Raw genomic sequence first — 142,422 nt, forward strand, 5'->3', positions numbered from 1 at the left:
TTTGGCGGACGTGTATCTATATGTAGTGATATTTGAAGTGACCATTGACAAATTCACTCTTATATGGGTATAACTTGTCATTGGATAGATGATAAATTTCAATTACAAAAAAAAATTTTAACATTTAGAGTATTTGATGATCGACATACAACCGATAATATTTATAGAGTAATTAAAAGAATATTAGAAGAATATATATTAGTTTTTAAAATTTTTTCAATTGCATTTGATAATGTAGTTGCAAATACGACCTCAATAACTGATTTAACAAAAATTTGCAAGCCCAATTTAGGTGGTAGGTTTTTTCATATTAGATGTGCATGTCATGTATTAAATTTATGTGTACAAGATGGTTTAAAATGTCTTAATAATTATATTAGTTCAATAAAAACAACAATTTTATTTTTTTAGACACATCTCCAAACTATAAAAGAATAAGGTAAATTTTGTAAACTACATAATAGAAGGCTAAAAAGATTTCCTAAAAATATGCCGACTCGTTGAAATTCAACATATGAATTACTTAATGAGTCTTTTGATTATAGGGAATTATTGTGTACATTTATTTTACAAAATGTGCTACAAGTTACATTATATCTCCAACATTGAGATATTTATAAGACAATTTTAAATGTATTAAGAAATTTTAATAATGCAACTTATATTTAAGTGGGGTTTATTATCTCACTTCTCATTTATTTTTAAATGAAACCTTTAATATTACAATAAAACTATGTATACCCATTTTTGATACATAATTTATGTACACAGATGAGGTGTTATCATGTGATTGGATGTTTCTTTATCATATGATGACACATATTTTAAAATCAACTAATTACATGATGACACATAACTGTGTACATGAATTGTGTACCAAAAATGGGTACACATAGCATTGCTCTTAATATTATTAGGGTTTTACAAGAAGCCAAACAATATGTTATTTTAAAAGAAACCATTTTTTTAATGAAAACAAAATGGTTAACTTACTACAAAGAAATTATATAAATTTATCTTGTTGCTTGTTTTTTTATCCTAGGTTTAAATTAGATAGTGTTATAGATTATTTAACATTATATTATGAATGCATGCAATTAGATTGTGAAGTTAATATTTCATTAACTATAACTACTATTATGAATTTAATTAAAGAAATTTATGTTAAATATTTATCAAATTATGGTAACCAAGGTGGTTCTTCTTCCTCTTTACCACCTATTGCCCTATCATCAATCTAAAATATTAGTTTTGGTGATTGTATTATGATATAAAGGGGCAAAAGACCAAGAAGAACATCAGGCTCCACCTCGGAGCTTGATATTTATCTAATCACTACTTTTGAGTTTGGTAACAGCAATATAGGTAAATACTCTCCAGTTTTAGAATGGTGGAGTTGACATGCATCAACTTTTTCAACATTAGCAACTATTGCTAAATAAGTCTTAACAACACCAACATCAATTGTCGCAGTGGAACAAACTTTTAGTCAAATGAGTTATATATTGGACGAGAGGTGATCAAGTTTAGCTCCCGAATCTATTGAAGTTCAAGTGGGCATAGACAATTAAACAAGAGTCGAATTACGCCAACAAGATATAACAGTGAACTTCAACATACAACCTATTGATTTAACTACAGATAGTTCGATGACGAGAGTTAGTAGTCAAGATAGTGGAGATGAATGATAAGGTAAGGGGGTTCCGTCGACTATCAGATACGCGAAGATAAGAGACCTACGTAGGCTTTGATTCTTCTAAATCTCAAGAAGATACGTAGGAAGCTTAACTGAAAAATTAAGTCCAAGCCTTTTTTTTATTTTTTTATTTTTAATTATTATAATTATTAATTAAAAAAATAAATCGAGACCATGTATTAAAATTGATAGTTCAATGTCGATTTCAAACAGGGGTTATGAACCAGATCCGTTGGTTTCAAACCGGTTACGAATCATCTTGTAATAGTTCTGATTCAGAGTTCTTATTTTTTTGAACCGTGAATTGGCGGTTCCAAACCGAAAGCTCCAAACCGAAAGAACTGCTGGTTCATGAACCATGGCCAGGACTACTCCTCTCTCCATTTCTTTTGAGTTATCTTTTATATTTATAAGATTAAGTGAAAAAGGTTATAATAAATTTAACCGTTTCAATACAAATTTAAATTCAAAAGATAACTTTTTGTTACATTACATGAAGATAAAATAATGATCATATTCTGTTATGGTAAGAATTTATTGCTTTCTAGTGTTGGTGTGAGATTTTGATAGAATATAGACTGACAAGTTGCTTCATTTGAGCAAGGGATGGCTACTCACACGTTAATTTAAAATCACATAATAATATATTATCTAGATATCAAATTATGTATTTAAAATTAAGTATACATAATTTTATTGTTTCAACTTCTCTTGCCAGGTTCTCTGGATCAAATTCCCTTTCTTCTTGAAATCGCACAGGCCAACATCCATTTTGTCTCGCTTTTTCCTTTTAACTTTGGTGGGGTGGATTTTCTTCATAGTTCGATATAGACCTGCGAAAACCCGACATCACCAAATTCATCTAAGATTGAGAGGTGTTAATGTTTAAGTATGTCATGATTTTCATTCTTTCAAACCCCTTTTCCCTTAGGGTTACAGACCCCTTTTTGTTTGATGATTATATTGCGTGTACAAATGGCAACGATTCTTTTCTTAACTCAATTAAGATTCATTATTGACTCCTCCCTTTTGTTACGGAAAACTCTAAGTTGATTTTGCTTCTTAATCATTTTCCAGGCAAACTGCTACATTTTCTAAAATTTGGACTCTCATTTCCTTGTGGTCATGGAAGGCGAATCATATCATATATAAAAAACCTAATTTTTTGTATCATGTATCAAATATCATATCATATTGTATGATCCAACTTTTAAAAAATAATATTAAAAAAAAATTAATTGAAGAGTTATCATTTTAAAAAGTAGCACAAATATTTTTGAAAATTTAAGATTTCTCATATACACCCTATTATATCATCATTTTTTGTAAGAAGTGTATCAATTCGTATTAATAATATGTATTATATTGTATAATAAGTTTATTGTATTGTATTAATTCAATATATTTTATGATATGTATTATTTTTCACCTATATCGCATTGTATTGTATAATATATATCATATATTATAGAATATTGATAACTATGTTTGTAGTATCCATAAGATTAAAACATAAAATCTTACTATTCTTTTTAATTTAACTGATATTGTTTTGTGCAATAAAACTCATTTTTTATTCCTAAAAATAATTATTACGGAAATAAATGACTTGTAAAAGAAAACTAAATTATTTTCTATACTAATCTGCGTCAAACATCTAGTTTTTCTTAGTTTTTCTGGATTTGATATACATAACATTCTGCTCAAAACATTAGCATGGTTCAAAACTCTACCCAAACAACCCACTAAAAGAGAAAAGGTCTTGCCTTGAAGAGTGTTCTAGATAAAATGCACAAAAGAAAGTCTTGGGCTATCAAAGACTTTCTTGAACGAATTAGGGTGTGTTGAACCAAACAAGTTGTATGCTTAAAGGAAACCGCATATCTTACCTATGCATTGAGCAACTTTGTTATAAGCATTTTGGGAAGAAAAGAGAAGTGATTTGATCCATTGAAGATAGTATTAAGACATATGCCTATCATCTAGCAATGATATATTAAATGTTTAATACATGCTATCATACTAGTAATGATGTAATCTTGACCATCCATGTGGTGTTTATATGTACATGTGAGCCAAAGAGTTTCCGCAACGCTACTCACACTCCATAAATTATGGGCATTTGTTGTGCGGTCAAGAATTCTCCTCTCAAACCCACAACTGTGATTCTCAACGGTGACCAATGATTAATAGATAAGAATTGCTTTAGCCCGCAACCCGTAGAGGAAACCTCCAATAGGACCACTCACTTTTAGAAGCCGCAAAACAAGAAACAGTGATCAAATTTGTCATGACTTTCACAATCTATCAGACATTAAATAATTATTTTCTATTGTCAGGCAATTACTCTTCCGATTTTGACAATCATAATTATAGTAAATTTACTATTTGATTATATTGGGTCTACAATGACACCCATCAAACCACCAATTTCCACACTACCTTAAAGGGTTGAACATGTGACCCCAACTTTTATTCTATAAATTCTTAACATTGGAGAATGGATAAGGGACCAAAAGCTAAGCCACAAATAATGATACATGAGAATCTTGCATTGTTTTAACATTAGGACTTTGTATTTTTTTCATTACTCATCAAATAACAATACCTTGACCATAAACTCCTGAATTTTCCAATTGAATTATCTTACCAACTCTCCACTTTCTCTACTACTGATCTTTTCATATTTTTGCATCCAAATCCATTTGGATTCATTACTTCTTGTTGGTGCAAACTTTCAAAGTCTCTCTATGTATGAGAGCAATACTATGTGCACTAAATTTTGATTATTTAATTAATGTGTTATCATATGATTGGGTTACGTATTCACTAAGTATTCAAAATTGGATGTGTGTGTGTGTGTATATATACACACACCTCTAGTTTTGAATACTTAGTGAATACCTAGACCCAATCATATGATGAAACATCAATTAGATAATCAAAATTTAAGTGTGTGTGTATATATATATATAGAGAGAGAGAGAGATAATATCCCTCAAAGTCCTCTGGACGACTTCCAACATTCCAAATTAGAAGAATAGATGAACAAAAGGAGTAAAATCCCTCAAAGTCCTTCGAACGACTTCCAACATTCCAAATTAGAAAGTGAATATTTGCATTTCATCCATGGAACATTGGAAGCCTTCAAGGGAAGTTGAAAGACTTCTCCATTCATGATATGCTTTAGATGATATAATTAGAAGAATGGATGAACAAAAGGAGTAAAATCCCTCAAAGTCCTTCGAACGACTTCCAACATTCCAAATTAGATGGTGAATATTTGCATTTCATCCATGGAACATTGGAAGCCTTCGAGGGAAGTTGAAAGACTTCTCCATTCATGATATGTTTTAGATGATAATTACATCCCCATTAATGGCAAACACAAGCCTCCACTAGGTTTATATAGGGATTGAATGAACGATCAATTCATCCAACTTGTTATGGAAACTGAGATGGGTCGATCGAATCCCATTTGGCTACATTATTTAGTATCGCATATTTTATCTATATGTTTCATATATTCGTCCTTAAAGATTTGTTTGGATATCTCACATGCATGTTATTCCCTTCTCTCCTCTCCATCACCAACATGATGGAAGCTTACTACGTAAGTGAGCCTAACTTTGGGCATGTTTGAAAAAACAAATAATTAGGAGTAAAGATGGTGGCTTCTGGAATGAAGACTTCTAGGCTTAGGATTAAGGGGAAAGTGTGGAATGTAAACTTATTCATACAACTTAATATGATAATATCTGATTAAATGATTTTGAAGTTAATAAACAGTCATATAACCCAATAAAAAACTATCATTTTGGTCTGTACAAATAAATTAGTAAGAGTTGTTGATACACAAAGCTTTATTTGACAAAGACTAGTTCCCTGCACCAAGATTCGAGAGAATATAATACATATATCCGATATGTTACTTTATTTTTCTGCTTAAGGTCGGGAATGTCAACCATTTTTCACTTGTTTGTCAACCTTCTATTTATTCTCTTTCTCATACTTTTCTCATTATAAATATAAATTGGCTCCACCATCCTATATATTTATCAACTTTGGAATCAATAACTTGAATTGTCTACGAAGAATAAAGGCATACATACATGCATGCTTGAATTGATTGATGAATTTATGCATGCAGATTGCTTTACAGCCAATAGATCTAAACATGGCAAAAAATAAGGAATGCCCCACCAAATCCTTTTTCGCCTCACATATATATGTTATTATTATGTTCTTATATGGATCACATGCGAACTCATGTCTAATAACCGACCCTATAATTATCATATTAGATAAATCAAGAGTTTGATTTGATTTTGATACGTTAACAGTAGGTTTCGAACTCATGCTCTTACTCTTAGAGATTATTTTCCTTTACCGCTTAAACTATCTGTTGGGGGGCTTATTATTGTTCTCTGTTGATCTTTGAGACTACTGACATTACCTTTTTGTCAGGATAATTGATTAAGCTTAATTCTGCACTCCAGCCACATCGACATAGAGCAGCCTTGGCATCATATTAGTTACAAATTGTTGGCTTTAAGTATCAAACTGAAATGATAATTTGTTCTGATAGAGCATTGTCTCAACTTCCTTTGGTTAGGATATTGTTTTGTTTATTCACAAATTAGTATTCTGAGTTATATAGAAGTGATAACCCATGGGAAATATCAAATTCAATTCATTCAAAAGCTATAACAGTTGTTACAAGATCCAGCAGTTTGAAAACATAAGCTATTGTAACATAATATATATATTGAGGATTGAGTCTTATAATTCTGTCAATGATTTTCTCCATGCCCTGAGCTCTCTACTTCTATTTTCTTCAAGCATGCACCATCTCAGCGAGCTGAGCCCGGATTGAAAACGATCGTCATGAATATTTTTCTTTTTCTTTCAGGGTTTGTGTGTGTGCTGCGAATGGTAGACAATCACAAGCTTATCTTCACTTCTAATATGCTCTGGCTGATATAAACAACACAAAAAGATGGCAATGTCAAACGATGATCACAAAGTCAAATCCGAGCTCATTTGCTGCCAGTAAGTACGTAGGCATAGCTGTGCAAATCAACTTTTTCATCTCGCTATAAGCAATTGAAGAGAATGAAAATCATTAATAGGGTGAATAGGGTGACGAGGAAGAAAGAGTACCTGTGTTTTAGAATTAAACATTGCAATCAACCTTCTCCTCTCTCCTAGACTTCACCAATAATCCAGAAGCTAGAATCTAACATACTGTTCTCGTGCAGTACATGGTCATGACACATTACACAATGATTCATGAAAGCAAATATGGACTAGATTTGCATCTTTGATTTCTAGCATGCTTACGAAAGTCCAAATTAGAAACACGAAGCCTACTGCATATGGTTATGACAGTATAAACTGGAACTATTCTGGATGTTTTCTCATCTAACAGAAGTATCTATTCAAGGAATGTGGATTACTTAATCAGTTTTCAGTATGTATTAATTATGTGTATATAAATATATATGTTTTAAATATATAAACCTCCATGCATAAAAGCAAGTTGAGGTACCTGCAAAAGCTAGTAAAGTCCCTTAAATGCTCTCATGTTCATGAATATCTGAAGATATGAACACACCAAATTGAGTCAATGGAGTTATCGGCAGCACTCTGTAGTCTGACAAGCACGTGGTCTTCTCCGTCCACAGTGCCATCAATCACCAAGAAGAGACTCCATATGTAAGCACCAATCTAGATTCTAGCAAAATTGAGATAATTTAAAAGCATGTAGCCAGGTTAAGCCTTCAATGCCCCTCTCCAGCTCCCAGAATTCCCTATTATTTGATTTTAACATGGAATACTGGAAGCCTTTGAGGGACATTGAAAACTCTCCTTCCAATCCAAAGACAAAACACAACACTTTCTATATATCTCACAACCATGCTATATTGGAAGCGTTGCTGGAGGTTTTTATAGGGATGATTAATCTCTAACAGCTCAAAAAAGACAATCGCATCAAATCCCATGATCGAAATCACTATTCTTTTCCTTACTTTCTACCTCTTTAGGCTTCATCTCTAATATTCGTCGAATTATTCTATGGTCCTGATCTCAGATCACAAACGAATCTGAAGCCAAATAAAACCATCCTCACTACAATGCGGTTTACAGCTGCTGCATCCACCTATTCAGTTTGGTCAATTGCCATTTTCAGTAGGCAGGCTAGTGCATCCTAAGCTTTTGATAGTTTTTGGGGTACAGAGAGAGATTTTGGAAAAAAGTTATATTTAACTTACCCGATCTCATTTATTATTCATTTAAATACAAAGGATCATTTCATACTCTTACGTTTTCGTCTTCATATTGATACATTTAAGCATAGGCCAAAGACTTATTACCACTCAAAGTTGGTTGTTTTCCCAAATTTTTATCTATTATCTATAAAAAAACTTTAAAAATTTAAATATCCACCCATCAACTGTTAAAATTAATCAAATCAGTTAATTTTAAAATTTTATCTTATTTTTCTTCTTTAAACTTGAAAAATTAACAATTTCTCCTAAAACAAGTTTTAAAAAATAATATTTTCCCCTCTAGAGTTTACTCTACATTATCTCCCTATCTCTCCCTCCAACCGGCCTTCAAAATCCCAAGACGAAGCTGTCGTCGTCTGGGAAGACCAGTCATCTTCCTAGACTAAGACAAGTTGTCTTCTTCTAAGAAGACAAGACCAAATCTTCTTTTCGTCTGGGAAGATAATTGGTTTTCCCAAACAATGACAACTCCATCTTGGGATTCTAGAGGCCAGCCAAAGGAAGATTTGGGGAGAGAAAGGTTGTCGAAGGGAGAAAAAGCATCGGGAGGGTATCACCAGAGAATAAAAAGTAAACTCTAAAGAGGAAATGTTATTTTTTAAAACTTGACCTAGAAAAAAAATTATTAGTTTTTAGGGTTTATGGAAAAAAAAAAGATAAAATTTTAGTTTTTTTTAATATTATTGGTTAAATAATTATTTTACCTTTAAAACTAACGGATTTAACAATTAATGGGTAGATATTTGGATTTTTGAAAGATAATAAATGAGAATTTAAGAAAAAAACAAACTTTAGGTGGGAATAAGTCCTTTAACCTATAAAAATATTCAAACAAATATTAAATTATTGTTTAACAAATAAAATTGTTGTTATTGTGTCACGAAATTATCTTTAAGATTTCTCGTCATCAGCAATTATGGAATCAACATAACTCAACCGAGAATAATTAAAGGTGTGTATAGACATTACAACAAATTTTATCAAAAGTGATAAAAATTTTCATCTTAAAAAATTAAAAATTCATCCTAAAAAATTAATTAAGACAAAAGATCAAATCGTCATAAAAGATGCACTACCTAAGAATAATATCTATGAAAAAAAAAATTGTCTTTAATAATTAATCATTGTGGACAAAATGGTGTTTCATCATAAAATGATTCACATTTTGGAACGAAAATTTTTGTCCACAAACGAATTAAATTCCGTCACAAATAAATCTATTTTGTTACCAAAAAAAAACATTTTGAGAAAAAAAAAATTTCATGAATTGGGGGCAATATTTTTTGCTCTTAGACAAATCTTTTTATCTTTAATTATACAAGGAGTTAGGGATAATTTTTTTCTTCCTTGATTGTGTAGTGAATTAAAAACACAAAATTTTATTTCTATTTATGTGGTGAATTTGAGACAATAATTTCGATCTTAATTAAATGAAAATTAATTGTTATATTGATCATGGAAGTTCAACAATTCATACGAAACATCTTTTCAATAAAAGAAAAAGACAATAATTAATATGAAATTATTACTATTACAAATTAACAAATAACTATGTAATAACAACATATTGTATATCCATTAATGTATTTATAAACACATCCAATTATAATTATACTTTTTTTTTTTTAAATTGGAAGTAAAAATATTCATCACTTTTTTCCACAACTTGGATGCCAAAATAGGTACAACTCCCATATTAGCAGCATGTTAAGCAAAATAAGTGTGTGTATTTTAGAGAGTTTGTAATATATTTGTCTATTGTTTGTAAAACAATAAAACATAAAAGAGACAAAGATTATTCATGCATATTAGACAAAGATTACTCAAATAAGGGTTCAACTATTGTTTTAATAAATTTAACCGTTACGGTACAAATTTAAATTCAAAAGAAGTTATTGTTTTCCAATGTGGGCGTGAGATTTCGATAGAATGTAGACTGTAGGTTGTTTCCTCTGGACGAGGGATGTCTATTCGCACATTAATTTAAAATCACATAATGACACATTATCTAAATACTCATTTAGATAGTCAAAACTAAGTACAAATAGTTTTATTATTTCAAATTTCTCTTACGAGGTTCTAGGGATCGTGTTCCCTTACTTCTTGAAATCGCACAAGCCATCGTGCATTCTATCTTCCTCTTTCCTTTTTAACTTTGGCATGGTAGATTTTCTTCATAGTTCGGTATAGAGCTTGCAAAAACTCGACATCACTGTATTCATCTGAGATTAGAGGTGCTATTGTTTAAGTAGTGTCATGACTTTCATTTTTTCAAACCCCTTTTCCCTTGTGGTTACAGGTTGAAATTGTTTGATGATTATATTTTATGTTCAAATAGCAATGATTCTTTTCTTAACTCAATTAAGATTCATTATTGACTCCTCTCTTTTGTTATGGAAAACTTTAAGCTGATTTTGCTTCTTAATCATTTTCCAGGGCAAACTGCTACATTGTCTAAAATTTGGACTCTCATTTGCTTGTGGTATACATAAGATTAAAAGATAAAATCTTGTAGTTTTTCTGTTCTTTTTAATTTTACTGATATTGTCTTGTACAATAAAACTCATTTTTTATTCCTAAAAATAATTATTAAGTAAAAGAGAAGAGGTCTTACCTGGAAGAGTATTCGAGGTAAAATATATGCACAAAAGAAAGTCATGGGCTATCAAAGACTTTCTTGAATGAATTAGGGTTTGTTGAACCAAACAAGTTGTATGTTTAAAGGAAATCGCATATCTTACGTATGGATCGAACAACTGTGTTATAAGCATTTCGGGAAGAAAAGACAAGTGATTTGATCCATTAAGGATAGTATTAAGACATACGCCTACTATCCAGCCATGATGTATTAAATGTTTAATACATGCTATCATGCTGGTCATTATGTAATCCTAACGATGCATATGGTGTTTATATGTACATGTGAGGCAAAGAGTTTCTACAACGCTACTCAAACTCCAAAAATTATGGGTAATTGTTATGCTATTAAGAATTCTCCTCGTTCAAACCCACGGATATAACTCTTAATAGCAACTAACAACTAACAACTAATAGATAAACATTATTCTAGCTCGCAAAATGTAGAGGAGCCCTCTTATAGGACTAATCACTTCTAGAAGCTACAAAACAAGATACAGTGATCAAATCTGTCATGATTTCTATAATTTATCAGATATTAAATAATTATTTCTATTGTCAAAGAATTACTCTTCTAGTTTTAACAGTCATAATTAAAGTAAAATTACTATTTTATCATATTAGAACCAAGATGACACCTATCAAGCTATCAATTTCCACACAACCTTAAAGGGTTGTACATATAACCCTAACTTTTATACTATGAATTCTTAACACTGGAGAATGGATATGGGACCAAAAGCTAAGCCACAGATAATGATACATTAGAATCTTGCATTGTTTTAACATTAGGACTTTGTATTTTTTATAAGTACTCATAAAATATCAATACTGTGACCGTAAGCTCTTGGATTTTCCCATTGAACCATGTTAAAAATCAACTCTCCACTTTCTCTTCTTCATATTTTTGCATCCAAATCCACATGGATTCATTATTTCTTGTTAGTGCAAACTTCCAAACTAACAATTAAACCCTCCTTATGCAAGAGAGCGATATTATGTCACTAAATTTTAATTATCCAATTGATACGTTCTCATGTGATTGGGTTTAACCATCCATTGAGTATTCAAAATTGGAGATATACACACACACACACTTCCATCCCCATTAATGTTACTATATAACAAAACACAAGCCTTCGATGGAATCCCATTTGGCCACATTATTTAGTATTGCATATTTTATCTATATGTTTCATATATTCGTCCTTGAAGATTTCTTTAGATATCTCACATGCTATTCCCTTCTCTCTTTCTTCATCACCAGTATGATGGAAGCTTACTACGTAAGTGAGCTTAACTTCGGGCATGTCTAAAAAATAAATAATTAAGAGTAAAGTTGTGGCTTCTGGAATGAAGACTTTTTAGGCTTAGGGCTGAGGGGAAAGTGTGGAATATAAACATTAATAATAAACTTATTTATATAACTTGATATGATAATATCTGATCGAATAATTTTGAAATTAATAAACAATTATATAATCCAATAAAAAACTGTCACTTCAGTTTGCACAGATAAATTAATAAAATTTGTTTACATGCATAGCTTTATTTAGCAAAGACTAGTTACCTGCACCAAGATTCGAGAGAATACAATACATATATCCAATACGTTACTTTATTTTTCTGCTTAAAGCTGGGAATGTCAACCATTTTTCACCTGCTTGTCAACCTTCTATTTATTCTTTCTCATACTTTTCTCATTATAAATATAAATTGGCTCCACCATTTTATATATTGATCACTTTGGAATCAACAACTTGATTGTCCACGAAGAATAAAGGCATGCATGCTTGAATGGATTGATTAATTAATTTATGCATGCAGACTGCATACATTAAATCTTACCTTAACCAATTGTAAGAGAATGAAAATCATTATTATGATGAAGAGGGTAGGGGGCAGAAAGCATACCTGTGTTTTAGAATTAAACATCGTAATCAACCTTATCATCTCTTAGAATTCCACCAAAAATCCAGAAGCTAGGATCTAAAATACTATTCTCATGCAGTATAGGGTCATGAAATATTACAGGAAGTTCATCTTGAACAAAAAACTTACACATATATATATATATCATGAGAAAACTTGCAACTTCTGGAGTACAATTGCCTAAACCTTCTCCCAACTCTAGTAAAAAACATAAACCACAGAAATAGATCTTTACTTGTAATTTCTAGATAGATTGAAAAAATATATATATATAGTAAAAGTGTATAGTGGGAAATTCTCCATGGTCTTAAAGCATCATATGTGGATTTGATTAATGAAAGCAAATATAGACTAGATTTGCATCTTCGATATCTAGCATGCTTATGAAAGTCCATATACTGCATATGGTTATGACAATATAAACCAGAATTATACTAGATGTTTTCTCATCTAACAAAAATATATATTTTAAATATTTAAACCTCCATGCATAAAAGCAAGTTAAGGCACCTGCAAAAGCTAGTAAAGTTACTTAAATGCTCTCAAGGTCATGGATATCTAAAGATATGAACGCACCAAATTGAGTCAGTATAGTCCTCAGCAGCACTCTATAGTCAAACAGGCATGTGGTCTTCTCCGTCCACAGTGCCATCAATAACAAAGAAAAGACTCCATATGTAAGCATCAGTCTAGATTCTAGCAAAATTGAGATAATTTAAATACATGTAGCCAGGTTAAGCCTTCAATGACCCTCTCCAGCTCCCAGAATTCCCTATTATTTGATTTTAACATGGAATACTGGAAGCCTTTGAGGGACATTGAAAACTCTCCTTCCAATCCAAAGACAAAACACAACACTTTCTGTATATCTCACAACCTTGCTATACTGGAAGCGTTGCTGGAGGTTTTTATGGGGATTATTAATCTCTAACAGCTCAAAAAAGACACATCAAATCCCATAATCGAAATCACTATTCTTTTCTTTACTTTCTACCTCTTTAGGCTTCATCTCTAATGTTCTTCAAATTATTCTATGGTCCTGATCTCAGATCACAATCGAATCCGAAACCAAATGAAACCATCCGCACTACATTGTGGTTTACAGCTGCAGAATCCACCAATTCAGCTGGTCAATTGCCATTTTCAGTAGGCAGGCTAGTGCATACTGAGCTTCTGATATACCCTAAACATTGTTTAAAATAAAAAGTTGGATGACCTTGGATGGACTAATTCCCCCTTCAAGAGTCAAGAGTATGATAACACCTCTTCCCTTAAAGACTTGTTTCACCTTGAGGATTTCAACCTTTGATGGGTACCTAACACATTGTTAATTTCATAAAATATTTAAAAAAAGGGAGGCCACTACTACATTAACACCTATCCATCTCTCTCTAGCCTAGGAATCCTTAGCCTAACAAGTAAAAATAAATTTTATAAGGGTTTTCTTACTTAATGAAGAATAAAGACTTTGCACCATGAGAACCACAATGCCACCCTTGGGAACCAACAGTAACAAGCCAAAACCAAGTAAGTACGTCTTGGTGATATAAGTAAAACCACTCTAGTTCTTCTTAAATTTTTTTTTTTTTGGAGTAAATATATATACACACTAGCAAGTCCCAGCTGAAAATGGTATTTCAAGGGGAACCTGGGAAATGTGTTATTTTGTTTTTCTAAAATTTAGCTACAGTACTCTGCCCATGCAAGCCTTGCAGTAGAATCTCTTTATCTAGTTATCTGTTGACAATGCAAGTCGAGGGATCAGTGTATCCTGATCTCTTCAAATTGACTTAATCACCAACATGAATAAGGCGCTGAGATGTTGAAAAGACAAATAGATTCCTCTTTCACTTGCAACCTGGAAGGCATAGAATTTGAAATATAACATTCTATCCCCACTTCAGTGAGTAAACATTTAACTCTTTTAAGACTCTTATTTTGGTGTGCATCATTATCCCTCTACCAGCAACAGTAAATGTACCAATAAGACCATTAAATTAATCCCACATTGAGATGCTGTCAAAAGTAAACTTAACTTATTCACGGATAAATCTTCTAAAAAAATGATTTAATTTATATAATGCTCTCTGCTAGTAATCAGAAGAGAAGTCAGGGTGCCTCTATTCAATAATATCAACTAATAACTAAAATTTAATTCAAAAAGTTAGAGGCGTCCAGGATTATCTTATGATTACCTTACCACTTGTATCTGGCTCTGCTATATAAATGATCTAGCTTTTGAAATTCACTACAAGGTTCATGCAAAGTTTCATTGATATCTCTTCACACAAGCTACTTCAATTACATCACGTTATCTCTTACTTTAAAACCAACAAATTCTAAGTAAACTATATTAATGGAATATATTCTCTAGCAAAAATATTCTTATTGTCCCACAAAACAAGAGTTTACCAGAAATTACACCTTCAACATTACATTTGAAGAGAATCCATGCTTGTGCTCCAGCATAACAGTTATACCAGTGGAGGCAGGCCCTTTGGAGTCATACATCAACAAAAGAATAAAAGTTCCAAATTCTTAGATATCAACCATCTTGACATTTGGTATGACAAATTACCAATATACACACATACATACATACATATATATATATATATATATATATATATATATATATATATATATATATATATATATTCTCTCTTACTCCAAGCATCCAGGTTTAAAGAAACATAAGCCAACTACGATTTAATTATATGCTATCACCAAGTTTGCCTGCCAATTGGTGCACACTGGCAACACCAACTGAAGAATACAGGAAAACATGGTTTAAGAGCTGAATTATTAAACTCAAATCACCTACATGAAATGTATTTGCACTTACATTTTCATCGATCTCTATGCTGTATCTACTAGACTTATATTAACTTTACTCACTTTAACACAATCACCTTATATAAGCATACAATAAAGTGAGGAGGCTTATTTACACCCAGTAAAATGGTTTTGACACCATTGTCTGCGTACATCTCAGGAAATTTTAATTTTGCTTTTTAATATACAATTCTCCTAATTTTATCAACAAATCAGTAGATTAACGTTTATTAGAAATGAAAATACAATGAAACCCAGATATCCATTTTTTTTTAAATTGAGGAAAAAATCTTAGTTGCATATAGCAACACCTAAAGTGACACAGCTAGCAAATATAACCACAATAAAAACAGAAGATGGATCTCCAAAGTCATCAGAAAAATATATAATTAGAACCCAGAAATACTGTGAAAGGTAGAGTATAACAGCGATTGTGATTGTGATTTCAATGGATAAAAAAACAAGTTAAATCAAAGATCAGAAACTCCATAAAAACAATTACCACTAACCCAACTATGAAAACAAATAAATGTTGCAGTGGTTCTAGAAGTAGACTTAGTCTTTGAATTCTATTAATAAATCTCTATTGTTTAAGGAGTTGATCTATTCTTTAGCACAATCCTACAAACACAGTGGAGTGCCTTTTATTTCTAGTTTCTGTTACTGTAAGACTATAAATAGCCCCATCCATATTCAATAATATAAGTGAGTTTTTCCTCCCAGTTTAACAACTCTGTTTTACCAACATTAACATCTGGTATCAGAGCCAGAAACCACAAATTGTACCCACATCTCAATCATGTCTTCAAAAAATAACTTTGTGCAGCTGGCTATTCCTCGGCTTGATGGGCATTATGAGCATTGGAGCATGCTCATGGAAAATTTCCTTTGATCCAAGGAATATTGGCACATCGTAGAAGATGGAGTTTTCGAAGAGGATGCAACCCTCACAGATGCAGAACGGAAGGTGCTAGTTGACCAGAAATTGAAAGATTTAAAAGCCAAGAACTACTTATTCCAGGCCATTGATCGCACCATCCTAGAAACCATTTTGACCAAAGACAAGGCCAAGGGAATTTGGGACTCGTTGAAGCAAAAGTATCAAGGGAATGCTCGAGTCAAGCGTGCACAACTTCAGACTCTTCGCAAAGATTTTGAAGTTCTGCACATGAAAGAAAATGAATCTGTCAATGTTTTTTTTGCTCGTACTCTCACAATTACTAACAATATGCACAGTCTTGGTGAAAAGATGAGCGACGTTACTGTGAATGAAAAGATTTTGCACTCTATGTCATCCAAGTTTGACTATGGTCTGCTCCATTGAGGAATCCAAGGATTTGGATCATATGAGTATTGACGAATTGCAAAGTAGCCTCCAGGTACATGAACAGCGAATGTCTAGTCATGTCATTGAAGAACAAGCATTGAAAATTGTTCACAAGGAACATTCTGATAGTCCTGGACGTGGACGTAGTGCTGCGCGTGGAAGAGGACGTGGACGTGGTAGACAAGGTATGAACAAAGCTCTTGTTGAGTGCTATTATTGTCATGATTTTGGTCACTTTCGGAATGAGTGTCCAAATAAACACAAAGAGCTCAGCTATGGGAAGGAGGACTCCAAAGCCCATTTTGCTGAAACGACAGAGACGGAAGAGCTTCTTCTCATAGCTTATGTTAATGATGATCGAGATGATGAGGAAACTATCTGGTTCCTGGACTCTGGTTGCAGCAACCATATGTGTGGAAGGAAAAAGTTATTTTCACACCTTGATGAGACATTTCGCAAATCCGTTCAACTTGGCAATAATTCAAGTCTTCGAGTCATGGGGAAAGGACAAATCCATATGCAAGTTAACAACCTTGCACACGTTGTCACAAAGGTATTTTACATACCTGATTTGAAAAATAATCTTTTGAGTATTGGCCAATTGCAGGAGAAAGGATTAGTTATCCTAGTTCAACACAACAAGTGTAAAGTTTTTCATCCAGAGAAAAGACTCATCATTGCAACCACTATGTCACACAATCAGATGTTTGTTATTCGAGCCACTATCACTCTATCAGATCAACCAGTTCAGCCATGTTTTCATATTTTTTCTCAAAGTCCAGATCATTTGTGGCATTGTCGTTATGGGCATTTGAGTCTTGGTGGTCTCAAAACACTTTATCACAAACAGATGGTCAAGGGTTTGCCGCAATTGAAGAGTTCCAGCCTTTTCTGTGAAGATTGTTTAATAGGTAAACAACACAGAAATTCTTTTCCACAAGAAAGCACTTGGAGATCCTCACAAATTCTTCAACTTGTCCATGCCGATATTTGTGGACCTATTTCTCCAATATCTAACAATAACAAAAGGTATCTCTTGACCTTTATTGATGATTTTAGTCGAAAAACCTGGATATTTTTCTTGACAGAAAAATCAGAGGCCTTTGAAGTATTCAAGCTTTTCAAAACTAAGGTTGAAACAACCAAGAACACATCCATTCGAGGTCTACGTACAGATAGGGGTGGAGAGTTTAATTCCAATGAATTCAATGAGTTTTGCATGGCCAACGGAATTCGAAGTCAACTGACTACAACATATACTCTTCAACAAAATGGAGTGGCGGAGCATAAGAACCGCACGATCGTGGAAATGGTTCGCAGTATGCTTTCATGCAAACAAGTGCCTAAGACATTTTGGCCTGAGGCAGCAAATTAGACAGTGCATGTTCTCAATCAAAGTCCCACACTTGCTGTGCGAAATCAAACACCGGAAGAGGCCTGGAGTGGCACTAAACCCTCGGTTGATCACTTTCGCATATTTGGATTTCTCGCTTATGCTCACATTCCAGATGTCAAACGCACAAAATTGGATGACAAGAGTTTGAAGCGTGTCCTTCTAGGTGTTAGTGAAGAATCCAAGGCGTATCGATTATATGATCCCTTATCAAATAAAATTGTGATAAGTCGTGACGTTGTTTTCAATGAAAATGGACACTGGTCATGGACAGAAACACATGGTGCTATTATTCATGCTTCACTTGATTTGGAGGAAGAGCATATAAATTCATTTGATCAAGGTGTTGTTGAAAATACAACGCCTCTTGCCTCTAAAAATCCAATTGATCGAGACACTCCTCAAACTCTTGTTCACTCACCTGACCATGTAGCAGTCTATTTACTTGATGATGTAGCAGTAAGACGATCTCGTCGTCTACCACTTTGGATGTGTGATTATGATAGTGGCGCTGGTCTTTCAGAGGAAGAACAAGATGATAACTTTGCTATGTATATTGATGAAGATCCTCTAACTTTTTTTGATGCAGTTCATAGTGACAAGTGGCGACCTGCCATGGATGACAAAATTGTTGCCATTCAAAAAAACAGTACCTAGGAGTTGACAAACCTGCCTGAAAGAGCAAACACAATTGGAGTTAAATGGGTGTTTAAGACAAAGTTGAATGAGCATGGCGAAATAGACAAATACAAGGCACGTCTTGTCGCCAAAGGCTACACCCAACAACATGGCATTGATTATTATGAAGTTTTTGCTCTCGTAGCCCGTTTAGACACTATTCGGCTTATCCTTGCCATTGCAGCTCAAGAAGCATGGCCACTCTACCAATTAGATGTCAAATCTGCTTTTCTTCATAGAGAGCTTGACGATGAGGTATATGTCGACCAGCCACCTAGATATGAAGTCAGAGGTGCAAAACACAAAGTATATCGACTTCACAAGGCGCTGTATGGTTTGAAGCAAGCACCTCGGGCATGGTATAGCAAAATTCGAAGGTTATTTCTTGAAAGAAGGCTTTAAAAAATGTCCATATGAACACACCTTGTTTCTCAAACACACCTCCACTGAATTTGACATGACTGATTTGGGCAAAATGAGGTATTTTCTTGGTTTAGAGGTATTGCAACAGGACAATGGGATTTTCTTATGTCAACAAAAGTATGCTCGTGACACCCTAGAGAGATTTCATATGGCTGATTGCAACTCAGTCCACAATCCAATTGTACCTGGATCAAAATTGATGAAGGATCTCACGGGTGAGCATGTGGACTACACTTTGTATCAACAGCTCATAGGGAGCTTGATGTATCTTACCTCCATTAGGTTGGATCTTATGTTTGTTGTTAGTCTTCTGAGTCGCTATATGTCTCATCCTACTGCACTACATCTTTAAGCAGCTAAACGTGTGCTACGGTATATCAAAGGAACTCTTGAATTTGGTGTGTTCTATCGCTAGGGAGGGAATCATCAGCTTGTAAGGTATTCTGATAGTGATTATAGAGGGGATGTCGACGATAGGAAGAGCACATCTGGCTTTTTATTCTTATTAAGCTCAGGTGTAGTTTCTTGGTCCTCTCGCAAGCAACCAATTATCACTCTTTCAACTACTGAAGTTGAGTTTCTTGCTGTCGCCTCTTGTGCATGTCAGGCTATTTGGTTACGAAGGATTATGGAGCAACTTGGTCATAAACAGCCTTCTGCAACTATGATTTATTGTGACAATAGCTCAACAATTAAGGTTTCTCGCAATCTAGTTATGCATGGTCGAAGTAAGCATATTGATGTTCGTTTTCATTTTTTGCGTGATCTTACTCGAGATGAAGTAGTCAAGCCAGAATACTGTCAAACTCAAGAACAACTGGCAGATCTCATGACCAAGCCGCTAAAGCTGGATGCTTTTGAGAGGATACGGGCACTGATGGGTATTTGCAAGAATCCAAAAATAAACTAATCTGTTATCAGTTTAAGAGAGGGTTTGTTGTAGTGGTTCTAGAAGTAGACTTAGTCTTTGAATTCTGTTAATAAATCTCTATTGTTTAGGGAGTTGATCTATTCTTTAGCACAATCCCACAAACATAGTGGAGTGCCTTTTATTTCTAGTTTCTGTTACTGTAAGACTATAAATAGCCCTATCCATATTCAATAATATAAGTGAGTTTTTCCTCCCAGTTTAACAACTCTGTTTTACCAACATTAACAATAAATCGAGGAGAGATTGCGATAATCAAATGCAAAAAGCGCCAGAATGTCAGAGTGAGAAAGAGCGCGCGCTTGTAATTAGGGCGTAATTTGAAAATTTTAAAACTTGTAGACCTGACCAAGGCCTCTCAACGATTTTCTCTTACTCCCTCTGATTAATTAAACCTCTAATTAGATGTTTTAGTATTTTATAATTGGCCAAAAACTGTTCCCACCCAAGGTTTGGTGTATAGCCACCCTCTCACCTACAAGTTTTCACAAATCTAAATATTCACTATCCTATTAAAATTTTCTGTTAAAATTAATCGTAAAACTATAATTTAACAAAATAAATTAAAAAAATTAAAATTTTTTCTCATTTTTCTCTTTAGTTTAAAAAACTAATAATTTTTCCTGATTTAAAGTCTAAAAAGTTGTATTTTCTCTCTTAAAGTTTTTTTTTTTTTCAATCACCACTTTCTAACAACTGCTTCATTCCAACCTTTGCACCATCTCCCTCTCCAGTGGTTTTCAAGTGTGGAAACTATCTAAAATCTAATCAAAATAGTCAAACGATGTCATACAAATTTGTGCAACATTGTGCGGATTTGTCCATTGGTCGAATAACACACAAACATGACACACACAGTTATGCGTTGTTTGATTGATGTACAAACAGTCAGACGATGCATAAATCTGTGTAACATTATCCTACTATTTCGCTTGAATTTTGGGTGGTTTCTACACTGGAAAACCATCGAGGAGGGAGATGATGCGAAAGTCAACCATCAGTCGGAACAGAGTGATTGCTAGAAAGTAGTAACTAAAAAAAATCAAACCCTAAAGGGGGAATACAACTTTTCAAATTTTGAATGAGAATAATTGTTAGTTTTTTAAACTAAGGGAAAAAATAAAATTTTAGTTTTTATTAGATTTTTTATTAAATAATAGTTTTACTTTTAATTCTAATAAAAAATTTTAAAGGATAGATATTTAAATTTTTAAAATTTTATATATAAAAGTTAAAAAATACATTAAACCTTAGATGAGAATAATTCTTTTGGCCTTTATAATTTACACATTGATGTTGATAATTTTAACCAATGAATTAGGAAAAAAAAAAAGTTGGGATAAGTGGCATTTTTTTCTATCACATTACAAAACTGTGTTTTTCTTCCTTCCCTTTTTTTTTTTTTTTAGGCCAAAAATTTATTCTCACCTAAAGTTTAGTATAATTTTAAACTTTCATTTACAAAATTTTAAAAACCCAAATATTTATCTGTCATCTAATTTTTATTAAAATTTTTAGTTAGATATAAAGATAAAATTATTATTTTAATAATAATATTAAAAAATATATAATTTTATTTCATTTTTCATTTCTAAGTTTTAAAAACTGATAATTTCATTATTTTCTCTTCATTGATGAAGGGAGACGAGGACGATTCATTCTTTTCCGTTGATAGATGAAAACAATAAATTTTCATCTTCGTTTGCCTATGAAGAGAGAAAGCCAACAATACTTTAAAATGGGAAGAGGAGATCATCAAAGATGAAGATATTGACTAAAAAGGTAAAGAAAATTACCCTAGGTTTGGGAGGAGACAATGTCACTTTTTAAAAGTAAAAAAATTTAGACAGGGGTAAAGTTGTCATTTTTAAAATCTGAAAAATGAGATAAAATTATATATTTATAATATTATTATTAAAATAATGATTTTACTCTTATATCAAACATAGAATTTTAACATAAATTAGATAACAAGTAAATATTTAAATTTTTGAAACTTTACAAATAAAAGTTCCAAAATACACTAAACCTAAGTGGGAATAATTCTTTTAGCCTTTTTTAAATTTGTCAGTGGAAGGGATCACATTTTTAAGGTTTCTTATTTCAGCCTCGTCAAAAAAAAAATGTTTAATTCAAAAATGATAATGCAATCCTTTCAAATATTATTATCTTTATATTTTTTAACATTTTTAGAAAAACCCCCATAGTATTCATAAATCACTAAGCATCCTCTCATTTTAATAGTTTGATAAAAAAGTTGATTTTTATAAGTGGTTAACTCCGTAAATAATAACAAATAAAATTATATGTACAAATAAATTATATAAATTAAAAATAATTTGTGATTAAGTAATATAATTTTTTTTTTCACTTCTATTATCTCAATTTTTATAGATAAATTTATATAATTTATTTATATATTTAATAGTATTTTATATTTAAATTAAAATTATCCAACCACGTAAGAATAAATCACTATTAATATACAAATTGATATCTATTATTAGTTAAACATAATTTCATTGACTCTTACAAGTCGTTTGGTTAAAAGATTTTTTATTACTTACATTACTTTATTTGGTTATATTACTTTGTTTAGTTAATCTAATTACCACTTCCACCTTAATTATTAAAAGATTATAAAAATAATCTTGATTTTATTATAATTATATTTTTATTTATTAATTTTTTAAAACAAAAATAACATAATAAAATAAATTCATTTTCAATTAATATAATAATTAATATAAAATAATTTAAAATAATTATATCTAAAAATACTTAAGTAAAATAACATATAAGAATTATTTTATTCCCTTTAAGGCCAAAAAACTATTTTCCACTCAAGGTATGTTGTTTTCCCAAGTTTATCCCCGTTAACTTTGAAAATTCTATTTATCCACCCATGATCAGTTAAAATTAACGGTTTCATGGGTAAAATCATTATTTTGTCTGTATTATGAAAAATAAACTTAATTTTGATTTTATTTTCCCCCTTAACCCTTAAAAACTAACAATTTCTTTAATCCAAGTTTTAAAAAATTACATTTTCCCCCTAGGGTTTTCAATTTTCGGAGTTAGTTTTTCGGCACTGTTTCTTCCTCTCCGACAACCTCTAGGTAACTTTTCTTCCTCTCTGGCACGGCCTTCTTTCGGTAATTGTCCTGGGCGCTGTCATCGATGAAGATGAGTCGTCTTAGTCTTTGACGAAGACGAGGTCTTCGTCAACGATGAAGACACCTCATCGACGAAGAGTCTTCGTCGTCTCTAGACAAAGACGATTCGTCTTCAGACAAAGAAGATTCGCCTTCGTCGACTCATCTTCATCTTGACGAAGACGAGTCGACAACCGTGCCCAGGATAATCGTAGGAAAAAGGTCGCGTCGGAGAGAAAGAAGAGTCGCCTGGAGGTCGTCGAAGACGAAGAAATGGCTCTAGAAAACTAACTTTAAAAAATTGAAAACCCTAAGGGGGAAAATATTATTTTTTAAAACTTAGGTTGAAAGTAGTTTTTGAAATTTTACAGGAGAAAATGAGATAAATTTTTCAGGGGCTAGGGTTTCGTTAAATTTAACAACTCATGAGTAAGTAAATTATATTTTCAAAATTAATGAAGAGAAACTTGAGAAAAACACATACTTTATGTGGGAAATAGTCTTTTGACCTTTCTTTTAACCAAAAATAATAATTATTTATAACTACCAAATTTTATCAAATATAGTAATATTTTATACTCAATACTCTTTTTGAGTAATTTATCTCAAAAATAATCTTTCAATTTTGATAATAAAATATTATTCAAACTAAATGCCTCTTTAAGATAAGACTATATACATTAATAAGTAAAAATGAGTATTAATTTATACACTATAAAAGAGTTATCCCTATCTAATCAGATACTACTTAATCTGTAACTCAAAATCTCTGTAACATTATGAAATCATTATTAGTACCACTGTAGGAATTAACAATAACCCAGCTCTCATATGAAATTATTTACATTAAAACTGAAATAAGATGAAATCTGTATCAATATGGCCAATCCACTGTTATTCGTATAAGTCTTTTCTTTTTCAAAGGAAACAAAAATACAGTTTATATTCCACACAAGTACATTGCAGCAAGTCATTTCAATCCATACAGAAACAAAATACGTTCTTAGTTATCCTATAGAGCTCATCACTTTGGCCAACCGGGAATTTTTTAACTTATAGCTGAAGCCTGGAAATTCTCCAAACTCTCAACAATCAACAAAGAAATGAAGTACCCACCTTTTCTTCCCAAAAGTTAACTGCAGGGTGAGAAAGACGACCAAAAAATAATCAAATCGACACTATTCATGACATCTTCCCTGTGTAGAACTGCTCAAATTTGAAAATGATGCTGCTTCTAATGTAAGAGCCCACTCAACCACCGCACCTACTTCATATTGTTTATATTCGATAGGCAGGGAAAAAAGTGCATGATCACAAATGAAGAAGCCTTACATTTCCGAATGCTACAGAACTTGCAGGGATTACAATCCAGTGGTTGGACTCTCCTCCATCGGGCTACATGAAAGGATACTAGATAATTAGGCAATGGAACCCAACAAAAGATCTGTCAAGCAAATCAATAACCAAAAAGGGGTATAAAAATTTGAAATAAATATAAAGAAGTGGAAAAGAAAATAATAAAATTACATATACAAACATTTCTTACTAATTTATCTATACAAACTAATGTGTCGCACGTGATTGATAATATGAGTACACTTTTTCTTTTATTTAAAAATCACTAAATAATATACTGTCATATCAATTTGTATGAATAAATTAATAAGAAATATTTATACATACAATATTACTCAATAGGAAAAGTGGGGATAGAGGAGAGACAAGGATCTTAAACACCCAATTTCAATTTCGTTAAAAACTTAGCTTCACATTTTCTATGAAGCTACCCGTTAGACCAATAATACCAAAGATCTTAAATGGCATAAAATTTGAATTTGGTTGATAGTGAAATTGAATCTATTTTAAAAGGTGCATTCAAACAATAAGCAATAGATGACTAGAGAGGAAGAATGTAAATTTACCAAGTTGCGGAACTTCGGCATTGATCCACAAACACAATTGACGCAAACATTATCATATATCCAAATCATCATCTGGGTCCTCATCTGAATCTGGCATCTCATCATCTGAATCACGGAAATATATTATCTGACCCTTGCCAGAGTTCCCATCTGTTTGCAAACTCTGAGTTGAAACGAGTGTATCCTCATTGAGAGACCTTCGACCATCATAAATTTGTACAGGTTCACCATTTCCTGAAGCAAAGAAAATTTGAAAATGAAAGTTTTTAACATAAAATAGTCAAGAAAGGATAAATGAGAATAACAGAAAATAATAATCCTTCCAGTTATTAAAATGAAAGATTGCATAAAAGCTTATGATCATTTACAAACAAGAAATTGAATTTGATATTCATCTTATATTTTCCAATACCTTGGTGCTCAAATGGAAGCACAACCTTAGCCCTTTCAGTTTGCTCTTTCTCTGATAGGTGAAGATTGAACTGCACCTGTTAAATAAAAACACCAATATCAAGTAACATGTCAAAAATAAGCATATCAAGGTTCATTCTTGCATATCTATTCTTATCAACATATTCATTTCAGAGTGCATGCGTATATATGCACAAAATGTTACTTTATTATTTTTCTCTTTCCCTTTCTGTCTGCTCTTACACTAATAAGTTTATAACCAGTTTCTGGTTGGCCAATAAAGTCCTAAAAAATTTTATCTTTTGCAGCCATGCCTGCCAAAACATTGTAGCTTCTGTGCACAGCATAAAAGAGAGAACAGGAAAGAGAATGCAAAATTATCCTCTAAAATCAAGATAAAACTTATACAAATGACCTTTGGCAAAAGGCGTTGATTGATTATTTCATCTTCAGACAACAAAACAGGTGTAAAGCTGATGCCTGACAGCTCCACAAGTAATTCTTCACACTAGAAACAAGATTGCATGAAAATTTATATCAGTTTCCTCTCCAAGAGTAGCATAAAAACCTCCTCAAAGAAGTTAAGAGACAAAAATATCACCATAACTCGAACACGTCCGTTCCTTCGCTTGAACCGAACATTAAACCTTCCTTTCCTAAGGTTCTGCTCAAGCAATGAGAGGTTCTCTAAATCACCTCTGTGTGCAGTCATAGATCTTGTAAATGGTTCCAGGCTGGCAACAATTGAGGATAAATACTCAAGAACATTGGTGACCCTGGCTTCATGAAGATCTGAATGTAACAACCAAAAGATACTAGAAACTTGACCTGAAACCATAGAAAAATGGAGAAAAATCACTCAGAACAAACATGTACAACACAGACTACAAACTTCAGAGACTTCCATAAGTCATGGGCATTTCATTTATATACAGTTGCACACCAAAAATAAATATCAGATTATTGAATTGAAGATTAGAGGACCTGACTATTAGGTTTTCATTTTTTGATGGCTAATCATTTGACTTAAGAGACTACAACACCAGCATAGCAGAACTTTTTTTTAATTTTAAATTAAGTTAGCAGAAAAACCAATTGATGCAATCAAAAAGTAACAAATCGCTAAACTAATAGACAGGAATTTTACAAGATTTGTTCATGTTCACAGTAGATCACAAAATCAAGTATATACCATGGCTACGAAGGTTGCTTAGAAGGCCTGCAACTGATGTGATGGATGCATGTCTTAACATTTCACTTACCTGGCAAAATTGTTGAGATTCTATCACAAACAAGTAGAGAAAGAAGTGTAGAAGACAAAAGGTAGAAACCAACATCATATTATATTACACAAACATGAAAGCTGAGACAAAACTGAGAAAAGAGGAAAAAGGCATGACATCACAATTGAACTCCATAATGGTAAATTTACTTCTAAAATTTGTTTTCAAAATTAAAGGTAACTTTGAACCATCAGGGAAAAAATAAATCAAAAACTAACTTTCACCAGACAATAGTATATTACTGATGATATGAACCTTCCAAATTCAAACTTAAAACTTTATTGCGCATAAGATTTGCAGTATCACAAAAGTTCCAAATCCAAGATAGTATGATGTTGTATGTAATCATTTTAAACATGACTTTTCACTTAAAATAATGCAAACTTCACCAGATATTCTAAAAGGAAAGCAATTAACAAAAAAGAAAAGAAATACATACTAGTATATAAGCTCCCTGACATGATCATTAATTTTAAAGAAGAAAACAAGTCAACTTGAAAATCACAGAATCAGTGATTAGGTTTAAAAAACCATTGAGAGAAAAAAGGATACAATCTCATAATATCTTTAATGATAATCTACACGATCATTGGAATTTCAAACAATAATAAATAAACCAACAGTTTTTTTTTTTTTTTTGAAAATTCAAAAATCCCTTGACCTCTCATTCTTGATTACTAGGTTCTAAACAGAGGATATTTACAGTCCTTGCAACCTTGGTGACCACAAAACTTTTAGGATATAATATTTCAAGTAATTGACCCCAAGGGGATATAACTACTCAACCTCTTAGTTGACAGACACAGGCTTAATGTGATATTAACTTTTAAAATGATGAGTGATGTTTAATTGATTGTTTGCCTAGTTACTAGCTTCATGAGTTATCCTAATCTTAGATACTGTATGAATGTGCCTTATAACTAATTAATTTTTGGCTGTTTTACCAGCAAACTTTCATTCCATTCTAAAACGGTATCAATCTTAATTGCCAAGTCCTACAATTCTTTTTCACTGTCAACCATGTGGCATACATGGTTATCTTAAAGTCATGAGAAATAACTGCTTTAAGTATAAATCAAGAGGTTTTCATGGATTTCAAAAGTCATGTGATGATGCCCAGCTTGTCTAGAAAGAGAAAATAAAAAGCACTACATTAGTACATGTTCACCAACTAATGAATTAAATAAAATGTGACATACTTCTTCCCAGTTCCCACTGCTCCTGAGAAACACTGTCAAAACAAAATCTCATCGACAAATTTCAAAAAGCGGTTGCTTCCAAAACGTGAGGCCTACCTTGCACGTACTCTCATAATATCTTTACTTCTCTATAATATTATTAATTTTTAAATAAGAAACTGCATATGGCACCCTCATAATCTCTACGTTTGCATTGGCTAGATGTATGGAAGCTTCCTTGAAACACCTCAAGAAAGGGATATGACACATAGAATTCACATTAAAATCCAAATCCTTCTACATGTTTGTTACTCAATAAGCTGCTTCAGCATATCATAGTAGAACATAATATTCCTCAACATAGAATTTAACTTACGATTCAAATTACTAAATTATATTGCCATGAAAATGACATAGAAAGCAACTAAACATCCCAAGCATAAAATAAATCGGAACACAATAGAAAGATCACTTGAAGTTAAAGAAACCTTTCAGGAGTATGAGATACAGAATTACCAAATCAATGGCAACAGTAAAACGACCTTTCCCTTGTCCAACCAATACTGCAACAAAAAGACAAATTTTCACAAAAATAAAACCCTAGAACCCAATTTTTTATCTTCATCAATGTGATTCAATTATCTAAAGTGAGTTTCGCACTTGCAACCAAACAAACATAAAAAGATAAAACAAAGCAATTACCTTTACCCAATTCAATAATTGAAGAGTACAAGTTATCTAAATCTCTCACGTCCTTACAAGAAGTAGACAAGACGGAAGTTTCCTGAGAAAGATCCTCAATGTTTAACTTAACTTTCCAACCAAGCGGATCCGTGTAACAATCCAATATCTGAATCCTGTTAACAAAATATGAGTTCACAATCCCCATAACATCAATAAAGCAACCAAATGCCAATGACTACCAAATAATTTTTCATTTTAGACTTTGCAGAAACAAAAAAATTATACTAAAAAAATTGTCCCAACTCCTGTAATACTATTAATCCCGAGACCTCTGCTAACAAACAAAAAGAAAAGAAAAATAAATTATTAATAAGTATTAAATAGTGGAATCATTCACCATTTATGAGCTGTAGTGACGTCAATCCCTCCTCCCTTCAACAAATCCACGTAAAACGACGGGCTCCGACAAAAGCCAACGATAACGATACCTCTGCTATCACAGTAAAAAAAATGATGAATTAAAATTTGACAATTTTTGCACTGAAACCAAACAGAAAAGAAGAAAGGAAACGCGTTTCAGGAGGGAGAATGGGAGAGACCGTGACTGAGATTTTCCCGCCAAAATATAGTTGGAGAGCTGAGTGAGCACGTGAGTGAAGACATCGAGACCGAACGGTGTAGCTATAGAATCCTTAATAGTGAGAGCAGGGGCGTGTTCTCCTTCTAAGCCTCCGTCACGAAGCGTCCTGCAGATAGTGTCAGCCATGGTTGATGAGTCACTGAATACAGTTACAGTAACGAAAACAAAAACCCTAGTTTTGCAAATAATTTGGGTATTTTGCAGAAAAGGGCTCCGTACTTTTAATAATTACCTCATTGGGATGGAAGTTTCGAGTTTTACTGTTTTTAACCAGAAAGTTTTAAAACGGGAGATATAGGGTCGCTTTAAAATCAAGATCACAATTGAATTTTCGTATCCTTTAGCTTTACACATTCTATGCAATAGTTAAGTCAAGGGAAACTTCTACTTTGAATCAAATAATAAAACGGAAACGGACTTGAAAGGAATAGACCAACTTTTGGGGGTCAAAATTCATTTTCAATTTTGAAATCTCACGCTCTCACCCTTGCACAGCCAAAACTCACAACCTGTGTACTGTTTACTGATTAAAAATCTATTGATTTCATTCAATTTCGACATAAAAATTGGCAAAAAAAAAAGCTTAGTAAATTGTTTTTTACCATGTTTAATAGTTTATTACGTAGAGATTTAAACATTTTTAGTATAAAAATAGAGTAATTTAGAGTTTCAACAGTTAATATTTTTGTGTGAAATGGTTAGAATCCTTTACAAATTTGATGAAATTCGATAATTATTTTGTATTAAAATAAATTTAGGATCAATTGGTATTTAAATCATAATTAAAAACAATAGTTTTAATATGAAACTTGTATGATAGATTTAATTATCATATATGATTCGTAATTACCATGTGAATCATGCATGATGGTCTAGGTTAAGGATAGAGCTTTTTTTATTTTTTTTTAACCACTTGTGACTTATGTGGTGGGGGTTTTCTTGCTCTTTTTAAGTACATGGAGGGTGTTTAAAGAAGACTCATATGTGTGACCCACATGATGGCCCTTTTTGGTTAAGGGGGCTTTTAGTTATTTTTTATTGCACGTATTTTATTCAAACGTGTGACGCGCGTGGTGGAGGCTTTTTCATATTTTTCAATTTGAGGTTTTTTGATATTTTTAATTTAAAACTTTTTGAGGTGTAGTCTTCAAATGTTTGGTTTTTTTTTTTTTAAATAAAGTGTGTGTTATGAAAATTAACTTTTTTTTTTTGGAAAAATCTTGCTTCGAGACACATTAGAAAGAGAAATGCAACATTCGGTGATCATAGATTTTCCTAGGAATGTCACATTAAAACGTAAGTAACTAAAAATTTTCAAGACAAAATGTACAAATATAATTTTATATAATATCAATTTACTTTTTATATGGGTAAATTATAAATTTAAGGGCTTGGGGTTTTCTTGTTTACGTGGTTTTAGGGTTTCAAATTTTAAAAGTTTATAGTTTTGTAATTTACAATATCAGTTAATACATAATATGATAAAATATCAACTTATCCCCACATTATAAAATATTAATTTACCCCATATGAAAAAACATCAATTTAGCCTCTACATGATAAATATCTAGCACACCCATTCCAAAGATTTTATATGAATCATCTCTATAACTAGATTTGAGCTAAGCCGAGCTTGAGCTCGATTTGATTTATATGAAACTGAGTTTGAACTCATTTCAACTGAGTTTGAACTCATTTCAAATGAGTTCGACCTCATTTTGTTTTAAAATAGTTGAGTTCGAATTGAGCTTTTAACTAACTTGTTATTAAAACGATACAATTTTAGTGTATATTGATCAAAACGACATCATTTTACATCAAAAATTTTAAGCTCATGAGTTGGACAAGCTAAACACTTTAAAGCTCGAATAGAGCTCGAAAATGTTGAACTTTCAGACTTGAACTCAAACTCGTTTAAACTTAACTCGTTTTAGATTTTTTTAAACTAAGTTTAAGCTTAAATTTAAACAAATTTGATTTGAATATAACTCTAATCGTCTCTAACGATAAAAAATATATTCTTAAAAAAATTTCTATTAAATTTAAAAAATATCATTACACCCTTATATGATAAGATATAAATTTACCCCCACTTAATAAATATTCATGACACCCATTTCGAAGTTATCCTATATTTCCTAATTAACATTGCAATATATACTCTTAAAGAAAAATCGATGTCAAATTTGACTATGATTTGCTTTTGTTGATCAAAACTTAATGTTGATATGAAAGACCTGGTGGGTATCCATTGAACACCTTAAAAGTTGATCAATTTTGTTTAAACCCTTTAAATTGTGGTGATTTTTCAATTTTCCTAACAAGTGTTTATATTTGCAAATTTTGATATATAATTTATGTATTTAAATAATATGTTATTATTTTATTTTTAATTTAAAATCATACTAATTATGTGATAATAATTACATATTATAATTTATAGTATTAATTATAAAAGATATTTAAAAATATAAAAAAATTTAAATAACACATCACAATCTTTGAGAAAATGACAAATATCTTCTAAATTTAAAAGTTTTTCAAATATAATTTTATTATGTTATTATTTTTTAAAAAAATATATCAATTTAAATTAATAATATATATAATATAATATGATATATATTATATAAATTTAATATAATTTTATTATATTTATCAATATTTTAATTGTACAAAATACTTCTTTGAAAAAGTAATTAATTATTAATTACGTATACAAATCAGAGTGGCTTTTCACACGAAACCGCCTTCCTCATAAAGAGAAAACTTACACTTTGCGTGGGTTGCAGTTGCGCAACGTGGGCCTGCCCATGCCCCATTCTCCCGGAACTTCTCGTGGATAAAATTCATCACCAACCTTTTTCGAAAAAATAAAATTACGTCACAGAACCTATCACATCCTGCCACGTACAAAACAACGTGTCTTCTGCTAAATTAATGGCACAAAGAGATTCCACTTTCTTTCATGATGTGACACAATTTCTTCGGTCTTCATGATCAACGGTGATGGGGACCATGCAAAAGTAACTGCCCAACCTACGCCGTAACAGACAAGCTCCACCGACTACTTAACGTAACGGCCATCAACGAAAAACCAAAACCGTCACGTTTCACACGTGAAATGCAAGAAAGTCGCTGGTTGTCATAACAAACTCCGTCACTTGACGTGTTTTTCTAAAATTATTTTTTTAATAATTTATTTTTCTCGGGATTTAATTTAAAGTAAATTTAGGCGTAATACAATTCAAAGCTGAAGCTGGAATTGTCAATGACTTTGGAGCTACCTTCGATAATTACTCGGTAAAACCTAATTAATTAAAAACAGAAGAATTATTTCAACCCAATGATTAGTGTATTTTTAAATTTTTATTTATAAAGTTTTTGAAAATTTAAATATTTATTAAAAATTTTTATTAATAATAAATATAAAACCGTCATTTATTATTAATATAAAATTATATTATATTATATTTTTTAATTTAAAAAATTAATAATTTTTTTTTTTAAGTTTAAAAATTGTATTTTTTCTCTAGAGTTTGATTTTTTCAGTTTTAAAGACTTCTCTAAGAAGGTCATCGACTAGTCTTTCTTCATGATTTTTAATATGAAAACCATCAAAAATTCATCCGAAATAATTGATCTATATATTGTGTGTCACTTGACGACTAGACTTTTAGTGATTTCTATATTGGAAAACCATCGGGGAGAGATAGTGAGAAAGTTGATTGATAGATTTTTTAGAATGGGCATTGAAACTAGAAAAATCAAACTTGAAAAAAATTATAACTTTTCAAATTTTTGGATAAAAAAATTGTTAATTTTTTTAAATTAAAAAGATAAATAAAATATTTTATTTATTTTATATTAATAATATCTTATCACTCTCAGAAAAATTAAAAAAAAAAATGATAGCTGATATTTAAGTTTTTAAAATTTTATAAATAAAAGTTTTGAAATTGACCAAACCATGAATGGGATTACGTCCTTTGGCCATTAATTAATTATAAATATATCTAATATTATTTTAATTATTCTTTTATTTTACGTTTTCGTGCAAATTTTGAAAAAAAAATAATAATAATAATAAGAAAGAAGAAGGAAAGCGTAAAGGGTGTCAGGGTCAGAGCCCACTTCGCCTTCACTATGTCTATCCAATCAATCCATCGTCCATTTCATTCAATTCCATCTTCAACTTGTTTGTTTTCTTCTCTTTCCCTCTCTCTTGCTGCCCTTTGAAACTCTTTAAAAACCAGCAATGCCACCCCCCTTTTATTATTATTGCTCTCACACATCTTTACAAGACCACCCATTCACTTGACGGTTCTCTTACTTTTCGTCTTCGAGTTTTTTCTATGGACTACAATTTCAACTCCAAACCACTCCTCAGGCTAGCCTGTTCCGTCCAAACCTACGATTGGGGCAGACCTGGGTCTGACTCGCTCGTTGCCAGGCTGTATAGCTTGAATTCTGGCGGCGAAGTTGAGTTGGCCAAGTCCTATGCGGAGTTCTGGATGGGAACCCACGAGTCGGGTCCCTCTTTTTTGGTGCAAAGTGGGTTGGAGAATGGGAATGGGGTTGAGAGTGGTAGTTTTAAATCTTGGGTATTGAAGAACCCTCATGTGCTTGGTGATAAGGTTTTGCTCAAGTGGGGTTGTGATCTTCCCTTCTTGTTCAAGGTTTAATTTTTACCTGTGTTTTTTTTTTTTTCCCCTCTTGTTTTGAATGGATTTTGAATGGAGGTGCTTCTGTATTATTGTTTTTATTTTTTCTGGTGAGTAAAGTTTTGTTTCTGGTGAATGATAAGGTTGTAGTTTATGTTTGAATGTTAAGATGAGAATTGATTTGTTTGAAACTGAATTGGTAAGGAATGGCTTCTACTGGTTGATAATTAAAGGCTTCACTGGGTCAAAAACAGTGGTGTTTGCTTATTAAAACTGTTCTTTAAAGCTGACGAAATATACCGCAGAATTGTTTTTGTTGAACCATATTTCTTCAAAAAATCAATAAAGAATAAATAAAGCAGATTTGAGAGGATCTATTCTCCGTTTCTCTTTCTATTTCTCTTTTTATAAAGACACTTTTCTTTGCGTTGCCTTTTAACTGATTTCAAAGGGGGAACATATTCCTATCACTGAAATGTTCCATTATTCTTTTTTTTTTTTTTCACGTGTCTAATTATTCTCATATATCCAAAATCAATGAAGAAAAAGAAATGCTGATAGTGAGTAATGATTTTATGAAGTTAAAAAGCTTTAAAGATTAACATGTTCTGTTTCCAACCATGATTGGGCTAACTAGGCCATGACTTAAAAGTTACCTGGCTGTTTAGATCGAGGATTTTGGATAAGTGAGTGGATTAGGAAAGCCTTGCTCATGACTATGGACCATCTATTGTGGTTCAAGGCATGGGTGAGAATGGTGAACTAGCTCTTGGGTTGGATAGTGCCAACTTTGAAATCGTGGCTATCAAAAAATAGCAATTTACTTGGCAATAGTTTTTGGGTGAGTGGGAATGTGATGTGATCTTCCTTTTTAATGCAACGTATACATGCTTGTGGCTTGGGTTGAGTCTGTAATTTTATATTTCACTTCTGGGAGACTTTAAAAAAATTTACTTGACATTTAGATTTTTTTTATGATGGATGGTGGTGCTTGTGTTTTTTAAGTTTTTGTTTTTGGTTAATTTACTTCTTTGAATTTCATAGACTTAAGACTTAAACAGAAGAATTCTTTCTCTACATGTATATGAATTGCCTGTCACCTGCGTTCATAAAAGGATAATTTGTGTAATTCATTGTTATAGAAAATTTTTGGATATTTGATGTTGGTTTGGCTGGGCATGTAAGTTTTTATTGCAAATACTCTATACTTTATGTTTTTTATTTTCTCTGATTTCTAATTTCGTGATTCAGTTTGGACCTTAGTCTGATTTTCATAGTTTGGTTTGTGCTAGGTACTTTCAGTTGCAAAAGCATTGTCAATACAGGCACATCCAGATAAGGAGTTGGCAAAGAGGTTACACAAGTTGCAGCCAAATATCTATAAGGATGGCAATCACAAGCCTGAAATGGCTTTGGCAATAACAGAGTTTGAGGCCTTGTGTAGTTTCATCAGTCTTCAGGTAATGTATCTGTATTAGATTTGTCTGCTAACAGATTTGCCTCGTCTAATTGCATTTTGCTTCTATAATTTGCTGTTGAGTGTTCTATTACAATTAAAGCAATGAACAAAAGAGGAAAACATGTAGTCGAAACTTGACTGCTATTACTCTCCAGGGATGTTTAAAAAATCTATTTGACTTTTGAATGGACTACTCTTGGAAATGAAAGGAAAGTTATTTTTCTTTTTCAATTTGAACACTATAGGTATTCGGTGGGAGTAATTTAGGCTTTTTAAACTTATTCGTTACATAGTTTGACCCCTGATTCATACCAATAACTTTAGAGTGCTGTACCTGGTCTTATATGCATATTGTCTGGGTTCTTCAAACTTGTGCTTTGATCTGGCTAGGGGGCTGAATTATTATGGCATATTTCATGAAGGAATCCCTTTTAATTCAGTTGAGCAAACTTTCATGTGTTTACTCAAACTAGAACAGAGTGAATTTTTATGAAGGAATTGCCGTTATTGTTAACTGAGCATCTACTGGAGAAAAGGGGTAATATTCCCAACCTTTGGGTTCTCAAAGTTTTGACTTTGTCTACTGACTGGTGTTAGATGTATCTTTGTCCACATGTTGTGGGGTTGTGTAAAATAAGGCTTTACCTTAAGCTGACTTAAACTGCTTATGCACAGATGATGAATTTTAATTGATTATCATTGATATATCTCCAACTGTTATTTTCTAGGAGCTCAAGAGTGTGATGCATAATGTTCCAGAGATTGTGGAACTGGTTGGCAGTGCAGCTGCTAGCCAAGTTTTAGATATCAATAAGCAGGATGGGGAGGAGAAAGTAAAATCTATTCTGCGTTCGGTTTTCACCCAGCTCATGACAGCTACTAAAGAAATGACGGCAAAAGCAATATCTGACCTGAAAATTCGCCTTCATGACGAAAGTGAGGTCAGTTGAAGATTTCTTGTCAGTATTTAATCATAGAACTTATTTTATATAACTTGTGGGGAAAATCTTTATCATTGCTTCATCATGTTATTGATTTGTATTCCTTTTCTCATTTCTGCTTTTGTGGTTCTTCCTTAGGGGTTGCTCCTGCCAGATTTATGAACATGTTGCTTTGTTTATTTCTTGTTCTTATATATGAAATGTTTTTTGGTAGCTTTCTTTATTTTCTATCATGGTCATCTTTTGAGTTTGGCATTGCTTCATGAAAATTCCTTTTTCTGTTTGCATTAGGTGAGACCCTTGACTGAGAAGGAGCAGCTGGTATTGCGGCTGGAGAAGCAATATCCTGGTGACATTGGTGTTATATCAGCCTTCTTTTTTAACTATGTAAAACTTAACCCTGGAGAAGCCTTGTATCTCGGGGCAAATGAACCCCATGCATATATTTCCGGTGAATGCGTTGAATGCATGGCAACTTCAGACAATGTTGTCCGGGCTGGTCTTACTCCCAAGCATCGAGACATTCAGACTCTTTGTGCCATGCTCTCATACAAACTGGTAAAGAGTTACTGTATATCTAATTTCAAATTTTTATTAAATCTTCCTTTTAGGAGGAAATTCTGGTTTATTGGGAAATTTGCATTGATAGGAGCAACTCTTTGTTAAACGTTATATTGATGAGTGAAAAAGAGAAAAATGAATTCTGAAAATCACTAACTTACCTGCTATTTGCTAATTCTTTTTATCTGTTTCTCTTCCAGGGCTTCCCTGAAATCCTGAAAGGATTCCCTTTGAGCCCCTACATAACAAGATACCTCCCACCTTTTGACGAATTCGAGGTTGACTGCTGCATTCTTCCCCAGGGTGCATCAGCTGTGTTGCCAGCAGTCTCAGGTCCTTCAGTTTTTTTGGTGACAGTTGGTGAAGGAACAATGCACGCGGCATCACAAATCGATGCAGTGACAGAAGGAGACGTATTGTTTGCTCCTGCAAACACAGAGATAAGCATAACAACTTCATCCGAATTGCAGCTGTTTAGGGCTGGTGTGAATAGCAGGTTCCTCCAATCCATATGAGTATAGAAAGATAGCTTCCAGCTTTGTGCTACTAGTAAATTATTTTATTTATTTATCATGTGTTATGCCAAACATATATATATATATATATATATATTTATTTGGTTTATATAATATGGTTCATTTTGTACAATAATGTAATATCAATCAATGAGATATAGTCAAAGTTATAGGATTAAGATTTGCACCTTATTCAAAAGTAAATGCAAGCTGGTGGTCCAATTCTTCTTTTTCTTCTTCCACTTCTGTTGATTTGTCTGGTTTACTTACTGTTACAAACGGGGCAGGCAAAACTTTAGTTTGTGCTCGAAGTCTTTCTTAGTAAAACTGCATGTACAAACAAGTTTTACAAACTTATCTATGTGCCGTTAAATCAAGTTATATGATTAGTTTGCATAAGTTTATTCGAATTAACAACAGAAAGAAATCTTATATTTGTTGATGGGCATGACCATTGACATTATAAATAAAGCTCTCACAGCTTTCATAATCTCTCAAGATTAACTGGTAGTCGATCTACATCAACTGGTATAATTTTCAACAGCTTACTATTTAGTTCAACCATTTTATTATTGGTTAATCTTCTATGACCAAGGCAATCATATGGTCAATCTCCAGTGTCAATTTATTGGTGAAAGAGTAACTTTTCAAAAATATGTATCCAGTAAATTCACAACTTAACCGATGTCATTTTATTTCACATAGCCATATCATATCATTTACTTAGGGTGAATTGAAATCAAGCTTAAATTTATTGAATTCACCTCAAAAACTCATTCAAGAGAGAAATAATTCAAGTTTAACTCGAATTTGAATTCAAATTAAATTTTGAATTTAACTTGGTGTTTAAAACAAAAAATGACTAAACGACAATATTTTGATATGTATTAAACAAAACAACATCGTTTTAATTGAATCGTATCAAAATTTTTCAGGTTCACATGTTTAACTAATTGAACACCTTTAAAACTTAAACTCGAATTTAAAAATATTTAACTCTTAAAATCAAACGGAAATTCACTTGAACCAAACTCATTTTCAAACTCACACAGAGTTGATTTGACTCCAACCCGATAATTTACAGCTCAACACTCCAAACATTATATATGAATTTTAGGATGTACCAATAAGTAATTGAGTTTGTTCATGCTACAAGCAAAGATGGTTGACCAAAGCAGAACTGGTATTGCCGACATCAAACCCTAATAAATACAGTGCTGTGAATGGATCCTCAAATGGGCAGGCCAGATTCAAATAATTTATTTGTTTCTTCAGGAGTAAGGTATCAGACAATAAAATAACAAATAAAGAAAACGTATATGCTGCCAGTTCATTGACCTTAACACAGGTGTGTGCATGAACATCACAACCATCAAGCATTTTGTTTCACACTAAACAAAGAAATTTCACTTCTAAGCAAAGGTATAAGGTCTTTCGAGCTCAACAATTAGCAACAGAAAGAGAGAGAAATTCAAAGAAGTTGAATCTGTCCTATTGTCCCAAAAAGAGGCATCATACCAAATTTAACAGTCAAAAATTTAGTGCCCTATTCAAAGCAATTGTAGAGCTTAATTAAATAACAATGCAAAACATAAAAGCTCCATCCTCAACTCTTCAGGCCTCTGTAATCGGATATTCAAAAACCACATCTTTCCCAGTAAGCTTCCTGTAGACTCCTGAAAATGTCTCGAGCTTGTACTCGGTGTTATTCCTCTCCTTGGGATCCAAGAAAATCTGACATTTGAGAAACACACATCAAAATCAAATCACTGCAACTGGTTGAAAACAAATGCTTCTATATCAGATGGTTTAAACTACCTTGATGATTTTGGAGCCATCGAGACGGTATCTGACACGTTTCCCAACAATCTCTGCAGGATAAACTACATCCTCAAGTATGGCATCGTGCACAGCTGTGAGTGTGCGAGAGCGAGGTCGCTGAACAGCAGAGCCTTTCTTTGGTGGCCTTGATATCCTTCGGGTGGCAATCATAACAACATCCTGAAGCAAAATTACATAGGACTTATGTAAAAGATGTAATAATGACAAAATTTCTTCAAACTGGAAACTTCATTAAACTAGCTACATAACTTTTGAAAAACCTTAAAAACTTTCCCATTAAGAGAGAGATGGTAATATAAATACAAATATAAAATCAATTAACTCAACTTGTGTTGCCACAGCTATCTTTAGCACATATTTTAGCCTACAAAAAAGAAAATCCCAGGACTTTTTTCAACATACAAATAAATCTTAGATGAAGACAATAATACCTTCCCACTGAACTTTTTCTCCAGTTCTCTGACAAGCCGAAGATGAATCTTGCGGTACGCCTTCCTCAATCTATATGGAACATAAACAACAATGGCTTTGCGGTTTCCAGAAACATCCATTTGACTGCAGTCAGGGAAGGAGTCTTTAGGAGGACAAATTATAAAATTAAAAAGTATTAACAGTCATACATTCAATAATTTCCCTACATTGCTTGGTTAATGAAAAGATCTTTCAAGTCACTTTTCAACTCCTGGTTGGTATTCTCCAAATCAAACAATGCCTGCAGATACATTAAACATTAATATTCTGGATTGCTGGGGATAATAAATCAACTTAACTAGGAAGCAATTTAAACCAACCTGAGCAACTGTCTCTTCAAATTCAGTGGGCTCAGCATCCTTGTCTTTTTGGATTTTCTTCTTGGTGGTGAACATCTTGACTGATCTGATTACCAACAACATGGGTTTGATCAAATGTATGAACATGAATAAACCTTTTAAGTTCAGCAAGGGCACTGATGATTCATAGACATGATACTTTAATCAAAGATATTATCTAGATATTAATATTATGAGTAGCTGTCCATCTTAAGTGGGGCTGATGTTAGCATGCCTCCACTGAAAGCTACACTGCCTAAAGACACTGTAAGGAATCATTGTTGTCAGTGAAATGTTTATGGACGATGCACAACTTATAAAGCTTAATCAGAAATTCCAATTATAACAGTTTGATACAAATTTCAATTCAACGCATGTTCCCAAACAGAAGAAAACCACCAGGGAATATCCCTGATTTCTCAAAATTCAATTAACCAACAGGACAATGCCCACTTGTAAAGGAATGTTTCTAAAACTCAATATATATATATATATATATATATATATATATATATATATATATATAGAGTGATCACATGACCCCATTCACAATGAAAGCACTCAAAATTACTGTCAACAAGTAAAGATATTCAAACAGTTCCAATGAACTCAAAAATGTAGGCATGTTTTATGAAGTCATAGGTATCAAAAACTGTCACCAAAGAATTTCTATTACACAGGACCAGGATTGATAAAAATTATGCCAACAATATACCCTGAATACAATTAATACAACTCAAAAGCCCAGCCATAAAAGATCTAGCATAGACAAAACAAACAGTTGAACATAAAATTACAAACAATCCAGTAATATATACTACTCAATATTCACTAAAATTATCAGTGTAATGCATTCCCGCAGAAACCGGGAAGAAAAATATCATATCAGTGAAATATCGTCATCGGATTCCTAAATAATATAATTTGATCCCAGTGCAAAATATAAGCGCTGAAAACGAAAACAATTATCTTCGCTTAACTTTACTCTGCGTACTGCGGCCCCAATGGATGATATATTGATAGCGCAAATGTAAAACAAGGGAAGACCAATTAGAGTTTAGACGGTTACCAAGCCGTGAAGCGGAAGAGGGCCGTTGGATCTGCTCGTATTGGGTAACCCTAACTGCTGCTGCGTCCGCTTGACAGAAGAGGTGGAGTGATGTTGTGCGGGAGGGTTTAATAGGAGGGGAGAAATTGGATCAAAATATTGCCCTAGCTTTGGACGGCTCAGATTAAATGGAGTGTGTAAAAGAGGTTGACTACTATACTACTGTTTGGTTACGAGAAGAAAGACAAACCGCGACAACACATAATATTTATAAAAATTATATTATCATCCCATATTAATAAAAATTTAAAATATATTCTTTGAATATAAAATTTAAATTATAACCATTTTTTTCTTTGTCGCTTTCGCTCGAATCCTCTTCTTCCCAAGAGCTTGTCAAACCTAGTTATCATTCTCACTTCTAATGACCCATCTTAGTTGTCGATTTAATTTTCACATCTGCTTCCAATATTAATCTTACGAACTTTAATTTATTCTTTTATCGAAGTCGTTGTTTTCAACTTATTTCATATTAATAAAACTCTTACAACTCATTCCATGCATTGATCTTTCTCTTTTCAACTCTATCGTCCATCCATGTTGATTATGACTCTCGACAACTAATCCCATTAACATTATCATTTTTTATTCTGTTTGATGTCGATTTCATTGCCAATTGCTCCTCATCTATGCTCAATCTTACTCTCTTATTGTTCTTGATAACCTCTACATTATAGTGAAATTGGTCATAATGAGATTTCAGTAAAGTGGTAGTTAAAATTTTAAGGACTATATTTTAAGTTTTTAAATCTATAAAATCACTAAACTATTATATTTAAAATATTAAGATATGATCTATAAAAATGTTTTTTTAATTAATTTTTTAAGAAATTTTTATATAGCAAATTTATTATATTAATTTTGGATTAAAAAATATAATTTATACTGTATTCAATGAGTGAAAAAAATACTTTTAAACTATACTTTGAAAGGGAAAATTAATTTATTCTAGAAAATAAAAAAAGTACCGTGTTAATAATTTGGGCTTGTCTAGGACTATTTTGCATTAATCATGAACAGTTATATTTTTTTTTTTTAGGCCGAAAGACTTGTTCACACCTACGGTTTAGTGTAATCTCAAATTTCTATCTTTCAATTTTTAAAAACCTAAGTTTTCATCTATAAGTAAAATTTTATTAAAATTAAAGTTTCATCATATTTTTTCTCTCTCAATTTGAAAATTTAACAACTGCTTAAATTATCAGCAAAATATTATTTTAAGATAAATTCATCTCTGGGTAACTCTTCCTAGGCCAATTATTGGCTTAGCCTCAACAACTGCTTAAAAGAAGCAAGAATTCATATTCATATTGCCTTGAAATGATACTGCTTGAAAAAGCAAACCTATGTGTGTGCACTCACTTGAAACAGATCAAGTAATGGCCTCAATGGGTTTCCTCCATAGGAAACTGGGTTCTATCTGCTTAAACCATCTAACCATGACAGTATAACTGCTGCACCTCTCTCCCATGAACAATCCAACATCATGTCATGGGCAATCCCTTCGACACAGACCGGTGACACGCCATAAAACTTGCCTGTTTCGCTGAGTCCTTCCACATCCTACAACATATGTTTGTCAGTAACTAGTCATAGAAAGAAGGGCAACGTTATGTTTATGACAGAAAAAATGAAGTCGTTAACTGGGGAGTGAATAAACTATATAATTACCACTATAAAGTCATCCTTTGCACCCAAAACAAGAATTTCGATAGAAGATTTCGGCACTGAAGGAACTGGAAGTGATGCATTTAGCTTCCTCAGGTCAAACAATGGCATCCTTGAACTTTCTTTCATCAACTCCTGATAACTGCAACAAAGCAAGGTCAAACAAGGGGTGTAAAAGATTTGTTTAAACAGCAGTGACTACATAATCATCAAAGGCAAAAATATAAACCAAATCAAAAGAATTTTCAACTTCCATATATTTATCAAGCTCGGCCTTTATGTGGTAAAATCTGAATTGGCCTTTATGCAAAACTGTCACCATTTTCAGGTTTCATTCTTAAAAGTTTACCTGGTCTAAAATATTTTTCCAATATATGCATAAAGTCTTCTCAGAAAATTTATGCACTTTTATTCTGGATTTATTTTATTTATTATTTCTCTGAGAATTTCATCAGATCAAATCATCATATGAGTGTGAGGCCATAAAACACAAAGCATGAAAAATAGAAGAATGCTTATGGACTAAAACAGAAAGGCTCATGAACAAACCGTAGGACAAGATGATCTTCCATTGTTGAAGAGAAAAATGTTTCCTTACAAAGAGACAAATCTGTCTGAAAAGCTTTAGCCGCCAAGCTACGCGTCACCTGCTTACAAGGGTGAATAAATTTTATTTGAATCAGAGGTTCCTATTTGCTCCAAGATTAAAGGTGAGAACAAGGATGACATCAACTAAAAAGGGATAGCGAAGTGTATTTTTTATTTTTTTGATTTTCATTAACATAAAATAATGCCGTCAGTACAATCATCCTCCAAAGAAAATAGATTCCAATCCCAGTTAAAGAACAGAAAAATATGAGAAAATTTATCAAGCCACTGATGAAGCTTTAACATCTACTTAGTGAATTAATCCAGTTTTCCCAGTGTACATGTTCCATTAAATGCAAGAAACAAAATAAAAGAAAAAGGGAAATCAAATTGAAAGCCAACCTTAATAGCAGCAATAGGTTTGGTAAACAGGTACCGCCACACTAACCCACTGGTCAAAAGAAAAAGTTTCAGTCTAGGCCAGTAGTACTCCGATAAGAAAGATTACATAAATCAGATAGTATGGGAATTCACCTGTTGCCTGAAGGAGGCACAGAGCAAACAAGCACGGCTCCCCCCAATTCTGGATATGGAGTTTTCAGTTCTAGAATCAACCCCAGCAGCATAAACAAAATCAGTGAAAGGAACTTGCCTCAAAACTAATAAACAATTTAAGATAACAACAGTTATCATGAATGAACTATCAATTCCTTACAATGATCAATGAGGCTTGAATCAAAAGCAATAAAATTTAAGGAAAAGGAAAGTTTCTCATGCCACAGACTTCAAGGTTGCAAAACTTCGAAAGTCATATCTTGAAAACCAAACTTTATCTCAGGGTGCACCTCAATTTAAGACAAGTTTCGTACAATACTGAGAAAAGGGCTTTTTCAAGTGTTAATGAGACATGGAAATCTAGACTGTTAAGTGTTCCCAGCTATACAAATGGTAACCACTAATTTCCCTAAAGATTTATTTGTGATGTTCATATCTATCTTTAGGCATACTTCTCTAGAAAAATGTCTAATCAAAAGGTATTTAAATCTATAACACAGTTCTTGTTATACACCTGCAATGTTCCTTGTTTATGTAGAAGTAAGATGTTACCTATAGTTTGTTCATTTTTTAGCCTTGCAATATAGTTCTGAATAATTAGCCCTCCAAATGAATGCCCAAGCAGGATGGGAGGCAAGCTGAGGTTTTTCTTGATGAAGTCAGCCACATCATCTGCATGTGTCTACTGCAGAGTATGGTTAAACAGGAAATCAGAAGAGCATATGTTCAACATCAAAACCACAGAGCAATTTCAACAATGAACCCAAAAAAGGTAGACATCAGTGAATTCAGCTTGTCAAGGGATGTATTTTCCATTGAAGAACAAATGTACCTGGAGAGAACCAGCAACAGTACCAGGAGGTGCATCACTTTCACCCTAACAATTCAAACCAAGTCAACATGAGATTAACCCAAAAAAAAAAAAAACCTAATCCAACAGCTGCAATAGTTTAAAGGGAATCACTTTAGTGCCTTGATTCCATTATGAACTGAACAGCTTAAAAGAAAATTTTTAGATTTTAATTCTAATTTCTTTCATTTTTTTCATACTTTCTGAATCACATTTATATGCTAAATATGTTTAAATCCAAGAAACAAGATACATTGCAGAAACTAAGCCAAGAACTATACAAATATCACACATACAGCCACAAAAATTCAAATCAATTAAGCTCCAATAAAATGAAAGAATAAAATCACCTAAATAAACAAGAGAGCAAAGCCATAATGAAAAAAAAAAAGCTAAAAAAGAGAAAGTTTTTACCTGACCCAGTAAGCTAACAGCATAGCAATCAAACCCAGAAGCAGAAAAGAAAGGCAACCAATGTTCAGCCCAGCACCAAGCTGCATGGTAGCTTCCATGAACAAAAACCAAAGGTGGGTTTACCTTATCGTTGCTCTCTCTCGTTTGTTCAATCACCTCCATGTTCAGACCAGAAGGCAGCTGGTGGTAACGGCGGTTCTGCCCTTGCTTCAGCTGGAACGGGATTCGCATTTTATCAGCTTTGTTTAGTACAGCAAAGGGTTTTACCGTCGTTTTGGGAAGGGCCAAGTGGCTTTGGAGACCAAGAAGAGTAGCCATAATTGTGAACAATGTGAAGTAACTAACACACACTTTGGTTTGTTACAGAAGTCTTTGACTCTTGGGATTGGCTTTGATTTATCTTATTTGGGTTTTGGACTTTGTTTAATTTTGTTATCACAAAATTCTTCAATAATTTTATAAAATTTATAACACAAAACTACTGCTGCTTATTTTCAAATAAATTTATTTATTTACCAATAATTAGGTCTTACTCAGGAAAAAAGAAATTACTGTAACTTACACTTCTAGTTGAATGTTTGATTTCTCATACCAATTTAACCTTTCTTCAGTCTCCGGGCACCTTCAGTTGTATTATGGTGAAACCCATATGAATCTTTTATTCAGTTGATCTCTTAGAATAATACTGATCTTGATTTTGAATATTAGCAAATCTTATGACTGAAAATGGTTTGGTAAAGGGATTCTCTGTGGTGTTACGTGATTTCTTTCTTGAGTTTGTGCTGATATATAGAATCATATGCAGGTGAATTGTTAGTGAAGATGCAGCAGGATGATCTTCATTAATTTTCATAGTTTTACAGTGACTTGCAGACTACAAGGTTTTGTAAGAAAACTAGAGATTATAACCCAAAGTGTAAGGAAATAAGAGAAAACTAGGAGAATATACAGAAATTAATGAGAAAATTTCAGAAATTTGTATCATTAATTAGTGATTAGAATTGCATTATTGTTCACTCAAATGGGGTTTAAGAAACAATAAAACTATATATATATAATTTTGAGTATACAATTGAGTATAATTCTCCTACTTCTAATAAGTTATGAATTAGACTAAAATTATTCTCAATAAATCTAGAAATGATCTTATTTTTTTCATCAACTCTAGGTAGAGACCAAAGGTCTTAAGCGGCAAATCCAACATAACAACTCAAAAGGAAGTTTGTTGATTTCTTTATGCTTGTCCCAAGTTCAGACTTATTATGATGGGGGCAAAAATAGTTGTAATTCTATTCTTATACTGAATCATTTCCTGGACTTTTTGCCTGAATCCCAATTATGGGTAAGACTAAATAGAACTAGCATGTCCATGTTCATTCCTTCTGAGGCCCTGAAGTAATGTTTCATAATGGAAAAAAGAAGACTGAAAAAAGAAAGGTATTGAATGGCTTTTTTAAAGATCTTGTAGCATTACTTTCGTGAACTTTATTATTATATTTTATTTCTTTGGGAAAAAAGAATAATAAAGAAAAGAGCTCTATTATATTCTTCAAATATGTCAAGCCAACTAGGAAACTGCAAATGTATATCCTCAATGGATCCTACTGACGGAAATTCAGCTTCAGAAAGTGAAACTGTCTCTTGAAGGTCCACTTGTTTTCAATTTTTTACTTCCTTAGGTGTGAAGGGAACAAAAATGCACTGTTACCCCACATTTTAATGGCCAAGAACTGAAGTGGGAATGGTTGGAAATCATTTATTTTGTGCTCTATAAATTGCTCTTTCACTCCATAACACAACCACCAACAAGGCCTCTAGAAAACTCTACAGTTGACAGTTGACATTTCGATGGCAGATTTTCGACAGGATATGCAGAGTTTCAGGCCTTGTCAACCTTTCTCAGAGATGGATATGAACATGGAAATGTTGAAGCAGTTTGCAGAGCTAAAGCCAAGCATGTTGGAGAATTTCAACATTCCAAACTTCTCATCAGAAACTCCTTTGGCCAACCAACAACTCCAGTTTCTGGAAAATTGTAATCATAGCAATCTTTTTAGTAATTTTCACACTGCAACAAGCCTCATAACACAACCAATTGTTCAAAACATAACAGCAAATGAAGATGTCTTCCATGAAAACAAGCTAACAGAAGAACCAGAACAATCAAATACTATCTCCAAGAACATTTCTACTTCAGCTTCAACAGCTGGCTTTGAAGGAGACACCGATAGAAAAAGAAAAAATGTGTGTGTTCAATTGTTTCTTGCACTGCTTGTTCAGTTTTGTTCCTTTTAGTCTGTTAACTTTTGAACTGTCTTTATATACAAATTCTTAAGCGGTATCTTGGTATTGTCATTTTCAGAGATCAACAAAAGGGAAGAAAGTCAGGAGAAATGAACAAGAGGATCAGAAAGCAGAGGAAGTTATTCATGTTAGAGCAAAAAGAGGTCAAGCTACTGATAGTCACAGCATAGCAGAAAGGGTATAATATTTATATTTGCATATTTAAAACAATTAACTTATATGAAATGTTTATGTACCATGAAGTGAAGAACTGAGCCATAATATGTTTCTTTTGGGCACCAGGTGAGAAGAGAGAAGATCAACAAGAAAATGAGGTGCTTGCAAGACCTTGTTCCTGGCTGTCACAAGGTAAACCAGTTTTTCTTAGTTCTTTTTAGATGTATGTTGTTCATGCATACATGTTATGAGCTTTCATATGTTTAAACATGGATTTTTCAAGCTGCAGACCATGGGAATGGCAGGGATGTTAGAAGAAATAATCAATTATGTCCATTCATTGCAGAATCAAGTTGAGGTAAATCACAGTCAGAAGATATATGCCATATGCATCTTTGTGTTTTCTTCTTAGAAGTTATTTTAAGAACAATTTTGAACTAATAAATTTCTCTCTTTTTCTCATTCTTTCCAAATACAGTTTCTCTCCATGGAGCTTGCTGCTGCTTGTTCTTCTTATGACTTCGGCTTTGAAGCCGAATCTAGCAAAAAGGCTCAGGTGATTCTTCAATAGCATCTCCATATTTGAACTGTCAGTACCTAATAAAACAAGTAATGAATTGCAAATATGTATGCATGCACTAAGCAATCTGAGGCTGTGTATGCAGCAGACATGTTTGTGTTCACATGCAGAGTTACGCGAAAATAATCGAAAATGTATGCATCAATGTATGTGTATGTGTTTGCATATGTGTATGTGTGTAAAGGAATGATATTGAATATTAATGCTTCAGGGAACCAGTTCACATGAGTCACTGGAGATGGAGAAATGGGCAAGAGAAGCATATGGAGAGTACACTTGCTTCCACTCAACATGGTCCCTTTGACTCTACTTTTGGTCCATATTCCCCCATTGCTATTCAGAGCACATGTATATGCTTCAAATGCCTCTTTGGGGCAAATCAAATCTGTTTCCAATTTCGTCACAAATGCTCCAAAGACATTTGCACTAAATCACAAAGGGTTGAGAACTAAAGTACAAAAGCTTTTTATTCCTATTTTTTGGTCTAATTTTCACCTCTTTGATTTGTAGCATCCTATGTATTTGATTCTGGCATGTCAGCCAGAGCAGTTAAGCAGAAAATGGCTTTGATTGAACTTGGCTTCAATGTATTGCTTGTGTTCTCAAATTTAATGATTTGGAATTTTGCATATGGACCACTTGTTCATACTGTTATGCCCATTTCATCAAACACTAGCATGTGCTTCATGGTTTTCTTGGTTTTCAAGAGAGAGACAGAAAAGGAGAGTTCCCAATTGTTTACGGATTCTAATTATCAATGAATGGATGATGTTCATAATGTCATTTCACTAGTCATTTGGCCTTATCATTTACCTTAACAAATATATGGAGACAGATATGAGAGCAATCTCAATTATTATTAATAATCCCCTTCATATAGACATCACAAGAACTAGCAAAGTACAGCAACCACAACTGTCCAAAGCCAAGAGGAATCAACCTTATTGCCAATGATTTTTTTCTTTTGGCTCGGCTATGTAGCACTAAAACGGAAATGCTGAAATGTGAATATGTGGAAACAAAAATATTGAAACGTATTTTTTTCAAATTTTATAAAATATACCATAATTTGTATTCCTTAAAAAAAAAAAAAAAGTAAAATACAACAATTTCTTAATTACAATAAGGTGTGTACTTAACCAATTTGTTTTATCAACCTACAACCAAATAAATAGTATATATCAAACTTGACAAAATCGATTTTTTGAGTATTCGCCTATAATTGGAGAAGTTGGAGATGAAAAGGAGGTGAGTTTTAATACGTTGGAGAAGAGAGGAGATAAAATGAGAATTAAGATTCGAAATTGTAAATGAGACTGAAACATGAAATCTATTAAAAAATAGGGAAAAAAACACATTTCTTTTCTTGAAACACATTTTGAATTGTTTTATATTTCTGAAATGCCCACAAAACATTTTGTACCTGCTTTGAAACGTTTTGAAAGTAGAAATGTTTCGGAAACACAGAAACATACCATGGGGCACCTTTCTGTGCTTCCTAGGGCCTCGACTAACTAGCTCAACAGTCAATTGGTAGAAGAAGCATCACCTTTCAATCAATTGCTTAAACATCAAGCCTCAATAATGTCTAAATTTTAGTAACGTCAAGTTTACTAGCAACCTTTCAGAATAACAATAGCTTCCATCAACAGGAGGCCCCGGATTAAATTGGAGAAACAATCAGCTTTCAGTCTTTCACAGAAAATTATGCAAAAACGATAAAGGCATACAAACGATAAGAGGATTACCCATATGGGTTCCACAAACATATAGATAGATAGAATCTCATAGATGTTGCCAATTCAAATGGTGAATGATTAAAAGAAGGCAAATACATAAAATATTTTGTGGGGGGCTTCAATAAAAATAAAAAAAATTCTCCAGATGCATTGCATTTGAAGCTACAGAATAGAGAGAAGGACACTTGAAATGGGCCATGTTTGGTTCACTAGAGGATAGAACAACATGGGTTCTCAAATTTCTTAATGAAAAAGACCGAACAATTAACTCCTCCATTTTGTTTGACTCCTTTTTCGACAGTACTTGATTGCCTGAGTGCATGCACAATGTGAAAAAAGGGTAAAACCCTTTCCAAACAATGTTTACATCGTATTTAAATAAAATAATATATTAATATTTTTTATTATTTTAAATTAAATATATTAATTATTTATATCTAAAAATCTTTTAAATAATTTATCATAATTTTTTAATTTTAATAATAAAATATTATCCAAATCAAATGCTCCTCAAATATTACCATAAGTATGGTCTAGTTTGATGACTTACAGCCACGTGTTTTTTGTCCAAACTTCTTTTATGGACTCAGAAATATTGGTGCAGACTCGTGATACGTGCCAATTTTGAAAGTAAAATTTCTTTACAAACGTAGGAAAATATTCAATGTAGCAGCAGACAATAACATTATAAATGTCTCATATTTAGTGCTTCACCATGCCCCTCCGAAAACTCCAGCAATTCCACGGCAAATAGGGTTAGATTTGAGTCAATCCAAAAAATTATATATTTTTAATTCGAACTCAAATTTAAATTTTAAAAATATTTGAATTATTAAACTCACAAATCTAAAAATATGATTAATTAAAATGATATTATTTCAATCAATACGATAATAGAAACAATTTTTGCGGAAGGAACTTTCTTTGTCAACTACTTCTCATAAATCCTCTGGTCTGACAACATGGGTGCCACCTTCCTTGTTGCTATCCCAGTTTTGCACTCCTGTATGAAACATGTGGGTGGAAGTAGATTTACATTTTGTACATGATGATGTCTTGTCTTACGAATTCTCGATTCATCATTTATCGACTGTAAATCAACTTGTTGATATTTTCACTGAAGGTTTTAACATTTTATGAATTTTAACTTTCAAATCCAAGTTTAAAATTCACACTAACCCATTTTGTTTGCGGGTGTCAAGGATGAAACCTCAATTGTACAAATGTAGTTAATTTTTTGTTCTTCTTTCAGTGGTCTTTCACAATTCTATCAATCCCATTTAAAATTCAATAAAACTATACCAGGATTTGAAGAATTTGCCTGCTTGGATTTTTCAATGAATGATCTGCAGCATCCGAAACGTAATTAATTAATTTTCACAACACGATTTGTTTTATCGTACTTTGATATAGAGCATTCGTATTTGTGAAATTATTTCTCTTCTATTTTTGTGTATGGAGAGAAGTAGAAAAATTTCTTCATATTAAAAACGTAACATTTAATAGCGGTAATTTTGAGACATTATCTATATGTCCAACTGTTTTAAATTGTTTCCACAATGACTCGCAACTACCAATTGACTGTCATGGGTAGTTATGTAATATGAGTCAAGTCAATTTATTATAGATAGACTCGAACCCAATAATATTCGATTAATTTATGTTAAACTGTGTTTAGAAAGAACGTATACAACCAACCTACATCACTGACAAGTTACAAAATTGAAGGCCTATTTATCCATTTGTATTGAGCTTTGCTTAAAAACAAGACATCTAGCTGATAATTCCCATAGATTTTTTCCTTTTACCTTTTGTGCTCATCATCTTGTGCATATTGGTAGTTATTTTGAAATGACAGCCAAAATCTTTGTGAGCCTACATGTGTGCTCATGGTTTACACATTCATCCGCCACCATTTCTCTACATGTTGCTTTGTCTGTCATTTTCAATGCAGAAAATTCTACAGGGCCGATCACTACCTTTCAAATGTTTCATCAGCCTTCTCATTATACAGGAAATGCCTCTAATTTTCAAGCCATAAGAATATGGTTTTACTGTTTTTGCTGGACCTTGTGGGTTGGTGTTAAACATGGTGATCCTCTCTTGTAAGAGCAATATTTTGTCGACCTCGTTTTGCTAATTTGGGAACTGGGGCGAGCTGTAGTTTTGTAGTTTTAGCTGTTTGAATGATTAATATGTTGAGGAAAGTTTTGTGGTAACTGGAATGTTGAGCACATGGATTGTCCTGGCTACATTATGTGGAGGCTTTCCAAAGATCCGAAATCTTGCACTTTTGTTGTTTCCACTCCTACAATTATAGCTCTAATTCTATGTATCTAATTTCGATTATGTTATCAGATGATTAAGTTATTGGAATAATGTGAACATACATTAATTAAATATTTTATCGTTTAATAAAACTAGGTGAATGTATAGTCTAGAAATAAAGAATTTATATTGTTGGCTTCGATGTGATTATTAAAAAATGGACCAATACACTTCATCTTTTCGGTTATTAATTTGGATTATAAGTGCGGGTCAATGATGGATGTTAGGTTTTTAATGGAAAAGTCGAATTAATCCTTCTCCAGTGAATATATGTGTAATTTTGATACCCCATTTTGCATAACACATTTTGTAAACTGGGAAGGAAGATTTTGTTGAAGAACTGATAATCAATCCTTCTTGCACCAATTTTCAACAACAAAATAACGTAAACAGGTTTGTCTATATCTCTAAAATTCAAATTTCAGTATTTTATAATATACTATTATTAAACACAATATTAAAACAAAATTTTTATATTCTGTGATTCTGTAATTGGGTGTGTAATTTTATTTTTTACGTACGTAAGTGTTATTTTATACTTATTTCAAAATCATCCATTAATTCATCATCTTAATACTTAATTGAGTACCAAATACAGGGTGTATATAGTTTTGTTGCACAACAAAAATGATATAGAAAAGTGAGTATTGGTGTAGGAAGAATGAATAGGCATTTTCTGTTCACTATGCATATGATTTAGGGGGGCCTTGCTTTCATGAAATGACCTTTCATTTTCTTGTAGTTGTTGTTGACTGATCATGTAATATGCTTAAGATGAAAGTCAAGTCTTGTGAATAAATTGCATAAAGCATAGCACATGCTGCACTTTTTTTTAGATAGAATGAAAAAAAAAAAAAAAGGAATAAATCAATATTGAAATGGCACATAATAGAATGTTTTAGCTGGCTCAACCAGGACAAAACTATATGTCAATTGAAAGTGTAAGTTTTAAGTATGGTCAAAGGATTTATTCCCACCCAACGGTTAGTGTTTTTTTAAGTTTCTATCTATTAACTTTGAAAAACTCAAACACTCATCCATCTATTAATTTTTATAGTTAGCGTTAGAAGTAAATTCATCATTTAATAAAAATATTTTAAAAAACTAAAAATTTAATCATATTTTCCTCATAGATTTAAAAACTAATAATCCCCCCTGAAGGTTTGAAAAATCATCATTTTTCTCCTAAGGTTTCGATGACAACTCTTCGGTGACAATCTCTTTTTCGATCATTTGTGTTTTCTTTCCCTCCCGATCTTTTTGACGAAGGCGATAGGGAGACAATCAAAAGGGAGAGAAAACGCTGATGATAAGAGAAGAAATTGTCACTGGAGAGTTGTCATCAACACCCTAAGGGTGAAATAGTGATTTTTCAAATCTTGGTGTGAGGGGAAGGAGATGTTAGTTTTTAAACTTGGGGAATGTGATTAAATTTTTAGTTTTTTAAAAATATTTTTGTTAAATGATGATTTTATCTCTAACACTAATTATAAAAATTAATAAATAAGTGAATGTTTAAATTTTTTAAAATTAATAGATAGAAACTTAAAAAAACACTAATCTCTCGGTGCAAACAAGTCCTTTGGCCTTTAAATATTAATTGACAAGGAAGGTCTACTTGGCCAAACCAATCAAGGGCAAAACATCATCTGTTGAAAAAAAAAAAGTCTAAATTTAAATTTACAATTTAAAAAAATAAATTGACATATTGCCCCACAAAACGTGTGGATAAATTCATTAAAAGCCCACATAGACGTGACCTAGGAACTTTAAATTGTGTCTCGGGTCTTCTTATTCCAACGAACTGACACAACCCATTCTTTGACGGGTTTTGGCCCAACAGGGCCCATGAGCCGGCGAACCATGTCAGATATAGCCCGACATAGCCCATGGACGTCTACAAGAACAACAAAGGAATTAAAACGTTTTGAAAGAGATGGCTTTTACCATCCCCCATTTGTCTTAATTTCACTGTCTCATTCCTTATCATGTATAATAAGGTCATGTAAATTGGGCCATCCGAGCCCATAAATGAGGATATTGGGCCTACATATCCAGCGAACAAGTCCAAATTCAAACCAGCCAGGCCCAGACCAAATGATTCTTTTCCCTTTCTGCTCCGAGGGGTTCAACTCGGCTGGTTCAACACTGAAGCAACTTATCTTTTATTCATTAATTAATCTCCTTGTTTCCCTTGTCGTCTTCAGTTTCACATAAATCTAATCTCATCACTTCGACGTTGTATATTTTTTTTTTTACAAAAATATATATAAAATGATGTCGCCAAAGCCAGTCTCTGAAGATCGAGGATCTCCTCAGTTCAGGTAATAACATCGAATCTCGAATTTCATTTTTCCATTGTTCTTGTCGTTTTCTTTTTCACTGCCTGCGTTTTCGGAAAACCCTAATGCATTTATCAAATTTTTGGATGATATACTATGTACATTTAATGTTGTTTTTAGGTTCAGCTGACTTTGTTGACGTTAGTCAAATAGAGTGCAATATCAAAATCTTAATTCAAGTTTCTTTTCTTTTCCTGCATTTTCTTGGGAACTAAACGGGGCGTAATTGGGGAAAAAAGTACCTGACATAAAGGTTTTTGTTATCAAAGTAGTTTAATTAGGCTGATGCGAGAAAAAGAAAAGTAAAATTGATAAATTCTTGGATTGTGATTTCCTTAGTTTGCAGTTAATGACTTATTAATTGAAAATGGTAATGGAATATTGACCTCAGTTGAGTGAAAAGTGTGATGCTACATTCTGATTTGCTTAGATTGTCCATGCAAATAAAATTCTTAGGAGTTTGTTGAGTGATTAGGCATTTGTTTGGCTTTCACAAGGTCTAGGGTTTGATTCGTTAGGTTCACCTAACTGGCAGAAAGCCACAGGTTTTTAACCTCTCAAAGATTTTAGTGTTCAACCAGCGGCCTAACCTGGAATTCCAGTTAGCTGAGTGGTTTCTTGTGATTTATTATTAGTAAAAATTATAAACTGTGTGCAGATGGTTGGCATTTCAACTACTGCTTGAATAAGTTTCAGTACTGCCTCTGTAGTCTAGTATTTAAGTTCTTGGTTATCATACTACATATTATGATTCTCATTTGGGAGTAGAAGTCTTAGGGCATGAATACTAAGTTTTCAGTGCAGCAGGTTTACTGAGCTTATTTTTTCCAAAACAAATTCAGTTTTGTTGTTTGATTTAAATGGTTTCATTTCTGAGTTGACGTGTAAGTGTTAATAAGGGAATTATTTGTTAAAATTTTAGTTTAGTTACAACTCTTGGCTGGGAGAATAGTAAAGACAAATTTTTACTTCATTGTTCTGTTGGTTTGTGCATTATGCGTTGTTGGCCAATGGCCATGTTTGTTCTTAGAAACTGCTAGTGGTTCACTGATGCACACGTGGTTCTTTTAGGCATACACCATTACAGATAATCCATGTTATCGGAAACTTCTTGAGGATTTGGTCGGTCTACTCCATGTATCGCTATTTGTCTCAAACAGGAGCTTCAGTGACACTTTTTATCTTCTGCTGTCTGGTTCCTTCATCCATCCTATTTTTAATGTTGCAAAAACCTTGGAAGGGAAGACCACTCTCAAATACACAGGTTAAGTATTTATTGGAAGATATGTAGAAATTAAAAACAGTTTAATGCTAAAGGATGTGTACTCGTATATTCTTATGTAAAATTTGTCAGTTTTTTTTTTATTTTCAGGTAGTGCCTTCTGTTATTAATGGTGGCATAACAGCTTTGTATTTTATTTTGTGGGGAAAGGGTCTCAAAGCATGTGGACCAGTTAGGTAGGCTTACTTTTGCTTAAGGGATATTGCAACTAGTTCTTTAGGTTTCAAGTGCCGGTATTATACTGATTTTTATTGTTATATCTTTCATTTTAAATGAGTTCACTTTAACTGGCATGTTCTTTTATTTAAGGAATAAATATGGTGAAATGTGCTTGATTGGTTATACCAATTAAGGCTTTGATCAGTCCCTATCTTGTTGAAATTGGCGGCCTTGGTCAACTCGGTTTAAGAACATAGTGCAACAAATGACAAATTTATCATGACTTAGATAAAAATTTTGAGAATCCTATAATAGCTTGGTAAGATAAAAATTTTAAGAATTCTATAATAGCTTGGTACAGGTCATATGCAAATTAAACTGCATGACTGTAGAACAATGAGGATGAGCTAAATATTTGGTTATCCAGAGGTCTAGTACATGTAATATTTATGGTCTGAAAATGACTGAATATAATTCTCTCCTTAGTCATACCTCATGCAATTTTGTTCTTCACTGTCAAAAATTATCTTTAGTCATCACTAACTCAAGCTATCATTTGAGACATCTTTTTGAAGCTGTTGTTTGCACAAGTTTCCCCTTTTACAAGAATTGTTTGTTAACTTTATTCATCTATCACATACTTCAAAAAATGTTCCTCTACTCGTCTATTTTTTATTAATTCGGCGAATTATGTATTATTTATTGTCTCTGACCTTTTTTTTGCCTCTAGAGCTGTATTGGGAGAGTATTCTGGTGCAGTTCTTGGAGTATTATCGGGAGTATTATATGGAAGGAAAGTCTATGTCTGGAAAAAGGTAGCTCTCTGAAAGACATTCAGTTGTTGTATGCATGTATGTAGCATATGGTATTCAAGTTTGTACATAACATGTATTAGTATAAATTAACATGAAATCTATCTCTATAATAGTTTATTACCATTTGGGTGGTTGAACTGATATGTGAAAAATTTTTGCTTCCTTAACCATTCTCATCTGTTAACAGGTTGGCGGGCTTATTTCAATGTTGGCATCTTACTACTTATTATCTCAAGGCTGGGCCATGACAACTTTTTTTCCATTTTATATCCGCATGTACACTATTTTTTATTTTTGGGGACCATTTTATTGAGCTGATGACTCTTTTTTATCTTCTAAATTTTTCTTGTCTTTCTCTTTATCTTCAATCCATTCATTATCTAAATTGTGAATGGGTAGCTTTTTTCAAGTGTATAATGATAAACTTAACCTAAATATACCATTCAAAGATAGCCTTGATGCAGAGGTTCCAACTGAACAAGTATTGGGTATGAAAGAAATGGCAATTCCCATCTTTGCTGGAATCTTGTCGGGATTGAGAAGGGTGCTTGCACGGCGTGTTTCACTCAAGGTTTTGATATTTAGCTGTTTGTTTTTATCCTGGGCATTATTTATGAGCACAAAAGTTTATTCTGAGTTTTTCCTTCCTGTCTCTCTCTCTCTCTCATAAGTGCTCAGGGTATTCATTGACTGTTACATTATTTGGATTTTTCCATTTCTGTTCTAGAATCAACTCAAGAGGCGACTTCATGCTATAACTATAGCTGCTGCGACATGTTTTCTGTTTCCTGTGGCTATGTGGGACTTGATCATAGTGAGTATTGTTATGCAAATCAATCCTTACTGTAACCTCTGTATACATACAAGTTCAGGGATATAATTTTATTAACCTTTCTTTGATTCTGGCTTAATTTACCTTTGATTTTACTTCTCTCTGTCTTCACTGGAGCAATTCAGGGGTCAGCATCAAGTAGCAATGTAGAGTTGCCATTTTCTGCCTGGGCTTTTCTGAGCACTACGCTCTTTGGAGTTATCCTGATATTCTATGTTGACAGTATTGCAGAGGAGAGGTATCTAATAAGATTATTCCTAAAGATCTTCCTGGCATTTACAGCTAAATGATGACTAGCAATCACAATCATATGTTTAAATTTCCTTACTGGCTGTGGTGTGATCTGAGATGAGAGGCAGTTGCACCTTTTGGAAAATTATCTTGATATGATACATGCCTGTGTAAATGAAAGGTTCTTTGTTTTCTATTAAAATTGGCTTGATGTAGAGTTTCTTCATTGATAAACACCAATTGTCACCTTCTAAACTTTTAAATGAAAAAATGGTCAAAATTAGATATTATGCTGTCTCTGCCTCCATTATGACAAAGCAATTGCGGCATTCATATGATGCTATGGTTTAGTATGCTTTTTTATTGGGCAAGAGTGATAATTGTGTGACTTTGCATTGGTAGTATAGGAGTCTTGTACGCTTCTGCTTTTACTGTAAACATATAAACTCTTGATTAGAACATGCTTGTGATCAGTGATTTTTAGATATTCATGGGGTTTTCTTAATGATTGAGACAACCTCTACTGTTTTTAGGTTGCACATGGTTTTCTCTTCTCCAAGGCATTTAATGGTGGCCGCAGGATGCATTATTATCATGGAGATAGTGTATAAAATGGACTTCTCTCTATCAGGTTTCCTGATTTGCTCCTCAGTATTGAGCCTTGGTATGTACATTTCTCTTTTGTTCTTTTACTTTCCAATATTTTCACCTTTTATGCCTTGGCCTGTGCATGGTGCTCAAGCTGCACTTGCAGGCTTCCTGTTGGCACTCCAAATTTAATAGCATGCAAAAAAGTGTTACAGGGATATACCTGCTCTCTTTCTGGGTTTTTTTTTAATGTTTTATTGTCAGTAAACGGGAAGGTCTACTTTTATGGTGATTCAATTGTTTAGATCTGAAAATGTGAAAGGATTACTGTTCTGCATCTTGATAATCAATAATTTAAACCTCCTAAAATTCAAATTCAAATGGATAGTTTTATGAAGTTGATCATCATGGATTATGAACTTGATTGGTAGTATAAAAGTCTTGACTAAATGGGCTCATCTGTATATCCCTCTATTTGTTTTACCTAGATGTTATGAACAAGTTGCTCGTTACAAATGGCAGCCTTTTTAATGGTTTTGCAGAAACTTGTGATTGTGGAAACTGTAAATAGTGGCATGTTGTGAAATCGTACAATCACTTAGCAACAAGTATTAAAAAAGAATGTAATGAACATGTGCTCGTGATCATTCTTGAGGGAAAACTTATGTGTGGTTATCTCATATATATATATATATATATATTATATGTGTAATTTCTTATTTTTTGTGTTTTAATTATATAGCTTATTTATCATTGTGTATAAATTTCCAAGGGATCCATGAGGCAACATCTTTGGAACGGAGTAGGAAAGATTCCTTTCAAAAGCCAGATCAATCTAATGGGATTTTAGAGGATGACCTTCAGATGACTTCACTTCCAACTTAAAGAGTATGTTATGTTTATTCCTTAAAAAACTGTTTTAGATTATCTCCTATGATATTTATTGTTCTATTTCTGTGATTATAAAATTGTGCGAGTTTTTGTGCCAAATTCGGGGGCTAATGGAACTGGGTTTCCAGTATCATCGCAGCTGACTGGTACTCTCTGTGCAAATTGCAGCTTCGACTATATCGATCACACTGGCAATTTTGTTTGGTGGCATTTCTTGCAAAGATGTTGATTTTAATCCCCAAGTTATCGGGGTATTTTACACCGCACATTCAGTAAGTCTCGGTTAAATTCTTTGATGTGAAAATGATAGGTGACTCCCAAGTAGATGTTGAAATTCTAGGAAACTTAGAGACACATTGTTAATGGTTGGAGCCTTCCATGTTATGGCATGGAATATTAAGAAGGTATTCAGAAAATCAGACTGTAAAATTCTGCAATACTGTTGTTAGTTGATTCCTGCCAAACTTGTGAGAGGTTTTGGAGATAATTTTGCTGTAGGTTAAATTTTGTATTAACTCCTCTTTTAATTTATGAAAACTTCATCAAATGTTTACATATTATTTCAGTATAATCATGAGTCCAGTAAACTGTAAGGGTGCCTTTGGCTTTGGGGATTAAGACATTATTCCGGGAACAATAAAACAGTATGCACACACATTGTGTTGACAATTTAGGTATACAGATGGTGTGTTACCATGTGATTGAATGATTTTGAATTAAAGATAAAATAATATTCAATTATATGATAACATATGATCTTTATACTCAAATTGTATAGAAACAAATGTGTATTTATATTATTACTCTGGATTCGGATGATTCTGAGTTCTTATTAACCTTTGAATGAAAGGGTGATTATTTGAATATTGGGCCGTATAACTATCTTACCCCTTGTTTTAGTGATAAGAGGGGGGAGAAGAATTTAGTTATTTTGTAATTAATTTACAATTAAGGAAATCATTATGAAAATGGCTTAAATATATGATATTAATTTATATATATCCACTAATAACATAGTGGCCCAGAGGCTTATTTCCACCCAAGGTGTGGTCTATTTTTATAGCCTTAGTCACAAAGCTTTAGAAATCCAAAAAGTAGAAATGATATTTAACAAAAAAAATATTTAAAAAATTAAAATTTTATTATATTTTTCTTTTTTAATTTAAAAAATTAACAATATAATAAAATTATTAAGCTTTTAAATTTAAGAGAAAAATATAATTTTTTAAATTTTAGGAGGGAAAAATTTTAGTTTTTTAAACTAAAAGAGAAGAAAGTGATAAAATTTTATTTTTTTAAATATTTTAGTTAAATGATGTTTTTATTAGTAATCTTAATAAAAAATTTTAACAAAAGGGTGAATTTTTAAGTTTTTAAAATTTTATAAGCAAAATGGGTATTTACTCTAATTTCTCTATATAAAATTAAAAAAATAATATGTGTAGTAACATTTACCCATTAGTTTGTTTGGTCCCTGAAACCTGAGGATAAAAATGATGCTTACATAGGGACCAAAACGTTACTGAAAATTTATAGAAGACTAATAAGATTTGTATCAAATATAAGGGTGTAACTTGTTATTATCCCTTCTAAGGAATTAGGAAATTGGCCGATTTGAACCCAAACTATAAATAGAAAACAATGCTTCCGGTAAGCCCCGAAACACGGAGTCTCTTCAATGTCCTTCACTCTCTCACAATCCTCATGGTTTGCTGCGACCGTCAACGGAAGAAACTCTCTTACCCTTAAACTGCTGTGTAAAAACCAGCTTGTCTAACAAAAGAGAAGAAACCCAGAAGTGGAATGGGCTGAAAATCGTTAGAGGAAAGAAACTTTTAAAAGATCTCAGTACTTCGGGTATTGGTGGCCCCTGTAAGTACTTTGTCGAAGTTCTCGATCAAACCCAACTCCTTTCTGCCATCAGGTTTGCTTCTTATTTGTTTGCTTCTCGATTTCAGTATCTTTCTTCTGTGGTTTATCATGTGATGAACAAATGTTCGTTTTCATTTGAACAATGCGAATGTTAAAAAGATAGTCACTCTTGATTCATTTACAAGCACTGTAAATGTATGTATAAATGGCAAGTGAACATAATATTCAGGTCTTTTTGCTCAAGACTTAAATTAAATGCTCTCTTTTTTAAGTTGAATTATACTAAAAAACAAATCAGGCCTGTATCTAAAGCACCATGCGAATTTGCACAAGTTTTATTTCAAATTACTCTTAAAATTGAACTCCTTCACTTCGATAGGAAAGAATTATATATGGGATTTTCATAATTTTATAAGGGGGGTGTTTAACAGTTACAAGGAGGTTTTAATACATTTTAAATGAAGTGCCGTGCGAGCTTACAGGAGGGAAAATAAATGAACCTGAATTCAATAATTAAGTTCAATCTTTAGCTTTTGTGAAGAGTAAAGATGGTCTTATTTGGCTGGCCAAATTAGCAATGGTTTTGTTGTTTAATCAATTAGCTGAACCTTTTTCTCACAAAGTATTTGATTGATATATAAATGCCTATGCGGGTATTGTCATGAGCATTCCATAAGATATATTATCATTGGCAAAGGCTCAAATTGTCTCTTTGATGATGTGGGTTTTGAAGGTTGTGTGATTCTGAACCAAATAAAGTTCTTAGAGAGGAAAGAATCTGGAATATACAGAGCTGTAAGTGGTTTCAGATTTAATGGGTTGGGGGTGCTATCTGTCAATGAGGGATTCACAGGTCTTGAGTTTGCTAGAGGAATTCCTAGGACAGTTGGTGGAGCTACTTATATGAATGCTGGAGCAAATGGGCAGGTATATTTATATGGTTATGTATGTAAACTTTGAGAGTTTTTGAATTCTTAAGTGGATTAGCCAACTGATTGGTTGTTTATTTTTGGTATTTGAAGGAGACTGCTGATGTCATTGTCAGTGTGGATATTGTTACAGTTGAAGGAGAGCTCCGGACACTTGACAGAAATGATCTCAAGTTTGATTATCGATCATCATTATTTCAAGATATGAAAGACTTAGCAGCCATTATTGCTGTCACATTTAGACTGGAAGAGTCAAGATCTGCTAGAAGAAAGCAAGAAGAATATTTGGAGAGGTAATATTTGAAGCTAATATTTACTTTACTGGTTATTGAAGGACTTAATTACAAAATGCTTATGATGTGTGGTTTCATTATAAAGGAGGAGGATGACTCAACCTCTGGGAGATCGAACAGCTGGTTCAGTGTTTCGAAATCCCTCTGATATAGGAGTTGCAGCAGCTGAGTTAATAGAGAAAGCTGGGTTAAAAGGAATTAGATTGGGGGGAGCAATGGTTTCCAAAGTCCATGCCAACTTATTCATAAATGTCAGCGATGCAACTTCTCAAGACATGCTTAATCTCATTGATTTGGTTATGGACAAGATTGATCGGAAGTTTGAGGTAAGACTTTTCGAAGAAGTAATATATTATCATCCATACAGTAACAATTTGAATTCAAACAGAGACAATGTAACATTTGCAAATAAAATGGAATAATGTTGGTCAAGGAACTGCATAATGTTTCATTTTTATTCAGAAGATCTTAAATTTCTCTAATTTAAGAATCCATCAATGTTACTGTTTCTGCATGAGTTATGGCATCTCATGAGTAATAATACTTCAAGTGCTTTTTGTCATTGCTTTGGTGATGACATGAGTAAGAATTCCAATGGGACAAAACAGGAGGCAAAGGGAAACAGAATGGCGAGTTTCAATTCGATTTTCAAGCCCATCATGAAAAACCTGCCTGGAAGAGTAACAGATTCAAAAAGCATCAGAAATGCAACAAAGGAGTAAGCACACTCAAAATTTGGGAGAGAGGGAAAGAGAGAGACCTTGCAGCAAAGAGATCCACAGCCAACAAGTGAATCCATGCTGAAGCTAAAGTCATCTCACCAGAGAACATCTTTACCATGCCAGGTAACTGCATTTAATGCAATGACAAAATAAATGACAGAATGAATCATTCATTAACATCTGGGCAGTTTTGCATCCGTTCATTATAGATTGTGTCTGTGTGCATTCAGTAAATGCATACCTCAGGAAGCAAGTATTTACTAGCGAACATCAGCTGTAGTGTATTGGGTGTCCAGGAGAGGTATAACAGATATGCATACAGAAGACCGAGTACAACATAAGGTATGCTACTTTCCATTGACTTCTTTGTCTGCACTTATCAATTTTTTAAAAAAAAAAAAAAAAACCAATTACGTGAGACACTCAAGAGACATTGAAAAGTTTGAGAGGCTTCCAAGGTTTAAGTAATTGAGTTTAAAACCCTAGGCTAATACATAGCAGCAATTTGTCAGCCAGAGTAAACAATAGGGCAATATAACTGTTCAGGTCATGAAGTAATAAAAACAATGTTCTGAATTCACAAATTCTTACGGAGCTTCTGAATTTGTCATGGTTACACTTGAATTACAAATTCAAAAGAGACTACTAAAGAAACTGAAAATTATAGGAGGATTCAATAGATATACTCCGAAAACTTACCAATTCAGCTTTAGGAGCAAAAACCATGAGAGTGTAGAATGGCAGCACAGCTACTGTTGCCAAAGTAAAAACACTACCAGCAATTTCAGAACTTGCCAACCCTGATGAGGAAATTCCAAATCCATGTATATAAAGTAATAGTATGGGAAGCAATCAATGACTGTGAAGCTAAAAGGAGTTGAAGGAACAAACAAGATTACATATAGCATGTATTCCAGAGATTTTGTTATGATGAATGAATGTTGCTACTTTTGGCCTTAGGACAACTCTTGAACCTCTTGCAAAACTCCAGTCTCTTTGAAAAGAAGTTCTAATTCCTGCAACTTTTTGGCCAAAAAGTTGTGTGTTGATACTTTTGAGAGGAGATGATACTCTTTGGTCAACAACAACATTACGCCAACTTCCTATAGGCTGCTTCAATTTCAAACAGTCAATCTATAATTAAAGCTCATTACTTTACAGCAACTGTTCTAATGATACATAAGTTTACTAGAAAATCCAATTTGATAACCACAGATATTGATTCAAAGATGAGACACCAACAATCTCAGATCTTATTCTCGCACAATATTTAAAGAAAACCCAGTTGGAAAAACATGAACAAAGAACAACCATGAAACTGAAACGAAATCAGCGAAAATAGAAAAATGAAAAAACAAAGAGCGCACCTTTAGTGAGAGTAGAGGATGAGAAAGGGTAAAAGAGTAGGCCATTTTTGTGGAACACTGATAATTGTTCCAACGACGATGATAGATAGTAGTGGGCTGTGCCTTGGTTCATATGAAAAGAAGAAAGGGTGATAGTGCGGTGGGTGATTCTACATGGATGAAAGGAGAGACAGGCAGGCGTCCACATGGGGGAGAAAGGGAAGGAAACGTCATTGAGCAGCTAAGCTTGTTTAGTTTGACAGTAAGAAAACACCGAAAAGTAAGCTTGAACAGTCTCTACTTTGGATGTTGGCCATTTGCAGGACGCACTCTCCTTCCATAATTGTCAATTTGTTATGACCTCATTAATTAATTTTTATTCTCACCAAACTAAATTAATAAATAATCTTTCTTAGGAGGGTTTTTGGTAAGTTTTACTTTTTTGGGGGATTTTTAAATGATTATAAGATTTAAGTGGTGTTATGGGTATTGGCCCTACATTTTAATCCCATCTACTTTTAATACTTTTTAATCTTTCTGTTTTGAATATAATTTTTCTTTTTAACCAGAGACTCTATTTGTATTAGTTGGATGGACAACTCAAAATACAGTAATTGAACTCATAATCACTACATTAAATAAGTTAAAGTTTCACAAACGTGAAAAATGTTTGAATCCAGATATTCTCTTTAGAAGTTTTAATACTCAATCAATTTTGCTAACTTACGAAGTCGATTTTGGATATAATTTTCATAAATGAAATTCATTCATCTATATTTCAATTAATAAATTTAAATGCATTGAATTAATTTAAAATTTTGAAGAATTAATGAAAAATTTACAAAAAACCAAATTATAATTACAAAGTGTAAATTCTATTTTCATTAGAGTTAAATGATGTTGATCAATTCTTCCAATAAAATTATTTGGAAAATCGAAGTAGAGTTTGTTAAATTAGGATTTATAATAAATTTTGTAAGATAAATATATAACTTTTTATAATGATAAATTTATAATTAATAATATAATGATAATTAATGTTTAATTAAATATAATAGGGAGGATCAAATCAAAATAACATCAATCTAAATTTTAATTGTAAATATTTGTTAAAGGGATGTAATAATTTTGTGATATTTTTTGGTGATAGACAATTTTTAATCACAATAAATCTACGGGTAGTTATAATAATTATTAATTTTGGTATTAATAATAATGTATCATAATTTTTAATCATAAGATAATACACTTACATTTAGATATAATATCCCTAGTTAGTAAATATTGAAACTGAAAAAAAAAATATAGTATAGGAATAATACAATAATTGATGAAAGATATGTTTATAACGGTTGTAAAATTCGGATATGGAAAAAATAATAAATGTGTATATATAGGTTTAATACAATATATCATCAATAATACGTTTTTAAGAATACAGTAATATTAATAATAATTTTAATATTTTTTCATAAATTTTTTTATTAACAATTTAAATATAAAGTATCTAATTAATTATTAAACTTAATAAAATATAGTACATAATCAAGATTCAATTATTATAAAAATTTATTAATAAAGGTTAAGGATTTGGATGATAAAAAATTAAGTTTTTGTTGTTTTATATAGCCATAACATTATGTTTATTAAATAAAAATATAATCGATATTTTTGTATTTTAAAAAATTTATAAAAAATAAAGAACATAAAAAAGGTAAAAATACATATTTAATATATTTTGAATTCAAAAATTCAAAATAATGTGTTTAAAACATAAATTAAACAAAAACATGAATAATACGCGTTTTTACCTATTATGGTAATATAGTTATTTTAACCACTTGATTGAGTGGGACAAATTATGAATCAATCCTTAGTCTTAAAAAAATAACCTCCCAAATATTTTGAGAAGTATAACAAACCCAAATGTTTTAGAAACTATAAAATTATCTAATCACATAATGATATAATTTGATTGTTATTGTGATCTTACAGGTAATCTCTTTCTACTTTAAACCTCTTCACTCTTGTACTCAAGGTGCTCAACCCTAGCATAGTCATGTGCTCCAGTGGAGCCCACTTTAGTACTATAGTCATGTGGATTCTTTTTAGTGCTATAGTTTTTTTTTTTTGGGAGGTGCGGCGCTAGGTTTAGTTTCTAATTAAGTTTAATGATTGATCTTATAATTATTATATTAAATTTATCAAATATTTAATTTTAATATGTCATCTACTCTTACAATGGGAATTCCACACACTTGAGTAACACTGAAAAGAAGTCCTAGGAAACCGATAATAAGCCTTCAGGAATTGACGATGCCTTTCTATCTCATTTAAACTTAGAAGAATACAAACAACTATTAATTATAGGCCAAACAACTATTTCCCACCCAAGGTTTGATGTTTCTCAAATATCCCCCATTTAACTATGAAAACACCAAACACCTACCCATGAGCAGTTAAAATTAACGGTAGTAAAGGTAAAATCATCATTTTCTCTATAATATTAAAAAATAAACTAAAATATAAGCTATTTTTGCCCCCCTAAACTTTGAAAACTAAAATTTTCTTCCAGTCTAAGTTTTAAAAAATGGTAGTTTCACCATAGGGTTTCGTTTTGAAATCTCCGGTGACATTGCCAACGACCTCTCCCTCCCGAAGCATCCTCTCCTTTCGGCGATCTCTTTCCTCTCATTTGGAGGCCCGATCGGCGTCGGAGACTCCTTGGGAGACGAAGACGAAGCCGTCATCTTTGTGGCTTCGTCTTGGGAAGACGGTCGTCTTCCCAGAGGTCTTCTTCTGGGAAGACGGCGGCTTCGTCTTCGTCTTCGTCTGGGCTTCATCTTCCCCGACGAAGTTCTTCGTCTCCCAAGACATCTCCGAAGTAGATCGGGCCTCCAAATAGGAGGAAAGAGATCGCCAGAAGGAGAGGATACTTCGAGAGGGAGAGGCCATTGACAATGGAGCCGGAGATGTTGCTGGAGATTTAAAAATGAAACCCTATGATGAAACTGTCATTTTTTAAAATTTAAGCTGGAAAAAAATTTTAGTTTTTAAAGTTTAGGGGGGCAAAAAGAGATAAAATTTTCAGGCGTTAGAGTTCTGTTAAATTTAACTGGTCATGGGTGGGTATTTGGTGTTTTCATAGTTAAAGGAGAGACATTTAAGAAAACATCAAACCTTGGGTGGGAAATACTCGTTTGGCCTTAATTATAATATGCTGAGTTTAAGAATAGGGGGCCATCTTCCTTTTACTTTTCCATTTAAAGCGAAGCCCTATTTGGCTGGGGAATCCCAGTTCTTTCTTTCGTTCGTTATTATTATGGGGAAACAGCTTTGTCATCCCAAATATCTCCTATTTCATATTTACCTGTTTAATAAAACTATATGTATAATTTTATATATATATAAAATAATATATTATTATATAATTAAATATTATTTTATTTTTAATTTTTAACTATGTAATCACATAACTGTAGCATCTAACCTCAAAGATTAATAAAATAGGTAGAATATTAGAACTTAAAAAAAAAAAAAAAAGCCGAATTTAAACTTCTGTTATGTTTATAAAACTTTAACTTATTTAGTGTAATAGTTATGGGTCTGGATACTATACTTTGAGTTCACTTGTGCAACCAATATAAATGGGATCTCTAATTATCCAAAAAAAAAATTGAACGAAACAAATTGAACAAAAAAATAACATAGTATTGAACAAGTTTTCTAAAAAATGAACGAAAAGATAATAAAATAAGATAACTCTAAAATTCTGTTGAAAACTGATTAACTGAAAATTTACTTTGAGATCGTTTAGTTTGAGTAATATTTTATTATCAAAATAGAGAGATTACCTTGAAAATAAATTACCTAATAGATTACTGGATATAAATAATTATTATGTTTGATAAAATATAGTAGGTATAAATAATTATTGTGTTTGGTTAAAAGTAATAAAATAATACTAGTAAATTATTTTACTTAAATACTCTTGAATATAATTATTTTTAAATATTTTTTATATTATTTATTATATTAATTAAAAATAAACTTATTTTTGTCTCAAAAAATTAATAAATAATAATTAATTATAATAAAATCAAGATTACCTTGATAATCTTTTAATACCTAAAATAAAGATGATAATCAAATTACCATCTATATTATCTGTCATGTCAACATTGATAATACAATATTATTATAATATTTTATTACTGACAAACCAAACAAGATAATGTAAATAATAAAAGATAAATTATCAAAATAATCTTTTAAATCTATATACCCAAACAGCTTCTTTTAGTTAACCAATATTTTCAATTTAGTTTAAAATCGATTAATTTTCAAATTCGGATCAGTTTCAAATTATATTTTCTTTGAACTAATAATTCGGATTGGTTCAAAATAATATTAAATTAGTTCAATTAATCAGTTTTTCACATCCTAAAAACAGTATAGCTTTAATACTAGTACACAGGAGCAAGCGTTAGTTAAATGAAACCTCAAGGATGAAAATGTTATTTCCCAAAATATTTGAACAACCGATTCCCCCAGGCAAGGTCAAACAATCTTAACAGAATTATTATTATTAATTAATGCAGTGTTACTGTACCAGAATTGTATCTATGCACATCCAAGAACACCCTTATTTTTATTTTGGAAAATCAACCTATTTCTTCTATTTTTGGTATGACAGAGAGAAAGAGATATCAAGAGGCAGTGCTTTTGTTGGTGTGATCATCAAGCCAAGAAATGATATCACTAAAAACTCTGATAATCATGTCATCTGGCTCACCCTCCAAAAGAGAATGATATCCATCCTTATAAAGAATGAACTTCTTGTCCTTGTGGCTTGCTTTCTCATACAAGGCTTTGCTCACAGATGGGTCAGTCACTGTATCAGCCTCACCATGCAAGATCAACAATGGCAGAGATACCTGCAAGGTCAGTTACCCAAAACAACTTAATTCAAAATATGTTGGATAAACACAATTTATTGACAAAACATTGGCAGCATTTGAGTGGTGTTATTGATGTGTAATGATTTAACCATCTTTCACTGGGTATATAGACTGTAGGCTGTAGCATTTTGTTTGACAGTATAATTTTTGCATCGGATATTTAATGTGAACATTGATTAGCACATTTTCTTTGATAAGATGATTGAACAAACTTTTCCAAGGGATATTAATAAGCACATTTTGTTTGATATGATAAAAGAACAAATTTTTCTCTAAGAGATTTATGCAAGAATAATTGCAGCATGGTTCAAAGAACTGACATGGATTCAAATCATACTGATCACCCATATAATCATATTGGTAAAGTTACTGTTGTGATCAAAGCTCATATCAAAGCATCAATTTGGGATCCATTTTGGGATTTCCCATGGAGAAAAAAATGCAGGTTTGTTGAAACTCAAGCAGAATGTAAGGTTATCAAACCAAAGTAATTAAGACAATTGAACATAAATTTATGATCAAGTTCATTTCATATAGTGAGTAACCGAGCTTGAACAAGAACCTTTGCAAATTGAAAAAAAACTGGGTTGTTCTAAGGCAGTTTGATACATGGCATAATATGCTCTATCAGTAACAGAGCAATGTGATGCATCATATTACAGTTATCATCTACCTCATAGGAATTGATTAACTTAGTGCATTTCAGAAATGTGTACACTTTTTAGTTTTCTCTCTCTTGACCAAATCGAAACCTATTTAGGTTGTAAGCTAGGCTAACATATGAGGGACCCTACTAAGAGTGACTCAAAGTTATAATTAGTTGCAACAAACAAGACGTGCTGTTAAAAAGTTGATTGGCAGCCCTATTGCCTAATGTTATCTAAAAGAAGGATGAGGGAACAGCTCATGCTCTTAAAAAGTTGACTGGCAGCCCTATTGCCTAATGTTATCTAAAAGAAAGATGAGGGAACAGCTCATAACCTATGTGCAAGAAATAAAGCTTTGAGAAATATTTAGTGTTGGACTTAAACCGAGCTGACTCGGTTTGATTCGGCTTGGTTCAAATTTGTTTAATTCGAATTTCAAACCGAGTTAGAGTTATGAGGTTTAGCTCGTTTTAAAATTGAACCGAATTCGAGTTACACAAAGCTCGGCTTGGTTTGGCTCGCAAGTTAGATAGATGGCCCAATTTAGTTTGAACTTGGCTCGTGGTTTGATTTAAATTATGTTAAATAATTGTTAAACAATGTCGTTTTGTCAATGAATTACAAATTCGAATTATAAATCTGAGCCACATATTCGAGTCATAGGTTTAAACTATAAATTCGAGTCAAACTTGAACCAAACTTGAACTACTTTTAATGATGGCTCGATGAACTTGAGCCAAGCTATTTTTTGTTCGAATCGAACTCAAGCTAATAGGTGTTTGGACTGGGCTTGGTTCATATCCACCTCTAGAAGTATATGAAGCCAAAAGAGGAGGGGAATTATATGAAATTTCAGATGATGTTGTAAAAGACCAAAATTGGCATACCTTTTCCAGCTGCTGTTCTATCTCTTGAGTAGTTCTAAGCAACTCCAAAGCAGTTTGCAAGCGTGGTTTATCCTTGTAAGCAATAACATTATAAGATGCCTGCATCCAGAGAAAAGAGTAGAAGTATGTGAGCCACTCATACGGCAGAAAAAGTTACCGATTCTATTATTGACAGATGGACTGCAGAACAGTTTTTTAAAAAATGCAGTAGAGAGAGATAAAAAGAAAAGATAAGACTATTACAGCATGACATAAGAATTTTATGGCTTCAACAATTTTATTTGCTACAAAGCTAGAAATAACACAAGCTATGATATTAATCCTTGAATAATCTGTTTAAGTGAAGAGACAAACCATCTCTCTCTTCCTAAGATCTCTAAATGCTGCCTCAGCCAAATCCTTTTGTGGAACCAACTTATGCTTTGGAAGAACATGAGCTATACCAATCAGCAATTTTTTTACCAACAATGGGGGAACCATTTCATCTGCAATCTACAACAAAATTTAAGTTGGCATGAGAAAATATAACTAACAGGGTTCCTAATGTAACTGGATTCAAGAAAATACTTTGCACATGGGTGCGACAAGCACAGCACCGCTCCATGCATTAGGTTGTTTCAGGTGCACCTTCAGAGCTACAGCTCCACCCAAAGAATGTCCAAAGAGGAAACTTGGCAGAGCGTGAAACTCAGGGTTCTCTACATTGCAAAATGCAAATCATGCAAACATAAACATCAAAACAGGCCAATAAGGACAGAGTTATATCTTGTTAAGATTCTTCGAGAAAGCTTATTAAATTACAAATTTAACTGTTGGGAACATGAATTAATCTAATTTGTAACAAAAAAGAATGGTAGAAAACAGAAAAAGCAGTTCTACTCTCAGCAAAAAAATTCATGACCATTGAAGATAACAGCACAAGGATTCAAAGCTAACAGAATATATGTACCTTTGACTTTGGAATAATGCTCAATGACATCATCAACAAGCCTATCAAAACTGGGAATATAGCCATGAAGACCTTCTGAGAGACCAAATCCTGGGTAATCCATTGCAAAGACTCCATATCCAGATGATGCCAACTTCCTCGCAATTCCTACAAAGAAGCCACAAAACAATTAAACTTAATTATCATAAGAAACCCAAGACTACAAACAGGAAATGCTACTTCTTGCTCTGACAACATGCCTTCAAAGAAAAATGTGCAAGTGTCTCCATAACCATGACAATAACACACCACTGCTTTGGGTTGAGAGGTCTCTGGAAGCCAACTCTTACCAAAAATTTCAAGTCCTCTAGAATTCACCTCATACAACTATGCCACAGAATATCAAGCAAACAATCATTAGTTCAAAGAAGAATATAGCAAAAATTCAAAACACATACAGAGAGACACTATAGGGTTGGCCAATACATTTGTTCATAATTTAGCTAGCAATCCAGCAATGGCTGCTTTTTCCATTACTCCTCTCAAGTACAAATAATTTTTAAATAGAAAATTTTCTAAATCCATGAGCTGGGAAGAACTAAGAAGGAAAAGAAAGAGCCATGGTGTAGTCAAACACTTTCAAGATGCTGAGGTTTATTACCTGATTGTGTGAGGCAATAGCTAAAAGCCAAAATTTTAGTTCATGAAAATGAAGTAGCACAAATTTGCACGTAATCAGTGTATAAACAGAGTGGAATTGTAAAGTGCTATTCCGTTAAATTCCCAATCCAAGTATTGGGTACTGGAAAAAATAAAACTTAATTCCAGAGTTCTCACCTCCTTCATTTTCAATCCATCAACCGGGGTCTGCAAAATAATCAGAAGAAAAAAAAAAATCAAAAGCGTTTCTCTGTAAACATTGAACAACCAAATTTCATTTGAACAACATGTACCATCCTTTTCATACAAAAAAATTTATAAGCACCACTAAAAACAAAATTTTCTTTGTCAACCTTGATATCCCCAATAGCCCTTTCAAGCTTTCTCGCAAAATTTAGTCAAAGCACACTTATTGCAATGCATCAAAACCACTCACACAAATTTATGTCTCTTTAAGAGACTCAATAACAAAAGTCAACTTCAAGAAAACAACAAAACATTAAGGCATCTAAGCCATTTTATTGATTGCCTAATTCAGGAAATACGCTCCTTTCTTTCTATCAAATATACAATTATATAAACACATAAAAAACAAAGCAAATACAAAGAACACTACCTTAAACAAGATATGGTCAATATTAAGTTGGGTATCCTTAAATGCCTCACGAGCCCGTCGTCTAGCGGGCGCCTGGTCCATGCTGGCAACCAAAATCTTTCTCAATTCATCACTTATCCCTTCAAACCTCACTGATACTCCCATTATTCTCCTCTTATCTCTCAACCCAACCAACCCTTCAAAAACAACGTAATAAAATAAATACTCAGAAAAACAGAGGCGTCTGGTTTCCGGGTTATCGAAGTACCGGAAAACGGGTGAAGCGAACGAGTTCAGCAGAGTTTAAGGTCATATCAGGGATAACATTAACAGAGTTTTTTTTGGATGTAGGGTCGTTGAAGATGCGAAAAGAGCGAGTGGGAGGATGGTTCAGTTTCAAAGTAAAATAATAATTTGTTTAGGGGAGATGAAGTTGAACACGTCACTTAGTTTTTCCAGAGTGGTCGTAGAATTCCAAACCCGGAGGAGGGTGGGGTGATGGGATTTGGTCTAGAGTACAGATCTGCATATCACTATCGGACGGTGACTACTCATTTATGAGTGCACGCCTAATACCACAGGTAGGCACAGATACGATCAGAGTTGATACAGTTTTGAAAATTGATTTGATTTGATTTAAATTGATTTAAATTTATTTGATTTAAATTTAAACAGAATTTAAATTAGAAGGTTTGATTTATTTTTTAATTCGAATAAAACTCGAGTCAAAGGGTGTTTGATTTTGTTCAGTTCGAATCTAACTCGAATCAGTAGTTTAAATTTGTAATTCAATTTGGATCGAATTCATGACTCAAATTAGCTCGAATTTATGGGTTGATTTGACGCAAATCAAAAATTTAGAATATTATTTGAATAAAACGACGTTATTTTGTCAGTAAACCACAAACCACAAAATTTTAGAATATTATTTGAACTGTCAATTGGAATTATTAATAAGAATCGAAATAAACTACTAATTTGAACCATTGATTCGAGCTACGAAATTTAGTCAAAGTTGAACCGAACTGAGTTGAGTCATTTTGTATCTGAGCCGGACTTAATTTTGGTTTAACGAACTCGAGTTAGACTATTTTTTATTTAAATCGAACTCCTGTATAGAGGTGTTCAGACTCAATCTGACCCAAATCCACCGCTAATCCCAACACAAAAGCTAGTAGGTATATATAATTGATTAATATATTTGATTAGATATAATAAACAAATAATAAAATATTATTTTATTTGAAAATCTTCAAATATAATTATCATACAATATTATTCATGTTATTTGTTATATTAATTGAAATTAAAAATCGTAAAAAATTAATAAGTAATAATATAATAGTAATAAGACCAAAATTACTTTCAGATTATTTCTTATATTATCTCTCTCTTCACCATTGATAATAGAATATTACTAGAATATTTTATTATTTATAAATCGAATAAAATAATATAAATAATAAAAAATAGATTATTAAAAGTAATCTTTATATATACCCAATTAAACTTCCCATAAGGATGTGTAAATTTCTAGAAATATGTTTTAAAGATAGCTTGAGTAGGAAAAGTATACGATTTTAATATATGAACTTTGGATTGTTCGGACGAGATTTTTCGTTACAAAAAAATATATATGTGCATAAAAATGTGTCAAAGGAATGTGTGAGTGGTAAGTATGAGCTTATAAGTTTGAAATCTAAGACACCATATTACGATGAAACCTATGATTTTTACATTTTAACGATTTAACTCGAAAAACATTTTTACGGTAAACAAAAAAGAAACAAAAGTAAAAATATATAACAATATTATAAATATTCATTTTAAATATATAAATAAATAAATAAATATATATATCATTATATAATCAGATTTTTTTATTTAATTTAAAATAATGAGAATATATATTAAATATAACTCATTTATGTATTTAAAGTAAGTACATATAATTTTATTAAAAAATATATTTATTACAATTTGCTTCTTAAATTATACTTTTATATTTATATTACCCCATATACAAAAAATAATATTATATTTACACAATTTAAATATATATATAATATATTATTATATAATTTAAACCCTTTGAATCACAAATCTGGTAAGGTCAAAATTGGGTGATTCTAGTTGACCATTCAACTTGAATTTATTATATAATAATAATAATATTTGGCAAAGTCACACGCCATTTTCAGTCACCAACTTAATGTACATAGTTTATAGTTACATATATAATAAACTATAGTTACCTTGATTAAAGTATTATAAGACTAAGATAAGCCAACTACATGTGCGCGAGAAAAAAAATATGGAAAATGTATGAAAAGAAAGCCAAGAAAAAATGTGACCTCATAATTTTTATACGATTCGGTCTAACTATTGAAACACCTTCAACCATGGTGATCTTACTAATTTTTTTAGTGTAGTAATAATGCAGTGTTTTAAATTACGCAAATTTTATATAAATTATATCATATATGTTAAGTCAAGTGACATAATATCTCTTTTCGAAGGATAATACTTTTGAAAATGGTGTTATATTTACTTCTTTTTGTTGAACTCTTTTAACCTATCACCGTTAATTATATTATTATGTAGATGTTAAATATTAATTTTATTAGTTTTAAAAAATGTATGTCTCGATTTTAGGGTACTTGTCACAAAAATGGAAAGATATTGTCTCAACTGTTGAAAAAGACCGAAAAATTGGCATTTAATTATTTTATATTTATCTATATATCATTATGCTTTCAGTTAATATAGAGATATTTGCTCATTAACCGAACCAGTTTTTCATACATTATATTTATAAAGATTTTTACCATTTTCTCTTCACTTCCTTGCTCTCGCATACTCCATTTTGTTATCTTTTGTCCTCTTATATTTCTTTTCATATCAAACCAAAACAAGAACAAAACTCAATATGTTGCTCAATTTTACTGTTATAATAATAATTTTGTAAATAAATTATTTAACAAAAACCAAATAATTTTAAAACTAAATTTTTTGGAAAATTCCCATTTAGCCATAATTTTTTATCATATTGTGTATTTGTTACTTGTGGTGAAAAATATCAATTACCCACTTTATATAAACTACTATTAAACCCTTTATAATAATAAATTATAAAAATTTATTTAACAATAAAATTATATATTTTTATTTTAAATACATAAATATATATATATATATATATATATATTTATATATTATTATATAATTAAATAATTTTAAATTAAAAAAATAATATAAAATCAATTTAACACATAGAAGGGGAGATGTGATTGAGAAGTGAGCAGATGAGTTGGGAAAACTCATGGAAGCCCGTGAAGCCTACAATCATCACAAACTGGATCTAAATCTCAATCTGCTCGGTCAATATAATTTAAACAAAAAAATAATACCTATAATTTATTATAAAAATCTAGAAATTTTGATAAATTATAATATCATGGATTTCATTTAATTTTGATATAATTTTCTTGGCCAAAAGAGTTACTCCCACCTTTGGTATAGTGAAAACCCAACAATTCGTTCTTCAACTTTTAAAAATTTAAATATTTACTCATGAGCAAATTTTTGTTAAAAATTTTAATTAAAGTTAAAAATAAAATCATTATTTAACAAAATAATTTAAAAAAATAAAATTTTATCATATTTTAACTCTTTAATTTGAAAATCCAATAATATACCCTTTACCCAAAGTTTAAAAACAATTTTCTCTACTAGGATTTTCTCTCCTCTCCGACAAATCATCCTTTTTGGTCAACGACCTTCTCCCTTTCTTCTGCTTTGGCCGATCTCCTCCTTCTTCCTTCTTCCTTCGTCAGTGATAGAGACTATTGTCTCCATCTCAGACAAAGGAGGAGGGAAGACGAAGGCGACTAGTTGAAGGAGAAGAAGAAGGGAAGATCGACTGATAGTCGAGAAGAAATTAGTTATCAAGAGAATGAGAGAAAACAGTTGGTGAAAATTATCACTTTTCAAACTTTGGGTGAGGGTGAATTGTTAGATTTTTCAAATTGAGGGTAAGAAATGTAATAAAACTTTAGTGTTTTTTTCGTTAAATAATAGTTTTGCTTTTAACTTTAATTGAGAATTTTAATAGAATTTTGCTAATAGATGGGTATTTAAATTTTTGAAAGTTGAAGGGTAAAACTTTGAGATTTCATTATATCTTGGGTGGGAACAAGTCTTTTGGGCAATTTTCTTCAATAATCCTTATATTACATATCATCAATTTGGATTCAAACTATGAACCCTAATTAGTAAATACAAGTATTATTCATATTTTCATATTATTTGCATATTAAATATGTTGAAAAGAATTTTTGAACCCAAAACTTATTGAATATGTATTTTACGCCCTTTTCATATTAAACGCAAATTATACGTTGTATTTTATGTTTGTCCTTTTTTTGAATTTTTGGCTAAATTTAAAGTACAAAACCATTCATTCTATTTTTAATTATTTATGAAAATACCATTATAATTTTAAAAAAACCAACAAAATTTATTTCTTAATTCTCAGCCTTAATTTTGTGTTTTCCTCCCCTGTAGCTTGTACAAAGATTCACTATAATATGAAGTTTAAAATTAAAGCTGATTAATTTGTTTGCTTTTTTCAGTTGACTGGTATGTTACTTATTGAACGAATAATTGATTATGTATTATATTATATTATATTATGTTTAATAGTTAATTAAATATTTTATATTCAATTTGTCATATTGATTTTTAATAAGAGATTCGTGAAAAATATTAAAATTAATATAATATTATCATATTTTTAGAAATGTATTATTGAAGATATACCATATTAAACTCTTATATACATATTTCGTACTTTTTCTGTTTGCAAATTTTAGGGATATTTTTTTACAAATATATTTTTCATTATTCATCATATTATACCTATATAATTTGCATACTATTTTTTTCTTTTTCCGTATTTACTAACTATGCTATGAACTTTTTTAAACAGTCAAAGCAAATCAATCCAACAATAAAAAAGTAAAATTAAATTAAATGTCCTAAATTCATATGCTCAAAATAAATATTATATATGGAAAGCTAAAATACCTAGTCACAATTCATCTAAAAACCAACTGTTCAGATTTATGCAATTGAAATAAAATTTAGCTGGTTTTTATATCGGGTTTTTTGGAATCGTATAATTGATTATATGGATTGATTCTTGAGTGTTTTAAATAAATTTGTTGAAAGATTTTATGTTATAATAGGTGTAAATTTGATTGTTGTTGCTTTTAGGGGTAGATTCGGTCAGGGCTGAGCCTGAATATCCCTTGACTCAAATTTGACTTGAATAGAAAATGGTTCTGTTCGAGTTTGTGTAGCCAAAATTAAGTTTGGTTTGAGTTTGATTCGGATGAAAAATAACTTATCTCGATTAGATTCAAATTTTTTGTAGCTCAAATTAATTGTTCGAATTAATAGTTCGAGTTCGTAGTTCATTGATAAAATAACGTCGTTTTATTCAAATAATATTCAAAATTTCTAATTTAAGTTGAATCAAACCACAAATTTGAATTATTGAATTCAAGCTTATTCAAACTAAATCAAGTCACAAATTTAAACTATTGATTCAAGCTGTGAATTCGAATTGAATAGAGCCGAATACCCTTTAGCTCTAATTCAGTTCAAATTAAAAAAGAGCCAAATATTTTGATTTGAGTTTAATTTAAGTTAAATAAATTTGAGTCAAGTTAAATCAAACCGAATCAAACTTTGAAACCGAACTGATTTGGATCATATCCTGTCTAGTTGCTGTGGACATTATTTTTAGGTAACTAATTTAATTTTCCAAAACCTCGGGTGAGCAGACCAACTCAAGTAAACAGTACCCATGAGTGGCTATTTTAACTTTATATAAATAATGTTGGGCATTTTTTGAGCATATGAATTTACTTTATTTAATCTAATATCCCTTTAAAAAAACGACACCGTTGGTCCGAAATTAGAAACAAAATCACCACTATAAATTCCTGGCAAAGTACTCTCTTCTTCTCTCCCCTCCTTCGTGGCAGACGCATCATCACATCTAACTATCTTCTCTCAGAGGATTCATTCAGGCAAAACGCCGCGTATTCACTGCTAATTTTAGAATTTTTTTAGATCTGGTCCTTGTACGACCCTCCTCTACCGTTCATTTTTTTCCTGTTTCAACTTTCCAGTCGGAACTTTCTCACAAACCCTAGCGAATCATAAAACGGATCTGGTGTTTAATAGCTGTAATTTCAGTTGTATATCATCATGAATTTTTTTATCTTTAAAACTACTAAGTGAGCAATAATTTTCAAAGAGGGTAAAATGATCATTTTAGAAGGATTTAAAAGACAAAGTGAAAATGTAAATTGAATGACACATTTAAAATTATATAATGGTGCTAAAGGTTTTTGGTAATTGGCTAAGGATAAAATAATCAATTTTGAAGAGGGTTAAGGGTAAATTAGTTCAAAATGTTTATAAAACAACCAAACTATTCATTTTCTTCTTCCTTGACCTAGAATTCTCCATAATTTTACTAAAATTTTTCTTCAAACAAAATTCACCAAAAAAATTTAGCTAAACTACCTAATTTCCAGAGCCTCCAGTTATAAATGGTGTAGATCTATCAATTCTGGTAAGTTCTAAGGGAAAAAGTTTAATTTTTAAGAGATGTCAAGTTTAAAGTTTTGATGGATGATTATGTTGTTGGTTGATTAAGGTTGCTAGGAAAAAGAAAAGAATGAGGATAGACTTAAATAATCTAATTAGCAAAGAAAATGTAAGAATTTCATGTTTTACATACTTGAAGTAATTTGAGTTAGGTTATTTAAATAACTTTTACTTGTATAAGTGTGTAGGGTATAGAATTAAGGTGATTTATGCTTAAAAGAATAAAAAAATTCATTAAGACTTATGATATAATTTTTTTGCCATAAGGGTATTTTAGATATTTCTTATTCCTAGGGTTAGCTTAGTTGATTTTGTGTATTGAGTATGTGAGAAACGATGAATTGATGAAATAATTTACACTAAGGGTAGGCATATAACTTTTGGCCATAAGGATAAAAGTGTTATTTTATATGATATAGGTTAATTTTGCTTAATTATGTGCATGATATGTGTAAAAACCATTATAATAAATATGTATATTCATATGAAATGCATGAGATATATGTAAATGTATGAGAAAATAATCTAATGCTAGATGATGCTTGAAAAGAATAAAGAAAAACAATGAATTGGCGTATTTCATCTTATGGTTATACACGTATACATGAGAAATTATAACACATGCATGATTTCAAAAAAATAAAGAAAGACGAAAAATATTTTCTAAGTTATACATGTTTTCAGAGAATGAAAAATACGTGTTTTTGGTTTTACAATAACTCATATAATACAGGAAAACAGAAAGCATACTTAAAATCCTTACGCACGAACTGCACTGTATGGACAACAAAGAAAGATATCGGCTGTACTGTGTGGACAACAAAGAAAGATATTAGTTGTACTGTGTGGAAAACAAAGAAAAATGTATGTTGTACTATGTAGATAATTAAAAAAAAATAGTGAAATATGCATGTAAGAGAGGATTGTACCTTGTATGGTAACTGCGAGTATTGTCCTATGTAGTCTAGACCGATCAATGAAAATATTTGGCAAACAAAAAAAAAGAATTATCAAATATTTTATGAAAGTCATTTGCATTAGAATCATGTATGCAAGCTTATATGGCTGATAAAGAGTTGAGAAAAATGTACGATCAGAAAATAGAAAAGTCATGACACTCATACATGCATAAATCATAACGAGTGAATCATATTTGTATAGTAAGAAAAGTAATAAATGTGTGAATGAAGAGAATTATGATATGTGGTTAATGCATATTTTGTGTAAATTATTTTGTATATGAATAGCCCAGACATACTGAGTATTGAAGAGATTAGTACTGGTATGAAATGTTTTGAGTATTGAGTATCATTTTCTTACTGAGCCGTGATCGCTCACTCCATTTAATTTAATATTTTATAGATAAAGAGTTGTAGCAAAGGTTCTTGGAGAGCACTAGCGAGACATGAGGCTATGGGAGGAGGGCACCACATTTTTATCGATTTATATGTTTTATTTGGCGTCTATGTGCATATATGTATGTATATGTGACTTTATGAGTATATGTATATCTCCTTAACGTATACAGGTGCATATGTGTGTGTATGTATATATATATATATATATATATATATATATATATATATATATATATATATACACATTTTGGTTCTTAAATGTATATATGTAGTTATTGTATTGATGTGTTTATACCTCTATCTGATGGATAGTATATACTCATGAGAATATATATATCTTTTTATTAATGGATATATGTGATTGCATATATCTATCTATCTCTCTATATATATATATGGGTAACCGTTGAAATTGGTTATAAAGTTTGTATCTGCATAACTCTTCTAACGATCCCAAGCTTGTTTCATCCTCTCTTTGATCAATTTTACATCTTCAATCATTTTCTAGGTCTTCTATAGTCCCAAAGCTTGTGCCAAGGCTTCTCTTGCCTATCTCATCCCAATGGCGAGGTGATATGCACTTTCTTCCATGATGTGCCTCATACAAAGCCATCCAAATGGTTGTTTGATGACTATTATTATGCACAACTCCATCAAAGGCAACATATCAATCCAAATTGCTCATTGATCCATATAACATGTTTTTAGCATGTCCTCGATCACCTGGTTTGCCTTTTCAGTTTGCCTATCAATTTAAGGATGATAGGCGATGCTAAATGCCAATCTAATACACATAAACCTTTGCAAGCTTTGCCAAAATGCTAAAACAAATCTCATGTCTTTGTTTGATGCTATGGTCTTGGGCACACCATGGAACCTCATAATTTCCCTTACATAAATTGATTAGAACTTGTGTTGTCCTTGACTGAAATAAAATAAGTTGACTTGGTCAAACAGTCCATAATCACCCACAGTGCATTAAGTCCACCTCTGACCTTTGACAATCCAACCACAATGTCTATAAAGACATGCTCCCATTTTCACTCAAGAATACTTAGAGGCTATAACAACCCGAATGGTCTTTGATGTTTAGCCTTAACCTGCTGATGCAACAAACACTTAGCAACAAAACCTATAACATCCTTTTCCATGCCAAACAACCAAAATGACCTCCTCTAGTCTTGATACATCTTTATACTCTCAAGGTGGGCAGTGTAAAAGGAAATATAAGCCTTCATAAGGATCTCACGCCTCAAATCATCATTATTGGAAACAAAAACCGATTACAAAACCTCAACACATCTCCAACCATGCTAAACTCTACCTCAATATCCTCGGCAACTTTCTGCTTCATCTACACATGCCATTCATCTACCAATTGTGCTACAAGGATCTTATCTAGGAAAGTCTATTGAATCCTCAATCTAGCTATCAACCCAATAACCAACTCTATTTATTTTCTAGCCAAATCTTGTTGTAACTCCCTACAAATAGTAAGTTGAGACAAAACCACCTTCCTACTTAGTGCATCTGCCACAACATTACTTTTATCTGGGTGATACCTGATATCACAATTATCAAATGAATATACATTTGATTATGTGTATATACATATTTCCTTATTTGATTGTGATTGATTGTAGTTCATTTCCGTAGGATATCATGACTCCTTATGGGATGGTATTGTATTTGCATAAATTATGAAATTCTTTATCAGTACAAGCATACAATTTTACTCACAATTCTTCATGTTTTAATATGAATAAAAATATAAATTAATTGTTAATTAAAATCCGAGTATGCATGCAATTGATATATTAAAAAAAAAAATTTGTATCTGCATTATTCAAATTGAAACTCATGACCAACAAAATATAATGCAATTAATCTATGATAACCATAATGTGTTCAAAATGTTGCCATCAAAACACAAAATGAATATGTTCTACGTAGCTAAATGGTTACAATCTAGGCATTATTTCGATAGACATCTTGTAAGTCAGAATTGATGTCAAACATTCTAGGCAGAGGCTTTCTGGTCCCTGAGGTACTTCCCAATGGCTTCTGCCATTATTTCCAGAGGCTTGGTGGTCACTTCAGAAGCAAGATTGGCTAATTTATCATCAACCTCATACTGAACTGAAGATTTTATAATACTTGACTCACCATTTTTCTCAATAATTTCCAACCGAATCTTATAGTATTCGAATCCAAGTGCTTTAAACCCTCCTTCAATCATCTCTGTTTCCTTCACCCGCTTTTCTTCGTCAATCGTTTTGAATATTTCTTTCATATAACCAGCTCCAGGAGTTCCTTTATAAACCCCCCTCGAAAAAAGCAACATTAATTATTGAAATTAACATTGTTAACCATGTTAGCATTTAATTTAATATCAAATACCCCAATTAATTGACAAACAGTCTTACTCTTTTTTGTTAGGACGAAATTAGACTGTAACATATAAATCTGAGCTGGGAACTTGGAATAAATAGTTTTTAATTAGAAAAAAAGGTTAAATACCTGGGGGAAATGTAAGCTTGACAATGGTGCCAACACCACCATCGCCTTCAATAACTTCGACTTTTCCGAGAAAATCTGGTAACAGCTTATCCACAAGTCTTCCCAGCTCCAGCCCCTTGTAGACCTCCCACATCGCACTCGCTGCCACGCCAACCGTCGTTTCTGCTGAGAGTTTACCCTTCATTTTGTTTTCTCCTTACTTTCCTTAAGACTGTTTTTCAACTATTTATGTTAGAGGAGCATCTCTAGAGGAATCAAATAAAAGAATAATGATAGGCACAGGCATCCAAATAATAAATTAAAGATCAATATTTTAAAACAATTTTAATAATATTTTATATATATGATAACTATCTCAATTGTTTATCAACTCATTTGTCAACAAAGAATAACGAAAAATATTATGATATTATTAGTGGCTTCACATCAATTAATAATTAAGGGGAATCATTCTATGACCAGGAATTGTTTGTGCTTCTTTGGATACAAACAAGAAATTTCAATATGTAGGGCTACGTACGGCTCAGATTAAAATTATGAATCTACTAATGCGACAAACTGTGAAGGCGAATAGATTAATAAATGATAACCTATAATAATAACGTCCAATAAAATTTGTGTGTAATTGTCCCTCAAAGACTAAGTACATACGCTGAGTATAAAAAATTCTCTCAAGAATTTACATTAAGTGAGAAAAGGTAAGTAAGCTTCGAAGAATTTTTGTTTGAGGACGTATCAATATGGTTTCTAGCATTTCTTCACTTCAAATGAGCTCAATTTATAGAAAGAAACAACTATAAAACACAATAGATCCGTTGAGTTTGAAAAAGTTGTTGTTAACCTTTAAAAGTGATATTTTTCTTTTGAAAAATGTAGGTGAATTGTCGAGATTTTTAGCTAGAATGGTCAGTGTTGAGATCTCTAGCTAAATGTCAACCTCAATCAGAGCTCCCAATGATCAACTTTGATTGTTCATGCCACTAGTGAATGCTTGATACAACTCTAATGCACAATCATTCTCCTTTTAAAAGCTTTAACTCCTTGTAATACCCACAAGGAAGCTCAAGTACATTACAGTCTTTTTTCTAATTTTAAATTCGGTGATTAATAATTTTCAGGTGTACACGCCTATGTATGGAGGCATACATGACCGTGTATGGTTAGCAGAAAGTCAAATTAGTGGATCGGATTATGATTGAGGCAAAATAGGAAATTTCTTTAGTTATGCAACTAGATACATGGTCGTGTATGGCCTGTACGTGCCTGTGTATCACATCATAGAATTTAAAATGAAAGCGCAATAACCCTAATTCTCTTAAAGTATCATTCATAGCCACATAAAGTAGAGAGTGAGAGAGAGGGGGAGAAATTTCATCCCCTGAAGAGCCATTGTTGATCATCGAAATCATTGTAGTCACGCAAGGGAAAAATCTTTGCTGGAATCCAAGTAACTGGCATGACTTCCCTTGTTTGATCATGAAATCTTAGAAGTTTTTGGTGTTATACACATGATCTAAGGTTGTTTAGACATGATAGTGATGATTTATATGATGTATTTGATTTCATATGCTATCATGATGAGCCATATGCATGCCTAGTCTCTTGAGTGTATAAAATTGGTAAAAACTAGGGTTTATATTCATATAAGCTATGATATAGGTGTATGTCCTTGCATGTGTGTGATGGATATTAAGAGATTAGGTGCAAAATAGGTTGTTTGATTGATGTATACATATCAAAGAATAGTAACAACATGATTTTGGCATGGATGTAATGTGTGTTGGCTTGATAATATGATAGTGCCCTAAAAGTGATCGAGTATATATTGTATTGCATGTTTTCCAATGTGTATCCTTGTTTAAGATTCTTTAGAGACATGACTAGTGTGGTTGAGAAGTGAGCAGATGAGTTTGGGAAAACTCATGGAAGCTCGTGAAGCCTACAATCATCACAAACTGGATCTGAAGCTCAATCTACTCGTTCAATATAATTTAAACAAAAAAATAATATCTATAATTTATTATAAAAATCTAGAAATTTTGATAAATTATAATATCATGGATTTCATTGAATTTTGATATAATTTTCTTGGCCAAAAGAGTTACTCCCACCTTTGGTATAGTGAAAACCCAACAATCAATTCTTCAACTTTTAAAAACTTAAATATTTACTCATGAGCAAATTTTTGTTAATATTTTTAATTAAAGTTAAAAATAAAATCATTCTTTAACAAAATAATTTAAAAAAATAAAGTTTTATCATGTTTTAACTCTTCAATTTAAAAATCTAATAATATACTCTCCACCCAAAGTTTAAAAGCAATTTTCTCTACTAGGGTTTTCTCTCCTCTTCCACAAATCATCCTTCCTGGTCAACGACCTTCTCCCTTTCTTCTACTTTGGCCGATCTCTTCCTTCTTCCTTCTTCCTTCTTCCTTCTTCCTTCGTCAGCAACAGAGACTATCGTCTCCATCTCAAACAAAGGAGGAGGGAAGACGAAGGTGACTAGTTGAGGGAGAAGAAAAAGGGAAGACCGACTAATAGTCGAGAAGAAATTAGTTATCAAGAGAATGAGAGAAAACAGTTGGTGAAAATTATCACTTTTCAAACTTTGAGTGAGGGTGAATTGTTAGATTTTTCAAATTGAGGGTGATAAATATAATAAAACTTTAGTTGTTTTTTTCGTTAAATGATAGTTTTGTTTTTAACTTTAATTGAGAATTTTGCTAATAGATAGGTGTTTAAATTTTTGAAAGTTGGAGGGTAAAACTTTGAGGTTTCATTATATCTTGGATGGAAACAAGTCTTTTGAGTAATTTTCTTCAATAATCCTTAGGTTACATATCATCAATTTGGATTCAAACTATGAACCCTAGTTAATAAATACATGTATTATTCATATTTCCATATTATTTGCGTATTAAATATGTTCAAAAGAATTTTTAAATCCAAAACTTATTGAACATATATTTTACGCTCTTTCCATATTAAACGCGAATTATACGCTGTATTTTACGTTTGTCCTTTTTTTGAATTTTTGGCTAAATTTCAAGTACAAAATCATCCCTTCCATTTTTAATTATTTATGAAAATACCACTATAATTTAAAAAAAAACCAACAAAATTTATTTCTTAATTCTTAGCCTTAATTTTGTATTTTCCTCCCTTGTAGTTTGTACAAAGATTTACTATAATCTAAAATTTGAAATTAAAGCTAATTAATTTGTTTGTTTTTTTCAGTTGACCGGTATGTTACTTATTGAACAAAGAATTGATTATGTATTATATTATATCATATTATGTTTAATAGTTAATTAAATATTTTATATTTGAATTGTCATATTGATTTTTAATAAGAGATTTGTGAAAAGTATTAAAATTTTTATGATATTGTCATATTTTTAAAACGGTATTATTGAAGATATACCATATTAAATTCTTATATACACATTTCGTACTTTTTCTATTTGCAAATTTTAGGGATTTTTTTTTATAAACATATTTTTGATTATTCATCGTATTATACCCATATAATTTACATACTATTTTTTTCTTTTCCCCTATTTACTAATTATGCTTTGAACTTCTTTAAACAGTCAAAGAAAATCAGTCCAACAATAAATAAGTGAAATTAAATTAAATGTCCTAAATTCATATGCTCAAAACAAAATATTATATATGCAAAGCTAAAATACCTAGTCACAATTCATCTAAAAACCAACTGTTGAGATTTATGCAATTGAAATAAAATTTAGCTGGTTTTTATGTTAAGGTTTTTGGAATCGTATAATTGATTATATGGATTGATTCTTGAGTGTGTTGAATAAATTTGTTGAAGGATTTTAGGTTAGAATAGGTGTAAATTTGATTGTTGTTGCTTTTAGGGATAGATTCGGGCAAGGCTGAGCCTAAACATCCCTTGACTTGAATAGAAAATGGTCCTGCTCGAGTTTGTCTAGCCAAAATTAAGTTTGGTTTAAGTTTGATTCGGATGAAAAATGACTTATCTCAATTTGATTCAAGTTTAGCTTGATTTTGTAGCTTGAATCAATATTGGTTTGAATTCATAACTCTATTGAGCTCGAATTAATGGTTCGAATATATGGTTTGAGTTCGTGGTTTGTTGATAAAATAACGTCATTTTACCCAAATAATATTCAAAATTTCTAATTTAAGCTGAATCGAACCACGAATTTGAATTATTGAATTCACGTTGATTCAAACTAAATCAAGTCACAAATTTAAACTATTGATTCAAGCTATAACTTCGAATTGAATAGAATCGAATACCCTTTAACTCTAGTTCGGTTCGAATTAAAAAAGAGCCAAATATTCTGATTTAAGTTTAATTCAAATTTAAGTTAAATAAATTTGAGTCAAGTTAAATCAAACTGAATCAAACTTTGAAACCGAACTGATTTGGATCATATCCTGTCTAGTTGCTGTGGACATTATTTTTACGTAACTACTTTAATTTTCCAAAACCTCGGGTGAGCAGACCAACTCAAGTAAACAGTACCCATGAGTGGCTATTTTAACTTTATATAAATAATGTTGGGCATTTTTTGAGGATATGAATTTACTCTATTTAATCTAATATCCCTTTAAAAAAACGACACCGTTGGTCCGAAATTAGAAACAAAATCACCACTATAAATTCCTGGCAAAGTACTCTCTTCTCCTCTCCCCTCCTTCGTGGCAGACTCATCATCACATCTAAGTATCTTCTCTCAGAGGATTCATTCAGGTAAAACGCCGCGTATTCACTGCTAATTTTAGAATTTTTTTAGATCTGGTCCTTGTACGACCCTCCTCTACCGTTCATTTTTTTCCTGTTTCAACTTTCCAGTCGGAACTTTCTCACAAACCCTAGCGAGTCGTAAAACGGATCTGGTGTTTAATAGCTGTAATTTCAGTTATATATCATCATGAATTTCTTTATCTTTATATATGACTCGTTTTGATTGCGTTTTATCGTCTTTAAATTCGAAATCTTAAAATCGGAACGTTTGGGTGATTTGTTCTGTTTTTTGAGAGTTTTTGTTTCTTGTAGTTCCTTCAGTGGATGAATTAGTTGAATTTTTTTTGTTTTACGAGGTTTGGATCTAGATCTGTTGACCGGAGGAGTCAAATATCTTGATTTTTCGTTTGGTCCCCGAGAAAATCCTGGATTTTCTCGAAAACAAACGGATTTGTTAATTTTGAATCATATTTTTGTTATTGTCGTGAAATTGAAATTTTCGTTTGGTTTTCTGTGTAATTAGGCGTTTTCCTGTTGAAGTTTTTGGATTTTTGAAGATGAATCAGTTTTATCATCAGAGAAACGCCTTTGGCATGTGTGAGGAGACGTGCGGATTCAAATTCTCTGATCAGAGGGAGTCTGTTGTTTGTCCGAAGCCACGAAGAGTTGGTATTTTGGCCAACAGTTCTTCTAGGCCCTTGAGATGTCAATTGAGGTAAACTTTTCTTTCGCTCTCTCTCTCTCCTTTTTAGTGCCCTTTTTATGTATTTATATGTTCTAGTTTTAATGGAGTTATCTTTGAATTGCAGTCATCCAGTTGAGGTGGCCGATTCAAACGCCGGGGCAGAGCTTCTAGACATCATTCTCATCAAGGTAAACTGAAGTTATTGTTAAGAAACTTAGATATTGAAATTTTATTTTGTTAAAAGATCGATTCCGCATTTTATAGATGCATGACCTGTTATTGCGAAGTATGATGGTTTTGATTTTTATAAAGATTTCATGTTTTGATTTTTTCCAGGAGGGTTATGGGGTGGAACAAACAGCATCCCTGGTAGCATCTTCACCCCCGTTTTTTAGTGGATCTCCTCCAAGTAGGGCTGCCAACCCTTTAATTCAAGATGCTCGTTTTGGAGATGAGAAACTCACCCCATTGCAAGTACCAGTGGTACAAACCCCATCCGGTTTACCATCTCCATCATCATCAGCACGGAAGGCTGGATGTACTAGAATGAAGTTCGGGCTTAAACCAGCAACCGTTAGAGTAGAAGGATTTGATTGCCTCAACAGGGATTGCCAGAATTCCAGCATCCCTGCTATGGCCTAGACTTCCATAAAGGAGGAAACTGTACATAGAAGGAAGCTGAACATAAACAGCAAAACCTAACAAGAAGAGGGAGTTTTGAATATTTTTGGAGAGAATTAAGACGGTATGTTAAGTAGTGTATATAAATCGATGTGTGGTTTTTGTTGGTGATCTCTCTCATTGCTAAAGTCTTTGTAAGTAGTTCTGATTGAATATGTAATATATGAAAAAAATGAAGCATTGGGAGGGTTCATTTCATTTGTTTTGTAATCGTTCACCATGGAAAGAATTTGTATAGAGTCTGTTGGTGATTAAAATTTGGTCATTGACCCTGTAAATGTATTTTGGCAATTGTTAATGGCCTGATTTGGTCATTTCTCTTGTTTGATGTCCACTTTTTGATAAGTCTTTGAATTGTTACGTGTATTTGATGGTAGGGATTTTTTTTTTTAATTAACCGGAAAATCTGGGGTACAATAACTCGATCCATAGGGTTGGGTAAGTTAGGATTTTATAAGTATTACAAAAGTTTGAATTTAAGTTTTTTTTTTTTAATTTTAATATTTTATCAATTTTATTAACTTGAATCAGTTAGGAATTCTTCTCTTGCAATAAGACACATTCAGCATCTTGGCATGATAGCACAAATTACTCCACACTTTCTTGTAATTTCCTCTTTGACAATCCCCAAGCTGCGGTTTAATAGGTGGGTCATGCGTATGAAACTTTGATATGTTAAAAAGAGGAATACGAAGGAAAATTGTACTATTTATAGTAAACCTTCGTGTTTGGTATTTTTGTGTAAATACCCTAATTTAAAAACTAATAAAATTATATATATATATATATATATATATATATATATATATATATATATATATATATATTTGATAAATAATTTAAATATATAAATAATATATTATTTTATTATTAGATAATTTTAAATTAAAGATCAAATAATATTTAATTATATGATGATATATTATCTATGTATTTAAATTATATATTAAAAATATGTATCTTTTACAAATATAACTTGTTTGGACTTTTTTAATCTATTATAGTTCCTTAATATAAAAATTCCAAAATACACGAGTTAAGGTTGAGTTTTCGAAATCAACGGCTGCTCAAGAAAATTCCTTGATTCTTATTCATTATTTTACTTAACGAAATATCATAACTGGTCATTCACACACCTTTATAATTGATCTTCTAGATGAACTAACAATTTGAATTTATAACTTGCAAAAAAAAAAAAAGATTTGAATTTATCTAAACTCCGGATAAATGATATGATTCGAATGAGATTTTTTGTTATAAAAAAATAAAGAATTTTGTTATACTTAAGACATGTTTGACACACAACATATACTAGCATTCAATGTATTCTACGTAGTACTAAGGAGGTATTTGGTTATGACGTTATAAAGATTATTAGGTCAATTTATCTTTTGTTATTTACATTATTTCATTTATACCGGTAATTTTCTATTATTAATAGTGATGTGACAAGTAATATAAGAGATAATCTGATTACCATATCCATCTTAAGTATTAAAATATTACCAAGATGATCCTGATTTTATTATAATTATATCCTTATTCATTAAGTTTTTTAGGATAAAAATAATCTCATTTTCAATTAATATAAGAAATAATATAAAAATATTTTAGAATAATTATATCTGAGGGTATTTAAATAGAATAATATACCAGTATTATTTTATTACTTTAATTAAACACAATACTTGTTTTTACTTATCTAATTTATCAAATATAATAATAATTTATATTTTATAATTTATAAGGTAATCTATCTTGAAAAAATTTTGATAATAAAATATTATCCAAATCAAATACCCTCTAAATAATTTAATAATGTGTTTGGTGGTATGGTATTAAATAGGTCAAATGATTATTTTTCACTCAAAATTTGATAAAGTGATAGAGTTTTTACTATTAAATTTGAAAAAAATTAATTTTTCACCCATCTATTAATCTTAACTGTTATTTTTAACAGTTAAAAATATTTATATCAATTTTTTTAAAAAAATATTATAATAAATATATACATAAATATTATTTTTTAAAAATTTACTAAGTATAAATAAATATATTCTCTATCTATTGGTACAACTCCTGCAAGCCTACTTTCGTCGACGCAAAAGAGGCGCTCGTTCTCTCGTGATCTCTTGGAAGAGGGCTCCAGATCTGTGTTCCCAACCTCAGCCTACATTCCTGAGTTGTATGCTGACGACCCAAAGGCTTGGAGAAGTGTCTCTCCAGAAGAGGACTAGACCGTTTAAATGATGAATCCGTTGAGCTCTCTATACATGAGAGCAGAGTTCATGGGTCGATATCACTGTAGCTTATCATGTAAACGTACTAAATTACGTGTATCAATTGGTATCGAAAAATCGCATCAATATAAATAATACAATGCTATGCAATTTGTTTAATACTGTGCTATGCCATGCAAAAAATACCCACATAGCATATAGTTATTTAAAGTAATATTATGTATATATTCTTTTTTATATAATTTGAATATACAGATAATATTTCATTATGTAATTGGTTATTATTTTATTTTTAATTTAAAATTACCTAATTATATAAAAATGTATAATATTGAATCTATTTAAACATGTTTGTTGAGTTTCAAACACTGATTCAGCTGATTCAGCTGGAGCTTACGTAGCCATGTGAAGTCCAGGTGATGGACAAGTGAAGACAAGAAGCTGAGTCAGCGAGTTACGTATTTTGCTTTTTGGGTGAGTTGCGGAAGTTAAGGCGGGAAGATGAAACTGTCAACTCGAAGATTGCATCACCTCTTCTTTGTTTTATTGACTATTTATACCAGTATTCGTGTTTCTCAGTGATCATTAAAACTACCAGGGAAGAACTCTCTGATGATTCAATGGACATAAATAATAAAAATTGAAAGCCACAATTTTATGGATTAAATCTCGTTAATGCAGATGGATTAGTCACCAAGAAACCAGTCTTCATTTCCGCCGAAATCACACCGGGAAACCATCTGTATAAATGAGCAGATTAAATCTCGTTTATGTAGATGGATTCGGAAACCATGCCAAAATCAAGCTGAGAAACCACAGGGAAGAGAGGGTGCCAATGCTAGGCTGATGATACATCAGAATGAATTAAAAAAGACGATTACTATAAAGAGAAAATATATTTTGTAAGAGTATAACTGTAATATTTTAAACTTTGAGAAGAATAGTTATTAACTTTAAAATATGGAAATCTTGGATGGGGGAGGGGAAATACCCTTTAAAAACTAAGTTAAGAAAAAATTATCAGTTTTTAAAATTAAAATAGGAAAATGAGATAAATTTTTATTTTTTTAAATAAAATCATTAAATAATATTTTTACTCATTATACTAACAACAAATTTAACAAAAATTGAATATTAGGTGATTATTTAGATTTAAAAAAAATTACAAATATCAGTTTGACAATAGATTAAACCTTGTATTAACTTTTTTTTAAAATTTAAAATTTTATTGAAATAGGTAAAAGAAGACCTATTTTTTAATAGTATCTTTTTAGATCTTATTAATTCTTTCTCGATCAAACCTATAGAGTTCACTTAAAATAAAGTAATAAATTGAACCCACAACCCTGAATAAGTAAACTTTGAGATATAGTGATTAAACTCATAATCACTATATCGAATAAATTAAATATTTGTTTTGTTGTGGTACATCAACAAAGTGCCTAAACTTTCGAATAACAATATAATAGAATCTCGTGATACAGTACTTCTTTAGAACATTTTTCCTTTGAAAAATTTGATTATGTGATACTTTCAAATAGTTTTCATATCAATAATGTTGATAAATGGTTTATATGCAGTAATTTGGAAATTTCTTTGCTATTCTTTGTTTATGTGTAATTTTAATTTTAGCTATTATGGATACTAATTATATATTAGTCATGATATGGGATACCATCATCAAAAGACTGATGATCTCATAAATGAAGTTAAATGGGTAAAAACCAACCAAAATTATAAATGGAGTTTCAAAAATTCAAATATTTATCTTTTTGTTAAAATTTTCTGTTGGGATTAAAAGTACAAATACCATTTAACTAAAAATATTTAAAAAATAAAAATTTTATCATATTTCACTTATTTAGTTTAAAAAATTAATAATTTTTTTCTGTTCAAAATTTAAAAATTGATAATTTCCCCCCCCCCCCCCCCCCCCCCCCCCCCCCCCAAGGTTTTGATTTTTTTAGTCACCACTTTTTGACATCAACTTCAGCCACATTCTCTCTCCCTCCCGGCCTCTCTCGTCTTGTCTTTGGTCTCATTATTTTTTCTCCTCAACTAATTCATAACTATAACTCCTATCTTTTAAGCTTTTTCAACTTGCAAAAATACCTTAAGTATCAATGCTTTATTTTGGGAAAAATACAACAACCAAATTATTTTTCATTTTGGTGAGTATTCTTGGAAAATTGTTTGGTTTTTGGGATTCTCTTAGTTGCTTTAATCTACATGCTTTTGTAAATTCTTTCCTCTATTGAATTATTTGTTTTTTTTCCCCCTTTTTTGCTAATTTTGTTGTTACTTATGTATATACTGTTTTTTATTCATTATTTTTTTCATAATTTTTGTCCATAAGAAGATCCAGAAAAATCCATCACACAATCTACTTTCTTTTCTTCTTTTTCAAAAGTAACTTAGAGAAGCCAAAACTTCTAGACGGAAGGTTTGAGTTTGAATTTTTATTATGTTTGTGAAATCCTGATTTACTCAATGCATGATTATGGATCCAGTCGTATATTTGGGGTTTACCCATTTAACTAATACGGATAAGATTCCTCTGTTAAAGAAAACTTTAAAAGTTCATGATAAAAACGAAATTATCTATTATCATCAAGAAGTTATACATTTCAGTTCATTTTAGATGAAAACCCTAAGGGTCACATTTGATTTGAAGCTTGAAAATTAAAAGATGGACAATGTCATGGATGAGAGAACTATCCTTAAAAAAAGGAAAAAAACTACATTTGATATAAACAATTTTTCAAAAAGTTCATCTTGCATTTCTTTTCAAGAAGTAAAAGAGAGCCGGAGATTAGCTTCCTTTGTAAGCTCAAAATCTAACAAATTTGTATTTTTATATTTAGTACGAGGAACAATGCTTTCTGCATATATTTTTGAATATACAATTAAATATTTAAATATCATTATATGATTAGATGTTATTTGATTTTTAATATAAAATCATCAATCAAATGATTACATATCGATCCATGTATCCAAATATCACTTCATAAAAAACTAGTAATGGTGAGAAGAAAATAAAGTATTCAATCGTTATAAGTATTATTTTCATTATTTTAGTAATAAATTATTTTGCTCTTATTAAAATTATTTATTACTTTAATGAGAATAAAATAGTTGTTGAAAGTATATTTTCTTTCGTTAAAAAGTTTTTACGATGGAAAAACTTTTATCATCATTTGTCGTTATAACTTATTTGGTTAAAAATATTAACTATCATTAAAACTTTTTAATATCGAGAAACAGACTTTTTACATTTATTGTCTTCTCGTTAAAGTAATAAATTTATTTAGTTTGATCGAGATTATAGATAATTGATCGTTAAAATCACAAAAATATTATTTATAATAATCAAATATTTATCCATTCGTTATTTTTTTACTATTATCGGTATATTTTTATAGTGTATATATTTAAAAATATTTATTATTGATCTACCTAAATTTGTACTTAAAAATATATAGCATTGGTATGAAATAAGCACTATGTTGTAACAAACAGACAGAACTCAGAGGGTTGCATACGTGGTGAGTTCATGCAAAAACATGTTTCAAGAAAGCCGAAGAGACTTTTTATTACCAAAACCAAATAATCCAAACAAAAAAAAAAGTCAAGAAAACAGAGAGATTAGCTGAACTCTTCCAAAATTGAACTACAGAGCCACGTCATTGTCGGTTGGTGGGGCCCGAATAGCCAGGTGCCCGATTTGCTTCGCCATGTATCAATAAAGAAATATCAGTTTCTCTCCTGATTTTCTTATTACATCAGATTCTATTTTTCCCTGATATCTCGTCCTGTTGATTTCAAGGGTTTTCTCTTCTTTACTTCACTAGTTAAATCAATTTTCTATTCGATTTTCTCATGGGATTTTCTCGAGAAATTATAACCCGGGAAATTGCTCAATAAGTATTGAAGTAGAGACAGGCTTCTTCACTTTCTCTCATACATGCATCTTCCAGTTTCCGAGTTTCAACCCTAACACAAACTGTCTTATCTTTTCTATATATACAAACTCTCTCTTTCTTTCATTCTGCATCTTTTCTGTTTCTTAGTTGTGAAGAAAGGCAATAATGAAGATTGCGAAGGTGAGCCCCATTTATGAAGGGAAGCTGGGCAAGAGAGGGAGAGAAGGGGATGAAGAAGATGAAGGATGGAGGTCGAGAATAGATGCCAGAGCTAGAATGCGTAATTTAAGAAGTAATTATTATCCCAGAGCTCCACCAGCTCCAGCTCCAGCTCCTGTTCCTTCACATGCATGGCCGAAGACAATTATCACAACAGGAGCTACTTATAATTCAATGGCGTCGAGTTCGGGGGGCAATCAAGAAATACTTATCAATGAAACGGGGAATCAAGATGATGACGACGTGGTGATTGATCTAGAGGTGTGGACAAAAGAACTGATAAATTTTGAAGCTGATGATGAGAATGAGAGAAAGGAGATTACCATCAATGTTGATGATAAAAAGGAGACAGAAGAGCAAAACACCGAGACTGAAACGGCGCCGGCAGAGGGACCGGAAGATCCGGTTGGCGGTTACGGGTGGTTCGTGGGACTGGAGGAGTGGCCGATGACGTGGAGCTTTGAGGAGGAGTGGCTGTGGTGGGGAAGGGCACCCTTAGGGTTAGGGTCCCAAAACCCTGGTTGGGAATACATCAGTGGAGTTGGTTGGGTTGAAAACCCTCCATCATAAGACTTCAAGAAGAAGAAGAAGACGAAGATTAGGGAACTAAGCAAAGTTAAGTTCGTAATTGGGAAGTCAAAATTGTAGGTTATTGAATTAATTAGGAAGTCAATGTGTCTTTTGTGAACTAATAAAAACAACTGGGGAGTAATTAATATGTTAATGTTGTTAATATAATAATACTAAGTGAAAATGTAAGTTGCAATGCTGCGATTTAGCCTTGTTTTTGCTTCTAAATTGATGGATTATACATAGGATCTAACTTTTGTGGTTATATTTTTCATCAACTAAGGGACTCAAAAAAATCTTATTCTAATTGTTTGGGCTCGTCGTTTACCTAGTCTTCAGATAAACTCTGATTGCAAGGATACAGTTGATACCAATCTAAGTAAAGGATTTCATTCTTGGTCATGATGCTAGTTATATTACTAATATATGAGCATATTTTCATTAAATTAAAACATAAATATTCTTTATTGTACCAAAAAAATAAATTACCCAATAGATTAGATTACAAAAAAGAGTCTTCTCCCTGCAAATAATTTTTTTGTATTTTTTGAAATTTCTCTTAAATTTCAAGAGATTTTAAACGGTAGTTTTACTTAAATTTATAAGAATTTATATTCTATTTTAGCTGCACAGATAGAAAATGCTTTAATGGAAGAAATCCCATTGACCCCAAAATTAGTTTGAGAGACAAAAGAGAAAATTTTATATTTAAGAACGCATAAATTCAAGTCTTCTCTGACAATATATCAAGATCAAATTTTTAATTTATTTAGTTTAATAGTTGTGAGATTGGTCACTAGACTCAAAATTTATTTTATCTAATGTAATTGGTTTAGCTTTAAAAAGGAGGTTTTTTTTTTTTTTTTTTTACCTTCAAAAGTAATTTGACAGGTAAAAGAGAATGTTTCATATAAAAAAGAGCATAAATTCAAGTCTTTTGTAACAATATAACAAGATCAAATTTTTGACTTATCAGGTTTAATGGTTATCAAATCAATCACTAGACTTGAGATTTATCCTACTTAATATGATTAATTCAACCCCAAAAAAGTAATCCACTTGAGTAAGATTCCCTGTTATACAAAAAGAAAAAATCCCTTTGACTTTGAGCTACTACTCTTTCAATTACCATCTCTGTACAATTTATAAATTATATATAGATATAAAATAAATTAATAATGGTAATCAGCAAATGACAGGGAGTATTAATTTCTACTGAAAATTTAAAAAATCTATTACAGTTTCAAGATACTATTATAGATAAAGTATTTAGCTAACTAGTTGATATTATTGATTTACTTCTAATCTGTTTCTAATTAATTAAAACGATGAACAATACTTTTAAAATTGATGGTGTACTTGATCAAATGTCAATTGGAAGTAAGTAGCTAGCTAAAATTGTCTTAAATTAAGGATTGAGCTACCATTGACACTGCCTTCTACAGAGTGCTCATTGGCCTAGCCACTCAAAAAATGTTATTATAAGCTTAATTGAAAATATTGCTTAAGTTCTCACATTAGACAATCTTATCCCCTTTAGTGATTTAAACAATCAGTTGCTACTTCAAAGGAAATAAGTTACCATGTTGGTTTCCTTTGTCATTGATTATTTCAATTTAAGAAGGAATTAACATGTTTTCTATTGGCTATTCTTTCTTTATTTGAATGATGATTCCATTATGTGAACCTGATTTTTATAATTAATTTAACTACTATCATAAATATTGATTAATATACAACAATTATGTGTATAGCAAAGAAAAAGGAAAGATAAAAGAATAGAGTGAATTACCTTCCTCTTTTCTCCTTCACCATCTCCTTTCTCATTTTACGTTCTCCTTCTCTCCCTTTCTCCTCTTTCTCTACCCCTTCCCTCCCCCAAGATCATATCTACGAAACATATTGTAGCCAATTTTGCAATTTCTTGCCTAGAGCATGTCGACACAACCCAAACTTCACTAGTTGGAGTGGTTTCCATTCCTCCTAGTCCTCCGCTTTTTAACCTTTGGCGTTGATGGCATTGGCCTGGACTTTCGCCTCAATTTCTACTCTTGGTCAATGGTGGTAGTGATATTCACTCTGAATTGAAATACCAATGCAAACCTAGCCATATTCATTCTTTCATTTGTTGTTTCAAAACCTGACTCTAATTTCTTAATTTTAATCGGTGAATTTTAATATTTGTTGGATTTTAAGTCTTTTTTATGGTTGATTATTAATTTTTTGGTTTTGTAATCAAATCACTAGATCTTAATGGGTAATGTTTGATATGTGATAACCTGTGTTAGTAATCTATAAAATTGTATTAGCGAAGGCAATATTAATGTGTGATGTTCAATGCGTGTTAATGAACATACTGAGTGAGCTCCATAAGTTGTTTAAGGAAGATGAGGAAGAACCTCTATCATAGTAGCTTCCTCATGTCGTCAAATTTTCATTGAAAGGGTTATGTTTAATTTGGATGTGAAAATATAATTTAGAGTAATGTTATGCGTACAAATAATGTACATAACTTTGTGCATAATAATATTTCATTATGTGATTAGGTAGTTTTAAATTAGAGATAAAATTATGCGTACAAACAAATTTTGTAAACATATTTATGCAAATTGAGGTGATTGTGGTTATTTATTTTTTCTCTTATATTAAAATCACCTAATTAGATACGATCAACTCAGTTTGTATAGATAAATTTATATAATTTATTTATACACATAAAATTACTCTAAATAAAGAGATAATTTTGTATCTTAAAAAATCTTATTTTTTCAAAAAGAAAGATAAATTTTAGTAACTTTCAATTACAGGCCAACAAATGGGTTCATATATCAGAAGAAGTTTCTATTTCTTTGAAAATGTTTCAAATAAAATTGAAGGGAAACATATTTATATATTAAATTATAATAAAATTATGTATAATTATTTTATGTATATAAATATATATATATTTATATATATCATTATATAATTAAGTGATTTTGAATTAGATATATAATAATATATAGATAATATTATTTATTGATTTATTCAAAATATGTAACGTATTTGATCTTTACGCACATTTTATGATTAGTGTACATATACGCACAAGGTTGCCTCAATCAAATAGATTCCAAGTGAAAATGACTAAATGCAAGCCACAAACGTCAAGCATGGAGAGACGATGGCGACCTCAAGTCAGATCCTCTGGTCCTCACGAAATATTATATATTTTAATTTCTTTTTAGGTTTGAGCGATATTATATCATTTTAAAGGGACTTCGACTTATCACCAGCTTCGATCACCTCCTCGTCTTCTTGTTCAGCTGCCGTGATGGGTTCACCAAAATTAGTTTATAGATTATTATATTGATCTCATAAAGATAATGTAAAAATCTTTATGAGTTGAGATGACAACGATTGCGTAGAGTAGAGCTCTAATCCACGACTGGTTCCATAAGAAAAACATTTTTCCATCTTTGTCTTGTCTCTTGATATGGAGATAATAGACAATTTTTGTTTCCTCGTTACTGAGAAAATTTTTGTTCATTTCTCCTTTCCATTCTCTTGGGAAATTTCTCTACACTTTTCTTTTTCATTCTACCTAAAAAAAAAAAAAATTATTTATTTGATATCATAGTATACTTATAATAATTTAAAATTTAAAGAATATGTAACGAAGAGGACGAGTCAAAATATATTTATTTCAGTTTTTGTGTCTCAAGTTGCAAAGACTTTAGTCATTCCTTTTCTCTTCTCTATCTCTATCTTTGTTGGAAAATCACCTTCTCAAACAGGAAAAGACGGGTTAAAAACTAGATTTTATGAGCAGAATTGTCATCTATATTTATAAGATCACAGAATGAGTCCATGTTTTATTCACTCAATTATATGATGATACATATCAAATATGTACTAATTTATATATTCAAAATAGGAACGTATAATTTAATTTTTAATTTATCTATACAAATAAAGATAATAATTTGTAATTAAATTATGTAAATCTCTTCTCTTACTTTAAAATACCTAATAAAATATTATTACGATTAGATTATACGAATAAGTTTATAAAATATATTTACAAATATAGAAGTCAATAATTGGTGCCCAGATTGCTTGTTCATCTTATTATGTTTGTGTCAACAAAACATTATGATTGATTTGAATGGATGCTCAACAAAACTTATAAGAAACAAAAATAAAAACAAGATTCATACAGAAATAGAGTTGGCAAGAAACTACCCTTTATTCAACAATTCTCAGCCATTCCATCGGTATCCGGACCAGAAATTGAAAAGAATGGGAAAGAAATATCTCAAAAAACAAAAACGAGAAAAAACAAGTGTTCAGAGTACGGTTTAAAGAAACAAACCGACCCTCGTGAATTAAGGGTACGTAATAGTAATAATCATAAGAAAGAAGTGAACTTAGACGCCTGGTGGCTTGTAGGCAATGAAACTGATGCACTGTGAAGTAGTCTTATTGCAGTTTTTTAGAATAAAAGTCCTAATCTTTAGGGACATCTGTTTGTATTTGAATTATTCCAAGTTTTTGTTACCACTTAGCCATATTTTCGCTAAAGTGGGCTGCTTTTTCGTTTTTCCGTTAAAATCATGTATTGAAAGGCTATTTAAGCCAAAGTAGTTGTCAATAAAACTTAAGCCATTCAAATCCAGTTTGTTGCGTACTTATTCTTAAGTTTCAGAATAGATCAAAGTTCTCAACAATCTGGTATCAGAGCCCACTGGGTTTGATAGAATTTAAGTAGCAGTATTTGAAATTCTTGTAGCAGCACAAGAAGATGGCTCAGAAAATGACTACTGAAGGGAATTTTATACAGCCAGCCATTCCTCGCTTTGATGGTCACTATGATCATTGGAGCATGTTGATGGAAAATTTCCTACGATCTAAGGAATATTGGGATTTAGTGGAGACTGGCTATGTTGCGCTAGCAAGTGGAGTGTTGCAAACAGAAGCACAACAAAAGAAGAATGATGAGATGAAGCTGAAGGACCTGAAAGTGAAGAACTATCTCTTTCAAGCTATAGATCGTACAATTTTGACACTATTCTCAGGAAGGATACAGCCAAAGAAATATGGGATGCCATGAAGAGAAAGTATGAAGGGAATGCAAGGATCAAAAGGTCTCATCTTCAAGCTCTCCGCAGAGAATTTGAAACTCTTGAGATGAGGTCTGAAGAAAGAGTAACAGAGTACTTTTCCAGAGTCATGACAGTGGCGAACAAGATGCGTACTTATGGAGAAGATATGCAAGATGTGAAAGTGGTAGAGAAAATTCTACGCTCTTTAGATGAGAAGTTTAACTATGTTGTCTGTTCTATTGAGGAATCGAAGGATATTGATGCTCTCACTATTGATGAGTTACAAAGCTCATTAATAGTACATGAACAGAAATTTCAGAGGCGCAATGGTAAGGAGCAGGCCTTGAAGGTGGCGTATGAAGGAGGAAGAGGTCGTGGCTGTGGTGCCTACAGAGGAAGAGGAAGAGGTCGAGCAAGTTTCAACAAGGAAACAGTGGAATGTTACCGTTGTCATAAACTTGGACATTTTCGATATGAATGTCCTTTCGAAAATAAAGAAGCAAACTATGCAGAGCTTGATGAGAGAGATGAAATGCTTTTAATGTCTCATGTGGAGCTGAATGAGGCCAAAGGAGAAGATGCATGGTTTCTTGACTCAGGATGTTCTAATCACATGTGTGGCAATCAAGCTATGTTCAGTGAACTCGATGAAAAATTTCGACATTCAGTGAAATTGGGGAACAACACTAAAATGAATGTGATGGGAAAGGGAAGTGTGAAACTATTGCTGAATGGCGTCATTTATGTTGTTACTGAGGTATATTATATTCCAGAATTAAGAAATAATCTCTTAAGCATGGGACAATTGCAAGAAAGAGGTTTAGCTATTTTGATCAAAGAAGGAATGTGCAAAATATTTCATCCAGAGAAGGGTCTGATTATTCAAACCAGTATGAGTGTTAATAGAATGTTTATCCTGTTGGCCCAATCTCAAGCCTCTTCTCAAGCATAACCTGAACAGTGCTTTCACACAAAAGCTGAAAACTTGACTCATCTTTGGCATCAAAGGTATGGACATCTGAGCTACAAAGGTTTGAGAACCTTACTGCATAGGGACATGGTACATGGACTCCCTCAACTCTCTGCGTCAAGTGTGACTTGCATTGATTGCATCAACGGCAAACAACACCGTGATCCTATCCCAAAGAAGAGTACTTGGAGAGCAACTCAGAAACTGGAACTTATCCATGCAGACATTTGTGGTCCTATCACCCCTACATCTAACAGCAACAAGAGGTATTTTTTGTTATTCATTGATGATTACAGTAGAAAAGCTTGGGTATATTTCTTGCTAGAGAAATCAAGGGCTTTAAATTTTTTTAAATGCTTCAAGACTATGGTTGAGAAAGAAACAGGAATGTTTGTTAAGTGCTTGCGTACTGATAGAGGAGGAGAATTCACTTCAAATGAGTTCAATGATTTTTGCAAAGAAAGTGGAATCAAGAGGCAGTTGACCATCGCTTATACACCGCAGCAGAACGGCGTGGTAGAACGAAAGAATAGAACCGTGATGAATATGGTTCGTTCGATGCTATCTGATAAGAACATTCCCAAGAATTTTTGGCCTGAGGCAGTAAATTGGGCTGTCTATGTTCTAAATAGATGTCCTACATTGGCTGTCAAAGATGTTACACCAGAAGAAGCTTGGAGTGCAGTGAAACCCTCAGTAGAACATTTTCGGGTCTTTGGTTGCATAGCACACGTTCATGTACCAAATGTAGGGAGGGCTAAACTTGATAATAGAAGCATTACATGAGTGCTATTAGGAGTTAGTGAAGAGTCAAAAGGTTACAGGCTATTTGATCCTGTTGCTAAGAAAATTATTGTGAGTAAAGATGTAATTTTCGAAGAAGAGAGGCAATGGGATTGGGATGTGAGTTATAAAAAAAATATAGTAGTAGATTTAGAATGGGGTGAGAATGAAGAAGAGGTGAGTGAAAATGGGAATGGTGATGATATTGATGAAGAGGAAACTAGTGATGAGGGAGTTGGAGAAAGAGAAGATGGGTCCAATGAAGGTGAAGAGAGAGTGAGGGAATTAAGGCAACCTCATGAGAGGCAACCTCCTATGTGGATGGATGATTATGTTAGTGGAGAAGACCTATCTAAGGATGAAGTTCATATGGCACAAGCTGTATCAACTGATCCTTTATACTTTGAAGAAGCCGTGAAGAGTGCAGATTGGAGATTGGCCATGGACAATGAAATGAAATCCATCGAGAAGAACAAAACGTGGACACTCACCGAGCTGCCTGCTGGAGCTAAAACAATTGGAGTAAAGTGGGTTTACAAAACCAAATACAATGAACATGGAAAGATTGATAAGCATAAGGCTCGTTTGGTTGCGAAAGGGTATTTTCAAAAGCATGGAATAGACTACACAGAAGTTTTTGCACCAGTGGCAAGAATGGATACTGTCAGAATGATTATTGCTCTAGCCGCACAAAAGGATTGGAAAATTTTTCAACTAGATGTCAAATCGGCTTTTCTCCATGGTGAGCTAAGTGAAGATGTTTATGTGGAACAACCTAGAGGATATGAAAAAAAAGGCAGTGAGCATTTGGTTTGCAAACTACACAAAGCCCTGTACGGATTAAAACAAGCACCACGAGCTTGGTTTAGTCGCATCGAAACACATTTCATTGAAGAAGGGTTTCAAAAATGTGATAGTGAGCAGACACTATTCACAAAGAAAAACAGAGAAGGAAGAATTATCATCGTAAGTGTTTATGTCGATGATTTAATTTTTACTGGAGATGATGAAGTTATGATGTCTGAATTTAAAAACTCTATGTTAAGAGAGTTTGATATGTCTGACTTGGGGAAGATGAGGTTTTTTCTTGGAATCGAAGTGCTACAAAAATCTGATGGTATTTACATATGTCAAAGAAAATATGCTTCGGAGATTTTGAAGAGATTTGGTATGATGGAAAGTAATTCAGTGAGCAGTCCAATAGTTCCTGGTTTCAAAGTGAGCAAAGATGGAGATGGAGTCTCTGTTGATGAGACATACTACAAGCAGTTAGTGGGAAGTTTAATGTATCTCACTGCCACAAGACCTGACATGATGTTTGTTACTTGTCTCATAAGTAGATATATGGCAAAACCAAAGGAAGGTCATTTACAGGCAGCCAAGAGAGTACTTCGATACTTAAAAGGGACTGTGAACTATGGAATTCATTATAAGAAAGAAGAAAATGGTGAGTTATAGGCATTTACAGATAGCGACTATGCTGAAGATGTGGATGACAGAAAAAGCACATCTGGGTACGTGTTTTTAATGAGTTCAGGTGCAGTTTCATGGTGCTCAAAAAAGCAGCCTATTGTGACCTTATCCACCACAGAAGCTGAGTTTGTAGCAGCTGCAGTTTGTGTTTGTCAAGGAATCTGGATGAAGAGAATTTTACAGAAGCTGGGACATTTAAATGAAGACTGTATTACTGTAATGTGTGACAACAGTTCAACCATCAAGCTGTCTAAAAATCCTGTTATGCATGGATGCAGTAAGCATATTGATGTAAGATTTCATTTCTTAAGGAATCTTACCAAGAATGGTACAATTGAATTAGTTCACTGTGGGAGTCAAGATCAGGTGGCAGATATAATGACCAAACCATTGAAGCTTAAAGTTTTTCTGAAACTTCGAAAATTGCTGGGAGTGTGCGAGATTTCTAGCGTAAACTAATTGCTTCACAGCATTTAGTTTAAGGGAGGGAATGAAGTAGTCTTATTGCAGTTTTTTAGAATAAAAGTCCTAGTCTTTAGGGACATCTGTTTGTATTTGAATTATTCCAAGTTTCTGTTACCACTTAGCCATATTTTCGCTAAAGTGGGCTGCTTTTTCGTTTTTCCGTTAAAATCATGTATTGAAAGGCTATTTAAGCCAAAGTAGTTGTCAATAAAACTTAAGCCATTCAAATCCAGTTTGTTGCGTACTTATTCTTAAGTTTCATAATAGATCAAAGTTCTCAACACACTGCACTTGACGCTTGTTGTCGAATCCGATGATTCGGATGAAGGCATTGGGGTATGTCCTCTTGGCTTCCTGCAGCTCCTTCGCCACCTGAACCGGATCCGTGCATCCGAACATTGGCAACTTGCAAATCACCCAGTAGCGTCCATCGTAGTATCCGGGAGACCTGTGGTTCTCGCGGTAGACGAAACCGTGCTACAAACAATCAAGACAAAACATTTATCAGCATTATCTTTGTTGCCAAACCGAATATTCTAACAATTTTAGCCTATAAACCCGATAAAATATGAATAAATTGTATTTCTAATATATTAAATTGTGTTAATGTTATATTCAGGACGTTTGGATAAGAAAAAAATTTGAAGTTATATCATAAAAATGACCTCCAACTCGAATTCCAGGCAGGGAGTCCATCCCATTCGGAGAAGGTAAGCGATTTCCTTCAACAAAGACTCTTCACTGAGTGGTGGAAGGTATGAAAGGGTCTCGAACTTCCTCTTTCCCAATGGTGGTCACACCTGAAGTCATGGAAACAAAACCAAAATGAGCAAATTTTGAACCTGGGTTGTGTTTGTTTTTTCGGTGAAAGAGTTGAATTTAGGGTAATAATTAAAGACCTGCATGCATTGGACTCTTCCGCCATTGTTGGAGATGGAAGTAATGTCGTTGGTCTTTCTGGTAACTGGGAAACCTGAGGTAGACTTGAGGCCGTTGAAGGGGGCAACAATGGAGGCCTCAGCCGGGCTGGTGCGGCTCACAGTGGCCACGGTGGCTGAAGAGATCATAGAGGAAGCCATTTCTTCTTTCTTCTTCTGCTTAGTTGCAAACTTTTTGCTCTCTTAATAGAACTCTGCAGTAGTGCTAGTTGCTATATATAATGATAACATTAGGCTATCTCATATCCTATGGACAGAAGTTTCTCAACTAGATTTTGAATAAATTATGATCGTAGGATCGATTAAAAGATGACATCGCACCCTAATATCCACATGAGGAATGAAAATTTTGAAAGTTAGCCTCGTCAGAAAGCTCCACAATGACAGTGCCACTTGGAAGAGGCTTCATTATCTTATCTCATCCAAGTCTCCATGAATGTGTGATGCTGGTTGGTTTCTAATTTTCTGTCAGTCTTTTCTTTGTAGCTATTCCATCAACTTTTCCAAATAGCCACTCTATTAATATCTGTACTGTTTTTACCTGTGGAGTTGTCGTTTTGATTGAGTAACTTTAGGCACTTGGTATTGTCTTATCGGTTGAGTCTTTGCGGGGTAAGAAATAATTTTGAGTGGCATGGAGAAGAAGCCCCACTAACAGGACTCTGAAGAATTAATTTGAGGAACATGGAGCAGAAGCCACACTAGCAGAATTTGAATAAGGTGGCTCCAAATTTTACAGAATTTTAATAAGGTGGTGCAACTTAGATCACCAATGTTAAGAAATTTATTGATGTGAGTTAATATTAATTACAATTTTGGTTTAATAAAATCGAATAATTAAATATTTCGATAATAATTTATAGATGAATTTAAGTGAATAATTAATAAGGTGGTAATTATCTAGTAAACAATACTACTATAGGTTATACGATTTATTGGACCTATAATAGAAGTGTTAATTAAACTATTATATATGTTCACTAGATACCCACTCTAAAACCACATATAGAATAGCTACAGTATAGTTTGTCACTGTGAAAAATATCATTTATAAATGTTTTTGGTGTGAAAAATCGATCATATCGAGAGGTAATCTTAACAACTTTACGGATTTTAATTTTTATAACATTTTAGGTATTTCTATAATCCTAAAATATTTAATTCAGTATTTTATACTCTATATATGATCCTACAGATTTAGGCTTGATTTATTTATATAGTTTATACAAAATAAATCTTACAACCAAATCAAAGCAACTTATTACTGGAAGCTAATAAAATAGGGATGACAAAGAGTTACAGAGAACTATTAATACTTCCATGGCTAAACTGCATATTGTAATCAAACCATCTTCTCCTTGACTCAACAAAACCATCCACTAGAGATGAGAATTAAAGAAAGATAGTGAGGATCATATAGAAATTAAAATAAATCGACAATTTAACACCTAAAGCTTTATTGCCAGAACCGAAACACACACACACACACGCACACACACACACACAAATGGAAGTCAAGCTTGGCATTACTAATTAATTGTATCCAAATTTAATTTGAAATGTCTTTCTACATTTTGAGTGGCATTTCTCCCAGGTCACCGCCTTCTTAAACAGGGCTCTACGAATACAAAGTATGGTGAGGTCTTCGTATAGCTAGTGGTTAGGATTATCACACCCAATTGTTGCAACACGCTATCTATAAATAACTTTGACATGTGAGATATATCATCACTTTTCGATGAGATATTCAACATTACAATAGTTCAAACTATGTGATTTGTATCGTTGATCATGATTAGGGTTAGATTCGAATCAAATCGAGTTCGTGAAAGCCAAGCTTAAACTCAATTTGAATTCGATTCGACTCATTTTTTGTTATTAAAACGACGTTTTTATTATATATTAGTCAAAACAACGTCGTTTTGTATCAAAATTTTAATTGAAAAATTTGGTGAATAGCTCGAGCTCGACTGAGCTTGCATAGGGCTAGCTCTTTTCAGGCTTGTTCGAGCTGAGCTTGAGCTTGAACTCGCTCGATTCGAATTCAACCCTAGTCATGATAATATCAGGACTACGAATATTTTTAAAATGACAAATTGTCTACAAATAATTTTAACAAGTAAAATATGTCACAATTTTTTGATAGAATTGTTCAACATTACGAGAATCCTAACTATATTATTTTTGCCTTTGATTAGGATAATATCAAAACTGTGAATATTTCTAATAAGACCACCTCATATGAACATAGCATTAATCCCTTAATCATGGTTTTACATATCAATCTGAGGACATTTATTTACTTTTGCATATAAGATTTGCAATAAAGAGAAGTCAATTTATTAATTTAAAACCATGATTAGATTTAATTGACTTTTGGAAACTATCCTAACCTTTTACACTTTGCATCAACCATGTCATTCTTCTCTATTTTCTTTTCGGCAACAAGAAGCTTCTACAAGAACAAAAATCTATTAAAATAAGGAAACCGTTAACTGGCTTATGTGAGAGTTGTCATTTGAACAAAAGTAGTAGACTTTCTTTCACTTTTTCTCGTTATAAGGTCTCGAGTCATTTGAAAGGCTTGGTAGAGATACTTGGAGCCTGGTTATTTCCTATGAAGAAAAAATTTGAGTATTTTGTAGTTTTTTCATCATTCGAAAAGATGGACGAAAATAATAGGCCAAAACCCCATTTGAAAGTTTTAAAATTAATTTATTTTCTTAAATTAACCCATAAAATCCTTTAACTTCATTTTTTATATAAATTTTAAAAGAAATGACATTCCATTCCCTTCGTTTATTATTATTATTTTTTTTTTTTGTTAAGTAATCCCTTCACTTTGTTATAAATTCTAATTAACATAAAACTATGTGTACTTAATTTAAGTACACAAATATATACATATTTATATGTATCATTATGTGATTAAGTAATTTTAAATTAAAAATAAAATAATACCTAATCATATAATAATATATATAAATATATATTTATATATTCAAAGTATGTATGTATATAATGGCTCTTGTCATTGATCATCATCATTCTTAATAAAATAAAATTTTAGATAATTACTAATTAGAGTGAAACCTTATGGGCCTAGTAATCCATTATTTTAGGCTTGAAAGCCCAACCCACTTAACTCCTGAGACATCAACAATTATTTTACAGAAAGAGCATTGTTATACGCATACATCTTTTAGTATATAAATGTGTATATAAATAATATATAATTATATGATTCTGTGTTATTTTATTTTTAATTTAAAATTATCTAATCATTTAATGATATATATCAAATGTATATTTATTTGTGTACTCAAAATGGGTATACAGAATTTTATTATTACGGAAATTCTGATTCTTATGGAGCCCATAGTAATTTAATTTGCCTTCAAGATATCAACACTTTAGTTTGTTATGGAAGCATTATTCTGATGTTAAAACTATTTCACCCTCCAGCCAATGGGCTTCAGAAGCTAATCTGTATTACTTTGATGCCATGACAATTTTTTTTTAAGAATTATGAAACAAGCCACAGCTCAGAATATCCTCTTACATCTGGAACCAAGGAAGACATTAAAATAGAAACTGAACATGGATTTTCCAATCAAGGAGTTTCTAGATTGAACTTGAAAAGAAAATATGAATCGATGGATTATTATTATAAATGAGGGCACTTGCCCGACTTTATTCTGTCTCATCAACGACAAATTAGCAGGAAAAGTTGGCATTAATGCACCACTATTTTATAATATAAAAAGATAAACATTAGAAATGCAAAACCATGGGAGGTTTTGCAAGTTGGAAGTCATTGTCCTCCAAATTGCTGGCGGCCGGCCGCCCAGTTTTCAGACCGTATGAATGACTCACGACCCACTGTTTGTTCCAATTGACGAGCTTTATGGATCTTATTCTAAATAATACGCATTAAAACGTTTTAACTGTGAAACAAAGTAAAAAGACATGCTTGAAACCAGGAAGCTTGAGCAAATGGAAAGGTGCCCTTTTTTCCACGTTCTATGGAGACTGACATTCTACACTCGCCATTAGAGATGACAATTTTAATCTGAATTTAGGGTTTCTGACCCTTCCCGACCTTAATGAGGAGAAGGTTCTTTAATAAAAATAAAAACGGGGCCAAAAAAATCTCTTTAATCGAAGACAGAGATATATGTGTCATTTTCCCACTCCACCTCACCTAACCCCTATCCTTGACTCTGTCCTCGTCCCTTTCCTCGTCTTGGACCCTGTCCCCATCCCCACCCCTATTATATTAATATAATTGTTTAAAATAATAATATATTTTTATAGTTTTAGATTATTTATATTTTTGTTATGTATTTTGAGGTGGTTAATATATGATATTGTTTACATTTGAAATAGTGGTTGGTTTTAATTTTATTTAATTTTGTTATTTATTTAGAATATACGGAAAGAAAATTTTTCCCTACAGAGACAAAAAGGGGATTTTTCTTCGCGAGAAAGGGAGCTATTTGATAGATGAGGTTTGATTTTTAATTGCAAATATAGGCAATATTGAATTAGATACTAACTAGGGATGACAGATGGCAACAGGGAGGGGCAAGAGGGGATCTCAACCTCATCCTTTTCTCTGTCCTCATAAAGGATATCAATTTTTGTCTTTGTCTCGTCTCTGTTTCGAGGATAAAAATGATTCTCCATCTCCTCCCTTTGAAGAAAAATCGTCTTCTCATTTTATTCTTGTCCCACAGAAAAAAATCTCTTCTTTGTATCATCTAAACACAATATAAATATATTAAATAACAAAATTAACTAAAATTAAAATTAACCCATTATTTCAAATATCACAAATATCATATATTAACCACATAAATATACACAATAAAAATATAATTACATTAAAAAATATAAATAATCTAAAACTATAAAAATATATTAGCATTTTAAATAAAAATATTAATATAAAGAGAGAAAGATCGGAACGAGAATAGAGACAGGGTGAAAAAATGACACTTATATCCTAATCCCCTATCTATCCTCGATTATGAGAAAATTTTTTGTTTTCATCATTTTCTTTATTTTTATTGAAGAATCTCTTCCCTACTAAAATTAAAATCTTAAATTAAAATTAAAATTATCATATCTAATACTAACCTCCATATAACAAATTATCAATGTGTCATTTTAGAAGGAGTTGTTACACGAAGTCCAATGTTATCAATTAATAATTGTTTATTATATAGTTTAATTCTTAGATCAGATGAATGTAGACAACCGATTCATTAAGGTAATTAACGTCAACCCTACATTGTGGTCATTTTTAGACTCTCTGACCAATAATAATCAAATATTAACAAATTACAACCATGAACGGAATGTTGTTAATTTTTGTGCAAGTCCAAGGAGTGGTTTGGATAATAAAAAAGTGGGGTTTTCATCGTAAAAAGTTTGGATTCAAGTATCTTTTTATGGTATATCAAAATAATTTTTTATTTATCTAATTTAATAATTATGAAATTAATTATTAAACTCTCTTTAAAAATAGATATAGACTGAGTCGAATTCAAACATCTCTTAACTCAAGTTTAACTTAAATTAAAAATATTTTAATTCAAATTTGATTCAAGTTTATTTAGTCAAAATTAAGCTCAGTTCGAATTTAATTTGAATAAAAAATGACTCAGATCGATTTGATTCAAGTTTGACTTAATTTCATAATTCGAATCAGTATTTCAAGTTCGTAACTCAGTTTGGTTTGAATTAATAGTTCAAATTGATAGTTTGAATGTATAACTCAAATTTATGGCTCAAGTTCGTACTTTATTAACAAAACGATATCGTTTTATCCAAATAATATTCAAAATTTTTAATTTGAGCCAAACCAAGTCATGAATTCGAACTATTAAATTCAAACTGATTTGAGCTATGAATTTGAGTCGAATTGAGCTACAAATTTGAACTACTTATTTGAGTCGTAAATTTGAACTGAACTGAACTAAACACTTCTCCACTCGAGTTTGGCTTAAATTAAAAAATAAGTTAAATCTTTTTATTAGAATTTGATTTAAAATTTAATCAAATGAATTTAAACTAAATTAAATTAAATCGAATTGATTGTTAAGATTGAACCGGCTCAGATCATACTCAAGACTAACCCTTCTCGTTATTTTTTTTTTTTTAAAGGGTCAACTTCGTGTGCCTTGGATACCATTCATGATGAATTAAGGATTAATAATATATTTTATATAGATAATTATTTTCATGTGCGATCTAAAATTGAGGAAATTAAGTTAGGTGAATGTTAATCATCATGTAATCGATTGGTAAGCCGCCCATGTTTTATTCATCGTGAAATACCAAAAAGGTTCTCAAATTATTTTGAAGTAACATGCTAAAGTTCATCTATTCAACTTATATTATATTATTATAACCAAACTTTCTTCTTGGTCAAATTCAGAGATACAATATTTACGGAATCAATTAGCAATTAGCGGATAACACAAAACTTCATCTAAAAACTATAAATAGAAAATATGGATCACTAAATGTCATGACTTTTGTAATTTCTTTAAATTAAATAACAATTTCTCACAAATTTTGACTATCGTAATCGAAGTGCAATGAATCTAAAACTATATTGAAATTATAATAACATCCATCAAATCACATAACATTACATCTTACCTAAACAATTATAAGTTTTTTTGAAATGGAGAAGGCAAAGGGAGAAACGCTTTTAACATTCAATTAACATTTTAGTATTATAATATAGTTTTTTATTGAAGGGGTGATCTGATCCAATCGGTGGTCAAATTAGTTAATTAATGGTCAAATTGGTTAATTAGTCAAAAATATTATTAAAAAAATTTGTATAATTTATTATTAAATATATAATTTGATTTATTTAACATTAAAATAAATTTAGACTGATTTTATATATATATATATATATATATATATATATATATATATAATATTTAAAACTATTATTAATTTATTCATATATAACACTATTAAAAAAGACAGATTAGTTGCTTAATTGTTATCAAATAAAATGAAATAATTAAAACCGACCTTGATTAAAAAAATACATTGTTTGTTAGTGAGTGTACCCGTGAATGTGTAACGATCCATATACAATTTTTTTTATACAATTTATGTATATAGATTATATATTATTATTTTATTAAATATTATTTTTAATTTAAAATTATGTAATTATATAATAATATGTTATTTATCAATCTAAATTATATATAAAGATATGTATTTATATTTTTAGCAAAAAAATTTTAAATTAAATAAATTAATCACATTAAATAAAATAAAATTTAAATTTAGTATTCCTTTTTTTTTAATTATTTAATTAAATAAATTGAAAGTTTTATTTTGACACGTGGAATGGAGAGTATTTATTGTATTATTATAAGCGAAAGAGCGGAAAAGGCAAAAGTGGTATAGCCTTGATCTGGGGATGGAAAATAAATAAAACCGACAACGCAGCCGTGGGTTTTAGGAGACGTGAGAAAAGGTAATACTCCTGAAAACCTGGAGCTATTGAGGAGGTGACGTTGCAACTAAGATTCCACACTCACGCGCTGCCTGCCCTGTACCTTTTCCTTAAATTTCTCCTGTCCCTCCTTAGCCATCACAACTTTCTAGCCCTTTGGCCTTGCGAGTCTTAAAATATAAATTTAAGACGACAAACAATATTGCCATGTTGGATGATGCTTTGAATAGATTGTTTGAGTAGTAAAAATAAAGATTTTATATAAAAGAGGTCAAAAGTTTTAAGTTTTTTTTTTTATAATATTTTAAGATCGAACACTTGATTTATTTAATTAAGTAATTATAAGGTCAATTACTAAATCTGAAATTTAACTTGTTTAATATAGTTGGTTTTACTCTCTCTCAAATCGTTGAATTGTAAAAAAAAATGAATTGTTGTGGTTATTTTAAAACAAATCAGTGATTAAGTTCAGGCTTCGTTGAAAATGAAATGCTTGAATTTATTGGCGCTCCCTCTGACTTATCTTCATGAAGACGAAAACGAAAACAAAGGGCATCCAACTCATGTGTTAGTTTCACAAACAATTTGAACAAGAGTGGATGTTCGAATGAAAGTGCCCAAACAAGAGCGTTTGATGATTTGATGATTTGACCAATTCGTCAATTGATTTGGGAGGCGAGAGGGAGCATCGACAAAGAAAAAACATGGGTTATTGATCAAAGAAAGGTTGTTGGAGAAAGAGAGAAAATAAATGAAACCCAAGGGGGAAAAATATAAGTTTTCAAAACTAAGCTAAGGGAAAATTGTCAATTTTTAAAATTAAGATGGAGAAATGAAATAAAATTTTATTTTATCGTTAATATTATTAGTTAAATAATGATTATACATTTAATATTAATGAATTTTATTAACTTAAATAGTTGAGGGATAAGAATTTAGATTTTATAAACTTAGCAGATGAGAGTCCGACCATGAACTAAACCTTGAGTGGGAATAAGTCTTTTGGCCTATATAACATTGAATGGGAAAATGTAATTCACCCTTTCTAATAATTCAAGCATGGTACAAAGATAGAAATAATATTTGAATAATAACATATACACAATTTTATGCATAATTAATAATGTGTTATTATATGATTTAAATAGTTAAAAATTAAAAATAAAACAATACCTCATCACATGATGACATATCATTGTTTGTGTATATAATTTTATTGATAATATTTATAATTCAACAATATCTAGGATTAGAAGCTTCACATTATATACTACAAGTTGGATAATAAATTATACAAATTTAAATCATCTTAAAAAGAGTAGTATTATACGTGTAAATAATGTATACAATTTTATATATAAATAATAATATGTCTTTATGTGACTAGATAATTTATACATATATGCCACCCATTTCAAACCTTAAACAAAAATAGCATAACAGTAACTCATTTCTCCAAAATATCCCTATTGATGTAACTCATGCAGAAAGAGAGAATACACAATAGTAATCTCTCTCTTTTTACTTAGTCTTCCAACAAAGGAATAAATATTTGCAACATGAAAAAAAATTATTCAACAGAGAATGTACTTATGATTGAATAATAAATCCGGTGAGAGAAAACATTATAAAAGATTCAATTTGGACCCATGAGTTCATGTTGTTAGATTATTTAATATTATGATTTCACGTTGTTATATTATTTATTGTTGTTATAATGTTTTATTGATAGTTAAAAAAATATAAAAATTCTGGTCTAGATAAAAAATAAGATGAAAAATAGGTTGATGTTAACGCCAAGGCTTGACACCAACCTAACGCCAAGGCTTGGCGTTACCGTCAACTTGTTCTTCATTTAGTTTTTTATTTATACCTGGATTTTTGTTTTTTATTAACCATCAATACAACATTAAATAATTTACCAATATAAAATCACGGATCCAGGTTAAATCATTTATAATGGTTTCTCTCATCATTTTTTTTATTTAATCATAGATACCTTTTTTATTGAAAATTTTTTTCATGTTATAAAGATTTCTTTTTTTGTTGAAAGGTTGAGTAAAAAGAAAGATATTATTGTTATATATTCTCTTTTTCTGTATGAGTTACATTTCACTAACCCAAAAAACAATGATTTTATAAAAGAGATTCGAAAACACGTTAAACCCCTCCCACCAAAAGAAATGATGGTTGATTTATTTTTAATTATTCCAAACTTACCTAAATCATCAATTTATAATATTTATCTACCAATTAACAAGTAGTGATAATCATGCTAATGATTGTTGTATTGCACTAATTAATATGCTTAATAATAATAATAATAATATAAAATGCAAAAGTATTTAGCCATCGTCAATTGAGAGCCATCTTTATTGAATCTTTAATTTGTTTCTATTCTCATATATGATAGAAAATTATTGTGTTGATTGTTCACATGTATGATTCATGTGGCTTTGCTTTCCATATTACAAAGTTCCAAAGTTAATCCAAAACTCGTGCAAATATAAATCCAAAAAAAAATAATAATTAAAAAATGTTTCATACTGAAATTAGTAACAGATTTTCCAAGAAAAAAAAATATAATTTTATAATCAGTTGTGTAATAATTGGTTTTCAAAGCTTGAAAGGTATGCGTAGAAATTTTGAATGAATATTTAAATAATTTTTTGGCAAATAGATGTAAGACTCATGTTTTTTTTTTTCCTCATAAAAGCATTTGAACATAAACGAATAGTAATATTATTGTACATTCCAAGGATTTAAAAACCGGGCCGGACCGGCCGATCGAATCGGTCGGTCCGTGAACCGGTACTGTAGTTGGGCGCTGATGAAGGCAAAACCGTTTTGGAATTAAAATCGGATTAGGCCGCAGTTGAACCGCCGATTCTCTCCTGAACAGCAGTCCAATCCGATCCAGCAAATCCCAATTCAAGGCTGCATATAACACTGTTTTCTTTTTTTTCCCTGTTCATTCCAGCGCATGCAGACGTAATCCTCAATTGCTGCAGCAGACGAATTTCTCCGACGAACTTCCTCTTCCCTCCTGTTCCTTGTCGACGACGGTTTAAATACGGTGGCCGACAACGATGCTGTCGTCGAGGGGTGTTGGTTTACAGGCTCACAAGGCAGCAGTTTCATGGCTATATTTGCAAGTTTCACGGCGACTTCTCGGCTCAGACTGTGGCTGACGACGATGAGTTTCCATTGCTGTCGTGATCGGCGACTTCTCAGGCAATGACGGGAAGCTGGTGTTTTGTAAGGTTTTGTAAACTCTTTGGATCAATTGCTTAAGGCTGTGAAAATTTTTGAAAGTTTTAAATTTAAAACTGCATGAGTGAACAATGAACTCTGTGAATTGCTTAAGGCTTTTGTACAATGAACTTCATGATGTGAATTGCTTGAGACTTTTGTACAGTGAATTGCTTAATGTGTATTTGTATGGAAAGCAGTAAGTAGAGCAAAACAACATACTTACTCCCAGCTTAAAACGAACCGGTTTGTATCCTTGCCATGCTTAGCATTCCGGTTTTTGAAAGTTTGACTAAACTATAATTCCGGTCCAACCGACTGGTTCAAACGGTCCGATCGAAACCAGTACTTAAAACGATTTTTATTCCGATCCGATTTTAAAAATCTTGATACATTCTAATAAATAGTGTCTTAATTTTTTGTGCCAAATTATTTAAGGTGGTATTGACATGTTAATGTAAATCATACCCAAATTATGCCGCTCTCCGTCGCTGCTCATCTTCATCTCCTTACATCATCATTGTCACATACCATCACACCTTATCACTCTCTCTCCCTCAACTTCAAAATCTATCTACTCTAACGAAATATTAAAAACATTATAAAAGAAATCTCATGAAATTAATTGAGGTTAAAATAATTTTTAATTTGGTCAAAGTCTTCAGTCATTGCTGTCTCCAATTTCAATGTCCCACACCCAAATTCAGGCCTGTCATGCCATGAATCTAGCCTATTTACAGTTGGTTATAAAATAAGAGCTTAGTTTAATACATAATTAGTAATGTCTTATTATATTATTTAAATAGTTTAAAATTAAAAATAAAACAATATTTTATCACATGATAATATATCATTGTTTGTGTATATAGTTTTATTGATAATATTTATAATTCAACAAAATCTAGGATTAGAAGCTTCACATTATATACTGCAAGTTAGACAATAAATTATACAAATTTAAATCATCTTAAAAAGAGCAGTATTATACGCGTAAATAATGTATACAATTTTACATATAAATAATAATATGTCTTTATGTGACTAGATAGTATATACATATATGTCACCCATTTCAAACTTTAAACAAAAATAGCATAACATTAAACCATTTCTTCAAAATATCTCTGTTAATGTAACTCATGCAGAAAGAGAGAATACACAATAGTAATCTCTCTCTTTCTATTTAGTCTTCCAGTAAATAAAGGAATCTCTGCAACATGAAAAAAAAATTTTCAACAGAGAATATACCTATGATTGAATAATAAAATCAGTAAGAGAAACTATTATAAAAGATTCAATTTGGACCCATGATTTTATATTGTTAGATTATTTAATATTGTGATTTCATGTTGTTATATTGTTTAATATTGTTATAATATTATTATAATATTTTATTGATAGTTAAAAAATATGAAAATTCAGGTCTGGATAAAAAATTAGATGAAAAACAGGTTAGTGTTAACACTAAGGCTTGGCGCCAACCTTTGGCGTTAATGCTAACTTGTTCTTCATCTGGTTTTTTATCTATATCCGAATTTTCATATTTTTTAGCCGTCAGTACAATATTAAATAATTTACCAATATGAAATCACAGGTTTAAATTGAATTTTTTATAATGGTTTCTATCACCAGTTTTATTATTTAATCATAGGTACCTTTTTTGTTGAAGAATTTTTTCATGTTATAGAAATTTATTTCTTTGCTAAAAGGCTCAGTAAAAAGAGAGATATTACTGTTGTATATTTTCTCTTTTTGTATGAGTTACATCAACAGAGATATCTTAAAAAAAAATGTTATTGTTATAGTATTTTTTATTTAGAGTTTAATATAAATGATTTATTTGTATACATAATTTAAAAAATGATAAAAAATTCAATATCCCTTGTTCTAATAATACAAATGGAGCTAAAAGAGCCAAAAGAAGTAATGTGCTCTTGCTTCACTAGTGAATTTTATTATTAATTTTAAGCCATTAAAATTATTTACCATGATAGTTTCAAGATAATATAAATAAAATAAAAAATTATGTGGACTTGTTATCCTCCAAATTCTTCGCGGCCGTCCAGCCATTAAACAATTGTTTAATGCAATAAGCATTACATTTCACTAACCAATAAACACTATCATTTAATCTAATCTAATGTTTAGTTTATTGTTAATAAAGTGATGATTTTAGGAAATAATATTCAAAGTATTTATTTTTTTTCTTGTTTATAAAAAAGGATAAGTTTTTTAAATTTTAATGATGAAAAGAAAAAACTTATAAAAATTTATTTATTTAATACCTAGAGTATAATATTTTTTAAAAATAATAATACGTGTATACATTATTAATATATAATTTAAATATATAGATAATATATTATTATATAATTGAATATTATTTTATTTTTAATTTAAAATTATCAACTTATATAATAATATATATATAATTTTATTATATTTTTAAAAATAATATTAAACGTTGACAACAAATGATTTTGTAGAATATTATATTTTCAATCAATGTTTTATAGTGATCCAAGGTTTTTTTACTATGCCCTTTTTTAAATATTGAGAAAATAGTAAGATAAAAAAATTATCAAAAGATTATTAAAATGACTAAAAATTCAACCATGAATAAAATACTATTGAAATTTTATTTATCATTTGCTGCATAGTTATCAATATCTTACGATACGATATAATACAGATAAAAAACGATACGTATCATAAGATGTATTATAATTAATACGATACAATGAATATATTATATGATATAATACATATTATTGATATATTTTTTAAGAGAAAATAATAATATAGTAGAGATGTATGTAAAAAATTTTAAATTTTCAAATGTGTTTTTGATATTTTTAAAAATAATGATGTGTCAATTATTTTTTATTAATATTTTATTATTTTATTTCTTAAAAACTGTATCATAAGATACTCAATATATGATACGTAAAATTAGGTTTTTGGTACATGATATGATACGTAATTCAACTACCATGCATTTGTCTTTAATGCAATTTCAATTGTCAAAATATAAATAGGGAAATTAATAAATTATCCCAAAATTTGAGAGTCAAACCAATATAACCACACTTCTAATTTTATACTTATATAACCACTATACAAGGGTTTGACTAAAATACCCTATTTATAAAGTGGATTTTCATACATTCTCTACCCTTTTAGTGATTTCAGTTTGACATTTCAACTCCTTTGACAAAATTTTGGCCAAAACCCACAATAGTCTTTCGCTATCGCCAACATCCATATTCTATTTCATTGACTTTCTTCCCCATCTTACTTCTTGTTCATCATTGATTTTAGCAATGTTGCTAGTGTTGTTAGATTTTTGTTGATTATGAGGTTATTCTTTAAGATTTCACTTGATATTCAATCGACATTTTGAGACAATATGTTAGAATTTGATGTTTCATTCTTAAATTTTGTAAATATAATGATGAAATATTTGTCTCACTAAAATATTTTAAGATTTAAATGGTTTATACCATCGTTAAAAAATTTGGTTTTGGGTTGAATATCATAGTTGTGTTGATGTCGGAGTTGTGAATGTGATTGGGATTAAGTAATTGAAATACTTGTGCATTTCATCAATTGGAGTGAGTACTCAATTGATATAGTTCCACACTAAGTCGATAAATAATCAAATATGAATTGATTTTGTTTATTTTTGGGGTGAGTTGAATGAAAATTTTCACTTGGCCCATAGATACGTCAATCATGTGAAATCTCAGGTTTAAAACTACTTTGACATATTGGGGGTAATTGTGAACATTTCAAGCCAAAAGGGGTGAAATAGGGGATCGATTATAATGATTTCAAGCTCTAAGGGTAATTGTAATTTCAAAAATCTAACAAGACTTTGCACGGTTGACATATGTATGTGCTACCTAACCCCTAAGAGTTTAAATTCTTGTACTAATCCCCCCAAAAAGGCAAAATCAATGTATACCCAATACAAAATCACACTTAACCCCCAATAGTTTAGATTCTCTCTATTTGTCAAAATCAATAGTAATTTTTTGTATTTATGTATTAATGTTACAATACGATTAATATCACTTACACTGCTAACAATATAAATTAATTACACTTTAAATCAAATTATTTTTTTTTCTTTTTCCTTTCACTTTTCAACCTCTCCTTCTCCACTGATTTGAATTGAAAACTATATGGTTTCTTACTGCCAATATGCTATTTCATCATAGATAACTAAGTATTTAGAGATAAACTATTAGATGAACGATTACTGGCAAGGTGCTAAAAGATTAAATCATGGTAGTCGAATTACGTATTATATTATATATCGAAAACTTAATTTTTCGTATCATATATCAAATATTATAATGTATCATATGATACAATTTTTAAAAAATAAAATAATAAAAAAGAAAAAAAATCTAATTAAGATGTCATTATTTTAAAAAAATATTATAAACACTTTTAAAAATTTAAGATTTCTCATATATACCTCTATCATATCATCATTTTTTTTTTAATTTTTATTTGTTAAGTTTGAAATAATTGAAAAGGTTGTCGATCATTAAAAAGAAAATGTCTGAAATAATCGATTTCTCGCATATCTATTAAATTTGTTAAAAAAAACTTGCAAAATTTTTTATAAAAAATAATATAAGACAAAAAAAAACCCGCTTTTAACTAAATAATATTGTGCTTCAAAAGTTTATTAAATAATTTATAGACCCTTCAATAATTTATATTAATTTTAATTAAAACTAAAAAAAAATACTAATATAAGTATAAATAAGGGTGTGAGGTGTCAATGATATATAATTATATATTTGAGATAAACTATAATTTTTAAAAATTTTAAGGGTGATAATGAACAATTTTAGGGGTTTTTTAAATTTTGAAGAAGTTTGAGGGTGTTTTAATAATTTGTAAATTTTAATATGTTTTCAATAATTTTAAAAATTATTATTACATCTCAAAAAAATAAATTGAATACAACAAATTATGAACATAAATGTTATATTAAAACTATTAGAATTATAACTTTTTTTTTAATATATAAGTAAATATGATAATTTTCAAAATAAGATAGGAAAAATATTCATTTGCCTTCTGATACGTTTTAAAAATGACACTTACACCCCCACTTAAACCCCATATTATGATATTTGGATAAAATAATATAAATACTCTTTATTTGTTAAAATTAATAATTCACTTAAACAGACACCGTGATAAATTAGGTTTTTTAAACTTAACAATAGAAATTTGTCATTTTATCAAACTTTGGGTGGGATATAGTCATTTGGCCTTTTTAAAAGAGTTTTTGGAGAATTTTATAAGTGCAGGGAGAAGAAAAGATTTGCATTTTGGAGTTTTTTTTAAAAAGTAAAATGCATTCAATATAAGATTATTATTTACAATTGGTTAAAAAAATAATAATAAGGCAAAAGATATGTTCCCACCCAAGGTTAAGTGTAATTTCAAACTTATACATTTTAATTTTCAAAAACCTAAAACTCTCAACTATAGGTAAAATTTTGTTAAATAACTTAGTTAATATTAAGAGAAAATTATTATTTAATTAAAAAAATTTAACAATTAAAGTTTTATTGTATTTTCTCTCTCAGTTTGAAAATCTAATAATTTTTCACCACTCAAAGTTTCTAAAGTGGTAATTTCACCCCTAGGATTTCGAAACCATTGTCCGAGATGGTGAAGTTCACTGTCTTTAACTGTGTTGGCTTTTTCTTTCTTCTTATCTCCTCTTGCCGACTTATTCCCACCCACCAACAACAATGATTTTCTCTAATAAAGACAATTTTGTCTTTGTTAAAAGTAGTCACTTTAATCAATGGGTGGGAACAAGTCGACAGGGAGAGATAAAATGGGTGGGAGAATGAAAGTAGCTAGAGATAGTAGACTTTGCCATCTTTAGTGATGATTTTAAAACTTTAAGGATGAAATTGTTGTTTTTCAAACTTTAGGTAAAGAGAAATTGTTAGATTTTTAAATTAAAGAGAGAAAATGTGATAAAAGTTTAGTTTTTAAAATTTTTTTGTTAAATAATAGTTTTACCCTTAATTTTAACTGAAAATTTTAATATAATTTTGTTTATAAAGGAGAGTTTAGGTTTTTAAAAATTGGAGGATAAAAGTTTAAGGTTACACCTAACCTTGGATAGGAACGAGTAATTTAGTTAAAAAATAAAAAAATATATAAATAATAAAATTATGTATAAAATACTATATACAATTATATATATATTATTTATACAAATAAACCGTCAAACTACCTTGGTAATAGCCAATAGATTAGTTGCTCTAATCTAGTACTTAAGACAGCTTACTGGCTAATCCAAGTTGAGTGTGATGTGTTTAAGGATAAGCACGAAATTACAAAGGGCCCCTCCAAAACCGCTGGCTAACAGGTCTTCTACTGCGCCCACAGTCCCAAAAACTAAAACCGGAAACCGGTCACTTGTTTTGTCCGAAGGTGGTTTTTCCAGTAATTGACACCATGACTTCCCGGAAACCCGGAGCTTAATTCTTTAATAATTTTCATTTAAGAAAGCTGGGACCTCCTTTTAAATGGGGCCCTTCTCTTACCCCAATATGTGGCGATTCGACCGCACTCTGACACCTGCAAGTGAATGCCACGCGCTCTTCATTTCCTTCCCAAAATTTGGAGCCTACTGCATGGCATTCTCAGCCTTTTTCTCCACCTGTCCTAACTTTACTGACTCCCTGTTTTACCCTCTTATTCCCTCGGATTCTGAAATGTTAATCCTGTAATTCAGAGACTAAGCGAGGGCAATTTGAAGAGAGAAGGACCAAACTCATCGGTTTCAGAACAGTTCTGTAACTTCTATGCTGTCACGAATGAAACAGTTACAATAATAACAACAATACTTTTTTAATTAGATTTATCTAAATTTTATAATTTATTTTAATTTATATATAAATATTAATAATTTATATTTATTATTTAATTAATATTTTATATATTTATATTAAAAAATAATAAATATTTGATATTTTTCAAAAAATATATCATAATTTAATAACAGATTGAATTGATTAAAATGAACCAATTTAAAGACTAATTCATCTATTGGTCTGATTTTAAAAACACTTATTAATAATATTTTATAATATATAATATATATTTTATGATATTATTAAAATAAAAAATGATATATAACCCTAAAATATGTCAATTATATTATATATATATATTGATGTATTTTAAAAATATATATAAAAAAAATTAAAATTTACAAATATTTATGATATATTTTATATTATTAAAGTATTAATTAAAATTTTTTATTATTTTATTATATTAATTTAAAAAAAAAATTATGGTATAATATTATGATATAGAAAATTTAATTTTCAGTGAATCGTAGATACGTGATTCAATTAGCGTGATTAATGATGACATGACTTCAATCTCCAGCGCTGGAGAGTGACAAGCACGCGTTCTCACCGAGAGTGAACATGGATAATCCGTATTGTAGAAGTTCAAAAGTGGTAGGAGCCCTAACCTCCTGGAATGTGGAAACCAGTGTTTTGGAGATAAAACAACTGCGTCCGCTAAGTAACCTAAAAACCCAGCGGCTCTTCTCTTACTCTTAAATACAACCGCTTCATTCATTTCTTTTATTCTACAAAGCACCATCCTCCTCTCTACCTCTTCGTCTTCAAAGGAACGATATTTAATCAGATTCTTTCCTCTTCTTATACTACTTTGAAAATGCGTATGAGCTGTAATGGGTGTCGCGTTCTTCGCAAAGGCTGTAGTGAGAATTGCAGTATACGACCTTGTCTGCAGTGGATCAAATCCCCCGAGTGTCAAGCTAACGCCACTGTCTTTCTCGCTAAGTTCTACGGCCGTGCTGGTCTGATGAACCTCATCAACGCTGGCCCTGAACATCTCCGTCCTGGTTCGTGTTTTTTCCTTCCTTTCTTTAGACGGAGTTTTAATGTTTCGACAGTGGCATTTTCGTAAATAACGTACTCTATTTTTTCTTCTTGATTTCAGCAATTTTCAGGTCTTTGTTATACGAGGCTTGCGGGAGAATAGTGAACCCGATTTATGGGTCGGTGGGTTTGTTATGGTCGGGTAGTTGGCAGCTTTGCCAGGCTGCTGTTGAAGCCGTGCTCAAGGGGGCTCCGATTACGCCTATTAATTCTGAAGCCGCTGCGATCAGCCAGGGTCCCCCGCTGAAGGCGTACGATATTCGCCATGTTTCAAAAGATGATAACTCCGCGGCGTCAGTTGACCGGGTCAAGACCCGGTGCCGGGTTAAGCGATCAATCAAGCCGAAAGCTAGGAAGATTGAGTTTAACAACTCGGTTGATGAACCAGCACGGTCCCCGGAGACGAAGTGTTACGTGGATGAAATGAACCGGTCCACGAGCCACGAATCGTCACTGAGTCACCAGTCCGAGTTGGCTGTTGTTGAGAATGAGAGCAAGGATAGTGAGAGCATGGTGTCCGCCGAGACAGCTGAGACGGCCCCGCTTTTCTTCCGAACCGAGCAACAGTCTGGTGCGAGGCTGAATGAGCAAGCCACCAAGGATGACATGGGCTTGGGGCTAGAGCTGACACTGGGGTTTGAGCCGGTGGATTCACGTGCAAGCCACGTGGTACCGGTGAAGAAGAGAAGATTAGAAGCATGTGGCACGTGTGAGGGGGACACGTGTAAGATAGAGCTGGGGCTTGATTATGCAGCTTAGTTTAAAAGTGAAGCCGTTGAGAGTAAATTTTGGCAGCTTGGCGGCTCTGTTAATTCCCATAGAAGAGATGTGAATTTCGACTCTTTTCTTTTTCATTTTTATTTAATTTTGTAAGTGTTTTAATATTTGTTTTTTTTTTTTCCCTTTATGATGAAAATGAACAAAGAGATGTACAAACTTGTGGGGTTTTTAAATAAATAGATATGGTAAATGAATAGAGAGAACTTAGAGGACTAAAATTACACATTTGTCCCTAGTTTCTTTTTTCATCTTCGATACATGAATAATGAAAAATCTTTATTCTCCGTAAAAACTTCTTTCTCATTCCCTTTCCCTTGTCTCTGCTAGAAACAGAACATATTTATAATAATTTAAAAAATTTTAAATATAATTTATTATACAAGTGATTAATAAATATATATATATGTAAGAGAGAATAATGGACCAATTAAATATATATTTATTTTTATTTTTATCTTAATAAAAAAATTTCTTTCTTAAACAGAAAAGAACGGCTAAAAACTCGGCTTTACCTGTTGAATTATCATTTTACTTCGGCCTTGGATGATTTCTTTTGACTATATTAAACAGCAGCCAGAGAAGCGTGAATGCTTCCCAAATGTGACGGCGGAGACAGGGAATATTTGTTACGTAAACGGTAAACCCCGTGGGTTTTGGTGAAAGATTTTTGATGTGACTGAATCTGAAGTACAATTATACTAGGTACGGTACAGTAGAGTCTACTGCCAACTCTATACTTTCTTTCTCCAAGTACGTACATGTCTTTCCCCTGCAAACTTGTTGGCATTTCCTCCACGCTTTCTCTTAAATACCAGCAGTGAATTCAACTTTTGTTCATCGTTTCCCAAGCTTACCAGAATTATGTCAAGTGGGGCTGATAGCTACATATGTCATTGTGCTTCCCAAGACTTACGATTCTCAGCCAGGCCTCAAACTAGCGTTGGAATTAAAAGATTCGTGATTAAAAAGAGCCAAAAGGCTATTTTTCACTTTAGTTTTAATGTGTTTTCTAACTTATATTTTTAAAATTTCTTTTATAAACTAATTAAAATTGAAATTTTTTTAGTTCAAAATGGGATAAAATTATTATTTTTTAATAATATTAAAAAAATATAAAATTTATTTATTTATAAATTTTAAAAACTAACATTTTACTTTTATCTAAAGTTTTTTAATTTTGAAAAGTTATATTCTTTTCTCTCTAAATCTAGGGTTTTTTTCCCTTCTTTTTGACCATCATCTTTGATGTTGACAACTTTCCTTCTTCACCCTAAAACTTTGGCTGACACCTTCTCTCTTCAAATCTCTTTATCTTGATGAAAAGACAGTCTCTTCATCTTTTCTCTTTGTTAGAGACGAAGAGATCTAAAGATCTCTTCATCTCTGACAAAAAGATTAGTCTTTTCGTCTCAACGAAGAGATAGTCTCTTTGTCTCTTTGTCAAGACAAAGAGATCTAAAGAAAGGAGATTGTTGTGCATTGATCAATGTTTTAGGATAGAGAGGAGAGGTCATCGACATCGGAGATAGTGGCTGAAGAGATGAAAGAAAAAACTTTAGATTTGGGGGGAAAATTGTGACATTTCAAAGTTAGAAAATATTAGACGTAAGTGAAGTTGATAGTTTTTAAAATTTAAAAGAAAAAATATAATAAATTTTATATTTTTTTAATATTTTAGTAAAATAACGATTTTATCTCTGTCTCTAATAAAAATTTTTAATAACAGTTGGCTCATAGCTAAGACTTTAGATTTTTCAAACCTCGTAAATGTGATTTTATAAACGCATTAAAACTTGGGTGGGAATAAGTCCTTTGGCCATAAAAAAATATTACGTACCCATTTGATGATCAAATGTATTGTTTTTTTAAGACAATCCAAAATTTGGCAAATATTTCCACAATACACTTTGTCTTTATACATTATGTTTTTGTGTTTTTACCTTCAGTAACAATAGAATATAGAGAGAGGAGAAGGAGTTCTGTTTTGATACTAATTAGTACTTTAGTAGAAAAAATGATCAAAACAACGTAGTTTTAATATTTATTAGTCAAAATAATATCATTTTAAATTATTTATATCAAAATGTTTTAAGATCACGAACTTATCAAACTAAACACTCACAAATTTCGAATTTAAGTTCAAATTAAAAAATATTTAACTTTTAAACTTGAATTCACTTAAACTGACTTTGATTTTTAGTTTAAATAAATTCACTTTAAATCTAACTTTATACTTTTTTGGTTAGAGTATGATTTTTTTTTTGGGTAAGTATTAGAGTATGATTCCATCCGTACAAAAAAAAAGATTCTTTGAATAATCATAGATAAAAACGAAACAGAAAAAAAAATCTTTGTGAATAAGGGCGTAAATACTTACCTATATTATTAAAGGGAAATTATATTAAATGGTCAAAATTAAGGGGGGTTAAGCGAAATTGTCCAAAACAATTAGGTTTAAACAAAAATGCTTTTTTTTTTTGTGAAATAACCAAACTGCTCTTATATTTAAACCAAGAAATTTTCTTGTTTTCCACGTTATTTTCCTATGGTTCCATTGTGCAAATTTAAAGAAATTTTCCTTTCCCACTATCATCCCATAGGCGTTCCATGGACGAAGAGATTTTCATCGATTTTCATGTTTTTCAACGATCGACAATAGCAAAGAAGGTTAGTACATTTTTCCTACTTTTGTTTGAATCAAGTTATTATTCATCTTATTGAGATTTGAGAGATATTTTGAGGTTTGAAACTTTAGGGTTTTGATTTTGAACAATGTATAAAATGTTTTGATTCTTAATTGTTTTCGTTAAATTTCTTGAGAGGTATTGTGTTATAGGTTATGTAGATTTAATTTGTGTTGAAATTAGAGGCAGAAACAATGATTTTTTGATAGAAAAATCGGTTAAAAGAGATCGACGCTCGGTCCGTGAAAACAGTGGAACCTACACACCGAATGAATTCTCTCGCGGGCAGGAGAGATCGACCATGGGTTGGGGAAAAAGTTAGCCTTTTCAAACTTCTAGGGACCGGGGGATAGGAGGTAGTCCACGGGGGGCCTTATGGAAATTTTACATGAAACAGTGGGCTGATGTCGTGAAAACCGTGGGTTGGGGTCATTTAACCCCCTATAATTATCTAACATTCCATTAAACACCATTTTGTATTATCTCGTATCAAAATACATCTATCTATTCTTAACTTATTATTTAAATCCTTCATGTATTATGTACTATCAAAATAACCTCCATATTTTTTTTACATTTCATTTTACCCATTATAATTACTTAACATTTCGCTTAACACCTTTGTATGTTGTCTCATATCAAAAAACATCTATCTATTCCTAACATTTCATTTATAATGCTCTTACAATGTTTAATATCAAAATACCTCTTATATTTTTATAACATTTCATTTGACCCTCTTCATGATTATCTAATATTTCATTTAACATCTTTGTATGTTATCTTATATCAAAATATACCTATATATTTTTAACATGTTATTTAAATCTTTTATATATTGTGTAATATCAAAATACTCCTCATATTTTTCTAACATCTCATTTAACCCCTATATTATAATCTAATATTCAAATACCCCCTTTACATGACATATAAACTAGATTTAACAAATAAAATTAAGTTTTGAGTTAAGATTCGTATAAATACCTTTTTTTATGAACTGAATTTTTTCGATTTGAATTCAGAAATACAAACTTTTTCTGTCTGAACGAATCCATACTAATTGATATTGAGTAAAAATGAGAGTGAGTGTTTGAGTAATATGAGAAGTGTGTGTAATAAGAGTGAGTAAGAGGATTTATATAGATGTGGTGAAGGGTAATTTTGGTATTTTAAAAAAAAGTTTAGGGCATTTTTGCTTAGGAATAGGAAAATTAGGCATTTTTGCTTAAGAAAAGAAAAAATTGGCATTTTTGCTTAAGAATAGGAAAAATTGGCATTTTTGCTTAATGAAGGGGTAAATAGGATATTTAATATAATTTCCATTATTAAAATACTTAATATAGTATCAAATAATTATTAAAATATCATTAATATATAAAAAACGAACCTAAGTTATTTTCTTTCTAAATCCATATTCCAATGTTGGAATTAAAGTTTGAACATCAAAATATTTCTCAATATCAAAAATGGTTTTTATTGGGTTTGAATCTACCTATGACGGGTTGACCCAATCTGATTGTTTGCATTAACTGTTAAGGGCAGTTGATTAACAGTTGGAGGACAGTTAGACACTTATAGATATGTCCAAAATTGCCTCCCCAAAGGTAGAAGTACACAATATTATAAAAGATTTTTTTTCTCTTCTCTCTAGGAACTAGAACATAAAATGCACATTAACCATGTCTCTGAAGGTTATGTTATCAAATGGTAGTAAGTGGAGGCAAATGAGGTCATGGAAATGACTCATGTTGAATCCTTCTATTGATGTGGATCATTCAACAAAAAGAATTAGAATTCGGCTACGTCAAATTTTTTAGTTTTTGATTTACATAATTAGGCATAATAATTTCCAATAGTTTCGCCATGGTTTTATTTTTTTAACCAAGGACCTTGCTCATATTTATTGGATAAGATAAACCTAGGACACAGTGATCAAAACCACAACCATTACACCAGGTAAGTCAATATTTCACAAGTTTCACAGAAAATTGAACCCAAACCTTTATCTTAAAAATTCTAGTATTTAATTAGTTTTATTAACTCTTGAGGTTAATTTCACCATGGTTGCATTGCATTTGATGCAAGGCTCTCTATGATGAAAATTACACAAGATAAATTCTCTAGTTTTATATCAACTCTAAAGAGTCTTTCAAGGTGGATTTTGGTGAAGCAATGGTGAAGATGGAAAAATTGGTGTAAAAGTGGTTCACATTAAGAGATCAGGTGAGTGTGAAGTGTGGTTACTGCACCAAGTAATTTAGGTCAATCTCAAATTTATCAATCCAAAATTTTCGCATAAGAGATAATGCTAATCGAATTCTGATATTTTACGAGGGGTCATTCACTTAACCTCTCAAATTAACCCCTAGAGTCTAATAGAATATAACATTATTATGTGGTAAAACAAATTCAGTTCGATATCTATTCTTGAAAGTCATTTCAACAAATAGAGATTTAGCGGCCAACATCATTCAATGACTGATGACTCACAAGAAGCACCTTTGAATGAGTTTGAAAGACTAAAAGTTATGAAAAGTTATGTCGAAGTAGCTCGCATATCCTCTACAAATATGTTAGTTTCCTATTATTACAAAACTATTTTTTCAACAAAAAAATATACTTTTAATCCTAAATTTCTATATTTGTACATAATAATTAAAAAATTAAATTCATAAATAAGTTAAATGGCACAATAGGGGGCATAGTAGTAGTGTAACTAGTGGGGTCATTTAACTAAGATAAAATTTTAAAATATATACAAATTTTAGAGTAATGTTATATGCATAACTTTGTGCAAAAGCAACAACATGTTATTATCTGATTGTATAATTAAAAATTAAATATAAACCAGTATTCAATCACAAAGAAACATACCATAGTTTGTACACAAAAGTTGTATATATAGTTTTATTAAAAATTTTAGGCCAAAAGACTTGTTCGCACCCAACTTTCGATGTAATTTCAAAGTCCCATTTACTAACTTTCAGAAGCGTAAACACCTATCTATATGTTAATTTCTGTTAAAAATTTCAGTTAGAATTAAAGGTAAAATCGTTATTTAATAAAAAATTTTAAAAATGAAAGTTTTATCACATTTTTTTTTCTAAGTTTAAAAATCTAACAATTTTTTTCACTTAGAGTTTGGAAAATATGATAAATTTTTGGTTTTTTTAATATTTTTGTTAAATAATAATTTTACCCCTAATAGTATAAATAAAATTTAATAGACAATTGAGTATTTAAATGTTCAAAAATTAATAAATATGAGTTTGGGTTTACACTAACACTTAAGGGGAATAAGTCCTTTTGGCCTAATAAAAAATAGAGTTTCAAGGGATCATCAACCATACAGCACCTAAGCTTACAAAAATATTCCTGCGTCCTTTGTAAAATGCCGCACGGGCCGGGCCGGGCCGACTCATTAGAAAAACTTGGTCAACAACAGAACCCAGAATAGAGAAAGAATAAAAATGGAAAGCCCCATAGGAATATAATCATCCAGCCTCTCCTCCCCCCTCTTTCTTTCTCCGACAAATGGAGAACGCTACTCGCCACAGCAAGCGCCAATCACAGTTTCTTTAACTCACCTTCGTTTTCTTCCTTTCTATAAACCAAATCACTGTAATTTTAACTCTTCAACGCCTATTTTTTTTTTAAATTTCTTCCGCCCGTGTCAGTGTCAAGTAAGTATACGCCTCGTGCATTCTCTTTATGCATTTGGAAACCCTAGTTTTTCTGTAATTTGATGGTTTTATCGAAAATGTCTTTGTTTTCCTGTAGGAAATTTTAGAAATGGACTGTAATTCGTTGTATCCCTAATTTTGTTTTGTGAATAATGCTCTTTACGCGTTTAATGATGGATAAATTAGCAACTTGTTTAGGTATGAGTTGTGTGCCTGTAATTTTTTTTTATAGAAAAATTTGTGAATTTTAGCAATTTTGGATTGACTATTACAATTCAAGTTAGGGTTTGATCTCTTTTCCTACTTGAAAGATAGGAAGAAAATTTTATGGTTTTGCATTTTTTTTCTTGTACAAATGCTGATCTTCTCCTGCCGTTTGGGAAAGGAGAGTATGAGATACTGAAGACTGTGTGTAGAATTTAAAAAAATAGTGTTTTGATCACTAATATACATTAAAGTGGGGACAAAAAGAAAGCCGTGGATGATGCTGGAAGGGATGGGATGGGATCATATCAGTAATATGAATTCTGTTTAGCAGTTTCTTGAGCAGCAGGAAAAGTCTTCCTAGCCATTCCTAGTACTGCATCATGTTATTTTTGGTGCACTATGATATAGCAGTTTCATTCTTAACCTAACTACATTGGTGGATAACATCATGACCATATACTGGGTTTCTACTGCAATTTACGGAATGTAAAGCTCGTTACACCATCTACCTGACTACATTGATCTCTATCCTTGTTTCTCAGGCCATTCATAGCACGTATTTATTTTTCTTGCAAGCTTTGTGGAATTATGGATGTAAACAAGAGAAATTATTTCAAGAAACGTCCGAACAACCAATTCAAGAGAAAGGGAGGTGGTATCAAGAAAGCTAAGTGGAACGGTTCTAGCCCTGAACAATCTTTGGGGAATTCTCAACCTGCTGACACTGTCTATCGCCTGCTTTGCCCTTCTAGGAAAATTGGTGGTGTTATTGGAAAGGGTGGTGGCATAATCAAAGCCCTGAGGGAAGAGACTAAAGCTAAGATTACTGTTGCTGATTCTGTTCCTGGTCCTGGTTCTGATGAGAGAGTAATTATTATCTATAGTTCTCCTACAAAAATTTCAAGGAAACAGAATAGTGATGAGGATTCAGCTTCTGAGACTGAAAAGGAGTCCATGGAGCCACACTGTGCTGCTCAGGATGCTCTTTTGAAAGTTCATGACAGGATTATTGAGGAAGATCTTTTCGGTGGAAGGGCACCTGACGATAATAAAAACGATGATGTTACCACTAGACTACTTGTTCCAAACAATATGGTAGGATGTCTTTTAGGCAAGCGTGGAGATGTTATTCAAAGATTGCGAAGTGAGACGGGAGCAAACATACGAATTCTTCCTGCAGATTGTCTTCCTGCTTGTGCTATGGACACTGATGAACTTGTACAGGTAATATATCTACTGCCTTGGTTGCCTTTATTATTTTTGGACTTAATTTATACCTTTGATATAGGAATTTTCTATTTTGCATGAAGATTCCCTGTGGTATCCACATTCAGTCACTTTGCACATTCATTGCTTGTTGAAGAGAAAATGACCTATAATGTGTCAAATACTCCAATAATAGTCCCAAATTATTGGATTACAGGGACAATTGAAATAGAATCTGGGAACTTTTATTAATTCTGTCTAGGTTGCTTAAGATAGGATATTGTCTCATTTAGGAAAATTGACAAGATATGGGGATTTGGTATCAGGCTGATGTGATTATTCTTTCTTCTGAAAGTTTGAAATGCTTTCTTAGTAGAAAGTTCTACTCCCACTTGACAAGCTTTATAGGGTGTTAAGCATTCTTTCTTACTGTGATCAAACTGACTTCCGTTGGAACTGGACTAGTAATTTTGTGGGTGTATCCAATAACTTCTTTGACTTTTAGGTCAATAACCAGTAGTTATACTCATATATGAACTTGTTATGTTGTGTGTAAAGATCTTCATGGTCACTTATGTAGTGAAAAGTTTTGAATGTTCTGCTTTCCAAAGATTACAAGGATTGGCTGGTCCTCAGTTTTGAAATTGAGTTAGCTGACCTGGTTTGAGGGATTTTTGACGTATATAAAAAGCGCTGTTAAGTTTGTACTAAGATGGTTTTGCTTTTATGCAATTTTTTAATATAGTTTTTCTTCTTGTTATGCTAGATTTCTCTTAGTTGTGCAAATGTTTGATAGCATGAGATGATTATTAGATTGTCTGACCTATCTATCTTTTGATTGTTAACTCCTATTAGTTAGGACCTTGGTTGCTTAACCACAATACCTTTCGATGAGATTTTACTGGTTAGTGATCTAAGCACTTGGTCAACAATTCTTCAGACTTTTGTGATGCTATCAACTAAATAATTGCACATGATGCCTAATATATACCTAATTTATCTCCACCTATCTAAAGTTGTGACTGTCTTTTCTTGATTTAGACTTTGAAATGAGGTTGCTTCTGGTTTTTGTATTTAGTCTAGGTCTTTTCACAACCAAGTCTTACCAAACAAACTTTTAGCACCATTCATCACTAAGCAAGGACTTCACTTGTCTAATTTAATAAATGCCTATTGACACTAAGATTATTTTATTTTTCAAGGACTGAAGTGCTATTGATGTTACATATGAATGATCAGGATTGATAAATTGAATCTTGGCATAAGACTCATCATTTCTATCTTGGGAACCCTTGATCCTAAGCTCAGTGTAGCAGCTTTAGGTGTTTCTTCCTGCAGTTACTTGTTGAAGTTTTGCTCATTACTTGACTTTTGGAAAAGGTTACTGAGAAAAATTTCTTAAAAAGGCTCAATAGAAATGAAAATTAGTGTTGTCTATGTACAAGAATTCCCAGTGCTCAAAAATGCTCTAAGGCTTGTGGTTTTCTAAGAAACATATCTTTTTTTATTTTGACATTCATGGGGACCTTTGTGAATCAGTTTCGATGGATTTCTCACTTGAGTTCCACCCTTTGAATCAGCAAAGTGGGACGCAGGTGCTCTTTTCTAGAGAGGTCAATGATTGTCTGCTTTCTTAAAGATCTTTGCTTTCTTAAGGAGCTGAAGTGATCCATTTAGTGGCATAAAGTGTTCCAGGAGGAATTAGTTTTTGGCGCAAGTTTGACTTGGAGAGAAGTGTTTCCAGACATGCAGACACCTGGAAGATTCAGTCGTCTTTACTAAGCGGCGGACGAAAATGCTATTCATGATATCAGGCATGTTGAAGAGGTGGGTTGAGAGACCTTTGCTTGTATGGTTGAGTTGAGTTGGCTCCAAAGGATTAATCAAGTGAATGACCCTTTAGGAACATAAGTTTTTAGGAAGCGTTTATTCTTATCATAATTTAAGTTTCTGTTATTTTCTCCTTGGTCTATTCTTTCATTCTCTCTCGGTCATTTCCATGCTGTATTAATTTCCCTTTCAGAAAATAGCATTAAAATTTTCACTGCCAATTCTGGATTGTGCCTACTTTATTTTTTTCAAAAATTCTAAATGATTGGAAGCCTTTTATATAATAAATGCATGTCATCATGAAACACTATTTTTAGACAGTTGCCTCATTCCACATGCATGGATACAGTTGTTATGTTCCTGATTTTAGTCTATGAATATTTTAAAAATGTGAATTACAATCTTATTTAGTATAATAATTTATTGTTTTGGTTGCATCCTTGTCTATGTTTGCCTATATTCTATATAATTAGGCACTGGTTGAAGGAATTCATTTTGAATAATTTTACTAAACAACATATGCATAAATCTTCAAATCTCATCTGACATGGGACTAGTGCAGCATGATTTTAATATAGGGTTTGATATGCTGGGTTCAGATCAATTGGATTATTCCAATTGCATGATTTGTTTTTGTGGTGCCAAGCTGGGTTAATCCAAATACATTGAATTGTGGATTTTGATGTTTCTTGATTCTTGATCTGTGATGTATTGGCTTTTGAAGGTGTAACAGCTAGTGAGAAGTCTCAAATGTGTAAAGATAACTTCTCACTTTATGAGCCATCCTCATTTGGTAGTGTACTTGATTCTATTATATGAATATTCTATCAGTCTGACCACCATTAAGTAGTATCACTAATTCAAGTTGGTTTAACTTTCAAGCCAATTTCAGTATTTTGACGATATAGTCCGCTATATCAGGTCATATCCTAATTGATTCAAGATATCTTGTTGCATCTTGGCTGCTTCCGATTGTGTGTGTGAAATTTATGCTTACATGACGTGCGCACGGACTGTACAAATCAATTTGATTGATGTATTCAAATACTGTTATGTAACTGAGATTATAGCTCTCTGTTTTCAACATCACCATTTGTATCATTCTATCTTCTACTCATACATTGTGAGTTCCTTGTTCCAAGAGCATTATTTCTTTGATATATTTTTCTACATTCATGGTTGAACTATGGCATGCTTATATTTTGGGAAAATTGTTATGGACAATATCGTATTGTCTTACAACTCCCAACGATGTGTAATTGTGTAAGGTATTTTGCAGATATCTGGAAAACCAGATGTTGCAAAGAGGGCTCTCTATGAAGTGTCTACCCTGTTGCATCAAAATCCACGCAAGGACAAACCTCCGACAAACTTCCTAGTGCCTCATGGGGGCCAAAGTTTTCATCCTCCTGGACTTCCCATGACAAGTATGCATTCACCAGGAAAATTGATGTGGCCGCCTAGGAATCCTAGTTCTCATGGTATGCCACCAATGCCATGGATGGGGAGTCATGGAAACCAGCTCCCTGGATTTGGGCCAGGTGGCTTCAATAGTGTTCCTCCTGGACATAGGGGAGAGACTTCAGCTGAGTTTTCTATGAAAATTTTGTGCTCAGCTGGAAGATCGGTGGAGTCATTGGCAAGGGAGGCTTTAATGTAAAACAGTTACAGCAGGAGACTGGAACTAGTATTCATGTTGAAGATGCTTCAACAGATTCAGATGAGCGAGTGATTCGTGTTTCTGCTATTGAGGTGCCATCTTTTTTTCTTTTCATTTTACACATAACTGCATCCTGCCTTTTACTTCATATGGTTTTTGATCATTGTAGGGGTATTGTTTCAGGGGCTTTGGAATGCAAGATCGCAAACAATTGATGCAATCCTTCAGCTTCAGAATAAAACAAGTGAATTCTCTGATAAAGGTTCCATTGTTACTAGACTTCTTGTTCCATCAAGTAAGGTTGGATGCATCCTTGGGCAAGGAGGTCATGTTATCAATGAGATGAGAAGGAGAACCCAGGCAGATATTCGTGTTTACTCAAAAGATGATAAGCCTAAGTGTGCATCTGAGGATGAAGAGCTTGTGCAGGTGACATGATTGTATAAGGCTTTATATATAGACATCGCCTTACCACATTAAGTTTTTTATTTTGTTTGTTCCTTAAGCTTTTGGAATCTTTGAAACAAATCCTTCCCTTTTCCATTCAGATATCTGGAAATTTCGCTGTTGCTAAAGATGCTTTGGCAGAGATTGGATCAAGACTTAGAGTGAGAACTTTGCGGGATGTTGGAGCTGAACCTGTTCCTGTTGGGCCTGTCCAGCGATTTGGTTCTGCTGGAAGCTTACAAGGCAGGGGACCCCTGTTATCTGGCACTATGGAAGCTGGCTTTTCTGGTGGATATGACTCTCTCAGGGTATTTATTTTCTACTTCTTTCCTTGTCATTTTCTTGTAAATCTTGTTTATTGTGTTTACTCTGAGGTCAAGCTTTTTTGTGCGGTTGTTAATTAAAGGTTAATTGTTATACTGCTTTCATGGACTGTTTTATATTCTAGAATTGATCAATATATGATAATTATCTGTCTTGAGATAGATGACTTCAATTACTATGTTATTGTTATCATACATGATACCTTCATGGTTATTATTATCATCTTTCCTGGAGGCATATTTCAAACTAATGAGCAGCTTTCTTTTAACTGTTTTTATCAGTTTACAGTTTAAGATTTCAATAAATATATGTCAGTGACAACTTTAAATTTATGGATGCTCTTTTGAAGGTTGTACATGACCACGAACCTCAGAGTTATCCTGTTCCTCCACCTGCTACTGGGTACTGTTGCCTTTTGCATATACTTCTACTGTAACAAAATTATATTTAAATAGTGTGATTGATTCTGTTGTTGGTCTGAATGTTTCAGGTACCCAAATATGAACAGTGGTTTGGAAACTAGGATTCATGACGACACAATTGGTTTTATTACTAGAACTGTGGGGAACAGCATGTCCAATGTTGCTGAGGTATCTTTTCTACCATAATTCTGATAGGATGGAATGTTAGGTATAAGTACAGTGGGGCTAACTAGGATGAACAACATATAGTTTTTGTACAGCATTTTAGTCTTTCTGGAGAAAATTGGTGATTTTTTGTCTAGGATTTTTTTCAACCGTAAGTAATTATTGGAGGAAAGTTTTGACCATTGGATTAGGATGAAGTAATCCTCAAGCAATGCTCCAAACTTTGAATGTACGTTGTATACATATCTAGTATGGTAGAAATCTCCTGTATTTACATATTCCCCTTTTTCTTCCAGGAAACAAGAAACTAGAGAAAAAAAATATTAACGAAAGAAATTAACATAATTAGAGTGAACCAGAGATCCACAAAATGAAAATGAAACCAGGCCACTACAACTTTCTGTCCTTCTGAATGAAGAATAAAACTGAAAATGTTTATGCCAGCAGCCATAAAGAAGCCAGAATATGAGTTCTATACGAAAATATATGCTTCCCTTTTCCTTAGGTCCTTTTATTTTTTCTTTCACACCATATAAACCGAGCAGCAGCTGCCAAAATGCTACATCTCGATAAAACCAAGCTTTCCTTCTAGATGCATTATGATTTTAATTAAATAATGCATCATAAGCCTCTGGATCACCCTAGCTATTTTAGCCTCTCTAAAGATCTAAACCATAGTTTTAAAGGAACTTGGCAATGAAGAAAAATATGGTTGAAACATTGCACATTTTTTCTAAACATTACACCTATTTGGAGGGAAAGTATCTACTGGCTTCCTATTATTTATCCTGGGGTTAGAATATAATTATAGTGGTAGTGTAGTAGTGCAGGTGGCTACAGTTAGTAGTGGTGGCTTCTATACAGGATGATACTGTTATTTAGATATCAAAAAATAAATATCCTTGATTTTTAACTTTACTTTTGATCTTTGCTGGTGGCTCCATACCAGGGCATTTAAATGAACATAACATAGTATTTAAATTTTTGGAATTTCAGAATATTGCTCGATTATTAATGGAGTGAATATGATATGTGGTTTTATGAATCACAATTTTCCTTTTGATAAGTATATAATTATATGTAATGTGAGAACCTAGAACTGCAGATTGACTGCTAATTGTCTCTCCCCTAAATTTTAGGTTGCTGGAGCAAGGTTTAGGGTGCAAGAACCTCATTCAGGAGGCTCTGAGTCTCTGGTTGACATCCGTGGATCTTCTGAGCATTTGACTGCTGTGCAGAGTAGTATTCTTCAGTCCTATATGACTTCTTCTGGGCAGAATATAAATGCCCAACAGGCCCCCTACCAGAACATGGACTCCCAGCAAACCTCGTATCAGAACATGAGTGCACAACCGAGCTCATACCAAAACATGAATGTGCTTCAAAATTCATCAAGAAACATGACTGCATATCAGAGCATGAATAATGCACCAACGCTAAGCTCTTATCATAACATGAATTCACAGCAAAGCCCCTATCATGGCATAAATGCTCAGCATAGCCCCTACTCAACGAATGCTCAGCAAGGATCTTATCCCAACATCAATGCTCCACCAAGTTTTTATCACAACATCAGTGGGCAACAAGACACATACCAGTACTGATTTCTGATCTAGGCAATCCTTGTACCATCATATGTTCTTATGTTTCTTAATTTGATAATCACAACTAGTTCATTAGTCTGCAAAAAGGATTTAGAGAAGCTGTCACATAACTGGGTTTCATTTAGATTTCAGCAACGGAAATATTCTGTGCAAAGCTGTTTTCGAGCAAATTGTAAACACCTTGAAGTAGCTGGGTCATTTAATTAATCTTTAGCCGGATCATTGTACAGACAAATCTTGGTAGATTGTTGCGTTGAACATTTCTACTTGCTGAAACATCCAAGGGGGAAAAAGGTGCCATATTGCTATTGTGGAATAACCAGGATGAACAATTTGTTTCCTTGATTTTGATGTAACTTTTGAACTAATAATATTTGTTTTGAATGTTTGTGGATAAACAGAAACTGTGGGGCCTCAAGAAAAGTCTAATCAAATTATAAATCAAAACATAAAATTGACATGTGGCCAAGTTGTGTAATTTGAAACTAAATGATGGCCATGAAAAGCATGTGGCATTGGGGAAAGCACGTTTTTTGCGTCCATTAGGGTTAACCTGATTTTATCAGCAATAAAATCTGCACAAACCTCTGAGGGGTAGGGGTTGTTTGAGTGATAAAAGAGGGATAGTTAGATTAGTAGTTATAGAGCCAATCATTAGATTTACGATTTGTTTTGTTTGATGTGATCGGTTTTGATCTAATGTGACGGTTTGATTTGTATGAAGTTTTTTGTTTAAAAAAAAACGTGTATAATCTCAAATTACTTAGTTCAATAGTTGTAGGGTTGGTCATTGAACTTGAGAGTTGTCATTGGACATGGGTTTGTCATGTTTGATATAGTTAGTTTAACCTAATATGATGGTTTGGTTTGGATAAAATTCTTCGTTACAAAAAAAATGTGTACAATCAATTTATTTGTACAAATTGAGATAATAATTTGCAATTATTTACTTTACAGTGGTACTTTTTATTTAATGGCCTTCCGAATGGTTAGAGTTTTGGTCTTTATCATTCTCTCTAACATGCAAATGCAATAGCCTCATGGATAAGCCTAGAAATGAAATTTCAAATGCAAGAACTCTCTTCCAATTTCAACAAAGATAGTCATTTCTCATCCTCAATAAGGCTAAGTGCTTCACCCACTTCGCCACTTGTTTTGAGGATTTTGTGGTGGACACTCCTGTTCAATTGTTCACGTTGATTGCCTTTACATACCCAACTCAATTCCATGTCAACCCTTCTCAATCATTTTTCTTTTTCACTTTTTATCCTGGATGATTGCCTAGTTAAAAAAAAATAATAATCATATCAGTCAATTATAAATTGTTATTTTCGTTTATTCAAATATATGGTTTTATTCATTTCAAAACTGTTATATCAAAACAACTCCTTTCACAACCACGTCAAAATTTCGACCATATATTTAAATTTGTATAAATATAAATCGATAAACTGATGTTAAAGAAAGTAAATATTATGACAAAATCGTTTGAATTTACTTCATGTGTACACACTTGGGTAGGATTGCACTTGATTGACCGAATATCAAGGCACAATAGAGAGTGTTATTTTACTGTATTGGTGAATATTTTGTCAGCATTTCACTAGGTTATTTCCTTTGATTTCTCCTTCAGTTTTCTAATGTTCTTGGCAATGAAAATACTTACTCATCCACCAAAAGGGAAAAGAAATGATAAATCTTATAGCATGAACTTGTCTAATCTTGCTTTTATAATGGAAAGATTTGGGGATCTTTTTTTATTTAAATCCTTTCAACTTGAGCACCATCTTCCGCAGGACGATAAGAATTATGAATTGGATTATGAACCGAATAATTATTATTAATGAAATGTTATATAATTTATAGTATTAC

The 142,422-nt window shown here is 31.7% G+C and overlaps 13 protein-coding genes and 1 pseudogene across 16 annotated transcripts; 7 read left to right on the forward strand and 7 right to left on the reverse strand.

Annotated features, from left to right (window-relative positions):
• Positions 1 to 24,124: 24,124 nt before the first annotated feature.
• On the reverse strand, positions 24,125 to 29,574 carry LOC123198186 (elongator complex protein 5). Of its 2 annotated transcripts, none has more exons than XM_044612840.1 (10): positions 29,375 to 29,574; positions 29,173 to 29,265; positions 28,794 to 28,948; positions 28,608 to 28,654; positions 26,823 to 26,892; positions 26,232 to 26,458; positions 26,046 to 26,138; positions 25,632 to 25,707; positions 25,220 to 25,453; positions 24,125 to 24,741 (listed from the first exon to the last, which is right to left on the reverse strand). In XM_044612840.1, exons 1-9 carry the CDS (start codon positions 29,539 to 29,541, stop codon positions 25,272 to 25,274), a joined length of 1,110 nt encoding a protein of 369 aa, XP_044468775.1. In that variant the 5' UTR covers positions 29,542 to 29,574; the 3' UTR covers positions 24,125 to 24,741; positions 25,220 to 25,271. The 2 variants fall into 2 exon arrangements, with proteins under 2 accessions (XP_044468775.1, XP_044468774.1); XM_044612839.1 differs by having other exon boundaries at positions 24,125 to 24,692; positions 29,375 to 29,573.
• A 3,999-nt stretch (positions 29,575 to 33,573) lies between these two features.
• Positions 33,574 to 37,788, forward strand: LOC123198431 (mannose-6-phosphate isomerase 1-like). The gene is made up of 5 exons (XM_044613144.1): positions 33,574 to 34,094; positions 35,372 to 35,539; positions 36,267 to 36,479; positions 36,771 to 37,037; positions 37,241 to 37,788. The coding sequence occupies exons 1-5, from the start codon at positions 33,771 to 33,773 to the stop codon at positions 37,553 to 37,555; spliced, it is 1,287 nt and encodes a 428-aa protein (XP_044469079.1). The 5' UTR covers positions 33,574 to 33,770; the 3' UTR covers positions 37,556 to 37,788.
• Positions 37,789 to 38,939: 1,151 nt separating this feature from the next.
• Positions 38,940 to 41,431, reverse strand: LOC123197255 (40S ribosomal protein S7). The gene is made up of 6 exons (XM_044611461.1): positions 41,276 to 41,431; positions 40,189 to 40,273; positions 40,036 to 40,109; positions 39,829 to 39,952; positions 39,374 to 39,556; positions 38,940 to 39,289 (listed from the first exon to the last, which is right to left on the reverse strand). Exons 2-6 carry the CDS (start codon positions 40,261 to 40,263, stop codon positions 39,170 to 39,172), a joined length of 576 nt encoding a protein of 191 aa, XP_044467396.1. The 5' UTR covers positions 40,264 to 40,273; positions 41,276 to 41,431; the 3' UTR covers positions 38,940 to 39,169.
• Positions 41,432 to 42,487: 1,056 nt separating this feature from the next.
• LOC123197591 lies at positions 42,488 to 45,827 on the reverse strand. The gene is made up of 8 exons (XM_044611908.1): positions 45,390 to 45,827; positions 44,958 to 45,002; positions 44,678 to 44,807; positions 44,105 to 44,174; positions 43,973 to 44,021; positions 43,532 to 43,629; positions 42,986 to 43,124; positions 42,488 to 42,877 (listed from the first exon to the last, which is right to left on the reverse strand). The coding sequence occupies exons 1-8, from the start codon at positions 45,705 to 45,707 to the stop codon at positions 42,731 to 42,733; spliced, it is 996 nt and encodes a 331-aa protein (XP_044467843.1). The 5' UTR covers positions 45,708 to 45,827; the 3' UTR covers positions 42,488 to 42,730.
• A 1,236-nt stretch (positions 45,828 to 47,063) lies between these two features.
• LOC123198247 (transcription factor bHLH75-like) lies at positions 47,064 to 49,120 on the forward strand. Its single transcript, XM_044612916.1, has 6 exons — positions 47,064 to 47,633; positions 47,752 to 47,871; positions 47,976 to 48,041; positions 48,139 to 48,207; positions 48,328 to 48,405; positions 48,641 to 49,120. The coding sequence occupies exons 1-6, from the start codon at positions 47,238 to 47,240 to the stop codon at positions 48,731 to 48,733; spliced, it is 822 nt and encodes a 273-aa protein (XP_044468851.1). The 5' UTR covers positions 47,064 to 47,237; the 3' UTR covers positions 48,734 to 49,120.
• Positions 49,121 to 54,652: 5,532 nt separating this feature from the next.
• On the forward strand, positions 54,653 to 60,196 carry LOC123197229. 2 transcript variants are annotated; one of them, XM_044611422.1, is made up of 11 exons: positions 54,653 to 54,820; positions 55,910 to 56,102; positions 56,211 to 56,296; positions 57,010 to 57,094; positions 57,282 to 57,360; positions 57,535 to 57,665; positions 57,822 to 57,908; positions 58,052 to 58,164; positions 58,691 to 58,821; positions 59,518 to 59,633; positions 59,765 to 60,196. In XM_044611422.1, exons 1-10 carry the CDS (start codon positions 54,771 to 54,773, stop codon positions 59,628 to 59,630), a joined length of 1,068 nt encoding a protein of 355 aa, XP_044467357.1. In that variant the 5' UTR covers positions 54,653 to 54,770; the 3' UTR covers positions 59,631 to 59,633; positions 59,765 to 60,196. The 2 variants fall into 2 exon arrangements, with proteins under 2 accessions (XP_044467357.1, XP_044467356.1); XM_044611421.1 differs by having other exon boundaries at positions 54,655 to 54,820; positions 59,805 to 60,196.
• Positions 60,197 to 61,028: 832 nt separating this feature from the next.
• On the forward strand, positions 61,029 to 63,152 carry LOC123197500 (UDP-N-acetylenolpyruvoylglucosamine reductase-like). Its single transcript, XM_044611821.1, has 5 exons — positions 61,029 to 61,032; positions 61,272 to 61,559; positions 62,161 to 62,435; positions 62,531 to 62,730; positions 62,816 to 63,152. Exons 1-5 carry the CDS (start codon positions 61,029 to 61,031, stop codon positions 63,150 to 63,152), a joined length of 1,104 nt encoding a protein of 367 aa, XP_044467756.1.
• A 2-nt stretch (positions 63,153 to 63,154) lies between these two features.
• Positions 63,155 to 65,117, reverse strand: LOC123198288 (protein ABA DEFICIENT 4, chloroplastic-like). 2 transcript variants are annotated; one of them, XM_044612974.1, is made up of 6 exons: positions 64,820 to 65,114; positions 64,352 to 64,562; positions 64,152 to 64,252; positions 63,694 to 63,822; positions 63,491 to 63,579; positions 63,155 to 63,402 (listed from the first exon to the last, which is right to left on the reverse strand). In XM_044612974.1, the coding sequence occupies exons 1-6, from the start codon at positions 64,862 to 64,864 to the stop codon at positions 63,276 to 63,278; spliced, it is 702 nt and encodes a 233-aa protein (XP_044468909.1). In that variant the 5' UTR covers positions 64,865 to 65,114; the 3' UTR covers positions 63,155 to 63,275. The 2 variants fall into 2 exon arrangements, with proteins under 2 accessions (XP_044468909.1, XP_044468910.1); XM_044612975.1 differs by lacking the exon at positions 63,694 to 63,822 and having other exon boundaries at positions 64,820 to 65,117.
• A 4,226-nt stretch (positions 65,118 to 69,343) lies between these two features.
• Positions 69,344 to 74,009, reverse strand: LOC123198289 (caffeoylshikimate esterase). Its single transcript, XM_044612977.1, has 8 exons — positions 73,498 to 74,009; positions 73,059 to 73,088; positions 72,482 to 72,608; positions 72,243 to 72,389; positions 71,861 to 71,991; positions 71,648 to 71,785; positions 71,294 to 71,392; positions 69,344 to 69,735 (listed from the first exon to the last, which is right to left on the reverse strand). Exons 1-8 carry the CDS (start codon positions 73,639 to 73,641, stop codon positions 69,508 to 69,510), a joined length of 1,044 nt encoding a protein of 347 aa, XP_044468912.1. The 5' UTR covers positions 73,642 to 74,009; the 3' UTR covers positions 69,344 to 69,507.
• A 9,372-nt stretch (positions 74,010 to 83,381) lies between these two features.
• Positions 83,382 to 84,286, reverse strand: LOC123197300 (norbelladine synthase-like). Its single transcript, XM_044611524.1, has 2 exons — positions 84,039 to 84,286; positions 83,382 to 83,831 (listed from the first exon to the last, which is right to left on the reverse strand). Exons 1-2 carry the CDS (start codon positions 84,220 to 84,222, stop codon positions 83,539 to 83,541), a joined length of 477 nt encoding a protein of 158 aa, XP_044467459.1. The 5' UTR covers positions 84,223 to 84,286; the 3' UTR covers positions 83,382 to 83,538.
• A 4,376-nt stretch (positions 84,287 to 88,662) lies between these two features.
• On the forward strand, positions 88,663 to 90,478 carry LOC123197299. Its single transcript, XM_044611522.1, has 4 exons — positions 88,663 to 88,784; positions 89,302 to 89,493; positions 89,588 to 89,651; positions 89,800 to 90,478. The coding sequence occupies exons 2-4, from the start codon at positions 89,336 to 89,338 to the stop codon at positions 90,103 to 90,105; spliced, it is 528 nt and encodes a 175-aa protein (XP_044467457.1). The 5' UTR covers positions 88,663 to 88,784; positions 89,302 to 89,335; the 3' UTR covers positions 90,106 to 90,478.
• Positions 90,479 to 101,295: 10,817 nt separating this feature from the next.
• LOC123198269 lies at positions 101,296 to 106,983 on the reverse strand. Its single transcript, XM_044612945.1, has 4 exons — positions 106,774 to 106,983; positions 106,540 to 106,674; positions 106,163 to 106,351; positions 101,296 to 101,550 (listed from the first exon to the last, which is right to left on the reverse strand). The coding sequence occupies exons 2-4, from the start codon at positions 106,568 to 106,570 to the stop codon at positions 101,327 to 101,329; spliced, it is 444 nt and encodes a 147-aa protein (XP_044468880.1). The 5' UTR covers positions 106,571 to 106,674; positions 106,774 to 106,983; the 3' UTR covers positions 101,296 to 101,326.
• An 18,134-nt stretch (positions 106,984 to 125,117) lies between these two features.
• Positions 125,118 to 126,540, forward strand: LOC123197447 (LOB domain-containing protein 41-like). The gene is made up of 2 exons (XM_044611760.1): positions 125,118 to 125,498; positions 125,597 to 126,540. Exons 1-2 carry the CDS (start codon positions 125,309 to 125,311, stop codon positions 126,292 to 126,294), a joined length of 888 nt encoding a protein of 295 aa, XP_044467695.1. The 5' UTR covers positions 125,118 to 125,308; the 3' UTR covers positions 126,295 to 126,540.
• Positions 126,541 to 132,490: 5,950 nt separating this feature from the next.
• LOC123197921 lies at positions 132,491 to 140,948 on the forward strand (annotated as a pseudogene).
• Positions 140,949 to 142,422: the final 1,474 nt, after the last annotated feature.

Source organism: Mangifera indica, chromosome 15, assembly GCF_011075055.1.
Source record: "Mangifera indica cultivar Alphonso chromosome 15, CATAS_Mindica_2.1, whole genome shotgun sequence".
In the NCBI taxonomy this organism is placed as follows: Eukaryota; Viridiplantae; Streptophyta; class Magnoliopsida; order Sapindales; family Anacardiaceae; genus Mangifera; species Mangifera indica.

What these genes read in the sequence shown, in the direction of transcription:
- LOC123198288 (XM_044612974.1), bottom strand. Translation starts at nt 64,864, where the DNA reads ATGGCCTACTCTTTTACCCTTTCTCATCCTCTACTCTCACTAAAG. An exon ending in TTGCTCCTAAAGCTGAATTG is followed by an intron (nt 63,823 to 64,151) that starts GTAAGTTTTCGG and finishes TGATAAGTGCAG; the next exon opens with ACAAAGAAGTCAATGGAAAG. An exon ending in GTAAATACTTGCTTCCTGAG is followed by an intron (nt 63,580 to 63,693) that starts GTATGCATTTAC and finishes CATTAAATGCAG; the next exon opens with TTACCTGGCATGGTAAAGAT.
- LOC123197299 (XM_044611522.1), top strand. Translation starts at nt 89,336, where the DNA reads ATGAATCAGTTTTATCATCAGAGAAACGCCTTTGGCATGTGTGAGGAG. An exon ending in CCCTTGAGATGTCAATTGAG is followed by an intron (nt 89,494 to 89,587) that starts GTAAACTTTTCT and finishes TTTGAATTGCAG; the next exon opens with TCATCCAGTTGAGGTGGCCG. An exon ending in TAGACATCATTCTCATCAAG is followed by an intron (nt 89,652 to 89,799) that starts GTAAACTGAAGT and finishes GATTTTTTCCAG; the next exon opens with GAGGGTTATGGGGTGGAACA.
- LOC123197447 (XM_044611760.1), top strand. Translation starts at nt 125,309, where the DNA reads ATGCGTATGAGCTGTAATGGGTGTCGCGTTCTTCGCAAAGGCTGTAGT. An exon ending in CCCTGAACATCTCCGTCCTG is followed by an intron (nt 125,499 to 125,596) that starts GTTCGTGTTTTT and finishes TCTTGATTTCAG; the next exon opens with CAATTTTCAGGTCTTTGTTA.
- LOC123198431 (XM_044613144.1), top strand. Translation starts at nt 33,771, where the DNA reads ATGGACTACAATTTCAACTCCAAACCACTCCTCAGGCTAGCCTGTTCC. An exon ending in GCCTTCATGACGAAAGTGAG is followed by an intron (nt 36,480 to 36,770) that starts GTCAGTTGAAGA and finishes TGTTTGCATTAG; the next exon opens with GTGAGACCCTTGACTGAGAA. An exon ending in CCATGCTCTCATACAAACTG is followed by an intron (nt 37,038 to 37,240) that starts GTAAAGAGTTAC and finishes TTTCTCTTCCAG; the next exon opens with GGCTTCCCTGAAATCCTGAA.
- LOC123198269 (XM_044612945.1), bottom strand. Translation starts at nt 106,570, where the DNA reads ATGGACTCCCTGCCTGGAATTCGAGTTGGAG. An exon ending in GCCTGGAATTCGAGTTGGAG is followed by an intron (nt 106,352 to 106,539) that starts GTCATTTTTATG and finishes GATTGTTTGTAG; the next exon opens with CACGGTTTCGTCTACCGCGA. An exon ending in TCGACAACAAGCGTCAAGTG is followed by an intron (nt 101,551 to 106,162) that starts CAGTGTGTTGAG and finishes AAGACTACTTCA; the next exon opens with CAGTGCATCAGTTTCATTGC.
- LOC123197255 (XM_044611461.1), bottom strand. Translation starts at nt 40,263, where the DNA reads ATGTTCACCACCAAGAAGAAAATCCAAAAAGACAAGGATGCTGAGCCC. An exon ending in TTGAAGAGACAGTTGCTCAG is followed by an intron (nt 40,110 to 40,188) that starts GTTGGTTTAAAT and finishes ATGTATCTGCAG; the next exon opens with GCATTGTTTGATTTGGAGAA. An exon ending in AGAAAAAGTTCAGTGGGAAG is followed by an intron (nt 39,557 to 39,828) that starts GTATTATTGTCT and finishes ATTTTGCTTCAG; the next exon opens with GATGTTGTTATGATTGCCAC.
- LOC123197229 (XM_044611422.1), top strand. Translation starts at nt 54,771, where the DNA reads ATGATGTCGCCAAAGCCAGTCTCTGAAGATCGAGGATCTCCTCAGTTC. An exon ending in GACAGTATTGCAGAGGAGAG is followed by an intron (nt 58,165 to 58,690) that starts GTATCTAATAAG and finishes TACTGTTTTTAG; the next exon opens with GTTGCACATGGTTTTCTCTT. An exon ending in CTCCTCAGTATTGAGCCTTG is followed by an intron (nt 58,822 to 59,517) that starts GTATGTACATTT and finishes TAAATTTCCAAG; the next exon opens with GGATCCATGAGGCAACATCT.
- LOC123198186 (XM_044612840.1), bottom strand. Translation starts at nt 29,541, where the DNA reads ATGGCTGACACTATCTGCAGGACGCTTCGTGACGGAGGCTTAGAAGGA. An exon ending in GCGGGAAAATCTCAGTCACG is followed by an intron (nt 29,266 to 29,374) that starts GTCTCTCCCATT and finishes CTGTGATAGCAG; the next exon opens with AGGTATCGTTATCGTTGGCT. An exon ending in GCTTCCATTTGAGCACCAAG is followed by an intron (nt 25,454 to 25,631) that starts GTATTGGAAAAT and finishes TCTTTGCTTCAG; the next exon opens with GAAATGGTGAACCTGTACAA.
- LOC123197500 (XM_044611821.1), top strand. An exon ending in CCAACTCCTTTCTGCCATCA is followed by an intron (nt 61,560 to 62,160) that starts GGTTTGCTTCTT and finishes AATGCCTATGCG; the next exon opens with GGTATTGTCATGAGCATTCC. An exon ending in ATGCTGGAGCAAATGGGCAG is followed by an intron (nt 62,436 to 62,530) that starts GTATATTTATAT and finishes TGGTATTTGAAG; the next exon opens with GAGACTGCTGATGTCATTGT.
- LOC123198247 (XM_044612916.1), top strand. Translation starts at nt 47,238, where the DNA reads ATGGCAGATTTTCGACAGGATATGCAGAGTTTCAGGCCTTGTCAACCT. An exon ending in CCGATAGAAAAAGAAAAAAT is followed by an intron (nt 47,634 to 47,751) that starts GTGTGTGTTCAA and finishes TGTCATTTTCAG; the next exon opens with AGATCAACAAAAGGGAAGAA. An exon ending in GTCACAGCATAGCAGAAAGG is followed by an intron (nt 47,872 to 47,975) that starts GTATAATATTTA and finishes TTTGGGCACCAG; the next exon opens with GTGAGAAGAGAGAAGATCAA.
- LOC123198289 (XM_044612977.1), bottom strand. Translation starts at nt 73,641, where the DNA reads ATGGGAGTATCAGTGAGGTTTGAAGGGATAAGTGATGAATTGAGAAAG. An exon ending in ATCTTAGGAAGAGAGAGATG is followed by an intron (nt 71,393 to 71,647) that starts GTTTGTCTCTTC and finishes CTCTGGATGCAG; the next exon opens with GCATCTTATAATGTTATTGC. An exon ending in TAGAACAGCAGCTGGAAAAG is followed by an intron (nt 69,736 to 71,293) that starts GTATGCCAATTT and finishes CTGACCTTGCAG; the next exon opens with GTATCTCTGCCATTGTTGAT.
- LOC123197300 (XM_044611524.1), bottom strand. Translation starts at nt 84,222, where the DNA reads ATGAAGGGTAAACTCTCAGCAGAAACGACGGTTGGCGTGGCAGCGAGT. An exon ending in CAAGCTTACATTTCCCCCAG is followed by an intron (nt 83,832 to 84,038) that starts GTATTTAACCTT and finishes GGGTTTATAAAG; the next exon opens with GAACTCCTGGAGCTGGTTAT.
- LOC123197591 (XM_044611908.1), bottom strand. Translation starts at nt 45,707, where the DNA reads ATGGCTACTCTTCTTGGTCTCCAAAGCCACTTGGCCCTTCCCAAAACG. An exon ending in CTGTTGCTGGTTCTCTCCAG is followed by an intron (nt 44,808 to 44,957) that starts GTACATTTGTTC and finishes ACTCTGCAGTAG; the next exon opens with ACACATGCAGATGATGTGGC. An exon ending in AAAAAATGAACAAACTATAG is followed by an intron (nt 44,175 to 44,677) that starts GTAACATCTTAC and finishes GGTTGATTCTAG; the next exon opens with AACTGAAAACTCCATATCCA.